The sequence below is a fragment of the Vanessa cardui genome, chromosome 27, assembly GCF_905220365.1.
Source record: "Vanessa cardui chromosome 27, ilVanCard2.1, whole genome shotgun sequence".
Lineage (NCBI taxonomy): Eukaryota > Metazoa > Arthropoda > Insecta > Lepidoptera > Nymphalidae > Vanessa > Vanessa cardui.
Genome location: NC_061149.1, coordinates 2,143,621 through 2,265,516, shown reverse-complemented (window position 1 = coordinate 2,265,516; position 121,896 = coordinate 2,143,621). Strand labels below are relative to the sequence as shown.

Sequence of the window (121,896 nt, the reverse complement as noted above, 5' to 3'; positions counted from 1 at the left end):
ACATGTAAATACTCTGATCACTTTATTTAAAAAAAAATGAATGTCAAAATAAATAACAAGTAATTTATACTAGGCGATGACATGTTATCTCATTAATAATATAAATGTGCATGGCTGTGGGTTTAAATGTTTGTTTCAATCACGCTTGAATGGTTGAATGGATTCTAAGATGGATATTGTGTCATGGGAATACAACATATTATGTAACAGGTAATATATAATATGAAAAAAATGTCACAATATTATCTAGGTACCTAGACCATCGCTAAAATGATACCTAGGTAGGTAATGATAATTAATTTCTATATATTCATAGTATACCTATTAATCAATGTTTTAATTTACATTAATATTTGTAACCTACCTACAGTTAATTTGTAATCATTAATTAATTGTCATAATACTGTTGTATTTCTAAATAACTATTAAAATCATCTTCATATTAATAATTACTTTATTTTTGAAGTCCAAAACATGAAACTTATTTTTTTTAAGGATGAATATATTAACGCCTTTGCATTTGGCAACTTTTTAAATTGATAATGACAGATTGTAATTAGCCATTGATTGAGTATCTATTAAAAGATCATACAAACGCCAATTAAGACATTTTGTATAACTTACAGATATATCATACTGTAAAATAAAATATATCTGATTATATATTGAGATTTAATGTTATGTCAGTTTTGTAATTAAAATATAAAGTTGTCTGCAAGTTACATGAATATTACTTTTAATGTTGGCCATTTTTTAAATAAACGGGCTCGATCTTTACCGTAGATAACACAGATAATATTTTTAGACAATAAATAAAAAAATAAAGTATTTTTTTAAATTTTAATTTTTAAACTCATCAAACGTACCTAATACCTATTTTTACTTATTCTATATTTTCACTATTATCAATTTAAAATAAAAATCAATGTACCTACCTATACAGTTATCTATCTAGACCAATTAAGTAGGATTAATATTACGAGATAATTACCACAGTTTAAAAAATAATACTTAATAACATACTCTCATAAATCAATTAAAATATGAAGTAAATTAAATAGTTATATATACCTAATAACATTTAACTAAATTTATATTTCAATAAGTGTATATATTACAGATTAAAAAAAATATAATAATAAAATATTCCGTCAAAATGAAGACAGACACAGACGTTGACAGTATATATCTATATAAAAATAAAAAAGTATAAAAGTCACTAAATTAAGACGGACACACATCATACAGCCCGTCAATCCACAATGACGAAACGACATTTAAAACGTACAAACAAACACACATTACAATATAATAAACGTAACCGAAAAATAAAACAGTGAATTTCTGAATATAAAATAGGCAAGGAAAAAATCGCTCCGCCTCTCAAGCGGGTCCGTGAAGCCACGCCTTTAGGTGGTGGGGGTGAAGTCTTATTCGCCAGTCTATACTGGCTTTCGCAGTTCACACAACGTTCCACAATAAAACCTCTTTTGATTGAACTGTCAAAAAATTGTCACAATAATTAAAAACTCCTTCGTTCGTATCGCGTTTGAAAAGTTGTCACCTAAGTTTTTAATCTGTGCGGTTCCCGCGCTTTTTTTTTATGACAGTTTAAAATGCGAGACTGTGCGTGTGTGAGTGGGTTTTTTACGTACTGCCTTTAAAAAAGGTTTTTTATTATGTCGTGCTAGTGATATTTGCTGGATTTTTTTGTGAGGTATGTTTATAAAATTTATTAAATAGATTTAAATGCTATATAATAATAAAAATTAAATCCAAAATGTTTATATAGAATATATTCTATGTAAATTACTAATTAGTGACCATTATATTGTTTATAATAGATAATTTTAATCTATTTTCCTAATAAAAGAATAAAACTAAATTAAAAAAATAATAATAAAAAAAGGATTAATCTCTAGAAATTCAATTTTAAAGTTTTATAGTGCCTGAAATAAATATTTATATTAAACAATGGCAATTAAAAATAAAATACAATTAATTTTACAACGATTAAGCAAACATGTAAAACATCGGCGGATTTACGCCCTTAATACGAATACACTTGCAATAAACAAATAACAGCTACATAACCTACTTAAAAAAAAAAACAATTCAGTTGAATTATATAAACACGTTAAAATTAGTGTATAAAATAAAAATAAAAAATATATTTGTTCAACAGACAAATAATGTTACACTTTTTTTTTAAATAATGAAACGCTTTCTTTTACATTATATAGCACGTTAACCTTAAAAAAAATATAAGTATTTTTATACAACGCCTAATGTAATTTATTTTTAATTTATGATTTATTTAAATAACAAAAATTCAAATATAAATTCCATTATTAAATCATGATTACAGATTATAAAAACATATTAATTAAAAATGGTTTGATGACGTATGCAAAGGAACTCTTGATCGATTCTCTGATAATAGTTCTGTTAAACTAATAGTACAGTCATAGATTCAAATACGCGTAGGTAGATCTTCAGGAAATCCGTTTTTCTTCAATCAAAAAAAAAAAAACATTAATTTGCCTACGATGATATTAATGCTCTAAAATATGGCAATATGATTTGTTACGTCAATTTAATGGCGCCAAATTAACATCAGTAGGTAGGAGAATTATTGCGTTCTTTTTTTTTTTAATATCTAAGTGAGCTTTTATTATCTATGTATATTTCGAATTGTTTTTGTCATTTGTTAGATTTCTAGTACACATCTTATACTTAACATGCGTTTGGTAGTGCTTGGCGGTTTTAAGTTAAGATATTGAAGATTATGCGTAACTTTAATTAAATAAGTTAAAAGCTCTTAAGATCAGTACAGTAAAAGTAGTCGCTTTCAGTCTGTAAGCTTAGATGTCTTAAACTACGCAACGGTTTTTAATGCGGTTCTCATCAAGAAACATATTTTTAAAGAGGTTTTTAGGTACCTGTAAGTAAAAGTAAAGTAACAGCCTGTAAATTTCCCACTGCTGGGATAACTCCTCCTCTTCTATTAAGGAGAGTGATTGGAACATATTCCACCACGCTGTTCCAATGCGGGTTGGTGGAATGCACGTGTGGCAGAATTGCGATGAAGTTAGACACATAGATATGTAGGTTTCCTCACGATGACAGCGTCTCTTCCGTGAAAGCAAGTAAAAACAATTCCTCCTGTGTATGTTTTAAGAGTGAAACCAATTGTAATGTTTCATCCGTATATTTAGGCAGAACTCTAGTGTAACGAAGCAACCTGCATTTGTCTAATTTTCAAAGAAAGTCAGTCATATACCCGCATTGGAGCACCATAGCGCCAAGCTCCAAGACTTCTCTGAAGGGCTACAGGTCAGCAATGAGACATACAGATTCTAACTTTTATTGTGTAATTAACAGTTAAACGTTTCATAGTCAAGGTTGTTAAAGGCCTAGGAGGCAGTGTACTTTACTTTAAAGCGTTCATAGTGCCTCTGTTGCCAAATTAAAAAAATATATTGAGGAACGCTTGTGTGCAAAAGGTTATTATACAATTAATGAGTTTATGATTGATAATACACCTTTCGAATGAAACGATCGAATCCTGGCTATTTAATTTCATTTAAATTGTTTATATAATATATGAGACAAAAAAAAACCGCTGAGTTTCTCTCGCCGGTTTTTCTCAGGTCAGGGTATTTTCTTTTCCGAACCGGTGGTACCGTTTCAGTTGACTATCAATAAGAAAGTGTAATACTTCTATATTGAGAAAAGCAATTTGAGTTTGAGTTTGAGTGATACCAGTACCTTGGATAGCACGTATAATCAATAGTCCTATTTATGGCATAGCTTGGCGGACGAGCATATCAGCCAACTCATGGTAAGTGGTTACCACAATAGACAATAGCGCTGTAAGAAATATTAAACATTCCTTATATCACTAATACACCAACAAATTTGAAAACTAAGATGATAAGTCCCTAATGCCTGTAGTTACACTGGCTCACTCACTCTTCAAACCGGAACACAAGACTACTGTTGTTTGTTGATTATCTGATGAGTGGGTAGTGTCTACCACGACCGGCTTCTTTCTTGGCCCATAACCAAGAAAGAACGGTGCCTCTTTCCACACTTCTGATTTACTGGACTGAAGGAATTACAGATTGCCTCTGAGTTTATCCACAAACTTGCACTAAGTATAATGTATTCTGCGTGAATGGATGGTCTACTTTGAGCCACCGTGGCCAAAATGAGGATGATCATCATTATGCTCATCCATCTTAGAAGACAAGGTCGAATCCCACAGAGATGAAAATATACATTATTTGTATACAACCAATCCTCACTCTAGCAGTGTAGAGCTCTAAGGTTCGAACGAAGGGCTCCCATAGAAACCCTAAGAATTTTTCATTGGGATTTGAATCCAGAGCGGTATCTGCGGCTTAATACCTACAACGGGACAGTTAAAAGTTCGGTATAAACCAGTTTGAACCGGATCGAATCAGTATGAACTGGAATGACTGATAATATCAATAAACGATTCTAAAATGTTTTTGATTATTTTTACCGATAACCGACGGCATTTAGTTAAAATTGTAACACTTGTGTTATTTAAATTTATTTAATCGAAATCGAACCTGTAACAAAGCCTTTGACAAATAAAATTAATCATTACGGATAATATGTGTTTGTATAAGAACGCGTGTTCTTTCCTCACGAATAATGCGCGAATCTTGTTCAAATTTGTATTTTCAATTGTTAATTGTGTTAAGTTAAATTGTGTCTCGTAAACATCCTACAGAGCATTTGGTGTTCACTATCTTTAAAACAGATTATCTTTTATTGAAAAACTGATGATTTTATTTCTGTAGTCTTCTAGGATGTGTTATCATTTACGTTATCTGAATCCTAAGTTTGATCCAAAGCGTCTAACGCTTTGGATCAAACTTAGGATACGTCCGAGATAGATTAACAGTTAGCAAAATGGACTTAGATCAATGACGTTAAAATAAACAGATATGTTATTAACGCGCAAAAAGTGAAGACTAGAAAACGTCCTAATTGTGACGTTTGCCTTTCGTTGTTTTACGCAGTAATACGTTATAATACATCATAATTACGTAGTAATACGTTTTGCATAATAAAAACATCTAGTTATCCCTTTTACTTATTGTTTTTATCAAGCTATCCTTTTTACTTTAAACGAAATGTAAAAATAAACTAAAATAAACGGTCCCCGGCGCGGCACACTTTTTTCAGTTGTTTAGTATGGATATAACATATCTGTTTATTAGAATATCATTGACTTAGATAATGATAAGAATTGTTACTGCCTTATTATTTTAATTGCTCCAATTTTCGACATTACTATTTTTATTATAATTAATAACACTTACTACTTTAATAATATAGGTATTTATTTGTCAGTACACCTTCCTTGATCATACCTAGCCAAACAAATTATTCGATTTGAATTACAAACAGTATCGAGTCAAAATAAAAACTATATTGTTCAAAGTATTTAAATCGTAACGATAAGAGTCAAACGAGACACTAAAATATTTGTAGAATGTGATTTTGTGATTTATTATAACTATTAAATATTTAAAGGTTATATTATACCAATAAGTATTTCATACTTTACTTAGTGATTGTGGTAACCCTGTGGGTACCATTCGTCAGATAATTTACCACAAAACAGTAACACATTGTATTGTTATGTAATAAGCAATACAAGCAATATTCGCGTATAAGGGGTCATCAGGTGAGGCATAAAAGCCTGTGTCCCTTGCAGTTCAAGATTATATTCTTTGATAAATTTCATCAAAATCGATTCAGTGGTCTGGCTGTTATATTGGTACAGGTGTTAAATTCAGCACATTAGAAAATTAGAATATTTGTAGTTTGTGTTTGTTAATTAAACTTATTATAAAACAAATTGTTTGCAAACGTTATGTTTAAAACTAGTGCTGTTTTCGCACTGGCAATACTGATACTAAATACTTATACTACAGAATTTATTTACGACATCACATCGGGAATTTTTAAAATTATCAGTGTTTCTTTACTATATTGTCTACGTATTATATACAAAAACCTTCCTCTAGAATCACTCTATCTATTAAAAAAAAAATACTGCATCAAAATCCGTTGCGTATTTTTTATGGTATAGGTTGGCGGACGAGCATATGGGCCACCTGATGGTAAGTGGTCACCATCAGCCATAGACAATGACGCTGTAAGAAATATTAACTATTCCTTACATCGTCAATGTACCACCAAACCTTGGGAACTATGTTTGTAACATAAAATGTCCCTTGTGCCTGTTGTTACATTGGCTCACTCACCCTTCAGACCGGAACACAACAATAGTGAGTACTGTTATTTGGCGGAAGAATAACTGATGAGTGGGTGGTACCTACCCAGACGGGCTTGCACAAAGCCCTGCCACCAAGTAATTTCAAAGATCTAAGCATACATAGAAACAGACAGCGCTAAGCGACTTTGTTTTATACTATGTTATGATGATTATATGTCATTTATTTTTCGTATTTAATAAACATTACGTTTCAGAGCAGCTTGAAGGCTAAACGCGGATAATCGAACAAAAGAAATTCGGATATTTGCTCGTTTCAAATAATGTACGGTTTTTTATCCAAAAAGTATTGTTTTAATTGATAATCAATAATAAGATTTATTACCGTAGCCTTGAATAACTACAGATATATAAATAATTGTTTAACTACCAACGTATGTCATTATAACTTATTTTTTTTTAATATTAAGTATAGCTTATAAATACTTGTAATATTTTTCAGTGTAAGTATTATAATTCTTTTTATTTGAAAATTTCAATTCGTAATGTGATATTTGTTACTATAAAACTGACATATAAGTTGTTAATAATATTAGGAATAGTTAATTTTTAATAGTAAAAAAGAGTTTACAGGCAAAGTTCTAAATTCTTTCAGCTTAGTAATCCTTCAAATAAGGTTTTAATATACATTTAAATCGTAATATTAAATGATAAATTACTTTAAAACTACTATCGGTTTGTAATGTAGATTCTTGTATTAAAGGTAAGAAGCTAAGTGGTTCTATTTCATATATTAACTCGGTGTTAATTAACTCTACGAGAATGGAAAACCAATTCTTCTAGTTAGTCTGGGCGGTGCATTCACAGGCAGGCTAGCCTACATTGCCTAAATGAGATCGTGATCGATACCGTGTATTGCTATAAAGCATTACACCTTTTCTAAAGTTATACAAACAGATAGACATATTTATATATGTATGTGTGTTTAAAGATATATCAATTGTTTTACATAATTCATTGTAAATTATATTGATTTATTAGAGTCTTTTGTTTTGTAAATAATTATAATTCGACACTTGTTCAAACACGATAATAAAAATTATTGTTTGACTAATAAATTATAATTATAAATATAAATTTACCTATAGTAAACGACGAGATTATGTCTTTGTAATGGCTAACTGAAACTACTAGAAGAATATGCGTAAAACTTAATTACTTGGTGGTAGGGCTTTGTGCAAGCCCGTCTGGGTAGGTACCACCCACTCATAAGTTATTCTACCGCCAAATAACAGTACTCAGTATTGTTGTGTTCCGGTTTGAAGGGTGAGTGAGCCAGTGTAACTACAGGCACAAGGGACATAACATCTTACTTCCCAAGGTTGGTGGCACATTGACGATGTAAGGAATAGTTAATATATCTCACAGCGTCATTTTCTATGGGTGATGGCCCATATGCTCTTCCGCCAACCTATACAATAAAAAAAATGTTACCTATATCAGAAGACGTTCACAGTTTTTCATTAATTCTCTGCTATATTGTGCATGGATTATACATATCTTAGGTGTATACAAAATCCGTCCTCTCGAATCACTCTATCTATTTAAGAAACCCGCTTCCAAATCCGTTGCCTAATTCTAAAGATCTAAGCATACATAAGTACAGACAGCGGTAAGCGACTTTGTTTTATACAGTGTAGTGATAATGAAAAAAAATCTGCCCATGCGATCTAAAATTTCATCACGATCGAACGCATTTTACAAACGTACAAACATATTTTTATATATATAGATAACGGGAAAAACCAATAATTAGCCCAGTTTTCATTCATATAACATAATAATGATAATACTTAGCTATTACGACTGAAACGTGACGTTTTAAGAAACGTTGCGTCGTCAAATACAATGTATTGAATTCAAGAAACTGTTTTCTTAATGACGCATTAAATGCCTATCTATTATAATAACAATATATATTTACATCTAAGTCATGTATATATATGATTATATTTGCATGACATTGACAGTTATGTATGTAAATTTGACACCTTGGTCCATATATAGTGTTAAATTAAAAAAAAAACTCATAGAAAGATTTTCGCGCGTATTTCTGCGTATTATTGTGTGTTTTTTTTTTAATGTCAATAATTAGGCTTATTGTTTTTATTAAAAAGTTAATTTAGTGACATATTATAAATAATAAAAATAATTCTAAGTAGGAATTACATATTAGTCGATTTTTCTACGAATTTTGTTTTACTTTATATTTGGTGGCTTTATAAAGTTGTTGATGTGTATTCAATTTGAAAAAAAAAAATCATTTGGCGGGCCTAGTGTTACAATACAATTAATATAATTTATTAACAAGCAAAAATTGGGAAACCTTTATGGAGCCGCTACCTTTATTTTTTACATCTTGCAACTATATATTCTGTAGTCTATTAAAATAAACAAAATGTACGTAAGGTAAACCTGCAATTAAAATCAGTAACAAACAGACAAACCTACTGTATTATTATAAAATGATATTACATTATGGGCGAAATTCTAAGCCACCAAATTTAATTATACATACCATATAATTAAATAAAAAAATATAATTTTAATGAAATACATACTTATAATTAGCTGAAATTACACGTTTTAGAACTACAATATAATTACGTGGAATTAACTAGGTTTTTTCATTTATTATTAATTTTTTTTTTATTTCGACGAGGCAAAGGTATTGTTTCATTTGTACGTAAAAAAAAGTTTTTATATGTTTTTTATGATGTTTCCTCCTTTCCTTTGTAAGTGATTGCTTGTAATAATAAGTACTTCTCACTCGGCCTTTGTGTTTTTCTTATTGTTTTCTTATGTTGGTTGTACGCTTGAATGATTTTAAAACGACTGGCTTTTATTATGAATGAATGCGATCGACTTTAAAACAAAAATTTAATTTTCACACAGATGACATACCTAACATTAAAAATTTACATTATATGTAAATTATTATTTTAAAACAAATTTAAAATTAAAATTAATTTGATAGCTTTATTAATTATAACAAAGCGTTTAATCATCAAATAATAATGACTATATATTTTTTTAAATAATAGTTTCATTTTATTTCACTAGATGGCGTTAGAATGTCTGGGTTCTTTATAGCGACACGTTTGACGTATCACATTTTTGTATACAGCCAACATTAAATCTTTAAAAAAAAGTATGTAAGTATTCACCTGACATTGACGAAATGTTATTCCTCGTTTGCTTTAATGGAAGCCATAAATTTAGTTAGAGTAAAAACTATGAGACTGTTTTTATTACTGATGGACGCAATGGCTGTTTTCTTTCAAATTAATGTATTTATCATCAACTGTTCGCAATAAAATATTTAATAAAAATACAAAATAGTTTTTCCAATGTTCGTCTAGGCTGTATGTTGTAATACCTTTGTACTTTCCATACGAAGATAATTGATATAAATATTCCTATATAAATGTTTTTGCATCGCATTTGAGTCATAAAGTTTTAAAGTTATAATTTTATTTAAGACTTAAATTACATATCTGTGACTAAATTTTAAATTATAACTACAAATTAATCACTGTGTTAAATTAATAAACATGAAGTTAAAATTTTGATCTGTACTGATAAAGAACTTAACGTTTAAATTACTAACGATCTGTCGATGATAAAAAAACTACTTATGTCTGAAACATTTTAAGCGGGAAAAATAAATCGTTTTAAATAAATATTAAACAAAAATAAACAAGTTAAATAAGTTTAAATCTTATTTTTATTTTAGCTTTATCATATTAACAATTATTTAAAAAAAATGTACGAAACGCGTTTTGAGTATATAATATAAACAACCTCCTTTGAGCTTTAGTAATTATCAAACAATATTGTTAAATTGAGATTCTAGTCTGTTCTTATTGGCTATATTTTAAACTTAATTAATCTTGTAAAATGACATTTCAAATTGTGTCAATTTTAATTTTGACATACGAAAATAACAATGGTTTTATTTAAGTGTGAAAGAGATAAAAAATCAGCCTATCTCATTGATAATGGTCGGGATAATAAATTGTAATTAAGTTATGTGATTGAATGCGGGTAACATTTAGAGGTTATTTGTAACAAGATCGAGGGTTTAATTCATTTATAACAATATCAGAGTAATGCAGTTTTTGTCTATTGAATTTCTTTAGTATATAAGCCAGTTCAATTATGGGTATATAATTAATTTCCTAGTTATTAGTGCTTTGTTTGAGTACGGAATTGTTTGTAATTCCCACAGAGTATGCAATGGTGACCAATGACTGTCAGGTATCCAATTTTGGTCACCGTCGATCTATGTAAAAACAAATGCAAAGCGTATCACTGCATAGTATAAAACAAAGTCGCTTTATCTGTCCCTAAATGTATGAAATCTTTAAAACTACGCAACGGATTTCGATGTCGTTTTTTTTTTAATAGATAGAGTGATTCGAGAGGAAGGTTTTTGTATATAATACGTGGACAATATAGTAAAGAAACACTGATAATTTCAGAAGTTTGTAACGTGATGTCGTAAATAAACAAATTCTGTAGTACATTAAGTGTCAGCTTTGCACCCAATTTAAAAGCGTCTTTTTTTAAATCTGAAACTTTATACTGAAATAAAAAACGGCAATTATTTTTATGTATATTCTATATTTAACCTCGATTAAATTTGATTTATTTGATAGTTTATTTTCTAGCGATTATGATTGTGTATAATTTGTACACGAGGGCTGTATATGGTGTACTTAGTATGGACAATTTTGACACATAACTGATATCATGAAATACACGTTAGCATAGAAACTGCATACAGCATCTTAAATAGTAACAGCCTGTAAATTTCCCACTGCTGGACTAAATCCTCTTTTGAGGAGACGGTTAGGAGTATATTCCAATGCAAAGGCAGAGTTTCATTGAAACTAGACACATGCAGGTTTCCTCACGATGTTTTCCTTCGCCGAGCTCGGAATGAATTTTTATTTTAAGCACGTGAAAATCTTGCTAGCTGCCTCCCAAATGTTAGTGTCTAAGGCATAAAATTATTTAGTATACCTCTCAATATATTATCAATTGATAGGCTAAGATGCTGGTAATGGTGTTTAGGGAAGAACAGTCAGTTTTCGAATTAATTCCCTTATCAAGTCTTTAACTCTTAGTACCTTTTGAATCTAATCGAATCATTGCGACGCAATATGTCACTCTCGATCGGTAAAGCAGATTATCGCTCACACTGAGCACACGAAAATAGATCTTAAGGTGACGAACCTTTTCTTACCCAAACTGTACGTAAGTTTTTCGTCCTTCATCTTGTGTTAGCACACAATTGTGCCTAATAATCTATGTTTCTATATTAATATTATAACTATGAAAGTAACTTTGTCTGTCGTTCTTTCACGACCAAACCGCCGAACTGAATTTAATGAATCTAATTTTATAGATGATAAAAAGCGTGGAGTTAACACCTGTTGACTTCCAAGCAGGATATATTCATTTAAAAAATTGTATTCAACTAATATGACTTTGTATTTTTTGAATGTTAAAAAAAGAGTAACTACTGAGTTTCTTGCCGGTTCTTCTCTGTAGAATATACTTTCCGAACCGGTGGTAGCTTCGCTTAATTGTAAAATGACGATTCAAAAGTGCTTGTAAAAGCCTACTTGAATAAAGTTTATTTTGATTTGATTTGAATGAAATTTTGTGTACAGCAAAACTGAACTTCAAGAAATGTCTTTTCTTTACTACTTTTACTACTATTTTTGCCTGACACATGACAAGCAACACCTTAAAACTCGAGCTAAGCCGCCTCCGATAACTAGTGTAAGCTAATCTTGATGTAATTGTTCACGATTATACAATACAATTTACTTGGTGGTAGGGCTCTGTGCAAGCCCGTCTGGGTAGGTACCACCCACTCATCAGTTATTCTACCGCCTAATAACAGTACTCACTATTGTTGTGTTCCGGTCTAAAGGGTGAGTGAGCCAGTGTAACTACAGGCACAAGGGACATAACATCTTAGTTCCCAAGGTTGGTGGCACATTGACGATTTAAGGAATAGTTAATATTTCTTACAGCGTCATTGTCTATGGGTAGCCCATATGCTCGTCGGCCAACCTATACCATAAAAAAAATCCGTTAAAAGATCATAACTTTTTACTGCAATATATCTCCAATAAATATGTGTAATTTGTACATATACTATAAATTAATTAGTCAGTCGAACTTTATGGTAAAAACAAAATAACAGTATCAATATATCTCTCGATAAAACTTAATAAATCTATCAATTAAGTTTACTGTGTTTATATATATAAAATAATATCGTACATTTCGTATGTGTGTACAAAGTAATAAATGTAATATAGTCTATATTTTGACTTTAAGGCTGAGTTCTTTTGAATATATCTAATTATCTGTACATATAATAAAATAAAATAGCTCTTTTTTACTCAATGCGTATGTATACGTATGTAGACGGTACAAATACAAAAATAACGTTTTTTACAATTTTTGTCTGTTTGTCTGTCTGTTTGTTTCGGCTAATCTCTGAAACGTCAGGACCGATTTTGACGGGTTTCACTGGCAGATAACTGATATAATAAAGAGTAATATTACAATCAATTTTTTGTTAAATTCAAACGGCTACTAGTCGCGGGCATAATTCTTTTTTAATTTTACATTATTTATGACATAGGACTGGATTATTTTCACATTTATTATCTGTATAAAGTTTATATATATAATATAAAATAAGCAAAATACCACTCACTAGTTATTCATGAAATCAGAGAAACTATAACACGTACAAACTTGAAATTTCTTCGAAGGTTCCTTATGGGGTGTAGACATCCCTCAAGATTTTACGAAACTTCACCCCTAAGAGGGTAAAACGGAGCTTGGATATTTGTGTTCAGCTTGTATAAGTATAGATTAGTTTATTATACAAACACACTCACAGAGACAAAACTGTTTTTTTTTTAATAGGTATTATGGTTAGAACGCGTGCATATTAACCGACGATTTCGGGTTCAAACCCAGGCAAGCACCACTATATACATATGTATATGTGCTTAATTTGTGTTTATAATTCATCTCGTGCTCGGCAGTGAAGGAAAACATCGTGAGGAAACCTGCATGTGTCTAATTTTATCGAAATTCTGCCACATGTGCATTCCACTAACCCGCATTGGAACAGCGTGGTGGAATATGTTTCAAACCCTCTCCTTAATGACAGAGGAGGCCTTAGCCCAGCAGTGGGAAATTTACAGGCTGTTACTTTACTTTTACTTTACATAGACATTTGTACTAACAGAAATTGACCATTCCTTACATCAAACTAAGGTTATATATCAAACTAGCGACCCAGCTTCCCACAGGTGCAATGCTGATACTAAATATACAACAGAATATGTTTATTAACATCACATTAGAATTTTCTAAAATTATCAGTATATTTTTACTATGCTGAACATGTATTATATACAAAAACCTTCATCGCGAAACACTCTATCTATTAAAAAAAACCGCATCAAAATCCGTTGCGTAATTTTGAAGATCTAAGCGTACATAGGGACAGTGGTAAGCGACTTTGTTTTATACTATGTAATGATAATAATGATGATGTATAAATTATTACAATTGATAAAATTATACAGATAATAAATATATAAAATAAAAATAGAGTACGTGCTCTATCACGGAACAACACTAGTTCAACAATTCTATATCGATTCAATAAATCTATATAAAACCGATTTTTCACGCGTCAAAACCGAAACTTAATTTATACTTTAATTAAACGATAACACGAAAGTATATTTTATTACCGGTTTTAAGATATATTTTTTTATCGGTTTTCGGAACACGTTTTATGTAATGGTGCTAAAACACCGGTACGTTTTGTTATTTACATTTGTTTAAGTTTTTTTATTATCTAGCTAGCGCCCCGGCTTCGCACGGGTGCAATACTGATAATAAATATACTACAGAATTTGTTTATTTACGACATCACATTAGAAACTACTAAAATTATCAGTGTTTGTTTACTATATTGGACATGTATTATACACAAAAACCTGCCTCTCGAATCACTCTATCTATTAAATAAAACTGCATCAAAATCCGTTGCGTGGTTTTAAAGATTTAAGCATACATAGAAATATAGGAACAGAAAGCGACTTTGTTTTATACTATGTAGTGTTTGAAATGGGTTTGGAAGTATTGTTCCACTGGCTCACCCGTCTAATCTGTTTGGCAATTGAATGCATGACATGACCGCTTGGATACTCAACGTATCCTAACTATATATCCTAACAAGGCCTTCTTTAAAGCCCTACCAACAAAGCCATGAGAAAAATGGGCCCTCTGATTAGATCACGCCCGCCATTGGCACCATTTACTATTTGTTATAGATAATGAAATTAGAGTGTCTGTTTGTAATATTAAAATAACAACTTTTTACGAAAAGTATATGTATACGGAATATATACAAAACTATTTTTTTTTTAATAATTTTCGTCGGTCTCTATTTGTTACGGTTAATCTCTGGAACGGCTGGATCTATTGAGACGGAACTTTTACCGATAGACAGCTGATATAATAAGAAGTAACTTAGATTTATATTTTAGAATTACACATAAAATAATAATAAAGTCACGTCGTAATGTATACTGTCCAGTACCACATACCACACCGCTGTGGCGTCAGCCTCCTACCAACTTACTATGACAAAAGCTGCCTTATACAGAATTAATAATCTAAAATAAAATCTGCTACACGAACAATAACTGTTTTGTGAAATATACACATGAAGACGCAGGCATAGTTAGCGAGAAATAAATTTCAATATAATCAATCTTGGAAATTAAGACGTTATATCAAAAAATCAAAATAAAAATAAACTTTATTCAAGTGAGCTTTTACAAGCACTTTTGAATCGTCATTTTACAATTAAGTGAAGCTACAATCGGTTCGGAAAGTAGATTCTACCGAGAAGAACCGTCAAGTAACTCAGTAGTTACTCTTTTTCAACATTTAAAAAATACAAAGTCATGTTAGTGATGTTATCCCCTGTATGTTCCACTGGCTCACCGTATTGCATCGCAATAGGATGTGTTATACGAATAGCATACATCAAATTTGATGAAACTTTTATCATTAAACACACAAATAAAACTGATTTACGGTTCACGTTTTTCTTAAAATAACTATTAAAGATTTAACAGAGTTTTAAAGTCGGTTTGTTTATATCATTGTACTTATTTATGATTTCGTTTGGTTTATTTTATAATATGTCTAAATGAATTTATTTATAAATAAAATTTTGTATAATTTATATGTAAATATATAATAAATTATAATTATTTTGAATGACTGTTTTGATACAGACTGTCAATTATAAGCTGGCGTTCCTGTGGCAGCACCCGCTACACCCTTTGTCTTTCCCCTTTTTTGTTTATTTTACCAATATCTCCCTAGAAAATAATTCTCTACGTCTCATTTTTAATAGATTTTGGGAAAGTTTTCTTAATAAGGGTAAATAAAACAAATAAGATATAAACGAACAAAAAAAATTAGTACATGTTAATGCCACACGCCAACTTACACTTGACGCGCTATATATATGAGCACTGCTTTTTTTAAATTTGGATTATCTGACACGTTACAGTGACTTCCGCATCCTCAAAGTCAAATGAGGATCTCTAATGACATCAGTATTTGACCTCCATGGTCGTATAGTGTGTACTGTACACCGGTTTTCATGTTCGATTCCCGAACGATGTAAAAAAAGTTCATTAGTTTTCTATGTTGTCTTGGGTCTGGGTGTTTGGTCGTTGTTACTTCTGATCTTCCATAACACAAGTGCTTTAGCTACTTACATTGGGATCAGAGTAGTGTATGTGATGTTGTCTCATATTTATTTGTTTATGTATACTAGCAGATATATAATATGATACTGGGTTTGTCCAACACTTGGACTTTATACTCATACGTAAAATTGAAATATTAACTATTCCTTACATCGCCAATGCGCCACCAACCTTGGTAACTAAGATGGTATGTCCCTTGTGCCTGTAGTTACACACACTCACCATTGTCAGTGGGCGGTGGTGACCCCTTACGATCAGATGGGCCATATGTCGCTAACCTATGGAATAAAAAAAGAGAATGAACTTACTGCAATAATCAAGTACTGAATATAGAATAATTACATATAATTAAAATGTTAAGAAATCAATTGTTTTCAAAATCAGTGAAGCGTTGAAAACGGACGGACAAATATGGATATATAAACATTTTTCTATGCTATAAGGGCTAGGTTTTACATGTATGTATATGTGATATTTATATGTATCACCCTTAAAGTGTTTATCGATTGATTATAATACATCATGAGCCGAGATGGCCGCGTGGTTAGAACGCGTGCAACTTAACCGATGATCGCGTGTTCAAACCCGTGCAAACACCGCTAAATATCATGTACTTAATTTGTGTTTATAATTCATCTCGTGCTCAGCGGTGAAGGGAAACATCATGAGGAGGACGTGTATAATTTCATCGAAATTCTGCCAAACGTGTACTTCACCAACACGCATTGGAACAGCGTGCTGGAATATGTTCCAAACCCTCTCCTTAATGGAAGAGGAGGCCTTAGCCCAGCAGTGAGAAAAATTATAGTCTGTTGTTGTATAATATATCTCGTAATTGTAAACCATCTAAAGATTGTTAGTTTAACTGCAATTCAATTGGATAGATTATAAACTATCGGTTACCAATGCGTCTAATTGTGAGCCTCCACAAAACCGTGATGGAATAAGCTTCTATCCTTCTTAAAGTGAGAGAAGAGCTTAGCCCAGCTGTGGTATATTTACAGGCTGTAAATATATACATAATTATAAGCAGTACGGTTCACAATCTCGCTAGATAGATTCTAATCTCACTTAGATTATAATCTACCTCAATTTTTCGATGACATATTGATATTTATAACTTTCAAACTTGCAAGACTGTATATATATGTATTATACTATGTAATTAAGTTAATTTCAACTAAAGGATTTATAGAATTTTAATATATTCCCCCCCAAGTCATAACTCAAGCTATAATATATTTTATCGCTCGCGATCAAACGTCGCCTTGTATGTAATTTTTCCACGCAACCGTATGACCACAGTGACGTTAATTAATACGGTGAAAGTTATTAAAAAACACACTCAAATACAATGGAATAGAGTCCGAAATCGTTCGCATTCGTCTATAATGAGGAATGGCGTACATTTTTAATAACGACACATAAAGTTTTTTTTTTTTCGACTTCGCGACAAAGGTGTTGAAATTGATGTTTTTCATAAACAATATTATTATGTTTTAACAATGAATTTATGTAAAGTAAATTACTTAACGTATATAACGCTATATAATTACCTATATAGTCCACTTTGAGCCTAGTTGCTTATAATCCTACTAATATTATAAATGGGAAAGTTTGTGAGGATGTATGTATGTTTGTTACTCTTTCACGGAAAAACTACTGAACGGATTTGGATGAAATTTTACACTTATGTAGGTTATATAACAGAATAACACATAGGGTACAATTTATAATGATTTTATGTAATTTGGTGATAATATAACTATACATATCTGGTCCCCGTGTGAAGCCGGGGCCGGGTGTTATATGCTAACTCCGAAACACTGTATACTGTCTGCTAAAAATTTCATGAATATTTGTGTAGTATTTTTGATTAGTAGTTTATCTAACTAATGAAACTATGCCTTATTTGTAGGCTTTTATAAGCGCTTTTAAACCGTCATTTAACATTAACAACTATATTAAGTGAAGCTACCACCGGTTTGGAAAGTAGGTTCTACTAAGAACCGGCAATAAACTCAGTAGTTACTCTTTAATCGCTTACTAGAGTTACCTTAGGAGTCCACGATGTCAGGTATCCTGTACTAGGCTCCATAAAGGTGTTACTGACATATATAATAATCAGTAATAATGATTACAAATATATAAATTAACAATATTTGAGCATAATTCAATTACAAGAAATTATTTCGTGGGAATTGAAATAATAACAAAAAAAATTAATAATAGATATCATTACATAGTATAAAACAAAGTCGCTTACCGCTATCTGTACCTATGTATGTATGTTTAAAATTACGCAACGGATTTTGATGCGGTTCTTTTTATAGATAGAGTGATTCGAGAGGAAGGGTTTATCATGAATAGTCTATAAATTTCCCACTGCTGGCCTCTCCTCCCTTTGAGATGAAGATTTGGAACATATTCCACGAGCACGAGATGAATTATAAACGCAAATTAAGCACAAAATTTTTTAGTGGTGCTTGCCATGGTTTGAAAGTGCAATCATCGGTTAAGATGCACGCGTTCTAACCACTGAGCCATCTCGGCTCATAATCTCTGTACATCAGGTAAACAGCTTGTAATACTATATATGGTATGAATAATAAAATTTTATGGTCAGTCCTATTGACACCTTCAACAACGATATAGAATAAAAAAAAACATTATCATTAAATATTGAGTGTTAGTATGTATGTCCCGTATTTATTTTTCCTAATAAACTTCATTTTGATTGATATTATTATATTATGTTTTGAGATTTATTTTATAGTTATACACTTGTCATTGTGATTTGACGACCTCTGTGGTCGAGTGGTGTGTACACCGGTTTACACCGGAACGCCAATTCGAGGGTTCGATTCCCGACCGAGTCGATGTAGATTATCATTACTTTTCTATATTGTCTTGGGTCTGGGTGTTTTGGTGTTGTCGTTACTTCTGATTTTCCATAACACAAGTGCTTTAGCTACTTACATTGGGATCAGAGTATTGTATGTGATGTCTCATATTTACAAAAGGCGAGATGGCTCAGTGAACACGTGCATCTTTATCGAAGTAAACAGGTTCAAATCATTGAATTTTCATGTATATAAATTGTGTTTACAATTAATTAAAACATGAGGAAACCTGGGTCGGTAATACAGCATTGATACAGTGTGTTGACTTCAAATCTCCTCAAAAGAAGAAGCTATGGTACATTTAGGTTTTATTTTCGTCTTCAACAAACATACAAACTTACATATATATAATATCATCAGCATCATTTTTTATAAAATATGATATGTATAGTCTATTAGTTGCCGCCGGCGGTTTCATTCGCGTTTTAGGGTACTGGTATATGTTAGGCAAAGAAGTAGCCTATGTCCTTCCTTAAAAGTGCTTTGTTTTACGTCAAATTTCATCAAATTCGGTCCATTGTTTTGATCGCGAAAGAACGTCAGACAGACGTAGTTACTTTCCCATTTATAATATTAGTATAAATCCCATTCTAAGATGACAAAAGTTATATAGATATATTTGTTTTTTTGAATGGATTTGCGAATAATATTCGTGTTGATTAACGAAACTGTTATATAAAAATTTGATAATAAAATTAAAGTATAAGTAAGTAGTTAAGTGTAATAGTGTTGAAACGAATCGTATGAAATAGGTAAATCTGTGTATTGGTTGTCATTCAGTGGTAACTTGCTCGTAACATTTTTATGGTATAAGTTGCAATTTCCCACCAGCTGAGATGTTATGTCCCTTGTGCCTGTAGTTACATCTTCGCCCTTCAAACTAGAATACAATAATACTGAATACTGTTATTTGGTGGTATATCTATATATATAAAAATAAAATTACCTCACATCTAAAAAACTTTGCATAGAATATAAATACATAGTTATGATTTTATGTTATCTGCTTTTTTCTGTGTTTGTTTTTTTTTATATCGTGAATTTTGTTAAATACTTGTTAACAATTTTTTTACACCATTACTTTGTCACTTTGATTATTCAATGGAATTCTTATATAGTTTTATTAGCTTTTTTCCTTTTTTACATTTTTATGTTTTGCATAAATTAAGAAAAATCCTGTATTTTGTAAACATGTTTTTTTTTTTATGCAATTGAATATCTATTATTTTTAGTAATGTAAGTCTGTTAGTCGATGATTACCTATAACAACTTGCATGCTGTAACTACCTGTAAGTAAAAGAACAATTCAAATGTATTACTAAAAATTACTGCTGTACACGAATTATTGTATCTTTTGTTGGTAGTTCTAAATAAATAAATAAATAAATAAATAAATATCTGATGGGTGGTACCCAAGTGGATTAGCATAAAGGCCTACCACCAAGTAATTACCATTTAGTAGTACTCGAATGAAGTATATCTTGTTTGCGAGTCTTACTGGGTTATAATGGTTCGAAAAGTGGACTTCATCTTGAGGAATCAGACTCCAAAACAGAAACGTTTCACCCAAACGTTACACGAAAACGTTGCACGAAAATTCGACTTTTAAAGACAATGATTTCAACCAAGTACCAGTTAAATAACAATCTTTAATACACACAGACAAACGTTGCATTTAATACATATATATAATAATGATTGATCATACACAATTAAAATTAATAATCTGTGTAGAGTCGATAGAAATGAGATTTATACATTTTATATAATCGTTAACATACTTGACACTTAAAGAACATAAATATGTTGTTATAAATAACATATAATATCACAATTAACACCTATAGTGCTGTTGTAACATGTGGTTTTTCAAACGGCTTCAAATCCGGAAAAGAACATTAGCTGTCATATGATCTCATACTTGTAACTTAACATGAACATACACTTAAGTGTATTAGTGTATTGCCCTGGTTACCACACACTCTTGTACTTGATGGTAGGGCTTTGTGCAAGCCCGTCTGGGTAGGTACCACCCACTCATCAGTCATTCTTCTGCCAAATAACAGTACTCAGTATTGTTGTGTTCCGGTTTGAAGGGTGAGTGATCCAGTGTAACTACAGGCACAAGGGACATAACATCTTAGTTCCCAAGGTTGGTGGCACATTGACGATGTAAGGAATAGTTAATATTTCTTACAGCGTCATTGTCTATGGGTGATGGTGACCACTTACCATCGGGTGGCCCATATGCTCGTCCGCCAACCTATACCATAAAAAAAACATAGACACGGGAGTCCGAGGTATCTATTTGATTTTACATACTGCCAAAACAGACATGATTGACAAACTTTGGTCACCTTACCTAAGTACTTGATCGGCTGGCAGGAGAAAGGATACTAATCGTTACATAATTGAATTCAACTTCGAAATTCTGGGACAGAAAAACCCCAAGGATTTTACCCTGGTCTTCGGTATCTGCACCCTTTGATCATCTAGACTTAGGGTGACAATTTTTTTTAGTTTGATATTTGAAATAATGAATCATGTAAACGGAATGCAGAACATAAAGTATTATGAAACAGGAAGGTATAACTTTTATCATTGATAGATCAATATTTAAGATATGCAGTTACGGTTTCATTGTATATACTTATAAGAAATCAACAGTGACTTCTGTTCGTACAATATTTAAGAATATATACAACTCGAGCTGATATGGCCCAGTGCTTAGAACGCGTGCATCTTAACCGATGACTGGGGGTTCAAACCCAGACTATCACCACTGAATATTCATGTGCTTAATTTGTGTCTATAATTCATCTCGTGCTCGTCGATGAAGGAAAACATCATGAGGAAACCTGCCTTTGTCTCATTTCATAGAAATTCTGCTATAGATGTATTCCACCAACACGCATTGGAACTGCGTGGTGGAATATGTCCCGAACTCTCTCCTCAAAGGTCGAGGAGGCCTTAGTTGTTGTATATACAACTCTGACGTTTAAAAGAAAAGCTTCGACCGTAATTAGTAGATAAACTAATTATAAAAAATGTTACAGTTACATAATTAATCTGTTATCATGATAGACTATGGTCAGTTTAAAATTATAGGAACCAACTGTTGGCTACTATATAATCGAGCTAGTCAATTATGACGTTCGGCGTATGTCAAGCGTAGCTGTCACGCAGATTATAAATTTGACACGCCTGTTTTAGTCCTTTTGTCAATTATTTATATCCTCTAACTAAATACGAGCATATTTAAAATAATTGAAGATGAAAATGTAATACAGATAAAATAGAATTATAATTAGCAGATGTTTGGCAAATGCACTTAAGCTGTCTGCCTAAAAAAACCGATTTATTTAATTTAATTTGAAATATAAGTAAACCCGTATTAAAACTTTAGTAATAATACACACACCTCACCTTTGTTTGAACAAAGAGAAATAAATATTGCAAATTAATATGATAACGATCATCTTTACCTATTATGAGGTAAATAAAAAAAACAACACATTGAACACTCTGTATATAAACGACATCAAACGAGGCTGTATGATTTAGAACCTTTGCCTTACTATGGATTAAATAAAAATAAATTACAACATATATACTTTTTTTTAAATTACAATTAACATACGAGGCAAATAAAAATACTTTACATGGGTCGGTCTGTTTATAAATGATATCAGATGAGGCACTATGAGTGAGAATATTAGCATTATTGTAGATTATATTAAAATAAGTTATAATATTATGATGTTGTAAAGAATTTTTTTTTTATTAAAAGTAATATAAAGAATAATAAAGATCACTATGTTTATAAATTATATCAGACGAGGCTCTATGATTAAAAACCTTTGTCTTTTAATGGAAAAACAAAAGTTTAAATTATATTTGTAAGTTATACATATATATGTGTTTCAAGCGGCTCAAATAAGCTCCTATTTTTTAAAAATTAGTCTATTATTGGCAAATATTTTCGCAAATATACAAAATACAGACGAAAAATTTAATTTAATTTCAAAACATTAAACAATTTTAGGCGGAACATTTAAATCATCGTTAAATTAATTTCGTATCAATAAAAAAGTGTAATGCCGAGGAGTGAATAAATAAATTTGAATTTGGAATCGTTTTGGAAATTGATGTAAGAATTCTACGTTTTTTTTTTATTATGATACTAATATTGACACTGACAATTACCCCTGTGCTAAAATAATTAAAGCTATGTATATTATATTATAAAGACTAACAATGGGCTATTTGACAATGCGAAAAATAAATTGTGAATTATTGTAATCAATGTATAGTATGAGTTTAAAAATGGTTATTTACTAACGAAAGTTGAAAATAATACTTAATTTGTTCAAAAATCGACCACCGACCCCATTGCAACGCCATATTGTCCAAGTAGTATTTTTGCGCGCTATTTAAATATGGACTTTTTAATATGATATTTTTCAGCAAATATGTACTAGAAATAAAAAACACAACTTTACTGGGTTATTTAACTTCTACTAAATAATATAAAATGGATTTTAAAATCCAGTCAAATAGCCTATAAATTAAATTAAGTAAAGTTAGCAATAATCCAGTCATCTACAAACCTAAATAATATAATATTATATTGTTAAGTATAAAACGTTATAACCGATTACATTAATAAAAAAAATGTTTATATGTTTTAACAGAACAGAACTATCGCGCAAATTCGTATATAAAAATAATTGTTTAACTTTTATGGTCGTATAATGTTATACGGAACGCACACTCCCTGTTTAACGTCTGTAGTCGTTAATGCGTCGTCATCTGCTCACTATAAAGAACCTAAAAAAATGTGATCTGTCATCTTGACATTTGTTCGTGCTTCTTGGCGGGAAATGTAAAATTGTAACACGATGGTTTTATGACATTTTTATTGATGATTATTTATAAAGTTATTAATGAATATTTTTGTATTTAATTCAAATATTTATTTAGATTATTTTGGTACTATCAACTACTTACATAAACACATATGAATACACGGTACTTTTTTATTTTTATTTTTGCGAATGCGCCACACATTCTGTCATTTTTTGACGTATAGCAGATTATAAAAAAACTTGTTTAAAAACAACATACACATTTTCTATATAACAATCGTAATATGTTTATAATAATAATATATAGTTGGAAATTCAGTGATAAGCAAACTTAGTCATGTCTCAATCATATAAACATTTAATTATATGGCATATGACATTTTAACATACTACAAGGAAATTATAATACACTCTTTTATTTATTTTACGTTTTTTATATAAATAAATATATTATAGTGTAAAATTATAAAAGACAATCTTGATACTTGATATAATTATATACCTAACTATTGCATATGGTGATAAGTGGTCATCATTGTCAATGCATTACCAACCACATTTTATGACCTTGAATAACTATTTATATTATATGACATATATATATGACGGCACTCGAAAAGCATTAAATGAATATGACAGTTGTCCCTTCAAACGATTCCGATCACGTGACTCTTTATGTCACGGCCTTCACACCTCACAGATACAACAAAATCATCTGAGTTAATAATTATTCCTAATCGACGACATAAAAAAAGTAAAGTAAAAGCCTGTAAATTACCCACTGTTGGGCTAAGGCCTCCTCTTCCATTAAGGAGAGGGTTTTGGAACATATTCCACCACGTTGTTCCAATGCGGGTTGGTGGAATAGACATGTGGCTGAATTTCGATGAAATTAGACACGAGCAGGTTTCCTCACGATGTTTTCCTTCACCGCCGAGCACGAGATGAATTATAAACACAAATTAAGCACATATATATGTATAGTGGTGCCTGTCTGGGTTTGAACCCGAAATCATCGATTAAGATGCACGTTTTAACCAATGGGCCATCTCAGGTCGACGACATATATATATAAATTATTTCTGTTTGGTGGTAGAATATATGGTCAGTGGGTGAATCAGGATAATCCATAGATTAAATTAAGCAATTTAATTTTTATATTAGACAGAACTGACTCACGGGTACATGTTGTTTAATGCGTGTACTATAAATGTTATAATTGCATAACAGTTAATGTCGCTTATTACTTTATGTCATATGTAGATCGGTGAGTTTCGAGTTAGTTCTTTTGTAATAGCTAGACTGATGGTCGTTAATGCCTTACATAAAGTTGGAGTAATTTGCAACGAAAAATCCGTTATTTTTAATTGCACAGATAAAAAAGCAATTCGAAAATCGTTCACCATCTAAATTTACGACTTGAGAGATCAATGATTTATAATATTAATAGCACAATTACGAATGATGCGAGAATCGAAAATCGCCATAATATTATAAATCGGTAACACCTGAAAATTGCGAGATCGTGATATTGAAATAAAACAACCAATTTTCATCGCGAAACACAACTCTATTACAAAGCGATAAAGTTCAATATAACAAACGTGAAAATTTATCGCGAGAACGGTGACGACAAAATTATATTTTCACTTTAAAAAACCTTACTGTTATATGAATAAGGTTTAAAATCGTTTGCGCTTGTGTGTTACGTACGGTTGTGTGTGTAAACGAAATGCTCGATTCGAGAGGCGCGTGCGCAACGTGTGTGGTCGACGCGTTAAGGGAAGTATGCTCCACTTGCTTAATCATTTCTTGGTATTTTGTCGCGGATTCGATACTTTTGAGATTTAAAATTTTTTTTAAATGAGTTTTAAATATTAAGGATGTGGTTGTTCGCTGGTTTTGATGGTTTTATAATGAGAGTATTTTGAATAAAATCATCGTAAATATATATACTGAACTCTTTATCATAGGACCACTTTTGGGATATTATAATAAGGCGAATTTTTAGAGATCCGCATATTGATAAATTGATGACGTTTTGTGATTAAGATTTGATAAACGTCATATGTGTGTTGTTTGTGTATGTATGTGTGTACTTTTCGAAATTAGGTAGTACTAATTGTATTGATAAATCAAGACTCATATGGTGTCATTCATATATTGTGATTATATTGATAATTGCTTGTATATATGACATGATCAGCTCATCACAATCCACTGCTAAAGGAAGACCCGCCTATTGTTCACTTAAGTTCGTGGTTATATACCTACTGTATTTAGTCGCATTTTATGTGATTTACAAACGCCTCACTAAAGGCTGTATATATGATTTTACAAAAAATGTTGACATCGATATATCTAAATGAGGCAGGGTTATATTTAAAGGCTTTACTAATTGAAAGCAATTAAGCAAGTTTAATTGCTTTATGACTTTTAGATAATTTGTTTATCTATTTAAATGTTAAGGACTCATCAATTATTATGTATTTTTGTGCTGATCTTTGTAATTTAATAGTTTTAGAATTATCGATCAATTTATAAAGGTTAACGAGTCAGATGATGGAGCAATTAGGTCTGGAACTAGTTCTAAATTTAAATTTGAAGTAGTTTAAGCGATCTTCACGAGAGCGCCATCTATATTCCAGATCAGTGGAAACTGTATGCTGAACATAATTGACGATACAAAAGAATTAGGAAGGCTGTATATATTTGTCTCGAGAAAAATGATAAAGAGCTACAAGTTAAAGGGAGTTGATATGTTAGCAGATCTGACCTGGTCTAATTAAGCAAAGCCTACTTGGTATTTGGTAGGATTAATATGTTTTCATAGACCTTAATACAATGATTACATTAATGGAAAAAAGTTAGACGGAGTAAAGTGAAACTAATAAGTAAATCCTCAGCAAGTATATTCTTGAGAAAACAAATAGGTATTGACAAAATATGGCAACATTCAAATAATTCATTTTCGTCGTAGCGAATGACAACCCTAAACAGGAATTATTTTGCTTCATTAAGAATAAAATGTCATTATATTGATGTCTGTAAAATATACCATTCAGTTTTAACATAATTTGGGTACGAATTAAAGATACAACTATTAATAAAACAATTTAAGCTTAATAATTCGACAAGTAACACATCAGCTGATTCTGACAATATTGGATCTCATAATTACGAGACTTGCCTTCAAATCGATCTTAATGTAATATATGTTATATTATATGTAGTAACTACTGACGTTCTTGCTGGTTCTTCTTGGTAGAATCAACACTACGTAGCGACGGTAACTTAAGATTTAATCTAATCTTCGTAGATTATTCTACCGCCAAATAACAGTACTCAGTATTGTTGTGTTCCGGTTTGAACGGTGAGTGAGGCAGTGTAACTACAGCCACAAGGGACATAACATCTTAGTTCTCAAGTTTGGTGGCACATTGACGATGTAAGGAATGGTTAATATTTCTTACGGCGTCATTGTCTATGGGTGATGGTGACCATCAAGTGGCTCATATGCTCGTCCGCCAACATATACCTTAAAAAAGATAATTCCAAAGTTTATTTGAAAAATATACATTTGTAATTTTAATTTTGAGGCTTCAATGTTCGAACAAAATAATCGCTTCAGTAAATTGCAAAAGCAAATAAAAAAAAACGTATAAATTTAATTAGTCATGACATGTTTCGACCACAGATAATTATAACAATGTAATCCAAGTAGAGCATGTATCATGTGTGTCCACTATAACTCGTTTTGTCTCTGGTAACCGCAATGGTGGCCACAAGCGTAGTGGTTAACTTGTTAGGATTTCATAAACAATATATCGGTAACATTTTTAAAATAATTTTACGATTTCCGATTCATCTTTTCACTTTTTTTTATTAAAAAATACTCTTGTAAATTAAAGCCTTAAAGCCATTTTGGTATGATTTTTTGTCAGATTTGCTCATCAATTTATTGTCTATTAGTAGTCGTCCGCGGTTTCGCTTGCATTTTAGGGTATTGGTAAAGAACTAGCCTATATCGACGACCTCCGTGGTCGTGTATTGTGTGCATCAGTTTTAATGGGTGCGCCACTTCGAGGTCTCGGATTCGAAGGCCGAGTCGATGTAGATTTCAGTAGTTTTCTATGTTGTCTTGAGTCTTGATTGTGGTACCGTCGTTACTTCAGATTTTTTATAACACAAGTGCTTTAGCTACTTACATTGGGATCAGAGTAATGTATGTGATATTGTCCAATATTTATTATTTATTTATATATCCAGTTCAGCGGTTTGGTCCTCAAAATGCGGCAGACAGACAGACGAAAATAATCTATATATATAAAATAACTGTCGTAACTTCACTAACTAACTGTCATCATTGCTTATAACTATTACATATTATAAACAATTTAGTTAAGACTGCGTGTAAGTGCAGTATTGTTCTTCAGAGAGTTTAATTGTTCAAATTCTTATCTCATACGACCTTATGCAATTAATTAGATGTAGTTAATCTTGTAATTCACACATTTATAATTATTTAAATCTGACTGACAATAACATAAAGAGTTAATGATCATCAATAAAAAAAACGTGTGCGTCTCCTGACTTCGGTAAGAAGTGATAACTTATACTATTCGAAATACGGCCAGAGGGTGAGAGCGAGAGAGAATATGCCTACCTAGGCATAAGAGAAAGGGAAGCCAGACAATCTGGCGCCGTAACGCGTTACGTAATGAAACGCGTTATCCTCCCATAAGAAGTTATCATTTCAAAACTTAACTTTGAAGTGTTATGTATAATAGATAAAAATAAGAAAAATGTTTACTAAGATATATTTAATACTAATTTATTATTGTCTTCCTTTAGATGGCGTAAAGAAATCAGCAAAGATGGCGGCGGTCTCTTCCGCTCATTTACAAGATCAAATCAAAATTCAAGACCACAGCGACGATGACCAGGATCCGTACTCGCCCAACACTCGAGACACGATCAGCCCCGACTACCACGACGAGGAGAAGCAAGAGGAAAGACCCATACATACATCCTCTTTCTCCATTCATAACGTCCTGAAGAAAGAAAGAGAAACCAATAGTCCCGAAAATGTATTCTCTACGGATAAATTACTTCAGAATACTCCAAATTTCGAGGATACATCGAGGAATTCGGAAAGCGTCAGTCCGAGAATTGACGATGATCACAATGACAGGGCAGATATAAGCGTGGATGATAACTCATGCTGCAGTGATGACACAGTGTTATCAGTTGGTAACGAGGCTCCTGTGTCGAGCTATCACAGCGAGAAGTCTCAAGACACACAAGGACTGACGTCGTTCAAACACATACAGACACACTTGAACGCGATATCACAGTTGAGCCAAAACCTGAACATAAATCAACCGATCCTCCTCCGACCGAACCCAATAACACCAAACCCTCTCATGTTTCTGAACCAGCCGTTATTATTCCAAAACCCGTTGATGAATCAGGTCGATCTCAAATCCGGTATACCAAGAATGGGATTGCCGCAAAACAGTCTAAACATAAACCAGCAATTCAACATGAATTTCGTGAGAAAGAGTCAGGATAACTTGAACAGAGTCGACGAGAATCGTCGTCAGAATCACAACGTGTCCCCCAAGTCGCCAGATAATGTATCCGAGAGGGACTTCATCAATCAGAACTGTTTGAAATTTAGCATAGACAATATATTGAAAGCTGATTTCGGGAGGCGGATTACTGATCCATTGACGAAGAGAAAAACTATCAAATCGAGGCAGTTTGAAGTGAAAGCTTCGCCTGTGAAGGAAGCCTCACCAGCTAAGGATGTGGAGGCGAGGGTACCAGAAGTTAAACCAGGTGATAAGGGCGCAATAGATCTGTCTAAAGGCGACGACAGTGGGAGCAACGCTTCGTCGACTCCAGGTAAATAAATGTTTATATATACAGTAACAACCAGTAAATTTCCCACTGCTGGGCTAAGGCCTCATCTCCCATTAAGCAGAGGGTTAGGAACATATTCCACCAAGCTATTCCAATTCGAGTTAGTGGAATGAGCATTCCACATTGTGGCAGAATTTCGATGAAATTATACACATGCAGGTTTCCTCACGATGTTTCCTTAACCGCCGAGCACGAGAGGAATTATAAATGCAAATTAAGCACACAAATGTTCAGTGGTGCTTGCCTGGGTTTGAACTCGCAATCATCGGTTAAGATGCACGCGTTCTAACCACTAGGTCATCTCCTCCTATTTATATATACACTAAGATATATCCGACGGCGTTATTTGCGTTTTAGGGTTATATCAGGATAGGTAATTAGTATAGATTAATTACTCGCCCTTAAATAGGGGTGTAATAAGAATTGTATTTATTTTATTTGTTAGGTTGATTTAAACCTTTAAATCATTCCTTTTTACACGCGAAAAAATGTTATCAAAATCCTTTCAGATTTTTCTGGATGATTGCTGACATAGGTTATTGTATATAATACATGGACAATATAGTAAAGATATACTGATAAATTTAGTTTGTAATTCGATGTCGTAATTAAACACATTCTGTAGTATATTTAGTACTAGCTACCCGCTCCGTGCAATGATATGACATCACAGTGGTAAACTCTAAAATTATCAGCGTTTCTTTACTAAATTGTCCATGTATTATATATTAAAACCTTCCTCTTGAAACACTCTATCTATTAAAAAAACAGCATCAAAATCCGTTGCGTATTTTTAAAAATTTAAGCATATAAGGATATAGGGACAGAGAAAGCGACTTTGTTTTAGAGGCGGGGAAAATCGCTAGTATTTAATTAATTAATTGGAAATTAATATATTTTATAATGTAATGATTGATCTCAGGTACAGCAAGCGACGGTCCGATGGTGTGGCCGGCTTGGGTCTACTGCACAAGGTACAGCGATCGGCCCAGTTCGGGTAAGTTTATGTTATTATTTACCTAATTATAAGTTCACTATGTACACCTGGATTGTGTTCAGGATAGGTAGGTAGACTTAAAAATTAACCTGATTACCACTGCCTGATGATATGTCAATAATTTTAGCGCTAATTAAACTTAGACTTTATTTTATTTTTATTTATTTATTTACGGTAAACAAACAGTACAATAGAACAGTAATATGAAAACAAGAAATTAATACATAAACCAATCAATTCAAGACTTGTCTCATGTGCCTGATATGGCTTACTTACCATTTACCAACAACAGCAGTAAATATTCCACTGCTGGGCTAAGACCTCCTCTCCTTTTGAGAAGGAGAGAAGGTACCATATTCCACCTGTTCCAATGTATTGGTGGAACACACATGTGCGAAAATTTATATGAAATTAGACACATGTAGGTTTCCTCACGATGTTTTCCTTTACCGTGGAACGCACAGACACAAATTAATCACATGAATATTGAGTGGTACTTGTCAGGATTTGAAATCGCAATCATCGGTTAAGATGCACGCGTTCTGACCACTGGGCCATCTCAGCTCTCAGCCATTTATCGCAACAATAACGTGTATTGTTGTTTGGTGGTAGAGTATAAGTGGGTGGTACTTACCGAGACGATCTTGCCCGAAACCGAAAGCAGCCTGTAATCTGCGAATTATTAAGTGTTAATCCACTTGGATTTCAGCCCCTCTTGTAACGCAAAGATCTCTTAAGATAACTCTCCACTGAACGGCTGAAGCGATACTATAAATCTTAACGCTATTTTGTACTTTTATAATTATTGACATAATACTTAAAAGTCAACTTTTAACGTTAAAGGTGAATGTGGAAAAAGGAATGTAAAACTGCTAGTAACGTGTTCGGCGATAATGGAAGACATCGTGAGGAAGCCTATATGTGTTTGGAATTATGCGACATCTCAATTTGTCGCTACAAATCATAGCTGATATTAAAAAGGCCATAATTAAATTAATAGTTTAAATAATATAATCCTTGTTAGGATGAAGAAAAGGAAAACTGACCTTACCTAACACTTACGTCCTCCTCATCCTCTTTTCTTCTCGGCAAACACTGATCAGATAGTACTTTTGGTTTACTTGGTGGTAGGGCTTTGTGCAAGCCCGTCTGGGTAGGTACCACCCACTCATCAGTTATTCTACCGCCTAATAACAGTACTCAGTATTGTTGTGTTCCGGTTTGAAGGGTGAGTGAGCCAGTGTAACTACAGGCACAAGGGACATAACATCTTAGTTCCCAAGGTTGGTGGCACATTGATGTCGTAAGGAATAGTTAATATTTCTTATAGCGTCATTGTTTATGGGTGATGGTGACCACTTACCATCAGGTGGCCTATATGCTCGTCCGCCAACCTATACCGTAAAAAAATATATTAAGAGATAATACTATAAATCAACAATTAATGTTATATTAAAAAAAGAGTTAATAACTTTAAATGCTTAATTATATACAAATATGAATTAAACTAGTTACTGCATAAATCTTGACCGCGTGCAATGGTGGCAAGAATGCTAGCAGCATTTCCCCGTTGAATCGCAATTCCGATCCTCTGGGCGAACGAACCAGCCCTCCCGTCACCAGTGGAGGCAATGAGACGAAGTGTTATACTTTTGATCAAGCTTTTTGCACCACTACTCCAAGGGTGATAGTAATAAGTAATTTGACATTAATTAATTCGCCTATAATAGCTTTATATAGCGTTATATCAAGTGAAAAGCTACCCTAGTGTTTAATGTAGTAAGAAGGATCATAATTTGATAAGTGTCGTCGAGGGATGTTTCCCGAGATACAAGGGGCGTGTCGGTATATTTAGGGGTTGTTTAGGGGCTGTGAAATTGATAAGGTTTTCATAAGCTACATGATTTTATGAAGGGATTTTTATTTGATAGATATTTATTACTGGATGTGATGACCAGGGGTTTTTTAGAACATATAAATATATGTGTAACTCATTGATGTATGAAATATTTGTTTAATTATTTTATTGAGATCTTGGTGGTAGGGTTCTGGGTAGGTACCACCAACTCATTAGGAATTCTACTTTTCATGGTTGAAATGAATTTTCATGGTTGTTTTAAGGAAAACATCGTGAGGAAACCTGCCTATTTCATCAATAGAATTTTGCCAATTGTATAAATCAGTATTAAATATAATTGACCTTTCAACGAGCTGGTCAAGACGCAGGGTATTGCTGGATGCAGGTACGCACCGGTCATGGTGGAAATCATTGGGATCATATGTTCAGCAGTGGGCGTCTTACGGCTGCCATGATGATGATAAATATTGGACAACATCACATACATTACTCTGACCCCAATGTAAGTAGCTAAAGCACTTGTGTTATGGAAAATCAGAAGTAACGACGGTATCACCCAGACCGAAGACAACATAGACAACTAATGATGATCTACATCGACTCGGTAGGAATCGAACCCGGGACCTCAGAGTGTCGTACCCATGAAAACCGGTGTACACACCACTCGACCGCAGAGGTCGTCAAAGATGATGATGATGGCCTTTAAAATATAGACGATGAAATATCAGTCCACAAATTTCCCACTGCTGGGAAAATGAGTCGTCGATATCAAAATTATTAACTCATTTTTTAATATTACATGGTAATGTGTAAAATTGTTTTTATGTTTATGAGATAGGTTAACTAAAACAAACAAAAATAGAAATTCAATCAAATTAGGGACTATTAGCCAAAAGTACTTATAAATATTAAATGTAACCGCACGGAGGGCTTCTGACTAGTGATGTGCAATACCTTATCGATGTTTTTTCATTTGATTATAAATTTCGATAAAATTAACTATTCATTTAAATACTACTAGTAGTCGTCTGCAGCTTTGCTCGCGTTTTAGATTGTTATTCGTCATGTGTCAGGCAAAAAAGTAGCCTATGTCCTGCCTTAGAGTTCAAGTTAGCTTCACACCAAATTTTCATCAAATTCGGTTCAGTGATTTGTTCGCGAAAGACCGACGGACAGACAGAGTTACTTTCTCATTTATAATATTAACATAGATTATAAAAATATGAATTTCTTATTTTCTTAGTTAGTTAGATAATAATACAGAATATATATAGCCTGTAAATTCCCACTGCTGGGCTAAAGGCCTCCTCTCCCTTTAGAGAAGGTTCGGAACATATTCCACCACGCTGTTCCAATGCGGGTTGGTGGAATACACATGTGGCCTCATTCCTCACGATGTTTTCCTTCACCGCAGAGCACGAGATGAATTATAAAGACAAATTAAGCACATGAATCAGCAGTGCTTGACTGGGTTTGAACCCGCAATCATCGGTTAAGATGCACGCGTTCTAACCACTGGGCCATCTCTGCTCTTAATAAGGTTTAAAGCTTCTTTAAGAAGAAATGTAACAAATACATATTATATGTTATTGGCTCATATCTTCCTCTGACATATATATTACTATATATTAAAGTATTTATAATTAAACTTCAGAGATTCCTTCCAGTAGATTTAACATATACTAGTGGGGGGTTACCTAGTATTCTAGATTATGTTATCAACATACGATTGTGCATCAGTTAAGCTTCTATGGAATTAGTTTAAAGTTTATTTGTATAATTTAACTCACAGCTCAGATAAACATCTGTAATATACAATAATAATCTTATTTACATAGAAATTATTTATATTATAACCATTATATGCAAATAATAAAAATTCTACAATTAATAAGCGCGAGGCATCGAGGTGAGAATGCTAGAATTCTCTAGAATAGATATAAAGTTTTCTATGTTGTCTTGGGTCTGGGTGTTTGTGGTACCGTCGTTACTTCTGATGTTCCATAACACAAGTGCTTCAGCTACTTACATTGGGATCAGAGTAATGTATGTGATGTTGTCCATTATTTATTATTTATTTATATCCTGTTTTGGAGTTCAAGTTGGCTATATACCAAATTTCATTAATATACATTAAACAAGGTTCAGCGGTCTGGTCCTCAAAAAGATAGATAGACAGACAAAGTTGCTTTTAGTTATTTATATTTAGTTATTAATTGCATCGTAATTCTGAGATTCTGGGTGAGAATCGAAATCTACTCTCACCAGTGGAGGCATGAAGCGATATACTTTTAATGAAGGTTTTAGCAAAGCTTAAATATCTAAACTGCAATAGTTTAATTTAAAGAACTATATTACTCATAAATAACCTTACCGTTCACTACACAATGATCAATACATATGACAACAGCCTGTAAATATCCCACTGCTGGGCCAAAGTCTCTCCCTTTGAGGAGAAGCTTCGGAACATATTCCACCACTCTGTTCCAATGCGGGTTTGTGGAATACACATGTGGCAGAATCTCTATGAAATTAGACACATGCATGTTTCCTAAAGATGTTTTACTTGACCATTAAGCTTGAGATGAATTATAAATTAAGCATATGAAAATTCAGCGGTGCTTGCCTGGGTTTGAACCCGCAATCATCGGTTAAGTTAAACTAACCATCCGTCTAAGTTCGATAAAAAAAATTGCATCAACATAAGTTAACTAGCCCTCGTGTGTTAGTAACTTAATAGAACATGAATGTTAAACAAGATTACCTAAAAAGGGTGGGGTTCACGTACGATAATGGCCACTTTTTCACCCTTTCCCATAGACCAGAGCAGAAATGCGTTGCGACTCGACGTTTTTCTAGAACCATTTATGGCAAAGGAGTATTCATCGTTAATTGATTGTACTGTTTGTTACAACATAGATATAAAATGTTCGTAAAGTGTATGAAAATGATTTAAGATACATATATAACTATTTAAAAAACCAAACTGAAATTTAAATTTTTACCTTCTGTTGTCTTTTTTGAGTCTATGGATATATGTAGAGTGAATATAAAAATAGATATATTTTGAAAGTGACACCGATAGCCGAGAAGTTATGTGGAAGGCGGCTATCATGGTATGGACATGTAATGAGGAGGAATGAGGGACATATTGTGAGGAAGTCCTTCAGCATGGATGTGGACGGATATAGAGGTAGAGGACGACCAAGGAAACGATGGATGGACTGTGTGAAAGACGATATGGTTAGAAAGAATGTTACTTGTGAGATGACGTCTGACAGAGAAGTGTGGAAGGAGAAGACATGCTGCGCCGACCCCGAATGAAATTGGGATAAGGGCAGGAGGATGATAAATATATGTAGCGTCACAGATTTGAGTTTGAGTTTGCAGGCACCACTAAACTTTCATGTGCTTAATTTGCGTTTATAATTCATCTCGAGCTCAGATATGAAGGAAGATATCGTGAGGATACCTGCATGTGTCTAATTTCAACGAAATGACACATTGTGAATCCACAAATTCGCATTGGAACAGCGTGGTGGAATATGCTCCTAGGTTATACTCAAAGGAAGAGGAGGCATTTCCCCTGCAGTGGGTAATTTACAGGCTGTTATTGTTATTATACTATGTATATATGTGTCCCCTGTAACATTGATCACCGTCCTTAGATATCGAAGCCCGAATATTGTAGGCCTTCACACCACACTAATGCGCACCGTCGATACACTGACTCACTTACCATTCGATGGCGGTAGGATTTATGATAACCTACCCAAACGAGCTTAAAATTTACCCCATTTTTAGGTATTTTATATATAATTAAATTGAATTCACGCAAAGCCAGAACAGATCGCTAGTATGTAATAAATTGTATATTATTAAAATATTATGTCACATAGCTCATGCATATAAAAGTAAATGGCAAGGCTATTATTAAATAATACAAACATATATATAAAAAAAAATATTAATAATGTTATATGTAAATATTGTATATAGTAAAATTTAATTTAACAGTATAGATTGTAAAAAACTATATAAACTGACAAGCCTATATACAATTAGTATATATATATATATATATCTATATTTGTATCATCATCACTATCATGCATAGATGTATCCAGACACATAACAGACTTAGTGACTCTGTGAGGAAAGCCTTGATCATGGATGTAGATGGATATGGTAGAGGACGACCGAGGAAACGATGGATGGATTGTGTGAAATAATATGGTTAGAAAGAATGTTACTTGTGCGATGACGTCTGACAGAGAAGTGTGGAAGGAGACATGCTGTGCCGACCCCAAATAAAATTAGGATGAGGGCAGGAGGGTGATGATCTTTTCCTTAAATAAATAATATAGAATACAGGAAAACTAAACGCGTCTCGGCAAACGTAGTGTAGAACGTCCTCGGGCACGGTGGAGTGACGATTTACGCAAGATGCCTGGCAGGAGCTGGATGCGAGTAGCCGGAGATCTATCACAGTTTCGACTTTTTAGTAGACTGTACACCTTGGGAATGAGATGATCGCCTCCAGGCTGTTTCAAATGACAAGAATATGTTTACTATTGTAAATTGACATTATAGAAAAAATAGATCCGCTGAGTTTCTTTCGCTAGTTCTTCTCAGGTCTGAGGTGTTATATTCCGAACCAAAATCAAAATAAACTTTATTCAAGTAGGTTTTTATAAGCACTTTTTTAAGTGAAGCTACCACCGGTTCAGAAAGTAGATTCTACCGAGATGAACCAGCAAGAAACTCAGTAGTTACTCTTTTTAACATTTAAAAAATACAACGTCTTGTTAATTAAATACAATTATTTAAATTAATGTATCCTGCTTGGAAGTCAACAGGTATTTACTCCACGCTTTTTTATCATCTATAAAATCTTGTATCGAATAATATGCTTATTCGAATAATTGCTTAACCGGTGATAGATATTCGACGATCAATAAGAAAGTGTAAACACTTCTATTTTGAATAAAGGTTTTTTACTTTTGACTTTGAGTGGCGTGCTATTGGAGAGGCCGGTGTCCAGCAACGAAAAAAGGCTGTTGATGATGATGATGGATCCAGGAAAACGTAAATATATAAACAATAACGCAATAAACACGAATTGTATTGCGTGCTCTTTTTTTAACCGACAAACGTTTATAACAATTGCGAAAATGATTTCTTTATTTCCCGTTGTCCTCGCGTGACGCTTTAAATCGTATTTAAAGAAAAAAAAGACTTAATAAATCAATTAATACCATTAATAATTCAATTAAACAAACAACAATCTCGTCCGTTTTAATTAAGACTTGAATTACAAATGCGCTTTGAATTATTTATAGATTCGTTATGCGTTATTTACTTAATACTGTTTTGAATTTATTAATAACGATTTATTATGAAGGGTGTTTGTGTGTCTGCTATGTATGTATATGTCCATACAAAAATATCTGTTGACTGATAACTGATTTAATTATATTTTTATTGGGTTTTAACTTAAATGAAAGCAAAGTGAACTATACATAAAAAAACAATCAACAACAGCCTGTAAATTTGCCCACTGCTAACACCTCATCTTCTATTGAGGAGAAGGTTTGGAACATATTTCATCACGCTGTTCCAATGCGGGGTGGTGGAATACACATGTTTCAGAATTTCCGTGAAATTGGACACATGAAATTCAATTATGCTGATTTTGAACTCTATTACAAACTAGTTAAAGAGGCTGTGAGAATCTTTTAGCACCTAGCTACGCTACTGTTCATCCCATTCGACCGCGTTTCCCTGAAGTCAGTATAAAACGTGCTACAAAAACACATCTGACATGGAATAACAAAACACAGTTACATTATGAAGATCTTAAAAAATTAAGACATTATGTGGTCTTAAATTTTCGCGATTATTACACATTCAAATAAAACTAGTTATAACGGATTTTCGGACGGTCACGGGTAGACCCGGGTTGACCACGAACGCTGTAAAGTGCTCGAAACGTCGGGATGTCTAAAATAATTAATATACGCGATTAAAATCCGTTATAACTAGTTTTATTCAAATTAAGGCATTCTGTAGTATATTTTGTATCAGCATTGCACTCGTGCGAGGTCAGGGCGGATCGCTAGTATGGTTTATGTACCAGTTGCATAATACATCCTCAAATGTATGTTAAATCGTGAACCGTAACAAAATCGATTGATTTAATTAACATGCTTTACAAATTTTAATTAAAAAGTCTTACCTCCATAAATACCAAATGTAGATAATCCACAGCTGGGCTAATTCCTCTAAGGTTTTGGAGTATTTTCCACCACGCTGTTATATTGCTGGTTGGTTGATACACAAGCAAAGTTTCGTTGAAATTAGACACATGAAGGTTTTCTCACGATGTTTTCCTTCACCGCCGAGCACGAGATGAATTATAAACACAAGTTAAGGATATGGAAATTCAATGATGCTTGCCTGCATTTCTCCATAAATGGTTTAATCGAAAAAAAATATGTCGATAAATATAACATCGATAATATCTTTCCCCTCACTACGAACATATGTTATCCCACTTCAAGCTAATGTTTAAACATTGCAGCACCCTCTTATTAAATTAAAGCGTGTTAATTATTTAAACAATGAATATACACTATTACATAGTATAAATCAAAGTCGCTTACCGCTGTCTGTCCCTATGTATGCTTAGATCTTCAAAATTACGCAACGGATTTTGATGCGGTTTTTTTTAATAGATAGAGTGATTCGAGAGGAAGGTTTTGGTATATAATACATGGAGAATTTAGTAAAGAAACACTGATAATTTTAGAAGTTTCTAATGCGATATCGTAAATAAACAAATTCTGTAGTATATTGAGTATTAGCATTGCACCCGTGCGAAACTGGGACGGATTGTTAGTATTAACAAATTATGAACACTTGGTGGTAGAGCGTTCAAGCTGGATAGGTACCACCAACTCATCAGATATTCTACCGCCAAACAACAGTACCCACTATTTTTGTGAACAAGACATAACATCTTAGTTCCCAAGATTTTGTCCATGCGTGTGATGACCACTTACCATCACTCTCCAAGAGAATATGATTCAGATGCCCAACAGTGGGATAGTAAAAGTCAAAAACACAACCGCTAATACAAAATTAGTACACACCGAAACCTGGCCTGTAATTTGTCTTAATTAACACAATAATGAAAACTCTGCGTTAATTATACGTTCGTATTGTTAAATCATAATGGTGGGCTACGATCGTTTTTATATAGGTGTGAAATCGTTACAAGTACGCGATTGTGTTGTGTTAAAGCTATGCTATAATATACTGTTGGAATAAACAAGCAACATCTGCGTCAAGTCACACAACTTTTCTTTTAAAAAAAAAAAAAGGTGGGAGATTCGTAGTTGACACATTGAGATCGCGAATATAATTATTGCGGTGTAATGTGATTGTTGATGATTATTTGTGTTGTAGACTAAATGTTTTTCTTTTGTGGTAGATTGATTGTTATTTTAAATTAAAGATAATTGTTTTAGAGGTTAACTTACTTCCTACTTCTGGTTCTAAAAGTATAGATTATAGTTAGAACCGACGATTGCGGGAGCAAACAAAAGTAAGCACCGCTGAATTTTAATTTGTGTTTATAATTCATCATGAGGTAACCTGCATATGACTTTATAGAAATTCTGTCACATGTGTATTCCACCAACCCGCACTGGAACAGCGTGGTGGAATATGTTCCAAGCCTTCTCAAACGGAGAGAAGGCCAAGTAGTGGGAAATTTAAAAAGGCTGTTGTTTTTGTTGTAATATATATGTTTTCACGATTTGTGTGGAGTAGTAGACTGTACACCGATTTTTATGGGTATGCCATTCCGAGGTCTCGTGTTCGATTCCCGAACGAGTCGATGTAGTAATTAGTTTTGTATGTTGTCTCGGGTCTGGGCGTTTGTGGTATAATTACTTCTGATTTTCCAAAACACAAGTGCTTTAGCTACTTACATTGGGATCAGAGTAATGTATGTGATTTTGTCCAATATATATATTTTTGAAATTGAATTCGGAATAACTTTGGGTCATATTAAAAAAAAAGACAATCGCTCTAGTCAAATTAAAAAGATTTTTAAATATAAAGTTAATATACATTATTTTAATCTGTGAATAGCAATTATTGTTTGCGCTTAAGTTCTTTATACGGAATTTGATGCAACTTTTGTATCGCGTACACGAAGATTCCTGATAATTCAAAAAGTACTTTTATTTTTATCAAATCCCAGTCGGTAAATAGTAGGATATATTTATATTATAGCTTATGCGCTGGTTGTACATCCCTATCTAATAACAGTTCAGGCTGTAGGAGAAAACACATATGTATATACATTTTTAATTAATAAGTATGTTTGTTGGTTTGTTTTTAATTAATACGCAATTACTTTGAATAACTTGGATTTTTTTCAAGTTTCATGTTATTAGTCATACCTACTTAGATTACTATATCTGGACACGCGGCAGCGTATGAAAGCCAAGTACTAGTAACAGTACTGGCCTGCAGCACCGTGTGTAATATTACCCGAACCATTTGGAGCCACTTTTGGCCCCCTCATAACTCAAAAACTATTTGACATAAATTATAAATATGTCAAATTCGGCCATATATTGAGACTGGCGAGATACATATGTACTGCAAATTTCATATACATATCTTAGCGATATGAGAACTAGCTGAGTCAGACCTCAGGCTACAATATATTATCCTAAGATATGGAAATAAATGATGTTTTATGTAGTTATAAATACATTCAGGACTGGCCATTGTACTTGGCACACATTATATCTCACTTCTTTTGTCGTTGGAGACAACAACCGAGGCTTATATCTTAATATTGTACTTGGCTTGCATTTTACATTTATGTTTTTGATGGGATATACTGTACAATAAGTAAAGCACGACCTGCCTATATGCTTAGATTTTTGTAGATGATAAGAAAGCGTGGAATTGAACCTGTTGACTTCCAGGCAGGATACATACAGGATTACATACATGTATAATTGTATTTAACTAATATGTTTTTTTTTAAATGTTGAAAAAGAGCAACTACTGAGTTTCTTGCCGGTTCTTCCCGGTAGCAATTATAATATTAATATAGATAAGACATATATTTCGTCACATACAAAAGGACATAGGCTACTTATCTGCCTGAAATATGACAACCAATGCCTCAATGCGAGCGAAGAATTGTCCATTATATATACAAAAACCTTCCTCTCGAATCACTCTATCTATTACAAAAAACCGCATCAAAATCCGTTATGTAATTCTAAAGATTTGAGCATACATAGGGACAGACAGCGGTAAATAAAGTAGGCCCTCCTCTCCCATTAAGGAGAGGGTTTGGAACATATTCCACCACGCTGTTCCAATGCGGATTGGTGGAATGCACATGCGGCAGAATTACAATGAAATTAGACACATGCAGGGATCCTCACGATGTTTCCGAGCACGAGATGATTTATAAACACAAATTAAGCACATATATATAGTGGTGCTTGACTGAGTATGAACCCCGAAAATATCGCTTAAGATGCACGCGTTCTAACCACTGGGCCATCTCAGCTCGACAGCGGTAAGCGACTTTGTTTTATACTATGTAATAAAAAGCATTGAAAGATAATTAAACTGTAAACGTAAACATAATATGACATATATAATCTTATCTTTATCATAAGGTGCTAATAAAAAAAATTACGAAAAAATCAAACATGAAAGTTTTAGTAAAATAAACGCGTTAACTACATAACCATAACTTCAATTCACAACAGAAATCACGTGATACAATATGTATAATCATTATTAACTATATTTTCCCATGAATTTTCCATAGAGCTATATAAAGTATATAATGGCTTACTAAGAAATAAACAGCGTGATTTGAAAACATTACACGTAAAAGCTATACGGAAGACCGCAATCGTAGTAAAACTGTTTGTATTTAACCGATTGGGTTGTACAAAGTGTATAATGTGTTCATGATGTTTTTTAAATAAGAATAATTATATAGTAGAGTCGAGATTGGCCAGTGGTTAGAACGCGTGCATCTTAACCGATGATTGCGGGTTCAAACCGCTGATTCATGTGCTTAATTTGTGTTTATAATTCATCTCGTGCTCAGCGGTGAAGGAAAACATCGTGAGGAAACCTGCATGTGACAAATTTTATAGAAATTCTGCCACATGTGTATTCCATCAACCCGCATTGGAACAGCGTGGTGGAATATGTTCCAAACCTTCTCCTCAAAGGGAGGGGAGGCCTTTAGCACAGCAGTGGGAATTTACAGGCTGTTGTTGTTGTATATAAGTATCTGCAGTTGATACCAAAAAGTTTAATTCTTTTTTTATTAGGTTGAAGAGTAAATGTTACTAATACTTGGTGGTAAGGCTTTGTGCAAGCCCTCCTGGGTAGGTACCATCCACTCATCAGATATACTACCGCTAAATAACAGTACGCAGTATTGTTGTGTTCCAGTTTGAAGGGTGAGTGAGCCAGTGTAACTACAGGCACAAGGGACATAACACCTTAGTTCCCAAGGTTGGTGGCGCATTGACGATGTAAGGTATAGTTAATATTTCTTACAGCGTCATTGTCTATGGGTGATGGTGACCACTTACTATCAGGTGGCTCATATGCTCGTCCGCCAACCTATACCATAAAAAAATCTTCTATACGTACGTCTATGATAAACTATATGTCAAGTGTACTTCTTGTATCAATAAATAAAATAAATACCAAATAACAAGTATCTTATCAATTAATTTTATCTTTCATTAAGCAATGAATAAATTGAAAGCTCATTTAAACATATAAATTAATAAATAAGATATGTTATTATATTTAAGATCTAGATAACATAGCTTGGAGTTGTTATTCGTTGATATACATTATAGATATATAAATATACAAACTGAATCTGCGGCTTTATCCCAACATATCTAAAATATTGCCAAAAAGGGTCACCCCTATTTTAGGGGTGGGTGAATTAAAAAAGTAGTCTTTATTTTCCGTGTTCCAAAAATCTTGGGTACTAAGATGTTATGTCTCTTAACTATCTCGATACTAAATTTCATCAAAATCGATTCAGCCGTGAAGGGGTAACATAGACAAAATTTCGCATTCATAATATTAGTATACATTTGTTAGAATTGTAGAAGATATGGGTTCTAATTAATTTCCTTGTTAAATACAGAAATCATAAGACTTAAAAAAATATGAAATGATACTAAGAATAAAAACAAAAATATATAAAATCGTGGTTAAAAATTTACATTGATTTCGTATAAAAATATGAGTCTATTTTAATAAAGTATATTTCTATTAAATTTTATTCTTTTACAATTCAAATAAAAATAAATCATAGGCTCAAAAACGTACGATCATTGCCATGCGATAAGAATTTAATAAAAGAAAAGAAAGTGTCAAATCCTTTTCAAAATCCGCAACGGATAGCATTTCGTTAAAGTACAAATGGCATTTCGAGTTAATAAAGCTCTTCGGTGGCCCGGTGACGTTTGAGTGACTTTTAATTGGTAAAGTTGCCACTTGCCACCAATTGAAATTTCAGAAGGGGATCCCTTAACATAATTGTACAACTAGACGAACGAATTTACCATACCTATAATATATATTGCGTTTGTTTTTGAACGGATTAATTAACTGTCAAATCGTTTTTTTTTTTTTAAATTGTGTTTTTTTTTTGAGGCAAATGTCGAAAACGTTTCGTCGCATGAAATTAAAAAAAAAATACTTTGTGTATATTTTATTGCTGGGCTGGGAATTCCTTTTTTGAGGAGTAGGTTTTGATTACTCCTCATGCTTGTGCTACATGGCTGATTGTCATTAGACACGTGTTCACCTTGCGATTACTTCACAGAGAACGATGTGTTCGACACATGAAAATATATAAATAAATATACTTTATTTAAGTATACTATATACTTAATACAGTATAGATGCTACCAACTCACTTTATCAACATTTAAAATACTAAATTATGTCAGTCAAATACAATTATCACTACATAGTATAAAACAAAGTCGCTTTCTCTGTCCCCATATATATATGTATGCATAAATCTTTAAAACTACTCAACGGATTTTGATGCGGTTTTTTAATAGAAAGAGTGATTCGAGTATAAGATTTTTGTATATGATACATGGATATCATGGTACAAAAACGTTGATAATTTTAGAAGTCTGTAATCTGATGTCGTAAATAAACAAATTCTGTAGTATATTTAGTATCAGTATTGTACCCGTGTGAAGCCGGGTCGGGTCGCTAGTATATGTATATAATATATCCTGTCTAGAAGTCAACTAGTATCGACGAATATTTCTGTTTCTGTAGTATCTCGGTAACGTTAAAATGTAACAGATTTAGATGTTAACTGTTAACGATCAATTAATGTCACAGATTATAAAAACGTATAGTACTACACAACTCATATGTAGCATCGGTATAATTCGTAAAACCGATCGCATCCGAATTGATTGCGCTATCTCAAATTATCAATATTTATTTCTCATGCGAATATGATCTTTGCACAAACGTAATAACTTGTAATATCATATGACTTATATTCGTCAATTTGACGCGTCGATTTACATGCACTTGCTGTCTCGGGTCGAACTGACGCGAGAATCTATAGCGACGAATAGCGTCGAATGGCGCGGTATGGAGCTGTTTTTATTGATTTATTGAATGCCGATGCTACATCTAAGTTGTGTCGTACCATAACTTCAAAAACAATGTAAAATCGTAATTGATTTATTAAAGAAACACGATCGACCGCAGACTTTTAATTACGGGCATTAATATTGGGAACCAATCTTGTTTTAGACAAAACCTGCCGTTGATTCGTTTCGGTAACCATTCGAGGCATAATCGAGAGAACACCTTCATTGTCTGCGCCGTAAGTGATGAGGTTTTAGCGTGTGAACACTTGGCAGAAAATTTTATAAAAGTTTTTATGTTATAGGTATTTTTTTTTGTCGTCATTTTCGGAAGTCTTATTTGCTTTGGATAATGAACTCCTTTAGATCGTTGAATTTGTATTATTGATAGTCAATGAAGAAACATAAGTTAATAAATAATCAATAATTACAAAAGTAAAAGCCTGTAAATTTCCCACTGCTAGGCTAAAATTTACCCTGTCTCTTTGATCATCATATCGAGTTTAAGTTTCTCAAACGTTACGGGGTCTAATAAGCCCAGTGTCGTTATTATATTTGTTTTCATACGAGGTCATAAACGCCCCGTACAGCAGGAATAGAAAAATAAAAAATGGTTTCGCTGCCAATGAAATAACACCTAATTTAACAAATTAAGTTTATTTCCAAGGTTTTTCAAAACATGCAAATATACATATATAAATGTACTTTAAGTATGAATGAAATGTGTATTTAAAATAGTATTTAGTAGATACCACTTGTACCACACGTGGGATTTAATAAAATTATCCGCCTATTAAGAGTTAAATAACTCCCAGCGCCTATAAAAAGGTTAAAAGTTTAATCTTAACTCATGTCAGAATTGACTGTTTGTCTATACGTCTGAAAGGATTCTTTTTTTGCAAGATAATTTTATTTTGACTTTATAATGTCGTACATAATTTAAATTCAAATTATTTATTGATTCAAACAATTTAAAGATTTAATTGATCAATAATTGTATCAGATAAGTTAATTATATAAGTTATATTTTTAAATTAATCCAATATAATAATTATTTTAACATTTATCTTGCATGAAATTAAATAAATGCGCCTTTTATAAAGATTTAAAGATTTATTTATATTGATATGGAAAAATGTAAAAAATAAATATTCGTAAATAAATAATTAGTAAAAATAATTAATAATATTTTTTGTAATCTAAATCGATTTTGATAAACCAAGAGAGTCATAGTTTTATATTCTAGAACAGTGAATTTAACAATATATATATATATATATATATATATATATATATATATATGTATACGAAATTACTTCCAATATAAAGTCCCTAAGTCGCGGGCTTTACTAGTATGTAAAAAAATACCTATTAACAACTGTATTTGCGTGAAATCGTAATTTGAAATACTCAGAGGGATACAGGTTATAAAACAATTAAAAAACTATTTTTTTCATTGCAATAAACCTCTCAAAAAACGAAAAAGCACTTCATATATTCAAACGACATACAAATATAAAAATTCACATATATTATATATTAACAATGGATTAATGATAGCAATTGATAATATCTTGAAGTTTATATATCATGAAATGTACAGTCGGGGTAAGAAAAGGTTCGTCACCGTAAGATCTATTTTCGTGTGCTCAGTGTGAGCGATAATCAGCTTTACCGATAGAGAATGACATATTGCGTCACAATGATTCGATGTTTAGATTCAAAAGGTACTAAAACAAATCAAATCAAAATAAACTTTATTCAAGTAGGCTTTTACAAGCACATTTGAATCGTCATTTTACAATTAAGTGAAGAAGCTACCACCGGTTTGAAATGTCGATTCTCCCGAGAAGAACCGGCAAGAAACTCAGTAGTTACTCTTTTTTAAACATTTAAAAAATACAAAGTAATGTTAGTTAAATACAATTATTTAAATTAATATATCCTGCTTGGAAGTCAACAGGTATTAACTCTACGCTTTTTTATCATCTATAAAATCTTGTATCGAATAATATGCTTTAACTAAGAGCTTAAGATTTGATAAAGGAATGAATTTGTAAACTGACGAAGATTTTCTTACTCTGACTGTACTTGTATTATTGACTGGAATTTACGTAAAATTGCAATATATAGTCCGTAGCTAACGCGATGCCGGTGGTCGGAGCGATTATGTTTACGTTTTAATTGACTTCAAGCGAATTCGCCATTTTGTTGTTTATTCGCCTGTATATATTATATATATATATCTTATATATGTATATGTAATGTTACTATTTTTCTACTAAAATATTGAGAGCCGAAATCGTTAAGTGCATCTTAACCGATGATTGCGGGTTCAAAACTAGACAATAATTATTTAATTTCATGCGTCTAATTTCAATGAACGACCTCCGTAGTCGAGTAGTGTGTGTGTTTTCATGAGTACGCCACTCCGAGGTCCTGGATTCGATTCCCGGCCGAGTCGATGTCGAAAGTTCATTAATTTTCTATGTTGTCTTGGGTCTGGGTGTTTGTGGAGCCCTCGTTACTTTTGATTTTCCATAACACAAGTGCTTTAGCTACATTGGGATCAGGGTAATGTATGTTATGTTGTCCAATATTTATATTTACCAAATCTGAATTGGAGCGTTGGTGGTGATTCAAACCTTCTCTTCCTGGAGGAGACCTTAGTCCAGCAGTGGGAAATGTGCATACTGTTTATGATGGGATTTGTATCTCAGTCCTGTAGGTTAATGAACACAGCACAATACCGTTGAGGCTTTATATTTATCTATCTACGTAGTAGATTATAAATATACACTGACAAACTGTCCGGTCATTTAAGCGAGAGTAATAAGTAAAATGTACTGATAATTAACAGACGCCATTACGGCTACCTTGTTCTAGCAGCAGCTGTCACACCGTTGTATATTTAACTGTGGATTTGTAATGTAAATAGTTTCATCGAGATTTGATGAGCAGTGTTATGTGATGAGGTTATTTGATGGAGCTTAAATGTCGGTTTTTTCATTTTAAAATTGGAATACAAAGATACTTTTTTTTAAATATTGGTGGATAGCCTTTTGGTACTTGGTGGATAGCCTTTGGACCCCCATCAATGCGATACCATAGTTTTGAAATTGAATCTTTGACTTGAGTGGTGGTAGAAGCTTAGATGATGAAGTACTTTATTATTATTATGCTCTGTGTTTAAAATTATAACGATGGTGTATTTCATTCGAATATAGAACTGGTTTCCGAAGGCCTTGCCCTCATGTAAAAGCATGTGTTAGGTACACTATGATATTTTCTATAAGTATATAACATATTTTTATTTATACATTAATTATATATCGATTAAAAATAAACTGGAATCGATATTACTATCGATACAGAACATAAGATGTTTGTGAACATCTGCCCAAAAAAAAAAAACAAATTGATTACAAAAAGTCATGTGTCAAAATTTGGACTTAAAAATTTGAGCCTTCGCAATAATTTCGAAATTGCCAAAAAAAACACACTGTAGTACATTTTCGTTGTACATTGGTGAAGCATTACGGTGTAAACAAACTTAAACTGAACTTGACTAATCGTTAAAGTAATTATCAAGGAGCTGTATAGAGACTACAAGATGGCGGGCTGTCAGTTTGACAGTTACGAGTTTCGCGCCCTCCGTCTTGGAACAGATCGATATTCAAATGTAATTGCTTTTGCAAATATTCCAACGTTCGAAATTCGAATGAGGATTCTTTGATTCTTAATGACATTTAATTTTTAAATTAGGCGGGTTAATTTTGGTCTATACTTTCCTTTATATTTTAATAGTACCTAATATATACACAATGTCACAATAAAAAGCCTTTTAAGGAAGAAATAAGGGTAATCTATGCAGGTTATTTGTTGGTATTCATTTATTCCGTGATGTATTATAAACACAAATAACTATTTAAAAACTTATGGCGCTTGCCTGTTATTGAACTCATAATCATCGATTCAGATTCACCTATTCTAACCACATATGTTAGTCCCTATAAAGTAAAGTAAAGTAACAGCCTGTAAATTACCCACTGCTGGGCTAAGGCCTCCTCTTCCATTAAGGAGAGGGTGTGGAACATATTCCACCACGCTGCTCCAATGCGGGTTGGTTGATAGCACATGTGGCAGAATTTCGATGAAATTAGACACATTTAGGTTTCCTTACGATGTTTTCCTTCACCGCCGAGCACGAGATGAATTATAAACACAAATTAAGCACATGTATATAGTGGTGCTTGCCTGGGTTTGAACCCGCAATCATCGATTAAAATGCACGCGTTATAACCACTGGGCCATCTCAGCTCATAGTCTCTATAAACGTATGTTTAATTAATAAAAAAAATAAGTAAATTATTTTCATAGGAAGAGTATTACATATATAGTATCCAGTACTATTCTACGTACTAGTGTTATGTACACGTAAGTGTCTGTTTGTATGTAGAAATACCTAAACAAATGAAGCAATATAAAAAAGAAACGTAAAATTAGCATAGACTAAAAAAACCACAGATATTTTTTATAACGTTACAAAAAACGTTATAAATAACGAAATGAATAACGTTAATTAATACGAAGTAAGTGTCGACAGAAACTAATTATAGAGTTTAATAAACTTTTGCGTGCCCTTACATGCAATTAATCAGACAATTACTGTAAACTCAACTAGTGTTTAACATAAAAAAACTAACCTCCATAGCTGAACGATTGGTAGCGCGTGAAAGGTAACTGGTACAATTCTGTTAACGTAACTAACTAATAAATATACTACAGAATTTGTTAATTTACGACATCACATTCAAAACTTCTAAAATTATCAGTGATTTTTTATTATATTGTCCATGTATTATATACAAAAACCTTCCTCTCGAATCACTCTATCTATTAAAAAAAACCGCATCAAAATCCGTTGCGTAATTTCAAAGATATAAGCATACATAAGGACAGACAGTAAGCGACTTTGTTTTATACTATGCAATGACTGTAATATATTACATATATATCACTATATGTTATATAGACAAAAACAGCAAATTCCCATTACATATAGATAAACCTACCCCAAAGCCAAAAGAACAAGTGTAAAAATACAAACAACACGCACCCCCTTAAAAATAGCGGGGTGACTAATGACCCGGAATAAATTTCGTTTATCTACAACCAGCACAGAGTTTAATCAATTCCGGTACAGCATTACATTGATATAGTATTTTATTGCGGACTCTTCATTGACGGCGTTTTACAAGATTAATAGACTGAGAAATGGGGGGGGCTGGCGAGGTAGATAAAGGGGAGCTTTTACTTTTTAGGGTTCCGTATTCAAATATCGAAACCCTTTGCTTTTTTTTTGTATTGTAATAGAATAACCGTGTTGTTTCAAGAACGTAATTTTTTTTAAAACTAAAATTTGATTGCAACGTTTTTGTAACATTTTTCATGCAACGTTTTTTTTAAAATACGTTATTTATAAAGGATAATGATATTTACCCTGATAGTCTTAATATACTGGGATGTGTTGCAACTTATATAATAACATTATATACAAAAACCTTCCCCGAAACGCACTCTATTTTTTCGTGCGATTCGATCTTTTAAATTACGCAACGGATTTTGATGCGATTTTTATTAGTAAATAGAGTGATTCGAGAGGAAGGTTTTTGTATATAATACATGTACAATATAGTAAAGAAACACTAATAATTTTAGAAGTTTCTAATGTGGCGAAATAAACAAATTCTGTAGTATATTTAGTATCAGCATTGCATCCGTGCGAAGCCGGGGCGGTTGCTAGTTATAAATAAACAAAGTCACTTCCCGCTGTATGTATGCTTATATCTTTAAAACTACACAACGGATTTTGATGCGGTTTTTTTCAATAGATAGAGTGATTCAAGAGGAAGGTTTTTGTATATAATACATGGGCAATATAGTAGAGAAAAGCTGGGAATTTCAATTTCTTTTATTTAGTACAAATTTCAACTAAATCGCGTTGATGTTACAAGAGGTATATAAATATAAGTAAGCGGTATTTTTTTATTAATATATATTTGTATAGTCTGTATGTTAGAGGGGAATAGCTGTGACGTCATGTTCCGTCTCGCTCTCTCATTTCTTAGTTTTGTTTTGCTGCCACGGTGTAAGATGCGCGGGCCACCCAGAGGGCAGCTAGGGTTGGCACTTGCAAATTTAAATATTAAATTTTATATGTATTTATGATACTTAGTATTACGTTGTTTAATTAAACTACTTATGAGTTAAATATTTTTTTATTACAATGTATAATTTATTACATATACGATACATAAAAATTTAAACGACCAACTTTTTAGGAGATTGTAGTCTTAGGCTAAAGAGATAAACAATATACTATCACAAACTTCATTCTATTCCTGTGGAATTCTGCTCTCAAAATCAAAAATCAAAATCAAAATATACTTTATTCAAGTGGGCTTTTACAAGCACTTTTGAATAGTCATTTAACAATTAAGTGAAGCTACCACCGGTTTGGAAAGTAGATTCTACCGAGAAGAACCGGCAAGAAAATCAGTAGTTACTCTTTTTCAACATTTAAAAAAATAAAGTCATGTTAGTTAATACAATTATTTAAATTAATATATCCTGCCTGGAAGTCAACTCAGGAACACATACCTACTAGCTGTATTAAAATTGACGTCAAACAGTAAATATATTTTTTCAGCTCAACAGTAATATAAGACGTATATTTGAAAAGTTTATAAGAAAACTATTATAAGCCGCTAGTGAGTTTAAGTCAGTTTAAGATTTTCTCATGCGTCTGGTTTTAAGATTTAAATGTTTTGTCATTTATTTGTAGGGTCATGTATAAGTACCCTAGGTATACTAGCCATAGTCTAAGTATATAGAAACCAGGTATTTCTCATTCTATATTAAACCATACTTCGTACTGTTTTGTTCTGGTTAATAAAACGAGTTAGTAAATGCAATTAACACAAACAATAATACAAACTTCACAGTAAGATTGTCAAAGTAACATAAAAATTTGGTAAATTTTTGAATAATATATTTTGGTGTTGGCAACCCTAGCTTGAAATATAATTACCAGTATGGCGGACGCAAAATGAATTTGTCAAAACATACGTATGCTAAGCGAGGCCGTTCCGACGAATCGACGGATGAGCGATTCGATCTCAGCCAGCGTCCCGCGGATGCTGATGAGAGCCGACAGCGCGGCATGGGCGCGTTAACACTGTGGTGACCAAACTCAAACTCAAACTCAAACTCAAACTCAAATATCTTTATTCAATATAGAAGCGACGACGACCTCCATGGTCGAGTGGTGTGTACACAGGTTTTCATGGGTACGCAACTCTGAGGTCCCGGGTTCGATTCCCGGCCGAGTCGATGTAGATTACCATTAGTTTTCTATGTTGTCTTGGGTCTGGGTGTTTGTGGTTACTTACCGTCGTTACTTCTGATGTTCCATAACACAAGTGCTTCAGCTACTTACATTGGGATCAGAGTAATGTATGTGATGTTGTCTCATATTTATTATTATTATTATATTAAGCATTACACTTTCTTATTGATGGTCAATTGAAACACTACCACCGGTTCGGAAAGAAAATACCCTGACCTGAGAAGAACCGGCGAAAGAAACTCAGCGGGTTTTTTTTTTTTTTTTGTTTGTCTTATGTATTACCATAGACCATAAATAAAATAGCCCTTATTTCCAAACACAATTGGCAATTTACATATTGTTTTAGATATTCGAGCTGAGATGGCCCAGTGGTCAGAACGCGTGCATCTTAACCGATGATATCGGGTTCAAACCCAGGCAAGCACCACTATATATAATATGTATGTGCTTAATTTGTGTTTATAATTCATATCGTGACGGCTGTGCATGCCAACCTGCATGTATGTAATATAGACATGTCGATATAGAAATGCTTTATGCTGCCACATGTGCATTGCACTAATCCGCATTAGAACAGCGTGGTGGAATACGTTCCAAACCTTCTCCTCAAAGGGAGAGCAGGCTTAAAACGTAGCTTATGTCCTTTCCCAGGCTCTAGACTATTTGTGTATAAAATTTCATTTAAATCGATCCAATAGTTTTGGTAAGACAGACAGACATTTATAATATTAGTATGGATTAATGGACCGCTGAATCGCTGAACGGAATTTCATAAAATTTGTTATGAAGCAAACTTAAACTTCAAGAAAGGACTACCTTTTTTCCTAATACATGACAACCTAAAACGAGAATAAAACCGCGAGCTACTAGTACATAATATAGAAGTATGGTACATATAGCATATACCAATGATATTCTAATAAACAGATATGTTATACCCATACTAAACAACAGAAAAAAGTGTGCCGCGCCGGGGACCGTTTATTTTACATTTCGTTACGAGTAAAAAGGACAGCTTGATAAAAACAATAAGTAAAAGGGATAACTAGACGTTTTAATTACGCAAAACGTATTACTACATCATTATGATGTATTATAACGTATTACTGGCATAATTATGATGAAAACGACTAAAGGCAAACGTCCCAATTAGGACGTTTTCTAGTCTTCACTTTTTGCGCGTTAATGACATATCTGTTTACTAGAACATCATTGGGTGGTACCTTACCAAATAGGTTTGCACACCACAAAGCTATGAGAACGCAGACACCAGACCTGCGAGCCTTATCACCACATAAGTCACTGGAAACAAATGATCCCACCATTGTCAGCTCGAGACAAATCATGGCGCATACATCACGCAAATACGACTTTAAGAAAGGACATTTTTATGATTATATACAGCTGTTTGAAATAAACAATCTATATTAATATTATAAATGAACAAACCGTACTATTGTGCATGAATCATACATATAAAGAGTCGAGATGGCCCAGTGGTTAGAACGCGTGCATCTTAACCGATTAGTTCGGGTTCAAACCCAGGCAAGCACCGCTAATTCATGTGTTTAATTGGTCTTTATAATTTATCTCGTGCTCAGCGGTGAAGGAAAAAATCGTGAGGAAACCTGCGTGTGTCTAATTTCATCGAAATTCTGCCACATATGTTCCAAACCCTCTCCTTAATTTAAGAGGTCTTAGCCCAGCAGTGGGAAATTTACAGGCTGTTACTTTACTTTTTTTCTGTGTGTTATATGTCACCGTTATGTTTTTTAACACACCATGTATAGTACTTTATTGACATCTTTATCTCCCGTGTGGTCCGCCCACGTGCTGTAACTTTAGTATGATTTATTATATAAGATTTTAACACTTTATTTTTATATATAAAGGTACGAATACTTTTGTTAAATTAATTTGAATGTGACTTTAACACGTTCTATGAGTCGCGAGGTCTAAAACGCCTCGTATGTGTCTCCATAAGTGCGGCTAAGAAATACATGGATTTGTCTGTCTGGAGGCCGTAACCTCTATTTTATGTAGTGTAGGACAACAACAACAGCCTGTAAATTCCCACTGCTGGGCTAAAGGCCTCCGCTCCCTTTGAGGAGAAGGTTTGGAACATATTCCACCACGCTGTTCCAATGCGGGTTGGTGGAATACACATGTGGCAGAACTTCTATGAAATTTGTCACATACGATGTTTTCCTACACCGCCGAGCACGAGATGCATTATAAAGACAAATTAAGCACATGAATCAGCGGTGCTTGCCTGGGTTTGAACCCGCAATCATCGGTTAAGATGCACGCGTTCTAACCACTGGGCCATCTCGACTCAGTGTAGGACAGTGATAAATATATTTATATGACGCCTATTGGAAACATAATGCTATGATGCTACTTTAATACGAGGTCTCTTAATTATTTAATCAATCAAAATATATTTTATCCAAGTAAGCTTTTACAAGCACTTTTGAATCGTCATTTAACAACATTATTTTGAGCTTTTGCTGTCGAAACGCTTGGCCCTTGGAGTAGTGGTGCAAAAGCTTCATCAAAAGTATAACACCTCGCCTCATTGCCTCCACTGGTGACAGGAGGGCTGGTTCGTTCGCCCAGAGGATCGGAATTGCGATTCAACGGGGAAACGCTGCTAGCATTCTTGCCACCATTGCACGCGGTCAAGATTTATGCAGTAGGTACCTAGTTTCATTTCATATTTGTATGTATTTAATTGAAACAGCGTGGTGGAATATGTTCCAAACCCTCTCCTTAATGGAAGAGGAGACTTTATCCCAGCAGTGGGAAGTTTACAGGCTGTTACTTTACAAACTTTATATATCTCTAAAAAGGTCGTATTACAATATATTCATCGCCTAACTTATGATTGCATAATTTCCACCTCATAAATATCTTTCGAGACGCCCAAAGATATATAAAAAAGTGTAACTTTATCTATTAGTTAATGTTTTATAAAATAGAAGGCAATCTTGAGTTTGCTTTTCTATGCTTTGGTTCCGTATGCCTTCCACTAATATAATAAATGTATAATGTTTGGATGGATGTTTGTGATGAAATAACGCAAGAACGGCTGAATGGATTTTAATGAAATTTCTAATCGAGATAGATTATACTCTGGATTAATACATAAAGGAATATTTATCAGTAACACTTCTACAATCTGCAATGGACGTAGTATTTTTTTTCATGGTAAAGGTTTTTATCGATTTTAATATAATATATTTATTTGATTGATTGAATTTAATTAATGTAATTGTAATTATTCGATAAGATTTAGCTCCGACTTTATTGTTCTGTCGAATTTATATTCCGAACGAGTTGTTGTTTTATATTTAAATATTAATAATAATAAAATTATAAAAACCTAGTTGAATAACAAAATCGTTGATATGTAATGCTCCATAGCGGTAAAATTTCTTGTTTCTAATATACAAACAAACAGAGAAGTTTATATCTTACTATTAATATTAGTATTTACATATAGAACACAAAGAATTGAAATTATATTAAAAAAATTAAATTTTAATTTTTATAATGACTACGGAACCCTAAAAATAAAATTTATAAGTTCCGGGAAATGAATAATTGAATGAATCAATCAAATCACAACAAATGACAAGATCATTTATAAGATAAAATATATTTTTTTTATTATTATTATTTATATTCGCGGGTGACTAAATATTCTAATCTTTTAGAAATGCGGTAGCGTTATTTTTACACTGGCTCACTCACTCTTTAAACCGGAATGCGTATTGTCGGTAGAATATCTGATGAGTAGGTGGTACCCAGAGGGGTTTGCAAAAAGCCCTAGCACCAAGTAAATGGTAAGCATGGGTTTTAAATCCAGGATCTCGTGATCTGCAGCTTAATAACTAGCACCATGACAGCAATCTTAATGATATCTGTTACTTAAATATGATTCTGTATAATCTGTGGTAACTGTGGACATAAAAAAATATATAAGCATTTAAATTAATATTGGAAACATTTTTCATTATAGAACATATGTTTATTATTATTATGTTTAAATAATTATGTTATTTTGCATTAAATTTGCACAAAAATAATCTGTCACTTTTTTTATGGAATAATATTACACACCTTTGCCACACTCGTAACGATGTATGTTTAAATATGAACACATAAATCCCATCACTAATAAAAGGCAATAAACAAATCACTAGAAATTTAGCATTTACGATCACCATAAATTTATAATAATGTTACCGGACGCTACTATAAATTAAAAAAAATAAAATGTCATTTTATAATCTGTGAAATCGCTTCGAGACGAACGATTAAGATTGATAAGACGAAATAGTCACGATAGGGAACCATTTGTCTAACGAAGTTTATATTAATGCCACCATTAAGGCTTTCAATCAAGTTTGAGTTAAACGTGTAGGATAGCCCTAAAAATATCAACGATGACAATTTGTCAGAGCACGGAAAGACCTTCGCCTATCGATTAAAAAAGTTAGAAGCAATCTCTTGTTCCTTTTTTAAACACTCGAGAAAGCGAAGCGATTAACAAACAGATTAAAAATAACAAACTCTAAACATTCTTCAGGAAGTCTAAACAATATTAACAGAAATGAAAACAATCCCGACTTCAATCCGAAAGCATCGTGATGTGTGGTCGGCCATATTAAATTTTATTAATTCACATCACTTTTTATTCGTCTCCGCTTAATGGTCGCGTATTTATTTTATCCCTCGCCTCTGGCGCGTAAATCATACGGGACTGTCAAAGTGACAGCGAATTTGGCGCCAACTGCAGCTGTCAATTCAGCAGTTCCATTTCACGGAGACGAGTTTAGTTAATTTCGTATGAATTTTAATACGTGATTAGTCGAACTAATGCCGTCGCGAACGTATTTATGCGACAGTTATTTATGTAAAAGTATTCGGTTATTTTTGTCTTAATATCTTTGAAATAGGGGCCATTATGGTTCGTTACCGAGACGAGTGTCGTTTTATTCCCCATTAAAGTGTAGACAAATTTGTTCTTGCTGTGTTCTTATAACATTTATTTACCGTTAATTGATAGGCCGTTGGTTTTGTCAACAAATTAAAAGTTGGCGCGAAGCGTGAAGCGTATTCGATTTTTAAATTGTCCGTGGGCGGATTATAGCTAGTTAAATATAATTGTCTATGATTACCGCCAGTATCAACTACTGTGGGCTAAAAGTGGTGTTTAGATGCCGGTATTTTTGCCTCAGACCCGCGTAGTAATAGTCAATTATATTAAATTATAAGCTACGTACTTCGTGATAGCTGCTTTGTATAAAATCATTAGTCATCGTTTTGGATTGAATGATTATAAAAATTAGTCAAAAGTTAAAATTGATATTCAATCTTTAGATTAAGTTATCTTTGTTTTTAAATGTTTTATAATTTGTGAATAATAAAGGCATAATGAGAGAGATGGCCCAGTGGTTAGAACGCGTGCATCTTAACCGATGATTACGTTTATAATTCATCTCATGCTCAGCGGTGAAGGAAAACATTGCAACAGCGTGGTGGAATATGTTCCAAACCCTCTCCTTAATGGACGAGGCGGCCTTATCCCTGCATTGGGGAATTTACTGGCTGTTACTTTACTTTACTTTTAAAGGCATAATATTTCATTTCTCAATTTTAAAAAAATATTGCGAATTTCGATGCTTGCTTAGATTTAGTAATTATAAAATAATCACTCTCTATTGCACTTGACATCAAATCAAATCAAAATAACATTATTCAAGTGGGCTTTTACAAGCACTTTTGAATCGTCATTTAACAATTAAGTTAAGCTACCGCCGGTTCAGAAAGTAGATTCTACCGAGAAGAACCGACAAGAAACTCAGTAGTTACCCTTGAAATGTCAAATCTCACGCATTATTAAATTCAATTATCAAATTGTTATAAATATTTAGTACAATTAACTAAGGACTAAAGATAAATAAAAAGTTTGTATTTAAATATTATATGACGTCATTGATCAAGATTTTATTTAATCTGTGGTATTAATTGGTAAAGTTAGTACCGAATCTATAGTAATATTATAAATGTTAATGTAATCTGTTTGTCTTTCGCTCTTTCACGGACAAACCGCTGAACCGAATTTGATGAAATTTGGTATGAAGCAAACTTGAACTCCAAAAAGGACATAGGTTACTTTTTGCCTGACACGTGACAAGCAGCACCCTAAAACACGAGCGCAGCCGTGCTCGACTACTAGTATACTATAAAAGATAAATATAGATATATGGTGATAATCAAAATCAAAGTCAAAAACCTTTATTCAAAATAGAAGTGTTTACACTTTCTTATTGATTGTCGTAAATCTCACCGGTTCGGAATATAACACCTCAGAACTGAGAAGGACTTTTTTTTATTTTTTTTTTTTATAATGTCAATTTACAATTTACAGTAATAAACATATTCTTGTTATTTGAAACATTTTGATATGTTTATAGTGCATAATATCATATGTATTAGAGAAATCAATTTTGGTTTGTTGTATATTAACGAATATATCTTTTAAAGGTAAAGGTATTAAAAAGGTTCCATTTTTATAAACGAAGTGACAACTACCCATCAATCATGGCGGGTAAATAGCTATTTGACAGCTGTCAAATTAGAGTACAAAAAAAATGGCGGCGTCCATTTGTGTATGAACGAGATTGTCGTTTTTATTGATATTTAATGATTCGCTCGGAATTTTTAGTGTTGGTTATAAATGGTCTAACTAGAGCTTTGTGAGAGAAAAATGATTTAAAAACTACTTTGAGTATCTATAATGTATACAAAATATGGATATATTTACAAACTAGCTGAGCCCGCAACCTTGTACGCGTTTGAATTAAACAATAAAAAAAAATGTTGTTGCCTAAGTTACTCCTTATTATATCAGTTATCTGCCTGTGAAAGTCCCGTCAAAATCGGTCCAGCCGCTCCACAGATTAACCGGAACAGACAGACAGACGGACGAATATTGTAAAATATGTTATTTTGGTATATGTACCGTGTATACACACATATGCATTGAGTATAAAAGGGCTAATTTAATATTACAAACAGACACTCCAAATTTATTATATGTACAGATTAACCTAAATTATTACATTGATGTAAGACCTCTTTGTTTAAAACACGTTTTTCTTTATCAAAAGTAGCCTATGTCCTTTCTCAGACTCTATACTATTTGTTTACCAAATTTCATTTAAATCGATCCAGTGGTTTTGGCGAGATAGACAGACATACAGAGTTACTTTCGCATTTATAATATTGATATATAGATAACTAGTTTCAACCCGCGGTTTCACGTGACTTTGATATACATACATTGAAATAATATGTTTACTTACTTTCTGAGGCACCTTGTAAGCGTTGTAAAGGATTATGATATTTCGCTTGGTAGGAGGGATTTGTCCACACCGTTATGTACCACCCACTCGTTAGGTATTCTGTCGCTCTGGCTCTGTGAAATTTAGTATGAAGAGTCGAGATGGCCCAGTGGTTAGAACGCGTGCATCTTAACCGATGATTGCGGGTTCAAACCCAGGGAAGCACCGCTGATTCATGTGCTTAATTTGTCTTTATAATTCATCTCGTGCTCAGCGGTGAAGGAAAACATCGTGAGGAAACCTGCATGTGACATATTTCATAGAAATTCTGCCACATGTGTATTCCAACAACCCGCATTGGAACAGCGTTGTGGAATATGTTCCAAAACCTTCTCCTCAAAAGGAGGCGTATAGCCCAGCAGTGGGAATTTACAGGCTGTTGTTGTTGTTGTTGTTGTATGAAGCAAACTTGAACTCCAAGGCAGGACATAGGCTACTTTTTATGCTTAACACATGACATACATATATATAAAACGCGAGTAAGATATATATAGTTCCCCTTCGCGCAATTAATATTGAAAACAAACTATAATAACAGTATGAGATGTCGTCTGTCTTGATAACATATATCACTTGTATGTTTTTTGTAAGTACAGGCGCTGGCGCGTCCAAATTTGAGTATAGTGATATATTTTTTCATTTCTATATATTGGGCTAAGAAATGTATTTAATAATATAATTAAACATATTTTGAATAAAAACATAACAAATTAAAATATACTTTATTCAAGTAGGCTTTTGAATCGTCATATTAAGTGAAGCTACCGGTTCGGAATGTAGATTCTATCGTGATACTCCATTAAAATTAATAAAAGTTAGGTTAGGTTTACTTACATATATTTACTTTAAATGGTTCCTGTGCGTTATACGTTTGATTGGTAAAAAAAAAGTAAAACGTTACATTTGAATCGAGAACAAAACAATTTGAATTTGGAACACTGATTTGTAGTAGATTCTTCCAAACTGGTGAGAAACTTAGTATAGTACGACATAACTTACATGTAGCATCGGCGAATTCAATAAAACCGATTACTGCCGATTTACAACCAATAGAAACAGCTCCCTATCGCGCCATTCGACGCTATTCGTCGCTATAGATTCTCGGGTCAGTGACGTGTCAAATTGACGGATATATATCATATGATATTACAAGTTATTACGTTTGTGCAAAGATCATATTCGCATGAGAAATAAAAATTGATAATTTGGGATAGCGTCAATTCGGATGCGATCGGTTTTACGAACTTTGCCGATGCTACTAATGTCGTAGTATACTAATTTCGGGTGTAGTTTACCCATCGGTACCACAATCGTTTGCGCCTGTGCGGCTCCGGTTACAGTACACTGCGGTGGTTCGAAATATTAAGTCATCACTCACAGCGATCTTTATGTTTCTTTTTTCTAAATACCATCTTGAACAGCATCATGCAATAGAGAGATGAAATACTTATTAAACGTATAATGGTTGAGCCGAGATGGCCCAGTGGTTAGAAAGCGTGCATCTTAACCGATGATTGCGGGTTCAAACCCAGCCAAGCACCGCTGTTTCATGTGCTTAATTTGTCTTTATAATTCATCTCGTGCTCAGCGGTGAAGGAAAACATCGTGAGGAAACCTGCATGTGACAAATTTCATAGAATTTCTGCCACATGTGTATTCCACCAACCCGCATTGGAACAGCGTGGTGGAATATGTTCCAAACCTTCTCCTCAAAGGGAGAGGACGCCTTTAGCCCAGCAGTGGGAATTTACAGGCAGTTGTTGTTGTTGTTGTTATAATGGTTGGCCATGTAGAGCGGAGGTGGAGGAAGGGCGTCCTGTGATGTGGAGGGGGAGAAATGTAGGGGAAGAGCGCCGTCCCAGTATTAGGTTTAAAGAATTTATTATCAACGAAAAGAGGTAAAAAGACATACATTGTCACTTATGTGATAACAATAAATGACGACCTCCATGGTCGAGTGGTGTGTACACCGGTTTAATGGGTACGCCACTCCGAGGTCCTGGGTTCGATTCCCGGCTGAGTCGATGTAGATTATTAATAATTTTCTATGTTGTCTCGGGTCTGGGTGTTTGTCGTACCGTCGTTTTCTGATCTTCCATAACACAAGTGCTTTAGCAACTTGCATTGGGATCAGTGTAATGTATGTGATGTTGTCCAGTATTTATTTATGATCAGAATTTAAAAAAAAATAATCAATTACTAAAAGAAAAAAAATTACAAATATAGATGAAAAACATCAATCATTACAATATTCCTCATAAAACTAATTATATAAAAAATCAAGATTATCTATTTCCTCACAAATCATGTTAATTTCGCATGAAACCGTTCAAATGCTTTTATAATCCTTATTTTGACAGCAAACTCTTCAATGGAGGTAAAAAAAAAAACGTGCGACCGAGACGCCGCTATACGAGAGAGCGAGACGGCAGATGCTCAACTCTTTGGGTGGTATTATGAATCATGGTAGCAGGGATTATATGACAGATTAAAGGGTTTTTTTTTAAGCTTCAAAGTCAAAATGTCGATTAGTAGTCCAAACATAGATTATAATGACATTTTCAATATGTTTAAATAGTTCTTAATATAAATAGGTATAGTACGACACAACTTAGATGTAGCATCGGCAAATTCAATAAAACCAACAATAATAACAACAATAATAACAACAACAGCCTGTAAATTTATCACTGCTGGCCTATAGACATCTCCTTATGAGAAGCTTCGGACTCATTCCACGCTGTTCCAATGAGGGTTGTTGGAATACACATGTGGCAGAATTTCTATGAAATTTGACACGTGCAGGTTTCCTCACACGATATAAATTATAAACAAAAATTAAGCATATATACATATATAGTGGTGCTTTCCTGGGTTTGAACCCGCAATCATCGGCTAAGATGCACGCGTTCTAACCTCTGGGCCATCTCGTTTTTATCGTTGGCTATTGATACTTGAAAGTCACAGCATCCGATCACAGCACCGTTAGACATTCTCATCTCGGCAATGTTTACAGTGCACACTTCAAAAGGAATACAATAACACTTTTGACAGTTTAATATTATCAGTATTTTTTAAGTGACACTTTAGTCGCTTCTTGTAATTATAGTACGACACAACTCAGATGTAGCGTAAGCAAATTCAATAAAACCGATCCTGCCGATTTACACAACCAATAGAAATAGCTCCATATCGCGCCATTCGATGCTACTCGTCGCTGTAGATTCTCGCGTCAGTTCGACCCGAGAAAGCAACTGCATATAAATCAAATCAAATCAAAATAAATTTTATTCAAGTAGGCTTTTGAATCGTCATTTTACAACTAGCTACAAGCTATCACCGGTTATGAAAATAGATTCTACCGAGAAGTACCGGCAAGAAACTCACTAGTTACTCTTTTTCAACATTTAAAAAATACAGTCAAGTTAGTTAAATACCATTATTTAAATTAATATATCCTGCTTGTAAGTCAAGAGGTATTAACTCCACGCCTTATTATCATCTATAAAACCTTGTATCGAATAATATGCCTTTTTTACCAATGTATATTTTGTAAACGATTTGAATTTACGAAACGGCAAAGTTAAAAATGTCTGCGGAATTTTCGAATCGACGCGTCAAATTGACGAACATATTAGGTCATATGATATTAGGAGTTATTACGTTTGTGTAAAGATCAGCGGACTTAATTCGGGTGTGATCGGTTTTTACGAATTTTACCGATGCTACATCTGAGTTTTGTGACGGTATATTTGGGTAGTTAGTGTCATAATAGAGATTAAAATAACATATCGAATACATAAGAGGAAGTTTGAAAGTGACACCGGTAGCTATATGGATACTGTCATGGTATGGGCATGTTATGAGGATTCAAAACCATGGCGTGAGGAAGACCTTGAGCATGGACATGGATGGATACAGAGGTGTGATGGATTGTGTGAAAGACGATATGGATGGAAAGGTTACTTGGCATATGACGTCAGACGTATGGAAGAAAACATGCTGCGCCGACCCCAAGTAAAATTATGATGGAAAATATAAACATATTTATGGTATTTGTGTTAGTGAATCATTCTGTATATGTCCCACTGTTGGGCTAAGATCTCCCTTTGATGAGTAGATTTGAAGACCATTCCACCTCACTGTACCAATGCTGGTCAATTTGTGACAGAATTTCGTGCAGGTTACCTTACGGTGTCCTTTAACCAACGAGCCAACCCTCAAGGCATCAACTACCTCAGGGTAGCTTGCAAAAGCGATCATGACGTCCACCGCAGAATCAGATGGTATCACTGGTTTTTCAGTGAGCATTATTAAGCTTCCAAGGGCTTAATTCGTGTTAATGATTCGTCTAATCGGTGAAGGAATACCTAATGAGAAACCCCCCATTGGGGTATAGTGGTTACTTAAATACTTGGCTAAGCCCAGCAGTGGCTGGAGCTAGTAAATCTTAACCGATGATTTCCGGTTCAAATCTGATTCATATAAAGAAAGATATGGTGAGGAAACCAGCATGAGTAACTGCATTGGAACAGCTAGGTGTTAAGCGAAACTTCTCGCCTTAAAAGTTAGGTAGGAACAGTTCAACAGTGGAATATTACCTGGCAGATAAGACATTAATGCAACACTAAAATGTTTATGGATGACATTTCACACAGTAAACATTGATGGCATATTATTGCATTATTTGTTTTCCTTAAAAATAACCTGATTTTGAACCGTTAAACTTTTAAGGATTTAATTTTATTTGGGTAATAAAATATCGGAGACGAGGCTGAATGTTGTATTACCTTTGACTTATTCGAGAAAAGAAATATATATGTCATTCTTGACAGATTAATATGACGTATTATAAATACGTCAAATTTGTTTGTTTGTATGTAGAAGGAACTAAAGTTCCAAATTTAAAAATATTTTACTCGCAGTATTCTTGAGCGCTATATGGATTATATTTATATCATTTTACTTTCTTTATAAATAAATGATACCCATACGAAACCAGGGCAGGTCACTAGTGTAACTAAATTTGATACACGTGTAAGCATTCATAAAACCTCTTTCGAGCCATAACAGTGTGCAATTAAATTTATAACCTTAGATATACCAAAAAAGGATTTATCAAAACTCGTAAAGATCTAAAAAATCATTAATACTAAACACAAGATCACCAGTCAGACAGACGGACAAAAAAAAACACAAGCGGAAGACAACTCAATTACTCCACAAACACGACCCGCAAATAGAATAATTATCGCCAAACGAAACACGCCCTTATTACCTAACTACTAAGGCATAAAATACAACAATGTGCAACCCGAACAAATTCCTTAAAACATTAACAAATTTATCGAATCTATCAATTATTTATTGAACCTTATATAATTGTAATAGAGCTTAATTTATAATTGCCGCTCAAAACATTGTTATGCAAATTTGATTCTTATTACAATGAAATTAAAGTACAAATGTTTCCTATTAACACTTGTCAAAAGCGAGTTCCTTTTTTCGAAATGTTCGTTCGAAAATTGATACAATTAAAAATGAACATTAATATTATTAAAATAAAGTTCATTTTCAATTGTATCAATTTAGATTCGATTGTGCTTGAGCGATGGTTTGATATGCAAATTTGAGCTGTAATTACTAAGTATAAGGTGCTTATTTGAATGTTTAACATCAGCCTGAGTTGTAGCTCTAACTTGGAAATGTTTTGGTGACAGCGTACGACGCGTGGCTCGGAATACTTGGAGTCGAATTACGCAAATAAATATTTTCTAATTGATTAAAATAGTTTATATATAATAATATATTTTATTATCTGTACTTACAAGTATGTTTAAAAAAAATACAATGTTAGTAACCTTTTTAAATAGTTTAATATTTTGTTGTGTAATTGAGTCTGTTTCAGCTTGTATTTGGTGGTAAAGCTTTGTGCTGTTATTATATATTGTTGTGTTCCAATCAGAAGGGTGAGTGAGCCAGTGTAACAGGCACATCATATGCTCAATTCCTTTTAAAATTTAAACTAAAAAGTCGCTAGAAAGAATATATTTGTTTGTTCGTCTGTTGATAGTAATCTCGGGATCTTACCATCCAGATGTATTTTTTTAAGGTTACATTATTCCTGAATGCTGAGATAGGGTATAAATTATATTGTTATCGTTAATTAATTATATATTATCAAAGATTGATGGTTAGAAAACATATTAGGGAGAAAAAAAAATTGTGCAATTTTTTTTTTTAATTTTTCACACAACAATCATAACGCGCAAAAAAAGGTTTTGCACAACAACACTTTGCTCAAATACATAGCAATAAGTAAAGCGCCAAAAACGCCTCGTTTATTTAAGCTGGATCCATGTTGTATTTATTTTCTCTGTTCGATATATATTCTATATTATTAATTAATATTATAAATGTGAAAGTAGCTCTGTCTGTCTGCCGCTATTTCACGACGAAACAGCTGAATCGAATTTGATCAAATGCTTCATAAGCAAACTTAAACTCCGAGGAAGGACATAGGCTACCATTTTTGCCTGACACTTTACAAACAACACCAACAAACGCGAGAGAAGCCGCGGCGTCTAGTAAATTATTAAGCAAGTATATACCACGTGATCTAAGTATGTTATCTATACATATAATAAAATTGGATCTGTTTGTAATATTAAAATAGCCCTTTTTTACTCAATGCATATGTATGTACACACGTTACATATACCAAAAAAACATTTTTTACAATTTCTGACTGTCTGTTTGTTTGTTCCGGGTAATCTCTGGAACGGCTGGATCGATTTTGACGTGACTTTCACTGGCAGATAAATGATATAATAAGGAAGTAACTTAGGCTACAATATTTTTTTTTGTTAAATTTAAACGCGTACAATATCGCGGGTACAGCTAGTGAGTTAATAAAATCGTGTTAAATAATATATCTTTAGAGGATTCGACTCCATGACTTCAACTTCTTGGGTGGTCGGCCACCCAGGCCAGCGTTTGTAAGAGAATTAGGCGCCAGTACACACTGTTGGTACTTCTCTCCGAGGTATTTTCAGACTTTCAGATGTATTTCGAACTAGGTACAGTGTATGATACTTTTTATCGTACTTTTGTTACAAGGATGAAAACTTATTTTTTTATACGTATATTTGTTCTTTACAAAGGATAAGTTACTAATATGCCCCTTAATGGAGTGAAATGGGAAATTAAGGTTTTTGTGATATAAGTCTCATATATTTCTCTAAGAAGATTTTTGTATGCTTATTACATATAAATAAGCTAATTAAATATAAAATATACGTTAAACTTATACGAGAAGTATATGTATATTTCGGAGAAAGTTTAATTAATAATAAAACTGCGAACTGAACAATATTTTTTTGTTAAATATTAACTGAGAGTAACTCAATAGTTACTCTTTTTCAACATTTAAAAAATACAATAATATTAGTTAAATACAATTATATGAATGTAATGTATCCTGCCTGGAAGTCAACAGGTATTAAAACCACGCTTTTTTATCATCTGTATATTTTGTATTAAATAATATTCTTTCTTTACCAATGTATAGTACGACACAACTAGCATCGGCAAAGTTCGTAAAACCGATCGCATCCGAATTGACGCTATCCCAAATTATCAATATTTATTTCTTATGTGAATATGATCTTTACACAAACGTAATAACTTGTGATATCATATGATATATATTCGTAAATTTGACACGTCGATTTACATGCACTCGCTTTCTCGGGTTGAACTGACGACAATCTATAGCGAGGAATAGCGTCGAAAGGCGCGATAGGGAGCTGTTTCTATTGGTTGTGTGAATCGGCTGTAATCGGTTTTATTGTATTCGCCGATGCTACATCTAAGTTGTGTCGTACTATAATTACAAGTAGCTTAAATGTTACTTAAAAAATACTGTCAATATTAAACTGTCAAAAGTGTTATTGTATTCCTTTTGAAGTGTGCACTGTAAACATTGCCGAGATGAGAATGTCTAACGGTGCTGTGATCGGATGCTGTAACTTTCAAGTATCAATAACTAACAATAAAAACGAGATGGCCCAGTGGTTAGAACGCGTGCATCTTAGCCGATGATTGCGTTCAAACCCAGGCAAACACCAAACTCGGTGGTAGGACTTTGTGCAAGCCCGTCTGGGTAGGTACCACCCACTCATCAGTTATTCTACCACCAAACAGTACCTACTCAGTATTGCTGTGTTCCGGTTTGAAGGGTGAGTGAGTCAATAATTACAGGCACAAGCGACATAACATCTTAGTTCCCAAGGTTGGTTACATTGACGATATAAGGAATAGTTAATATTTCTTACAGCGTCATTGTCTATGGGTGATGGTGACTTACCATCAGGTGGCCCATATGCTCGTCCGCCAACCTGTACCATAAAAAACAGCAATTCTGACAGAAAACATTACCACACAACCTTGGTCAAGAGTTTGCCAATGTATTAAACATAATATATAGTAACAGCCTGTAAATATCCCACGGCTGGGCTCAGGGCCGTATTTAGGGGAGGGCAACCGGGGCAACTGCCCTGGGGCCTCTACATGAGAGGGGGCCACAGTTTTCAGATATAGAGAGATATAGTCAAATTATAATAATGTTACTATTTAATATTTTAAAAATTACCGATACAAATACGAAACAAATCATAGCTTACTGATTGAAACAAAAAAATACTAATTAATTCATAATAATATAATTATTAGAGTGTTCACGCTTCTGTTTGTCTAGGGCCCTCACTTCTTTGTGGCCCCGGGGCCTCCAGACCTTAAAATCCGACTCTGGCTGGGCACAGGCCTCTTACTTATATTCCTCATCTTCCTAGTCGTTTCCTCATTACTGAGGGTCGTAACCATGCGTCTGGATCTCCTGAACACTTCGCACCAACTTCCTCCAGCCACTCCTATTCTGTGCCATTCGTAGGCAAGCCTAGGCACTGGATCCTGTGGCTGTCTTTACCGCATCTATCCACCGGGACGGCGATCTTCCTCATATACTTATATTATACATACATTTCGCCGTCCCCGGGGAATAAAAAGATAACTAACAAAACGTAAATTTTCAGGAGAATTAAAAAACATGTTTTCGTCAATAACTTTTTAAATACTGGACATAGAAGAGTGATTTAAAGTTTTTAGAAAATTAGATTTTTTAAAGGTTTAAGTTAATAACGAGAAGAACCTGTAACCTATGTTGAAACGGAGATATTTAAAAAATAAGAAGTTAGCCAAAATCAATTATCACCTGTGTTGCCTAACGCCCTTTATCATTTTATTCACAGTATTTCCTATCCAAAGTCAAATATTGTACAACAGCTATATCATTTTATTCTTAGGGTTTCAAGAGTCCAAATGCAAATGATAATACAATAATATCATTTTGTTCTCGTAAATATTAATTTACCATTTTATGTTTAATGACTGTAATCGATTTTTCTTGTAAAATTTTGATATGGTTATCACCTCTAGTTTTGCTTTTCTAATGATACCTATTTATTAAAACGAAATTAAACCAAGGAAATATAACAAAACGTCTAATATTTTTCATCTGTTCATCTGTTTTATTTGAATCCTTCTTTAAATCGAGTAAATAAGTAATCCATAGTTCCATATTATTAATTAAAAACTTAATACTCAACTGCAATACTCAACTACCTTATCAAATAAATCAACAACTTAAATATTAAGCATAATCTTCTTCCTCGTCATCAGCATTGCTTTCAGAGTTACCCTGATGAGTTAGAAACTTGTTAAGAGCGTGATAATGCTTGAGATATGTCCTGACTTGGAAACGCACATAAAACCATCATATGTACATAGCCTTGCTTACTGGAAAAAGTTCAGTATACATATGTATAGCACTGGCAACTCCGCCACATCGCCGAGGTTTGGACTCACTATCTGTCGGGTATCTCGTATCATACTGATTCTTCACAGGTTCTATGTTTAAATCATATCTGTATTTTAATACTGATTGCTGTGAATGAGTAACACTCTCTTCCATAATTTGAGTCCATAACTTTCTCTTACCATCTTACCAGTTTTTTAGGCTGCCCTTAGGTTGTAAAACTCTGATTTCACCATTTCCTTGACGTTATATCTGTCGCCATTAACACATGTGTTCCTAACAATTGATGTGTTCTTAACAGTTGACCCTCAATATTGAAATGCATCGAATCTCCCACACTTTGGTCTTGGCCGATCTCAAAACATCTGTCCGTTGTATAAAATCCAAGCTTTTGTGAGGTAAATATATATCAAACTAAAATAAATCTGTTTTTATTTTGACCGTAACATACATCGGAGTAAAATAACATGCTATAGACGCCTCTTTTCTTCTCATGGAGTAGCAATTGCCTCAAGCAAGTACCTATTTTATTAGCACCTCTTTTCGCAATCTGAGCATGCCAAACATAGCAATACCTAACAAGCCTTTACAATTAATATCATCATATGCAGTGAAGTTGTAACTAGGATACTTTCTTTAATAGTAAAAGGTACCAACTCCAGACTATGAGATACTCAAAACCGTTTCGAAAATTGAAGACATTTATGATCTCTGGTGTCAAACTTCGTCGATCGAAGTCTCGACGAATTCCAACCCCCTGGGCAGGCTGGGTTTCGGACTGGTTTGGTAGAACAACCTTGAGTACGAGGTGAATAGAAGAATTCAGCTAGGTTTGGCAGCGTTTCGGAAGTTACGTCGGATCTTTACATCGTCGATCCTTCAGTGCCTTAAGACGAAAGTCTTCAACCAGTGCCTCCTACCCGTCATGACATAGGGAGCCAAAACGTAGTCACTCACGTCACGACAAAGCTGGTCCACCAGTTTAAGACTTTAAACCAGCTTAGCGTTTATTTCCGTAATCACATCAGAACAAACATCATCACAGAACCGATAACCGTTGGGAAAAAAGTGTTCTAGAGTAGAGACCGCGTTTCGGCAATCGTAGTGTAGGACGTTCTCGGGCGCGGTGGAGTGACGATTTACGCAAGACGGCTGGCAGGAGCTGGATGCGAGTAGACGAAGAACGATCACAATGCGTGCAATTGGCCTATGTCCGGCGGTGGACGAACATGAGCTGTTGATGATGAATACGTTCAAAATCTCGTTGCTCTCGTATGCCATGTTCATTAATTCCAATCTTTCCTTTCGAATGTTCATTTTGATTTTGAAACCATTCATTGGCACATCCTTGATAATTTTTTTTAAATTCCTTGATAATATTTTTTATATTATAAATCTTAGTTGGAGTCAAGTCAAGAACACATTCTGTCTTTGTTTTAGGATTATCTGAAATTTCATGAGCTTCGTATATAACTCATAGCGATGCTATGATATTTCTTGTGTTAAAAAAAATAAATTTTAGATATTGTTTACAATTTTTTAGTTGCATTTTCTATGTAATTACCTCCAGTACTTGACAGATAATTGAGTTGCAATATTTTTGATGTTCTATGTAGACTCGACTAATACTCTGATTCGTCCGCCGAGAAATCTTCAGCTATATCATTTTCCTTGTAATAAATTCCTTCTTTTGGGCTCTTTTAACATATAACATGGTATGAGTTATAATTACTTCATCAAAAGTATTATTACAAACACACCTTATACGAAACGCGTAGATAGTTTTGCACAAGAATAAAATGATAACTGCTTTTATTACAAGCTAGTCGAGAAGTTTTTACGAGAAAATAATTGTTAGGCTATTTGTTCTACAGTAAGATATAAAGACATTTAGATAATAGTACAATATATTTTTGTTCTTGAAATATCAGGCATGGGTATAATCGTAGAACAGTAGTGTAATATTTTGTAACTTCGTAAGTATCACTACAATATTTATGAAAAAAATTGAGCAGGTGTATTAGCATTCAAAGATCTCAAAAATGACAAAACACTAAAACGATGATAATGGAAGTTATCATTTTGTTCCCCGGGGACGGCGATTTATTTTTAATAAGTTTTTTTAATTAAACAAAAATCATTAAGATATTTCAGTTAAATTCTCTCATTAACAGTAAACTATTTTAAATATAAACGCAATCAAAACAGTAATAATTGATACAATAATTATTTAACGTAACGACCGGTGGGCATCAAAGCCTGCGGTCGCGCATACCGCGCGCGATTCGAATGATTATTTACGAAGAATTCCATCGGTATCGGCTAAGCATTTGGATTGATTAATTAAGACTCATTTAGTATACTGATGCGAATTTTTAACCGACTCCGAGTAATGGGTGTGCTGTTATAAACATACTAATTGTATTAGATCAGGGTAATTCTACTAATTTATAACTGTTAAGATATGTTCCTGATTATGTTTGGACAAAGATATAATGATAAATTGTAAGCAGAATTAGTCCATCACTACATAGTATAAAACAGTCTCTTTCTCTGTCCCTATATCTCTATGTATGCTTAAATCTTTAAAACTACGCAACAGACTTGATGAAATTTCATGAAATTCGCTTCAGCGGTTTGGTCGTGATAAACGGACAGAGTTACTTTCACATTTATAATATTATTATCAATGATGTTCTAGTAAACAAATATGTCATTAACGCGCAAAAAGTAAAGACTAGAAAAGGTCCTAATTGGGACGTTTGCCTTTAGTCTTTTTAATCATAATTATGCCAGTAATACGTTATAATACATAATAATTATATAATAATACGTTTTGCGAAATTAAAACATCTAGTTATCTTTTTTACTTATTGTTTTTATCAAACTATCCTTTTTACTTGTAACGAAATTTAAAATAAACGGTCCCCGGCGCGGCACACTGTTTTCTGTTGCTTAGTATGGGTATAACATATCTGTTTTTTAGAATATCATTGATTATTATTATATTTTTACGCTTCAAATATTTTTATAAGAAAATAAAAACGTTAGAATTAGCATAAATATTTACGCGCTAACCGAATTGACAAACCAATATGGCCGCTCATTAACCGGCACAGGTAATGAAATAATAAACGTCGCTGTGGCGTAATTTATTATGCCTAGCTGTCAATTTATTTGCATAATATCTTGATTCTAGTATTGATACGTTAAATAATGAATTATAATCTGGAATGATGTATCGTTTTTGATAATGTTTAAACGGTTTCGTATTTTAAGTAGTTTTTTTGACTTAAAAAATAATAATCGGATTACAGTAGTTTACAGCTTATATACAAATATGTACTATATAATATAAATAATTGAATTATGTAATTAAAAAAAAAACAACTGTTTTATTTTTAATCTATTTGCTGTTCCTGACTAAAACTGTTATGAAAAAAAAAGATATTTATAATTGGATTATTATAGGAAATATCTAAGGAACCTTTTTATCTAAACTTCATCAAAATCGTTTTAGTCTTTCAAAATTAATATATCTAGTAACTTAGCTACATATCCCGGCTTCACACGTGGGCAGTTAGAATATATAATTATACTTTGGTATATTTAAGAACAAACTTAAAAACAAAGATTCTGGGTTTTCTTATAGTTGGTAAAGAACGTTGAAATTACACGCTTTTCTCTACTATAACATGCATGTATTATACATGTAAACTTGCCTCTTAAATCGCTCTATCAGTTGACGAAAACCGTATCAAAATCCTTTGCATAGTTTAAAAGATCTAAGCCTATTTATACCATGTTAAGATAATTAAGCTAGCCCGTTCATTAACTTAGAAATACCTGATAATTTTAAAATGTATTCAGTTGTAATGATTATATTATATTATGCACTGGCTCACTCAAAATATAATGATTATATTTTGAGTGAGCCAGTGTAACTACAGGCACAAGGGACATAACATCGTAGTTCCCAAGGTTGATGGCGCATTGACGATGTAAGGAATAGTTAATATTTCTTAGAGCGTCATTGTCTATGACCTGTGACCACTTACCATCAAGTGGCCCATTTGCCCGTCCGCCAAACTATATCATAAAAAAAAGAAAAAACATAAGAAATTGGTACAGTGTACCTGATGAGAGTCGAGATGGCCCAGTGGTTAGAACGCGTGCATCTTAACCGATGATTGCGGGTTCAAACCCAGGCAAGCACCGCTGATTCATGTGCTTAATTTATCTTTATAATTCATCTCGTGCTCAGCGGTGAAGGAAAACATCGTGAGGAAACCTGCATGTGACAAATTTCATAGAAATTCAGTCACATGTGTATTCCACCAACCCGCATTGGAACAGCGTGGTGGAATATGTTCCAAACCTTCTCCTCAAAGGGAGAGGAGGCCTTTAGCCCAGCAGTGGGAATTTACAGGCTGTTGTTGTTGTTGTTGTTGTTTGTAGCTGATGATGATGATGATGAGAGTTACGACTCTTCAGCTATTACTGGTAAACCTTCAAGTTTTGGCCCTATCTGTTTTTGCCTAGATAATAGCTGTGTTCTATATTCTATTTAATAATTTGGGAAATAGCCTGCCTATCCTAAACAACAGATCAAATCCTCAACCTCTCGTCAAGTCTTATCATAATTTTTTTTTTTGTTTTTCAACATCACTTACATTACTCTGATCCCAATGTAAGTAGCTAAAGCACTTGTGTTATGGAAATCAGAAGTAACGAATTACAAACACACAGACCCAAGACAATATAGAAAACTAATGATAATCTACATCGAGTCGGCCGGGAATCGAACCCGGGACCTCAGAGTGTACCCATGAAAATCGCTGTACACACATAACCATGGAGGTCGTCAATTATTATTTTATATAGATTTAGAAAAGTGTACTGTGGTCAATTATTGCAAATATTTTAAATGTTTTTTTTTTTTTAAATGTGCACCGGAAATACGTCACCCGAACATCGGCTTCCGTAGCCGCCTTTGAAGCTTAATAGACTCTAAACACATCTACATAAATACCCCTTAATTGCTGATTTTATTAATAATTTTTAATTAATAAAACCTGAAACAAACGAAAATCAACTTTAATCCCAAGCACTTAAAGTCATTTTTGGCATGTCGCTAATTCACAGAAAACCTTATAATCCTTTTAAGTGAAAAATATTATTTTGCATCTTAATACTATCGAAATAAAGTTTAAATTTATCTGTAATAACGAATTAATTTTTAATATAATAGAAAATCAATCTTATTAAAAGCAAATACAGATAGAATTCGATTGTAGATAAGAATAAGAATCGAATAAGACATTTAAAATTAAATATTGATTCGAAATTATCAACACAGCAAATGCAACCTTAGTGTTTAGTTAATAGAGTTTATATTCAATTGTGTTAATAATTAGGTTCTTTATCATCCAAACAGTTATTAGTTGTATCGGAACAAAATGTCTTCATTAAACAACTTCGCTGGTGGCATTTACTTGTAAAAAGACCCAGCTGTCTGTGTACCGTAAAAGTATTTGAAAAATTGTCGATATATTTTTTTTCTGTTTATTGTTTCGAAATTTATTGTTCGAAATTCAAATTTGAATTCTAAAGGAAAGTTTTCTTGCATGAGGCATTAGAAATTGTGAGTGTTGAGGGATACGGGTTCGAATCCAGGCAAGGATTATTTGTTAACATATCAACTAGTTTGTGCACACGGCTTCGCTTGTGTTTTAGGGGGTTAAAAGACATAGAAAGATTTTGGCCTATTGTGAAGTAAAGAATTTCATCAAATTCGGTTCAGATAGAAGGCAAATATCAGACAGATGGACAGTCAGAGTTATTTTCGCATTTATAATTTTAATATAGATGCTGTACAGTGCAACAGCAGATTAAATAACTTTTTGTTATTTAAAGTAATAATAGAATCGAGTAAATTATTTCATTATTTCACGATAAAATATCTTTATTATTTTTTTAATCCTTCTCAATAAACATAATTATGTTTTATATTATATAAAAGAAAATGTAATTTGCAGTGAAAAAATATAACACAATCGATTATCAGACAAAAAAATATAGATTTTTTTTTAACGTAAAAAACATAATGCAAAATATTTTGACTGGCAGTTATCTCCATAATCTTGACAATTTATCAATTATAATAATTAATTGGTAGGTGCTTTGTGCCCAGAAGGTACTTGTATCAAACAATAGTTATTATTTAATTTCAACTTTAAACAAATATGTTGACACGATACACTGTGAATGTTATGTACACTTGTAATCGATGTACATATCAGAAGTTGTTTTTCTTTTTTTGGATGTTGTGTAAGCCATCGATTAATATGTATATTGTTAGTGTACTTATTAAATAAATAAATAAATTATTGTGTTCCGGTTTGAAGGGTGAGTGAGCCAGTGTAACTATACACAAGGGACATAACATCTTAGTTCCCAAGGTTGGTGGTATGGTGAAGTACGTAAGTAAGGCTATATCTATGGGATGATCCGTCACCATTATGAGACCATATTTAAATAATAAATGTTTGAAAACATAATCACAGACGCTCTGATTCCCTTAATCGTTCCGTGGTCAATTAAAAGTAAATAAGTACTACTAATAATAATTTATTTATTCCATACAAAAATAATCTTTATAAACAGTTAAATGGTTGAATTACGACAAAAATTTTAATGTATTATAACATAGTAATCAAAGGAAACACAGATCATGTAATGGCTATCCTAGCTAGCCTAATAAACCTATGTTAAGGATAAACAGTCTCCCCGAAAGTTGAGATATTATAATACATTAGAAATATCACCTAGGTACAAGATAAATCTTATATAAAGTGTTTGTAGGTAAATAGTCTAATGATAGCTGAGAATAGAACCAGGCTACTTTGGTTTTAAAGTATGGATTTAACTTCGCAAGGCAACACTGATACTAAATGTACTACAGAATTTGTTTATTTACGACATCACATTACAAACTTCTGAAATTATCAGCGTTTCTTTATTATATTGTTCATGTATTAAATACAAAAACCCTTCAAAATCAAAAATCAAAATCAAAATAAACTTTATTCAAGTAGGCTTTTACAAGCACTTTTTAATCGTCATTTTACAATTAAGTGAAGCTAACACCGGTTCGGAAAGTAGATTCTACCGAGAAGAACCGGCATGAAACTCAGTAGTTACTCTTTTTCAACATATACAATACAATTATTTAAATTGTCTTCGTCTAACCATCACTCTATCTATTAAAAAAACCGCATCAAAATCCGTTGCGTTATTTGAAAGATCTAAGCATACATGGGGACTTTGTTTCATACTATGTTATGATGATATTTAAATCATTTCGACATTCCAATGATATCATGACTTTATTGTATGTATGTTATCGTAACCGGATCGGTGACGTCACAGACCACCCACGTATACACTAATTAAGACATTATATTACGTGATACGGCGCGTCTCGAACGAGTTATTTTAAGCCCACAGTGGTCAGAACATAGCTGAGGGATCAAAGGGTTAAATATTCATATATTTATTTACTGTTCATAAAAAACATTGTTTGTTTATTTAACTGAAAAATGTACCAATTTAGATAAAACTTATAGCAGATGATCAAGCATTTTTTCGGAGGTCTTAGTCTTCTCTGATCAGTACATAGTATAGAACAAAGTCGCTTTCTCTGTCCTTATATCTCTATGAATGCTTAAATTTTAAAACGAATCAACGGATTTTGATGCGGTTTTTTTAATAGATAGAGTGATTCGAGAGGAAGTTTTTTGTATATAATACATGGACAATATAGTAAGGAAACACAAACACAGTTTTAAATGTACAAACGTCAATATAAAAAGTAATTCTTAAATTATCAGTAATTCTTGTATTACATTCAAAAACCTTCCTCTCGAATCAATCTATGAATTAAAAGAAACTGCATCAAAATCAGTTGTGTAATTTCACTATGTAATGATGACGTAGGTACACTTTTCAATAAGATCTTATTAGTTATAAGTTTTAATTAGTCGAGAGGTGTTTCAATGGGGTGCCCACATTAGGGGCAGTTACGCACCCCGACGTAACCCCCTCGGCCACCCTAGATGAAAGCTACGCCCCATGCAATACATAGTATTAAACAAAGTGTCTGTTTGCATTTGTGAACCAATCTCTAAAAGCATTGAATTAAATTTTATCTTGTTTGCACTTTAGTATAGTATTTTTTTTATTTTGTGATGGTAAGTGGTGACTGTTCTTGTCTCATATTGTAGTTCTGACTTACCATTCACATCGGAACAGATTTTAACTGCTATTTGGTGGTAAACATTTGATATGTGGGTGGTACCTCAGACGGGTTTGCACAAAGCCCTACCATTAAATTTATAATAAGTCTATCGACGTGTTAAGTGTTTTTGCCTTTATGACGTAATAACTTCTGTCAATATGTTACGATTTTATTTCACTTTTGTCTTTGAGCCGAGATGGCCCAGTGGTTAGAACGTGTGCATCTTAACCGATGATTGCAGGTTCAAAACCAGATAAACATGTGTCTAATTTCATAGAAATTCTGACACATATGTATTTCACCAACCTATTGGAACAGCGTCGTAGAATATGTTCCGAACTTTCTCCTCAAAGAGAGAGCCTTAACCCAGCAATGGGAAATTTACAGGCTGTTGTTGTTGTTGTTTTTTTGTGTGTATGTGATTTTAATTGTGTTTTTTCTTTTGTTACAGGACGAAGTAAGTACGGGGCGCGGTCAGGGGCGCAACGTGAGACACAATGAATTAATTAATTAAAAATCAAATCAAATTATATTTTGGATTTAAACCATAATTTAAATGAACAACTACTAATTTAATGTTAATTATACATAAGTATATTGATGTCTGGATGTATGTTTTTATTTTTTGTTTTGTTTTATGGTATAGGTTGGCGGACGAGCATATGGGCCACCTGATGGTAAGTGGTCACCATCACCCATAGACAATGACGCTGTAAGAAAAATTAACCATTCCTTACATCGTCAATGCACCACCAACCTTGGGAACTAAGATGTTATGTCCCTTGTGCCTGTAACACTGGCTCACTCACCCTTCAAACCGGAACACAACATTACTGAGTACTGTTATTTGGCGGTAGAATAACTGATGAGTGGGTGGTACCTACCCAGACGGGCTTGCACAAAGCCCTACCACCAAGTAAATACATAAAATAAAATATCATTAATTCATAAATAATAATTCATTATAAAATTTTGACATATTTCGAAGATCATCGTAAATTTTAAAGTTGAAAATTTTAACCGCGAAAGTCAGTGTTTTTTTTAAACGATCGTACCGTGAAGCGTGACTCGAAAAAAAACCGTCAAATTAACCACCTATAATGGGCTGAGGTAAAAACTGTCTCCGTTAAAAAAAAGGGCCATTGACCTTAGATCATCAATCATTGTATACTTACGTTAAATGTTGAGTCATTTCAATCATTTATAGTTGTGAATAGTGGAAATGTTTGTGAGTTAATAAAACTCTTGATTTCATTAAATTTAATGCTCTACTTGGTGGTAGGGCTTTGTGCAAGCCCGTTTGGGTAGTTACCACTCACTCATCAGTTATTCTACCGCCAAACAACAGTACTCAGTATTGTTGTGTTCCGGTTTGAAGGCTGAGTGGCTGGCTGTGTTACAGGCACAAGGGACATAACATCTTAGTTCCCAAGGTTGGTGGCGCATTTACGATTTGAGGAATAGTTAATATTTCTTACAGCGTCATTGTCTATGGGTAATGGTGACGACTTACCATCAGGTGGCCTATATGCTCGTCCGCCAACCTATACCATAAAATTTTTACATAAATTATAATAAAATATGTAACAATTTTTCAACGGTTTTTCGGATTCAAATTAGTATCCATTTTAAAATACGATCATTAAATACCATGGTGTTTTGCAAATTAATGACTGTATTATAGAAATATTATAGATTAATGATAAAAATAATGAATAAAGAATGATGGAGGAAAATTAGAATTGGACACATTTTTTACTAATGAGTTAGATTAGATGTGATCATGGTTTTATTACCTTTTTATTCAATCAATCTTTTTTCGACTTAGATTAAGAAAAAAACGTCACTCAAAATTACTGTTTGTGTGATTTGTTAAATTCTCTTACAAAAAATCACGATTTTGTTATAACAGTTTATTTGATAAGTTTGTCAAAAAATTCACGATTATAATATAAACAAGATTTGCAGATAAATAACATTTTAGTAATTTATTTATTTATTTGAAACACCATCACATTCACAAAAACAATGGAATCAAAAGTATATAGGTATTTACAGCAGTGTTGAATTAAATAAATAATAATACTTTCTTCAAATTAATAATAAAAACTTAAGCTAGAACAAACACAGAGAAATGACGTATTTGCGTATGTTGTATGCTGTAAGGCTTAATACAAACAAAATAAATAATTACAAAACCTCTAAATAAACAATGGTAAAATTAGGATATATCATTTGACATGTACACAGATTACCTTTTGGTGTTTTACGCCATTGCATTGGTGTTCATAATGAAATTGATTTTAAGAATCTACTTACTCTCATGGAAATTACCAACTGGTCTGGAAACGTTTAACTTCCACCTGTCCAAGCTTTTTTATGAGTTTTTAATATGATTTTTAATCTATGAGATAAAATGTAAAACGTTTTTATTGCATACTAGCTGTGTCCCCTTGTACGCGTTAGAATATAACAAAAAAAAATAAGCCTAATTTACTCCCTATTATATTAGTTATCTGCCAGTGAAAGTCCTGTCAAAATCGATCCAGCTGTTCCAGATATTAGCCGGAACAAACAGACGGACAGACACACAAAAATTGTAAAACATAATATTTTGGTATATGTACCGTGTATATATACATATGCATTAAGTCAAAAAGGTCTATTCTAATATTACAAACAGACACTTCAATTTTATTATATATATTGATAAAACCTTGATGAGTAAAAACAGGCTTATTGCTTTAAGTATCTCTTGCAGGCAGACCAGAATTGTGCAATATATTGTAATGACAAGAATAGCGTATAATTATTAGATCAAAATCAAAATAAACTTTATTCAAGTAGGCTTTTACAAGCACTTTTGAATCGTCATTTAACAAATAAGTGAAGCTACCACCGGTTTGGTAAGTAGATTCTACCGAGAAGAACCGGCAAGAAACTCACTAGTTACTCTTTTTCAACATTTAAAAAATACAAAGTCATGTTAGTTAATACAATTATTTAAATTAATATATCCTGCTTGTAAACAAATTTGATTTACGAAACGGCAAAGTTAAAAATGTCTGCGGAATTTTATTATAGAAACGGATACCTAGCCCTAAGAAGGATTTATTGACTTTGCGGAGTCGGAAACTTGGCGTTATAAGCTTATCCATACTTCTAGTGCACATACAATGATTATCACTAATTTTATCAAAGTGTGTGAAGTGTTACTAATATCTCTTAGAAAAAAATTTCGATGCATGCAATGACGTTCTAGTAAACAGTTATGTCATTAACGCGCAAAAAGTGAAGACTAGAAAACGTCCTAATTGGGACGTTTGCCTTAGTCGTTTTCATCATAATTATGCCAGTAATACGTTATAATACATCACAATTACGTAGTAATACGTTTTGCGTAATTAAGACATCTAGTTATCCCTTTTACTTATTGTTTTTATCAAAATATCCCTTTTTCTTGTAACGAAATTTAAAATAAACGGTCCCCGGCGCGGCACACTTTTTTCTGTTGTTTAGTATGGGTATAACATATCTGTTTATTAGAATATCATTGGATGCATGTAATTGTTTTTTCCACAGGAGCCGATGGAGTACCCGTGAGGCGATCGGTGCAATATTTTGACCAATTTTAAAATAAAATGGTTCTGTATGAATTGGTTAAGATATTGCATCGTCCGCTTTACGGGAATGCCTGCGAGGATGTGTTTTTATTTGTGCTTTTTGTGTCCTGTGTACGCTGCTTATGTGCCTGTTTTTTGTGTTTGTGTTTTTTTTTTTAACATTTGGTGTTGAATTTTTTGTTGTATGTTCTGTGTTTCAATTGATTTAAGTTGCTTTGTAACAAACGTTTTAAATAACTATAGTTTATATAATTGTATTAGTTATTAATAATGATCAATAATTATTAATTAATACACAATTAATACAAGACTCCAATAAAGATAGACCAATGAAACGTCAATACATTTCAAAAATGGAATCATTATTTGTTTTGTCAATTAATGATTTTCATTTGCAAATTAATGAATCGTTCAAATATAATAAAATATATCGGCAATTATACAATTAATAAAATACGTCCAGACATCAAATATTTCATTAAGTAATTAAATACAAATTATTTTTATATGTAATAAAACACTTAACTATATGTCATTAATACTTGTATATATATAATTATATATTTAAAAACTTGTCTACGGGAAGCACAGTAAAATCTACATAGTCAATTCAATGACTTAATATACTTGGTAGCTTTGAAAATAAATAAATTAATTAAATATTCCTTATTACACAAATTTTGGAATTTTGGAAAAACAATTTCGGCTTCCCTTGTACAGCTTATAAATCATTTTTTCGTGATTCAGGTCCTCGCACCAGAAGACCTAAGAAGCCACCCGGAGATGGGACTCCAACTGATGAAAAGAGGCCTAGGACTGCATTTTCGGGACCACAGCTTGCTAGACTAAAGGTAATTTGGACTTCAAATATAAATAGCATTCCTTATTCAGAGTATAGTCAGAGTAAGAAATCCTTCGTCACTTTTCAAATTCATCCCTTTAACAACTTAAACTCTTAGGACTTATAGAAACTAAAGCACTAATTTGACAACTGTATATAAAATTAAACTTACATAGAATGATAACTTGGTTCAAAATTGTGTAACATCTTTGGACTACGTCTAGTTTTACATCAACGTGAAATCTTTTTACTGGCGTAATTAGTCATTCCATATTTAAATTAGATATGATATCTTCTACTGAATTGTCAAAATATGTCTGTAAGTGTCATATATTCTCAATCACACTGAGCTCACGAAAATAGATCTTAAGGTGACGAACCCTTTCTTACCCCGACTGTACATATTTGAGATTTTTAAAATGTCTTACCTCTTACAAACATCGTATATATATAAGATTCTATTCTTACAGAGAAACTCAATTTTGTTTCATAGACCGTGTCATCCTAATAAAAAGAATATAATCTTATAAAACGACATTTAATGATACTATTAACAATGTCCTCTCCTAAATTACCCAATTCTTTACTTTTCAAAGATTTCTTCTATATTAATATTTTTCATAGCTAACAAAATTTAGTTGTCATGCTGCGTTCGATGACAGTTTATATTGGGAATTCAAATTAAAGAAAATACTTTTCCTTAATATATTATTTTATATTTGTAATTATAATAAAACAATCCACCTCTGACCATTTCTGATCATATTTAAGATTATATAGTTACAAGCTATTTAACGGTTTCATAGAAGTAACACAATTTAAATATCATAATTTCCACACAGCACGAGTTCGCAGAAAACCGGTATCTCACAGAACGTCGGAGGCAGAGCCTCGCTGCAGAACTTGGCCTAGCGGAGGCTCAAATCAAAATATGGTTTCAAAACAAACGAGCCAAGATCAAGAAGGCATCCGGACAGAGGAATCCATTAGCCTTACAATTGATGGCACAAGGGTTGTACAACCACAGCACGATACCGCTGACGAAAGAAGAAGAGGAGTTAGAGATGAAGGCGAGAGAAAGAGAACAGAGTAATAGACAGTGAAGTGTAGTGATCTCTATTGTGAAGTATGTTAAGAGTAGAAGTGGGTTTTCTTATCAGGAGGTTTTTTAGCTTCATGTTCATCTAATCAGGTTGGTGAATACACGTTGGCAGATTTTAGATGACGTCAGGTTGTCTCACGATGATTCTTGGAAAATTAAAGCACGAGATGAAAATGTAGCTGACCGGGTTTCAGATATCAGATAAAACATCAAAAATGTATACAAATATGAATTAGATTATTGAACGCATTTGAGAATTACAACAACAACAACAGCCTGTCATTTCCCACTGCTAGGCCTTCTCTCCCATTGAGGAGAAGGTTTGGAACATATTTCACCACGCTGTTCCAATGCGGGTTGGTGGAATACACATGTGACAGAATTTATATGAAATTATACACATGCAGGTTTCCTCACGATGTTTTCCTTCACCGAGATGAATCATAAACACAAATTAAGCACATGAATATTCAGTGCTTGGTTAGGTTTGAACCCGCAATCATCGGTTAAGATGCACGCGTTCTAACCACTGGGCCATCACAGCTCTGAGAATCTAAAATGACAAGTCAATATTGTAACGCTTAATATGCGTTTATTTATACGAGCATTTCGGGCCACCATAGAAAAATCTTGAAGTATTACTATACAATCCTAGAAATGCGAAGTGTTAGTCCTAAATACCCTAAATTCGAGAAATTTATTGCCACAAATAGCACACATTATAGTCTGGTTACGTTCAAAGATTTATTTAGGTGGGCAACACACATTGGGCAATATTAACACAGTATCATAAGTTATAGTCATAAAATCCTTGATAGATATCACGTAAAGTAACAGCCTGTAAATTACCCACTGCTGGGCTAAGGCCTCCTCTCTCATTAAGGAGAGGGTTTTGGAATATATTCCACCACGCTGTTCCAATGCGGGTTGGTGGAATGCACATGTGCCTGAAATTCGATGAAAATAGACACATTTAGGTTTCTTCACGATGTTTCACGTCGTCACGGTGTTTTCACCGCCCAGCATGAGATTAATTATAAAAACAAATTAAGCACATATACATATATAGTGGTACTTGCCTGGGTTGTACCCGCAATCATCGGTTAAGATGCACGCGTTCTAACCACTGGGCCATCTCAGCTTTTTATCTCAGATAGATACTAGTTTATTCATCCATTGAATATACCAGAGATTAAGTAATAAACACAATACAAGTAACGCCTAAATCATAATAACACAGCCATATCAACAAAAAGATATGAACTCCATTTGGCAATAAGAGATTGCAAATAAATTGCCATTTAATGATGTATCATTTGGCACGATTTGGCGCGAAAATTATTTCAAGTTGTCATGTACTTTTTATTGCATTTAAATAAATCGAAATCATTGAACGAAACCGTCGGTCGTTAAAATATAATGCCCATATATTAAAAAGTCAAAATTGAATACGAAACAGGCGTGAAAAATTACTTTTTCATATGTATACATTTTTGGGTTGTATTTAAATAATTACTGTTATATGAAATAAATGCAATTTGCTTTGATTTAAAAAACACATTTGTAGATAATATTTGAGTGAATTTGTACACCAAATGTAATCTGATCTGTCTGGATAGCCAACGCATTATTCACCGTGATTTAGGAATGTATAGTACGACACAAGTTAGACGTCGCATCGGCAAAAATCGTAATAACCGATCACATCCGAATTGAGTACGCTATCCCAAATTATCGATATTTATTTCTTATGTGAATATGATCTTTACACAAACGTTATAACTTGTAATATCATATGATATATATTTGTCAATTTGACGCGTCGATTTACATGCACTTGCTTTCTCGGGTCGAACTGACGCGAGAATCTATAGCGACGAATAGCGTCGAATGGCGCGATAGGGAGCTATTTCTATTGGTTGTAAATCGGCAGTTATCGGTTTTATTGAATTCACCGATGCTACATCTAAGTTGTGTATTACTATACTAAGAATTTATAGACAGACTTAAGATATGTACATTATGTATATCTAAAGAGGATTATTTGTAAACTGTGGTCAGAATAGGCGGTTTTGAACAATAAATTAATAAATAATTAATGACAACTTTTTGTAGGCAATGAAATCGTTAATTAAAGCTTATATTATCTACATAATATGTGTAATGAATCATCATTAAAATACATTTTTTTTATATTATTTTAAAATACAACAGGTACTCTCAAGCCTGAGAATATATACAAATATATAGAAGACTCCAGATTTAATAAAAATATATCTATGTATATATAGTTGTTACTGACTGTCATTAATTAATGATCGCCTATTCCGATCACTGATTACGTCATCAATTCTTTTCTGTCTAACAAAAAGGACTTACGAGTATGTTACTATTAAACTACTTAAAAAATACAGCTAACATACAGACAATGTTATTGTATAATACTTTGTTTTAATACACGAGGCTATTAAATTATAAATAATGATAATGAAAAAAACAATACTAATCATAATAACAATGGGACGAAGTGATTCATTAAAAAACATTATAATGACAATTTCAATTCAAATATCAAGAAAATACAACTTACTCAAATGACTAATAAAATCCGAAAATTTTATAATGTAATTAATTACAAAATAATGATCATTATGTCTCAATGTCATTAAAATAAATCATTATATGACATAAACGTATCATTAAATAGCATTTCGTTACAAATTATTGTACCATATTTATTTTAATTATATTAACGTGTATTTATTGTAATTAACACTTATTATGCATGTCATTTATTTGCAATTAAAAACTTGCCATCAATAAAAATTAAATCGTTAATAATGAAAGCGTAGTTCTTTGTACTTATTTGTTAAATTCGCATTTGAATTGTAAAAATAAATAATTAATTAAATGTAAATATTAATTAGAAATGGTTTTTAACAAAATAATTAAGTTATTTATTGTGCAATGTAGCAGTATTAGTTAGTTGAAAGAAATTTGTGGGCAATATTTTTGGGTACGAAAAAAAACATAAATAAAATGTTTTTTTTTTCTTTATTATAAAAAATATATAAAATGATTTCTCAAAAATATTGCCGATAAACGAAGTAGCGATTTATAAAAAAAGTATTAAAAAGGAAATTACAAAATTAATTTAACGCATTTTCATTTCGTCGTATTACCTTACTCTTCTACTTAGCAGTATAATACATAAATATTTACATAAGATCATGCAATTCACCCTTTTTAACACGCAGTTACTTATATAATCATAATACTATCTTATAGTATTTACTGCGTTACTACTCTGTGGAACTACTTTTTCTATTCTGTGGCCTTTGGCGTTTTTCCAAAACAATTCAACTTGGAAACTTTAAGAAAAAACAACATATTTCTCAAAGGCAACGCATATGCAAGTCTCCAGTACGCAGGCGCAGATGACCATGAGTCGTTGTGACATTCCATCAGGTGAGAATGCTGGTAACTGTGCCATAAAATTGAAACTTGAATCTTTTAGCATGACTTTTTACAAATACGCGTTATACAAAATATTGGTAAGTATAGGTTACTAAGACTCTCCGTACATATACATAACATATTATTTTATTAATAATCCTTTAAACATTGTATAAGATGGATAGCTGTTTTTGTTTTTCTGACTGCATCTGCTGCTGACGCTACTAGCTCGTACAGCTTATAGAAGGGTGAGTACTGAATTTGTTAACTATTGAGTCACGCTGACGTTCTGAATTATATCTTGAGGGTATCTTTCATGATATCACTTTGGCTCAGGGAGTTGATTTAAGAGGGCAGAGGACATATGTTGACAGGACCAGCTAACTTCCTATTTTAAAAATAATTTGTAAATTGTCTTTGCAGGATGTTAGATCGTCTGATGAAGCCTTATTCTACTTGGAACTGTTTTAGTAATGAGCCTTTTGCATATTTTATATCTGAATTACAACAAAGATGAAAACACGTCGCAATAAACAGTGTCCAATAGTTCGCCAATAATTATAGGCACACGGGTGAAGTATGACGTTCGGCGCGTGTCAACCGTAGCTGTCACACCAAGATATAGCGCGTCAAGTGTAAGTTGGCGTGTGGCAAAAACATGTACTAATTTTTTTTGTTCATTCATATCTTATTTGTTTTATTTACCCTTATTAAGAAAACTTACCCAAAATCTATTAAAAATGAGACAGACAGAGGTAAAATAAACAAAAAAGTGGCAAGACAAAGGGTGTAGCAGGTGCTGCCAAAGGAACGCCAACTTATATTTGACAGTCTATAATAAAGATGACAAAGTCATAATCAAAAATCTTTATCCAATATAAAAGTTATTATTTGCTTATTGATGGTCAAAAATCAATCACCGGTTCGGAATTTAATACCTCAGACCTGAGAAGAACCGACGAAAGAAACTCAGAGGGATATATTTTTTTTAATGTTATATCTGACTCGTTTGTTTCAGTTCCTTTGTATGCTATCTAGATATATAACTATGTTTTTTATGGTATAGTTAGGTGGTTGTTTCCAACGCTCATAGACACAATCTACCGGAATAAATATAAACCATTCCTTACATCACCAATCCGCACCCAGCGTTGGGTGCTAAGATGTTATATCCCTTCTAGCTCACTCGTTCAAACCGGAACACAACAATAGGTAATGTCTGGGTAACATATTTGATGAGGGTAATGCCTACCCAAACGGGTATACACGAAATCCTACCACCAAGTAAGTAATCAAAGATAAACTCCCTTACCAAGCAATGATGCCATGCATTTCAATTGTATAGTGCTTAGCGGAAAGTAACTGAAACTGCGAAAAACAACAACAATATTTCTATAAATATAGATAGACTAGCATCCCGGCCCGGCTTCGCACGAGTACTTTATATATATCGTTATATTATGACCAAATCAGCCTGTCATTTCCCACTGCTGGGCTAAGGCCTCCTCTCCCATTTAGGAGAAGATTTGGAACATATTCCACCACGATGTTATGGAATGGACATGTGGCAGAAGTTCTATGAAATTAGACACATGCAGGTTTCACCGCGATGTTTTCCTTCGCCGCCGAGCGCGAGATGAATTATAAACATAAATTAAGCACATGAATCAGCGGTGCTTGCCTGGTTTTGAACCCGCAATCATCGGTTAAAATGCACGCGTTCTAACCACTGGAACATCTCGACTCTCCAATTATATAAAATAAATATAAACTGTAGACTATGCGTTAATAATTAATATCCTATAAAACTGTAAAATTTCATCCAAATCCGTTCAGGAGTTTTTTCGTGAAAGTAACAAACATACATCATAACATTAGTAGGATTATGTACAGTTATTACAGTAAAATACAATTTATTTAATCTGTAATATCATAACGGATAAATAGATAGATTACTCTACAAAGATAGATTTGAAATTGAGTTGATGATGATGACAGTGTAATGAGGCGGTCAAGCGTGAGTCGCCACGTGGATACTTCTCGTGTCATTATGTAGACAATAAGAATAAACTTATATACATATATACCAATTCTCTTCAATATTTTTTATTGGATTAATTTTGTTATATGTTAATAACGGATTACTGAAGTTTTTAATTGTAATACATATTGATTTATTCTTAAAATTAAATGTAGTTAGTCTGTAGTATTTTAGTAGTATAAAATAATAAATAAATATGAGACAACATGACATACATTACTCTGATCCCAATGTAAGTAGCTAAAGCACTTGTCTTATGGAAAATCAGAAGTAATGAATCACAAACACCCAGACCCGAGACGACGTAGACAACTAATGATAATCTACATCGACTCGGCTGGATCGAATCCGGGACTTCGGAGTGGCGTACCCATGAAAACCGGTGTACACACCATTGGATCACGGATGTCGTCACTTACCTGTATATTGTACCATGCATGTTATGGCCATCTTAAAGAGTCGCCCACTTTGTATTATCATTATCATTACACAGTATAAAACAAAGTCGCTTACCGCTGTCCCTATGTATGCTTAGATCTTTAACTACGCAACGGATTTTGATGCGATTTTTTTTATTAGACAGAGTCATTCGAGAGGAAGGTTTATTTAATACATGCACAATATAGTATAGAATGAATGAAAAACTGTGAACATTGTAGTATATTTAGTATCAGTATTGCTAGCGTGCGAAGTAAAGGCAGGTCGTCAGTTTAGGATAAATATGATCTTATTTATATGTCTTAGTGTAGTGACTGCTGATAGTCATCACCACATAGTATAAAATAAAGTCTTTCGCTCTTTCACGACCAAACCGCTGAACCGAATTTGATGTAATTTGGTATGAAGCAAACTAGAACTCCAAAAAAGGACATAGCCTACTTTTCTGCCTGACACGTGACAACCGACACCATTAAAAAAAAATTTGAATCTGACGAATGAGTTCTAAAATTAAATTTTCAAGTAAGCCGTTCTTTTAGTTTTTTTTTTATAATAGTGTGTTCAAGGTATTATACTATACGTACAATTTCAACCCCTTGGCACGTTTTCAACGAGGGTGTAGGGCGTATTTTATTGGAATTTTCGGAATTTTTTATTGAAATACTTGCGGCGGCATTACGAATCAGGAATTCGATTCGATAAGTTGTTTTTTTAAGGGTGAGAGGGTAAGTTTAGAGGGGTCGTTTTTTAATACAGTTAGATGTAATTAAAGATGTTGACATTGTTCTATAGATGTTTTTTCTTTTTAATTTTAAGATGCAAAGAAAACTGCCGTGTCAATTTTCACCCTTTTTCTGTAATTAATTAGAATCTCTGTGTGTATGCATCTATTACACAGAGTATAAAATGATTAGAAATGGCAAAGGATTAATTATAAAAAAAATAAGTACAATATAGTAGTAATAATGGATGTACCCATGGCTTGGCTTGCTCACCTTCTAAGGTAGATTTAAAAGTAATTCCACTACCCCTACGTGGTTTGGTGAAATAGAAACACTTGGAAGAATTTCAAAGAGATTAAACGCATCATGTATTCCTTTACCAATCAAAACAGAAATTAAGTTCATGAAAAAATGTGTTTGCCTGGATTTGAATCTGCAACCATCAAGACGCATGTACTAACTACTAGGCAATCTAATAATAATGATATGAAATAAAGATTAATTAATAATTAATTACTTCAATATTGTAATCCTTAATTTTAAAAAATCTGACTTTCAATGTTTCATAGACATGATTATTTAAAAATCACTAAAACATATATATGATATGGTAGTATGCAGGTTTCCTCTCAAAGTTCACCCTCATAACGTGAGATGAATCTTAAAGACGAATTAGCTTCATAAAAATACAACAGCATCCACAAGGCCAGTAACTTGACTAATTATTTTTTTATAATGCTTATTTTTTTTATTTCTGAGATATGACACTTTACTTTCGTCCGGTACAAAACAAACATAATTATTTGAAAAAAGAACAACTTCACATCATCGAATATTGTGCCATCACGAATCCATCCTAAATGAAATTGCCAGTGTTAAAAAAAGCAGTTAATTTAAGCTCGAGGGCATTTGAAATGCCTTTAATAAGGGCGGGCTTACATGGTGACGATCTGATCTTATTCGAATTATAATAATAACTTCATTAAATATACAATTAAAGTTGCAATGGATAAACTTATGAGACATATACTATAATTTTAGTGACTGATAAAAAAAAAAGTTTGTCTGTCTGTCTGGAAAGGCTAGACCAATTTTGATGAGACTTTCACTGGCAGACAGCTGATGTAATAAGGAGTGACTTACGCTACAATAATATTCGTTTTTGTTAAATTCAAACTCGCTCGAAGTCACAGCATAGCTAGTGTATAACATCAGTTTGTAGTTAGTTAATAATATAAATAAATATGAGACAATATCACATACATTACTCTGATACCAATGTAAGTAGCTAAAGCACTTGCGCCACGGAAAATCAGAAGTAACGAACCACAAACACCCAGACCCAAGACAACATAGAAAACTAATGATAATATACATCGACTCGGCCGGCAATCGAATCTAGGACTCCGGAGTGGTGGACCCATGAAAACCGATGTACACACCACTCAACCACGAAAGTCGTCAGTTAAATAAACAGACCACCAATCACAAGGCAGTGATTTAACCCCTCCCAAAAGACCGTGTACCACCTTAATGTCCGAACATCCACAACAGCGCGATTTCTTAGGCATTTTCTGCCTCGCACAAACACTTTGTGGAACCAGCTTTCGCCGGCGGTTTTTCCGAACCGATACGACATGGGAACCTTCAAGAAAAGAGCCTACTCCTTTCTTAAAGGCCGGCAACGCACCTGCAAGCCCCCTGGTGTTGCAGATGCCCATGGGCGGTGGTAGTCACTTTCCATCAGGTGAGGAGCCTCTTGCTCGTTTGCCACTTATATCATAAAAAAGACGTTAATACTTTAAAATAGAACTGCTAGTAAGTTACACTAGGTATATATATTACCTGTTTGTCTGTTAGTTTTATTTATTTCGTTGCTTATAAATGCTCGACTTTGCACGTGAAAAGCACAATAAAACTTTTACCTCTACAAATATATGCTTTGCTTTAAATGTTTTAAATTTGCTCTACAATTATAAGGCTCATTTGGATGAATTAATACACTGATGACTCTAGATGTTGCCTGTAACACATTATAAAAGTAAAGTAAAAGCCTGTTAATTTCCCACTGCTGGGCTAAGGCCTCCTCTTCCATTAAAGAGAGGGTTTGGAACATATTCCACCACGCTGTTCCAATTCGGGTTGGTGGAAAGCACATTTGGCAGAATTTCGATGGTGACACGTGCTTGTTTTATTACGATGTTTTCTTTCACCGCCGAGCACGAGATGAATTATAAACACAAATTAAGCACATATATAGTGGTGTTTCCCTGGGTTTGAACCCTCAATCATTGGTTTAGATTCACGCGTTCTAACTACTGGGCCATCTCAGCTTTATAGATTATAAAAATGTTTACATTATTTATTGTATGATTTAATAAAATTTGTAATAGTATTAAATTGGATTTTAATTATTTTTGAATTTTATTATTCTAACGTATGACATTAGAAAACAAACCTCCATTTTTAGGGGTTTAAGCTGCTGAAAATATTTTCTATTGTTTAACATCAAACAAATACATGCAGCCATGTAAACCGCCCCCTAAAGGTCTTCCGACATTCCACGGAGAGTGGCCCTGTCTGTTATTTCTGCAGTCTACCCCCTCGGTGACGCTTGCCGTGCGCTAAGTGAGAATTACTTTTAAAAGAAAGTAATTATTATTACTTAAACGCACTTAATGTACTTAGATCAAAGATGAAATGTAATTCATTTATTCAACAACAACAACAACAGCCTGTAAATTCCCACTGCTGGGCTAAAGGCAGAATTTCTATGAAATTTGTCACATGCAGGTGTCCTCACGATGTTTTCCTTCACCGCTGAGCATGAGATGAATTATAAAGACAAATTAAGCACATGAATCAGCGGTGCTTGCCTGGGTTTGAACCCGCAGTCATCGGTTAAGATGCACGCGTTCTAACCACTGGGCCATCTCGACTCAGGTAAGGTAAATAAATAAATATTGGACATTATCACAAACATTACTATTCCAATGAGCTGGGCCATCTCGGTTCAGAGAAAAGAAACTCAATTTATATGAAATCAAACACACAGTATTATGTCATATGTCATATTACTTTGGGGTAACGCTGCAGATATTGAATCTGTCTTTATATTACAAAAGAGAGCAAAGCGGTCTATTTATAATCTTGGAGCTAGAGACTCTCTTCGGGATGTTTTTAACAAAGTAGGAATACTTACTATTGCGTCACAGTACATTTACAACAATATTATGTATATTCACAGTAACATTGATCACTTTGATAAAATCAGTGATAACCATTGTATGATATGTATGTACTAGGAGTAAGGATAAGCTTATAACGCCAAGTTTCCGACTACGCAAAGTCAGTAATTCTTGTCGGTTCTTCTCGGTAGAATCTACTTTCCGAATCGGTGGTAGCTTCACTTAATTGTAAAATGATGATCAAAAGTGCTTGTAAAAGCCTACATGAATAAAGTTTATTTTGATTTTTTTTGAAAGATAGTGTATGTAATATTAATTCTGTATAATATAATCCAAATAAAACTTAGTTAATATAACGTGACGACCTCCGTGGTCGCGTGGTGTGTACATCGGTTTTCATGGGTACGCCATTCCGAGGTTCCGGGTTCGATTCCCGGTCGAGTCGGTGTAGATTACCGTTAGTTTTCTACGTCGTCTTGGGTCTGGGTGTTTGTGGTACCGTCGTTACATCTGATCTTCCATAACACAAGTGCTTAGCTACTTACATTGGGATCAGAGTAATGTATGTGATGTTGTCTCATATTTAAATTCTACGTCGAATTATCATTAATATAAAATTAAATTTAAAATTAAAAAAAAAAGAAACTTTAAAGTACAATAACATATAATTATATCGACCTGACCGATATCGGTCTCGACAAAACTCAAGATAGACCAGACAAATGAATAATAATAAAGACGATTTATTGCCAACAATCTTAAATAATTTTTTCTCTTAGTATTACTCTATTATTGGAACTCCTCTATCTCACTCCAAAATTTTCTATTTTTTGCCTTTCCAAAGTTTTCCTGCCACTAGAATTGTGTCCCGTTCGATCTGATCCTTGGATGACCTATTTTTCTTTTTCCCGCAGCTAATTTCCATGTCGTATTGTCCGTCTATTGTCTGTTTATCTCGCTATATCCCCAGCTCACCACTTTGATAAAGCATGATAAAGTATGTCTATTAAGTGGTTCTTCTCTTATATCATTGTTTCTTATTTTTTTTAAATATAATTCTTTCCATATATAATGAAATACCAAGGACACATTAAAGTGCACAAATGTCTGTGCAAGTATATGTTCAGTCTCAAATCCCTCCATGGGATGGCAATCCGATCGGAAGACTGTATATCTAAACTATTCTTAGACGAATAAAAATATACAGACACAAACACGAATTTATCACAAATAATAATTTGATTTCAAAATAAAAACACAAATGGACAAACATCAAAATCAATTTATACGCACGTGATAATTTCGAATTTTGACTTTTATCCAGCTTTGCCATCATACCCGTGAGACCTGGACTCAGGCCAAGTATCACCAATAATCGTGCGATGTATTCAATCTTGCGTGATTCGTGGATATGCAGGGTTATTGGTAATTCGACGTACATCCGCTAGGAGGTGGTAGGGGTGACTATTTGCAATAATTTTAACCCCCATATGCATGATCCAAAAGTGAACCATTTTTGAGACATTTGAGAGCTTTTTTCAAAATTTGCCATAAATTTATTTAAAAAAAAAAATCTATAAAAATCAATACATATATATGTTTTTTCTTTATAAAAACGAATAAACACTGGATATTTGTCAATTATTAAAAAAACATTATAAGCACAAATTGATGAACCCTGTATATAGTCTAATCCAGTATAGTAAGGATGAACAGAGCTTTGGTTCACATATTCAATGGGATTTGCTAAGAGCTATGCACTACAGTTCTTGATTTAAATATATTTATAACTAACGACCCGCCCCGGCTTCGCACGGGTGCAATACTGATGCTAAATATACTACAGAACTTGTTTATTTACGACATCACATTACAAACTTTTAAAAATATCAGTGTTTCTTTACTATATTGTCCATGTATTATATACAAAAACCTTCCTCTCGAATCACTCTATCTATAACAAAAAACCGCATCAAAATCCTTTGCGTAGTTCTAAAGATTTAAGCATACGTCCCTATATACCTATATCCCTATATAGGGACAGAGAAAGCGACTTTGTTTTATACTATGTAGTGATTTTTAGCAAGCGATCCGCCCGGCTTCGCACGGTTGCAATTCTGATCCTAAATTGACTGATAAGAAACTGTGAACTTGTTATCACTAAGATATAGACATATACAATTGCTGACTTTTTTAAAAACTTTTTTAAGGTATACTGTGGTACATTATTATATATTTCGTAGGGTTCAGCCAGCGTTTACAATGTAAGCGCAAAATATACTACGACGTTACATTAGAGACTTTTAAAATTATCAGTGTTTACTATATTGTGCATTTATCATATACAGAAACCTCCCTCTCGAATCACTTTATCCATTAAAAAACCGCATCAAAATCCGTTGTTAAATGTTAAAGAATCTAAGCAGACATAGGGACTGATAGTGGTTAGCGACTTCGTTTTATATAATATAAAATTTTTCCACCTAATAATTTATATGCAATTTAATTTTACTGTCAAAGTTTTATTGACTCGCTAAAACTGGAAAGCCGCCATTTTTGAAAATCCATGGAAGAGGAGGCCTTATCCCAGCAGTGGGACATGTACAGATTGTTGCTTTCCTTTTTTTTGTTGATGACATATGTTACCGCGGTATATCTATAATACCGTCAATAATATATAATATAATACAATTTACAAGCACTTTTGAATCGTCATTTATCAACTATATTAAGTGGAGCTACCACCGGTTCGGAAAGTAGTCTACCTAGAAGAACCGGCAAGGAACTCAGTAGTTACTCTTTTTCAACGTTTAAAAATAGTGTACAACATTACATAATACATATATGTACCTATAGATACATGCATATGTATTTAATAAAAATCGGTAATTTTAATATTACAAACAGACATTCCAATTTTAATATATGTATAGATTTATTTCGAATTTTGTGATAGCTTTTTGTTTTTTTTATGTAATTGCCAAAAGATGGAATGCGTTCGCCGCCATCTTGAAAAATTGGGAAAAGGGTTGATAGATATAAAATGTTTTTGCGATAACTCACTTTCTTGTTGATTAATTTATGTTCTATTTAGGTTCTATATACTTTTTACATAAAATTATTGGTTATGATGATATTGAGCGCGAAATTAAATTCTAATTTTTAATACTTTTACCGTTTTCGAATTTTCGATATAGTTGTGAGGATCATATTAAAAATTTGCTCGTATATGATACTGATATATCTATACTAATATTAGAAATGTGTAAGCTTTGTCTGTCTGTCGTTTCACGACCAAACCGCTGAACCGAATTTGATGAAATTTGTCATTAAGCAAACTTGAAATCCGAGAATATAGGCTACTTTTTTATATATATATATATCCTGCGTGTAATTACACTGGCTCACTCGCCAAAATACATATCATAATATAAGAAACGCAGTCATTTTAAGTCTTGCGGTTTAGACTTTTTTAGTAGTTATTTCATAAACCTGGGTGGCCAAGCAATTTCTATTACATATAAACGTCCAACCTAAAACTAACCCCACTTTCTCATAAAATATTAACAATAACAGATCAACTTATTGTGGTCCTTGTAAAACCAATATATAAAGATCGTTTTTACTAAGAAACTATATTTTAAAGCGAGTTTAAGTTTAATTGGTCGATGCATCCAATAGCGAAAGATCTCGTAACTAAAAGAAATTGTTTGTAAAAAGAGGTCTATTAAAATCGGTCGTATTACCATTTTACGTTAGTCTCTGGAAGCATGTAAATAGTTCGTGTTGTGAGATCAACTTATATCGGTATTATATGTGAACCAGCGACGTGGGTGGTCAGCCATTTTTATTTCGCCGTCAAAAGGTCCTTCACCCCGTCGATTACTTTCAACGTCACACCTGTAATGCTTAGTTTTTTAGTATTTTTACAGACCATTTTATTATAAAAGAAACATCCTGTTAAATATTAATAAATATATTTACTAGTAAATTATTTTGTTTAATTAATGTAACGAAATTTAATATATTTTATTTTATTTCTAAAATTAAAACTGTCAAGTAATTTCCTTGCCTATAAAAATGGCGTCAAAAAAAATAGGCGCCAAGTCATATCGTATCAATAAACAAAATAAACATAGAAAGCAATTAAATAAAAAATCAATTATTTAAATATGATCTTTATTTGTATTTATATAAAAATTATATTAGAATGAATAATGTTTTACGAAATACAAAAATAATCTTGTAATTAGTTCAAAGCAATCGAACGCGATCAATACAATGAGGAATTTTGAAAATAGAATGCGTAAGGCGCCGTTTTCAGGGTTACCACAGCAGAAAAAAAATCTACTAGTAATAAAAAATATATTATTAGAAATTCTATTTATAATATAAATTTTATTTATAATATTAAGGATTAATAAATGTATAATTTAATTGATAATACAAATAAGCGCTATAGCAGTTTATTAAAAATAAAATAACAAAACTAAAATATAAATGTGTTTTAAATTAATTAATTTTATTTGTTGAATTACTTTAATTTATAACTTAAATATAATATTGCGCTAAATAATGTGTAAGAATGACGTTTAATTTGCACATGTATTTGTACTATATTTTTTCTGTATAAGATTAATTTAGGTGTATACGCATAGACTGTTTCCTTTAGCTAAATAAATTACATTTTTTTTTTCGAATGGAGAGTAGCTGTTGGCCAGAGTGGCCTCTGCAGCGTCACCGGGCGTGTGACGTCACAGAAGACTGTCGGATAAAATATAAAAAATAAGAAGCAATTCAACAATTATTATTTGCTGAATGATCTTGACATTGCTTGTCATATTTTTAACGATAAAATCAAATTGAAGGATTAATTAATCAAGATAAGCATGTATTAATTACCAGCACAATAATATACAGTACAAGCGACCTGAAACGAATTTGCACGTGTGCAAAGCTGTCTAAATTATCAGTGTTTCATTATTATATTGCTCATGTATTATATACAAAATTCTTCATCTGAAATCACTCTATCTATTAAAAAAAGTCGCATCAAAATCCTTTGCGTAATTTCAAAGATCTAAACATACATAGGGACAGCGGTAAGCGACTTTGTTTTATACTATGTTTGTGTTTTTTTATTTAAATCTCAATTTTTAAACATACTATGCAACTATAATCTAGTAATAAATTTAACCTAGATCCTAGATAAAACGCACCGTCTAGAGTCTAGGCCATTAAGTAAGTTGTTAATTAAAAGGAAACATTAAATTGAAATATTATTAACATATATTAAATATATTATGACTGGTTTTACTCGAGACTCATTATGCTGTCTTATTTAATTACTGCCGATTCTGCACGCTTGTAAAGTAAACCAATAAAATCATATAGCTGTCCCTTTCTCACGTACCAAGTTAGAAACGTATAGCAATATACATCGATATGTCAAATAAGAACGATTTTTAATACCGTGTAATCTAACTGTGCCGGTGACTAATTAATGTACAAAAAGTCGTAAGTGAGTCTGTGTGTGTATAAGGGATATACGTTATAGTTCTAAGTAAGTGTAAAGATGGTGACGCGTGCATTTTATCTAATTATTGCGGGTTCAATTCCAGCTAACCACCGCTGAATATTCATGTGCTAATTTGTGTTTATAATTTATCTCGTAGTCAGCGGTGAAGGAAACACCGTGAGGAAACCTGCATGTATCTAATTTCATAGAGACCACATGTGTATTCCACTAACCCGCTTTGGAAAAGCGTGGTGGAATATGTTCCAAATCTCCTCTAAGGGAGAGTAGACTAAGCCCAGCTGTGGGAAATTTACAGGCTGTTGTTGTTATTATTGTTATAGTTCTCAAGATTAATGAGATTGATTTTACAAGTTATGGTAATATCTTACAGTGAAAGTGTCTGTGGGTGGTAAAGAACACCATCAGATGGCTTTTCTTTGGTGAGCTACATAATTGTATTCAACCAATATTATTGTATTTTTAAATGTTGAAAAAGATTAACTACTGAGTTTCTTGCCGGTTCCTCTCGGTAGAATATATTTTCCGAACCGGTGGTAGCTTCACTTAATTGTTAAATGTCGATTTTTTTTATGGAATAGCATATGGGCCACCTTATGGTAAGTGGTCACCATCACCCACAGACGATGACGCTGTAAGAAATATCAACTGTTCCTTACATCGTCAATGCGCCACCAACCTTGGGAACTAGGACGCTATGTCTCTTGTGCCTGTAGTTACACTGGCTCACTCACCCTTCAAACTACAACACAACAATACTGCGTACTGTTGTTTAGCGGTAGAATATCTGATGAGTGGGTGGTACAAAGGCGGGCTTGCACAAAGCCCTAACACCAAGTAAAGATTCAAAAGTGCTTGTAAAAGCCTATTTGAATAAAGTTTATTTTGATTTTGGCATTTAAGGCTTTATGTCTTAGTGTAATGTAAGGCTTCTATATATCAAGTTGGCTAACTATAAAATTAGCAGTTAAATCGATATGACATATTAAATCTATTCAAGAAAGCAAGTAATGTTTCTATTTTAAATATATATTTTGAATTCGATATCTATATCTATATTAATATTATAAATGTGAAAGTAACTCTATATGTATGTCTGTCGCTATTTCACGATCAAACCGTTGAACCGAATTCGATAAAATTTTGAGTAAAGTAAATTTGAACTTTAAGGATATAGGCTACTTTTTTGCCGCGGGCGCCATCTAGTTGCTTATAAACATATAATATCTTTGAAAATCAAAATATTCTCTATTTAAGTAAATTCATAAAAGCACATTCGAATCATCGTGTTACTGTTGAATTAAGTATAAAGATACCACCGATTCGGAAAGTAGATTCTTGAACTAGATTCAGCAAGAAACTTAGTAGTTACTTCCATTTCTTAATTCAATTATGTCTAAATTGGCTATTAATTAAATATTTTAATATATATAAAAAAAAAAATTAAAAGAATATGTTTTGCTAACGGTATTAATAACAATGAAAATAATACCGAGGCAACCCTACCCGCGGACCAATCGTTGAGCTGCGCGAGCGCAATCTATCACGCGCAAATAAAAACAAACATCGCAATATGGGTGGTCGCGGGTTAATATATCAATTTACGATTTAGATTTTTATCGAATTATGTGTAAATACAGCGCTCTCATGCTAATTATTTCTGCTAATTGGATCAATTATATTTTTGATAAACAGACAGACTAAATATACAACAATAAACAACAACTACAGCCTGTAAATTCCCACTGCTGGGCCAACGGCCTCCTCTCTCTTTGAGGAGAAGGTTTGGAACATATTCCACAACGTTGTTCCAATGCGGGTTGATGGAATGCACATGTGGCAGAATTTCAATGAAATTTTTCACATGCAGGTTTCCTCACGACGTTTTCATTCACCGCTGAGCACGAGATGAATTATAAAGACTAAATATATATATCACATTATTATTATTATAGTCGCTGATTGTATAAGCGTTACTAGAAGGTACTTTAAAAATTCATTTGCAATTTTCCTCTTTATAAACTACATCAAAATCGATCCATCCCTCTATGGATGTACGATATTACACACGCATTCTTACTTTTGGTATTGTGTGTTAAAAATATAAATAAACTAACAAACTCAATAGTTTTTGTGTAACGCTAGTATCCAAGGTTTTTGTCTAGGGCTGGATTTAAGGGAGGGCATCAGTGGTACCCTGGGGCCTCCACAAGAGACGAGCTTAATAAATAAATTAGGGACAAATATTCTAGATAGAATTGAAATTGTCCAAATTAATATGTAAAATAATAATCAGAAACCTCTACTCCTTTGTGTCTCTAGGTCATCCAGACCTCTAAATCATGTTGGTATCTAGATGCTGTAAGGGATGGTTAATATTTCTTATAGTGCTTATGGATGGTAATGACAACTTACCATAAAATAACAACAACAACAACAACAACAGCCTGTAAACTGCTGCTGAAATTACCCACTGCTGGGATAAGGCCTCTGCTCCCATTAAGGAGAGGGTTTGGAACATATTCAACCACACTGTTCCAATACGGCAGTTTTGTTTTTTATTTATTTTTTTAGTGGAATGCACATGTAACAGAATTTAGATGAAATTAGACACATGCAGGTTTCCTCACGATGTTTTCCTTCACCGAGCACGTGATGAATTATAAACACTAATTAAGCACATATATATATATATTGGTGCTTGGGTTTGAACCCGAAATCATCGCTTAAGATGCACGCGTTCTAACCACTGGGCCATCTCAGCTCAACCCATTAACAGTGTACCAACCTATGTAAAATATAATCAAGATTATAGATATGATAAATATCGCAGTTCTTATTCACTGATTTCCATGAAATATGTATAAATTGAATTGTTTATACTCAGATGATTCTCGAATCTGATCTAGGTTGAATCTGCATTCAACATAGTATATCTATGTTTAATTTAATCGAAATTATATGCAATTTTAATGAAGTTATATGTGATACATAAAATATCAATGGCATTGCTGTTTATAAATAACTTAATGTCTAAATCTTTTCCTAGCATTCCTTGAATGTTTTGGTGCAACAGGCTATTATACTATTTGTATTATTTTGTTATTTTTTTTTAAATTAACGTTTGATACTTTATCAAGGCATACACGACACAAGCTCGTGTAGTGTGGACGCCCCTGGAAATCGCGCCATGATATCACTTCAGTAAATGTGCTCCCTGTTAACATTAAGTTATTGCTGGTAATAAAGTATTTTTCATTTATTTTTTTTGCATTATTCAAGAATAAATTGTTATTTCGTAGATTAATAATAATTGGGCCAGAGACTACCTCTATTGACCTTTAATTTAATTTAAATTATTTGGTACACATTCCAATCTATTACTTGTTAATGTGCTCAGTAGAAGCAGTGGTCTGGTCAACCAAACAATTGGTTGATCTAGTAAAAATATAATAATATAACAGATTCACTATTTGTCTTTTATGAAAAATTGATAGGTTACCTATCATTGGTCAGAATACATGATTTGAAGTTTGTTAAATTATTTATGTCAATTAATATAATCAATTGATGTAATTTTGATGTAGTTCATTATCCAAAGATACTTCGAATAGCTATCAATAATAATATATGACATGTATGCAAGTCTATATAATAATAACAGCCTGTAAGTTTCCCACTACTGGGCTAAGATATTTTTGATGAGTTTTGGAACCCTTTATAGTTCTGACGCACTTAATCAGATAAGCTTTAATGCTGTATTGCTTAATTATGCTTCGGAAATAAGCCATTATTTCTCGTAAAACGTAAAGACTAAAAGTTTGTTATTGTGGGTTAAATATATATAAAATGTTCGATAATACTGTAGTGCATTATGTTTACAACGGTTTTCATGGGTACGCCACTTCGAAGTCCTGGGTTCGATTCCCGGCTGATTCGATGTAGATTATCATTAGTTGTCTATGTTGTCTTGGGTCTGGGACTCTGGGTGTTTGTGGTACCGTCGTTACTTCTGATTTTCCATAACACAAGTGCTTTAGCTACTTACATTGGGATCAGAGTAATGTATGTGATGTTGTCTCATATTTGTTTATTTATACATTGTGTATATTATTATTAGATATATATCTCGTGGGTTCAGCCAGCTTTTACAACTGAATTTACGACTACCACTGACTTTTCATGTGTTTAATTTGTATTTATAATTCATCTCGTACTCGGATATGAAGGAAAACATCGTGAGGAAACCTGCATGTGACTAGTTACAATGAAATTCTGTCACATGTATCCAACACACATTGGAGTAGCGTAGTGGAATATGCTAACTTCTCCTCAAAGGGAGAAGAGGCGTTAGCCCATCAATGAGATATTTACAGGCTGTTGTGATGATGATGACAAAAGACAGTTAAAATTCCTAAATTATAATTATTATCTCCCTTTTGTTCTAAGCTTCTATCTCCAAAGATTGTCTGAGAGAGATCTCTGTAACCTATACGATCTCCTTTGCGCACCATTTGTCATATATTTCTGGTTGCTCTTATGAACTCATGTTTTGTGCAATCAATCAATCAACAGCCTATTTTCGTCCACTGCTGGACATAGGCCTCTCCAAGTGCACGCCACTGTGGTCTTTCTCCGGCTACTCGCATCCAGCTCCTGCCAGCCGTCTTGCGTATGTCGTCACTCCACCGTGCCTGAGGACGTCCTACATTACGTTTGCCGAGACAGACACATATAAATAAAGAGTCTGCATATATAAAATATAACGATTCTCTCTGCAGTAACTTATGATGTATAACATATAACATAATCTTTATCCTCTCGGGAAATTGGTTGCTATATCATTGGACAAATACAAGCTCCCGTTTCCGGGACTTCCTTGCCTTTGAAAAATAATAGATTTATCTGTGGGAAGGCCATCTGAGCTCAGATGGCCCAGTGGTAAGAACGAGTGCATCTTAACCGATGACTTCGGGTTCAAACCCAGGTTACCACTACATATATGTGCTTAATTGTGTTATTTATATAATTCATCTCGTGCTCGGCGGTGAAGGAAAACATCGTGAGAAAACCTGCATGTGTCTAATTTCATCGAAATTATGCAACATGTGCATTTCACCAACCCGCATTGGAACAGCGTGGTGGAATATGTTCCACACCCACTCCTTAATGGAAGAGGCAACCTTAGCCCAGCAGTGGGAAATTTACAGGCTGTTACTTTTCTTACTTAACTGTGGGAAGGCCGTGACGTGTAATTGATATATTGTAGGAGAGTTATAAATATATTCATATGAGGATTGAAAACAGCTATATCGTATACTTTAATACGGGGCCCTTAGACCACGTACCGCACTGAAGAAATAAAATTCTTTCACATCACATCGAGTAGTTTTGAGAAAAAGTTTCTTAAGTTTTACGGGGTCTAATGAGCCCCGTACGTATTATAATAGTTATGGAAACCACAGATCACAGAATCTGTCTGATAACCTAGCGTCTAATCGAAATTACACACGATCGATATAAATGACGATGAATCGATATCGATATCGATAACGTTCCGATTAATTATTCGGATAGCGTGACAGGTCTGACGGCTAACAGGTCTCGTGACGGGCCGTGTCACGCTCACACGCTTATGACGTGTTTTGATGTGTACTATAAGTCTTATTCATATATTGGTGGTAGGGCTTTGTGCAAGCCCGTCTGGGTAGGTACCACCCACTCATCAGTTATTCTACCGCCAAATAACAGTACTCAGTATTGTTGTGTTCCGGTTTGAAGGGTGAGTGAGCCAGTGTAACTACAGGCACAAGGGACATACCATCGTAGTTCCCAGGGTTGATGGCACATTGACGATGTAAGGAATAGTTAATATTTAATACAGCGTCATTGTCTATGGGTGATGGTGATCACTTACCATCAGGTGGCCCATACGCTCGCCCGCCAACCTGTAACATAAAAAAGAAATTTTTTTTTTGCTTTTTCCGACATGTTTAACAATTGTCGTTCTATTTCAACTAATTTACACAAAAACCTTAAAAAATTATATACCTAAATCTTCCTCAGGAATAATCCTGTCTCTTAGAGAGAACCGCATCAAAATCTGCTCAGTAGTTTTGGAGTTTGTAGCTGCCTTAAAGACAGACGCGCCCGGGTGTTTTATAATATGTAGTGATAAAGATTGTTAAATGTGTATTTACATATTTCGGATATATGAACAATATTTCATTGGTTTCATAAATGGTTACGGATAAATTACTTTCTTTTATCCGATTGTTTCGGATAGTTTCATTTAAGATTGTAAAAGCGAAAAATACATAAGAACAATATTGTTTTATTTATATTTTTTATGGTTTATATTGGCGGACGAGTATATGGGTACCAGATGGTAAGTGGTCACCATCACCCATAGACAATGACGCTGTAAGGAAAATTAACTATTTACTAAGGTCTAACTATTTTGAAAAAAGGATTTAGGGCAATTTTTTACACCTTGGGTTTGACTTAAGTTTTAGTAAGGAACCATAATATGTTCTAGCAATAAATATAACCTATGTTGCTCACAGTAAATAGCTTTCGAAGGGTGAAAGAATTTTTGAAATCGTGAGTAGTTTTCGAGTTTATTCATTACAAACACACACACAAAAATACAAAATTTTCCTCTATAATTACACTAACGCCCCGGCTTCACATGTACTTTATATGAATCGTTATATTATGACCAAATAACATAAAACCATTATAAATTGTATTCTATGTGTTATTCCGATAAATAACCTATATTACTGTAAAATTTCATCGAAATCCGTTCAGCCGTTTTTTCGTGAAAGAATAACAAACATACATACATCCTCACAAACTTTTCCATTTATAACATCAGTATGCTTTTACATTCTTTACATATTACATATAAATATATGACATGTTCATTTGAGTTTATCTTAACTGAGTAAGTGAGTCAGTTTCGTCAAACTAATCACGATCATATTATGATAAAACTTTTAAGGTTTCACGAAAATACAGATGAAAAAGTTACAAAAGGTTTTAAAAAAAAAATCAATCGCATTTTATCAGTACGTAATGAGCTTAAATTAAGAAATAAAAAATTACATTCCATATGATACGAAGAGCGAGACAGACGACTTCCATCATACGTGTGAGAGAGATGCCAGATCACTCTGAGAGGTCACAAGTGCAAGTGTGCGAACGAAACGGGATATATAGTATTCCTGTGTGCGAAAAGGATAGCGATAACGAAAAAGGCTAACGATATAAGGTGAAATTCAAAGACTAATAATATAGATGCGACACATTCTTAAATTAATTATTATTTTATGTTTATTCACAGACAGACAGAGTTAATAACACATTTATATTATTAGTATAGATTGATCAGTTATATTTAACTAAAAATTAATCAGAACTACATGAGATAAGGATAACTATAGTTTTAATATAAATTGAAGTAATTCGTATACAAAATTAAAACAGTTTTATATTATTATATTATGTTATAGTTATAGAAAGTGCGTTGCGCGCGCATGACGTGAAAACTACAAGATGAAGTTGCCCGCTAAACAAGCTTGTCAAATGGCTCGAAATATACAACTTCACACCTTATTTTACATATTTTATGTGTATGTTTGTGAGTGTTATAGTAGCGGTCACAATAAATGTATACATTATTTATCATAATAATATTTATGTCATTTATTCGCATGCAATTAAAAACTATTTCAAATAACGGCGGATAATTCAGGTACGTATAAAAATACTTGCTTTTTTATATAGGTAAGCAAAACACAATATGTTTTTATTAATCAGAGCTACCTACGTCATCAACCATTATAAACACTAAAGTAAATCGGTCTGTTTGTCTGTCCTTTGAACTTTCACCGGCAAAACTAATAAACCAAATTTGATGATATGAATCAAACATGAATCTCAAGGAAGGATTTAGGTTACTTTTTTCTACCTAAAACTGATCATACTGTTATGTAAGCAAAGCAGCGAACTACAGCTAGTATAATAATAAATTACATAATATATATTACGATACTATCACTTCCCACACGTTAAACTCACCGTATCCTAACGCAAAATAACTTTCATATATATTTTTTATCTATAAAACTTTAATATATATTTACTATAATATACTGTATATTACAAAAGATTGAATAAATTTACTTATATTAAACTAAAGTACATTTGAAATTTATTATAAACAATTTACTTTTGAAATATCTAAATTAGCTATATCAGAGATTGTCTAAAATTAATGTACTCTTTGACGAGCGAACAGCGCGTGTGAAAGAGACGGGCTGTTATGATATCAATGGGTGGGAGAGAGACAGCGATATCCGATACTGTTGGACCACCCAAGTCGACGCGGTATTCGTGTTCTTTGATAGAGCTTAGTTAGTCTTGATAGTTAGTTTTTTTTCGCGGTTTTTTTTTGCGTTTTGAATTTAGAACGCTGGTCTAGGTCTTCGATATTTAAATTTTTTGATTCGAGTTGATTGTTTGATGATTTCGTTTGTTTAATTATGTTTGATGTTTCTTTATAAATATTGTTATACTTTTTTTTTTAATTTCATTTTGACTGAGGAACACTTTAGATATATTATAAATTATCATAAATTTAAAAATCGAATTTTAATTTTAAGCAAATAATTAATAAAACCACAATATTTTAAATTTATTATTTATTATTGATAGTCGTGAAAACTAAATATAAATTGATTTATTTTAAGTTAAAATTATCATTATTAAATTAAAAAAATGGATAGTGAATATCTAAATAATTAAAGTATCAAAACCGTTCAACGTTCAAGTATGAAAGCGGCGCGTCGCGCTACACAGCCGGTAATAGTGGAGCAATACATTTTTTGATTCGATTGTACTTGCCTTACTAGGGATTTGGAAACATACGGGACGGAAATGTGATTACAAACAACAAAAACAGCCTGTAAATTTCCCACTGTTGGGCTCTTTCTTTGAGGAGGTTTGGAACATATTCCTCCACGCTGTTACAATGCTGGTTGGTGTAATACATATGTGGCAGAATTTTTATGAAATTAGACACATGCAGGTTTCCTCACGATGTTAAAATGCACGCATTCTAACCACTGGGCCATCTCAGCTCTAAATCTCAGGACTAAAAGCTTTAAGTTATATATATCCTTGTTATATTGAATTACATTATTATCATTGATAATCAGAATTAATAGTAATTTTGTTATGAATTTGCGAGTTGTATGTGTGTCCCACAAGTGGGCCTATATCGCCTTAAGAAGATGTAATTGTTGATATTAATATGTTCTTTTGAGCTGTTAGTCTGATTGTATATCAAAAATATTTTTTATTTAAATATTTTAAGTAATTTAATTAAAAAAGAAATTATAATTCAACGCTAATAGTAGTAGCTTTATATAAATACACATGTTTTATTCTTCACTAGTATCAGCCCGATGTTTCACTCGCGTTTTCAAAATCAAAATCAAAATAAACTTTATTCAAAGTAGGCTTTTACAAGCACTTTTGAATCGTCAATTAACAATTAAGTGAAGCTACCACCGGTTCGAAAAGTAGATTCTACCGAGAACCGGCAAGAAACTCAGTAGTTACTCTAGTTAATTTTGAGGTGTTCTTTGCCATGTGTAAGACAAAAAAAGTAGCCAATGTCCTTACTTGGAGCTCAAGTTTGCTTCGTACCAAAATTTAGTGAAATAGACAGACAGAGTTACTTATAATATTAATATATACAAAAAAACGCAGCAGTAACGTCCGTGTTAGTCGCCCGTGTGTTTCCACTGTTAGTTTAACGCCTCACTGTGGATAATCATCGTATGTCTGATCAAGTATTGCTTTGATTACCGAAATAAAACGGACAGACGGACGGACATTATTTATATATATACAATGAAACATGTTAATAATGTTTGTTGTTAATATAGCGAATGTATTTTGTGTTACGTTTGAAATAGATTTGTTTGGTGGTAGGTATGCCTGCCTTTACATATACCATTTGACCATGTATGTTAAATAGCTATACTTACATTAACAGCTTGTATATTTCCCACTGCTGGGCTAAGGCATTATCTCCTTTTGAGAAGGTTTGAGCATATTCCACGCTGTTCCAATACACATGAATTATAAGCACAAATTAAGCACATATATATAGTGGTGCTTGCCTGGGTTTGAACCCGCTATCATCGGTTAAGATGTTCGTTCTAACCACTGGGCCATCTCAGCTTTATGCTATAATATATGTCTGTGTTATTGAAATCGAATTTGGAACAACTTAATTTGTGTCATATTAAAAATAAAAGAAATTATCTCTGGTAAAATTAAATATATTTTATTACATAGAGTAATATATATTTTTTTAAATTGAATTTCAATTCCCATTAATCATCCTCCTAACACTCTAAGATGCACGCGTTCTAACCACTGGGCCATCTCAGCTCATGGTGACCAGTGATAAATGACAGACATGCTGGTATGAGTAATCCCACTGGCTCACTCATCTGAGTTACTTATTGTTACCTTCTCAAAGGGAGATCTTATCCCAGCTGTGGGAAATTTACGAACTGTTGTTGTTGTTGTAAAAATAACATAAATGACGTCATATTTGCAAATTAAATAGTAAAACAATGGGTTTCATGTTTTGTTTATTCGACCAATTTATAAAAATTTCGAAACCATAGACAGTTTTTTTTTTTTATTTAAATTGACATCTCATAGCGCCGCTGTCAATGTGTTTTTCTTTATTCCGATCTCTAGAATTAATTATTTGTCACTACTGTGATTTCAGTAATTCGTGATGTAGTAATCCGTTTTACAATGATGCAAATCAAATCAAATTAAATCAATTTTATTCAAGTAAACTTCACAATGAAGCGTTTTTGAATCGTCAACAATTAAATACTACCACCGTTTCGGAAAGCAGCTTCTAGCGAGAAGAAACGGCAAGAAACTCGCATAGTTACTTTTTTCAAATAAACAAATTTACAATGTCATTTACAGTAATTAGTGACCTATGATGGAACCTGAGCCTAACTCCAGGCGTTTCTTTCTAAAAAGTACTCTTTTAATGAATAATATCCTATTTTATATATTTTTTTACAATGCTTGACAATCATCCAATTGTTTTTCTCATGACAGCTAAATAATTTTCAAAGTAAGAATCAGTGCTATATGCCAGTATGAAATGTCATTCCATATAAAATAATATTCATTAATGTTGTACAAGTTATTCATCAATTAATTACAATAATAATTGTATATAATAAAGTAAATGTAATAGTGTCTGTTGTATTTTTAATATGTAATAATAATGTGATATAATGCAATGAGATACTAGCCATTTGAATATTTTTTTTTTATTTGGATTTTGATTTTCTTCTGTAATGTGGGCAAGACAGGAAGCTACAAAATGACTCAACTTACAACTCAGCTTTAGCCAAGCGTGATCTGCTCTGTAAACTCAAATTACAACAACAACAACAACAGCCTGTAAATTCCCACAGCTGGAATAGAGATAGGAGAAGGTTTGGAACATATTCCACCACGCTGTTCCAATGCGGGTTGGTGGAATACACATGTGGCAGAATTTCTATGAAATTTGTCAGATGCAGATTTCCTCACGATGTTTTCCTTCACCGCCGAGTACGAGATGGATTATAAAGACAAATTAAGCACATGAATCAGCGGTGCTTGCCTGGGTTTGAACCCGCAATCATCGGTTAAGATGCACGCGTTCTAACCACTGGGCCAAACTCAAACTCAAATTAAGCACATATGAAATTTAATTGTGCTAAATTCGAACCTGCAATCGTCGGTAATCATTCAATAACTTCTAACCACTGGGCCATCAAATCTATATATATAATTAAGAAATTAAACTTTAATATATATACTTAAAAAATGTTTTTAAACAAACAGATAATATGTTAAATTAATATTAAGTATACGCTATCGGTCAGGTCATTAGCATATATTTATAACTATCGACCAGCCCGGCTTCGCACGGGTGCAATGCTGATACTAAATATACTACAGAATTTGTTTATTTACGACATCACATTACAAACTTCTAAAATTATCAGTGTTTCTTCACTATATTGTTCATGTATTATATACAAAAACCTTCCTCTCGAATCACTCTATCTATTAAAAAAAACCGCATCAAAATCCGTTGCGTAGTTTTAAAGATCTAAGCATATATAGACAGCGGTAAGCGACTTTGTTTTATACTATGTAATGATATGACTCCCGATTTTCAACGGTCATGTTTAATTATAAAACATAAATAAATCGCAAAAGCTTCATCATCATAAACAGTATCAGCCCACAGCTGGTCATAGGCCCAAAGCACCACCGACCCGGATCTTCAGGTCTTCTCCCTTCCGTAAACCATCACTCCACTCCATTGTACACTACGCTTGGCGATTCGTGGTCTTCATTCTAGAACCTTTTTACCCCGATGGATCAGCTCTATCCAGGAATACTTACTGTTTTTGGAACACAATAACTGTTTGGCGGTAGAATATCTGATGAGTTTACCAACCCAGATGGATTTGTACAAAGGTTGGTACCAAGGTTGGTACAAAGGTTGGACGCATTGGCGATATGATGCTGTTATTAATAATGTCTTAATAAACCAAAGAAGACTTCAGGAACAGATCCAACACTATTTTGCATAACGGAATCGTAAAAATTTGAGTTAAAATACTAAAAATTTCCAATTTCGAATATTTATTTATATAATGTTATTTTAATTTTTTTCTGGCAACACTAAATCCCGTTGAAGAAGAGAATAAAATTACTACTTAATATACTTGACACGCGGGAAACTGTGTTGTATATATGCCCTTTTAAATTAAGATATGTATAATATGCCTCGTTGGTCGAATCAAAATCAAAATCAAAATAAACTTTATTCAAGTGGGCTTTTACTATCACTTCTGAATCGTCATTTTACAATTAAATGAAGCTACCACCGGTTCGGAAAGTAGACTCTACCGGAAAGAACCGGCAAGAAACAGTAGTTACTCTTTTCCAATAGATATTACGTCACAGATTATATATATATAATATAAATAATGATTTTAGCAAACCAAATATATAAATTAAAAAGTCTAAAAGTACATATTCTCCCTTGCCTCAGAGAACACGTAAAACCATGAAACTTATAACTTATAACTCTGCCCAGTTTAGTTAAAATCATAATTGTGACGTAATCATAGTTATAAATATATATTTATCAAAATATAATCAAAGTATTATTTAAAAATAACATGCATTTTAATCAATATTTCTTTGCATTAAAAAAGAAACTAAGTTTCTTGACGGTTCTTCGTAGAATCTACATTCCGAACCGGTGGTAGCTTCTGAATTGTTAAACGACGATTCAAAAGTGCTTGTTAAAGCATACTTGAATAAAGTAGTTTTGATTTTGAACGAAAGCTAAGCTGTTTTGGATAGATTATAATTTGGTTGTTTTAAGAAGAACGCGAGTTTCTAGCTGATCCTTCTAGTTGGAGGTCTTTTTTTGATGGTAAGTGGTCACCATCACCCATAGACAATGACGCTGTGAGAAATATTAAGTATTCCTTACATCGCCAATGCGCCACCAACCTTGGGAACTATGATGTTATGTCCCTTGTCAGGCACACTGGCTCACTCACCCTTCAGACCGGAACACAACAATACTGAGTACTTACTGTTGTTTGGCGGTAGAATAACTGATGAGTGGGTGGTACCTACCCAGACGGGCTTGCACAAAGCCCTACCACCAAGTTTGCTTTCCAGAAAGGTGGTCAGGTCGAAATATTGACGACTAGTAATCCCTCACGGCTTCGCTCGTTTTGGGGTATTGGTTGTCATCTGTCAGGCAAAAAAGTAGCCTATGTCCTTTCTCGGAGATCAAGTTTGCTTCATACCAAATTTCATCAAATTCGGTTCAGCGGTTTGGTCGTGATAGAGCGATAAACAGACAGAGTTACTTTCGCATCTATGTAATAAAATTGGTGTGTCTATTTGTAACATTAAAATAGCCCTTGTTTTACTCAATGCACATACAACAAAATAACATTTTTTACAATTTTTATCTGTCTGTCTGTTTGTTCCGACTAATCTCTGAAACCTGGACCGATTTTGACGGAACTTTCACTGGCAGATAACTCATATAATAGGAAGTAACTTAGACTCCAATATTTTCTTTTTTGTTATATTCAAAAGCGTACAAGCTCACGGGTACAATTTTATAATATAACATATACCAAGTATGGAAAAATGTTTTTGCTTTTTTTTAATTAGTCTATGTTTTTATTTTAAAAAGAAATCTTCCTTAAGAGAGTAATTTTAACTCGTCATATAAAAATATTCTCAGTGTAATGTCCACGCAATTCGATCGTCGTCTTCGTGTGTGGTCTTGAGCAGCGCGCGCAAGTATTATGTTTTCGTTATTTCGAACCATTATATTGTAAAGTTATATGTGTGTATAAATTATAATGCTTGTCCGATAATTAATTGTTTTATAACTTTAATAATATAACTTAATTTTAATATTTGATGTATTTATTTATATATTTATTATTTTAAATTGGAATACGGATTAAAGTTCAAGAAGCGTTAAAGAAAAAGTTTTTATCTATACATATAATAAAATTGGAGTGTCTGTTTGTAATATTAGATATATTTTTACTTAATGCATATGTATGTACACGGTACATATACCAAAAAAACATTTTTTTACAACAAATTTATTCCGGCTAATCTCAGGAACACTACCGATATTGATTGGACTTTCACTGGCAAATAACTGGTATAATGGGGAGTAACTTAAGCAATAATATTTTGTTTTGTTAAATTCAAACGCGTACCAAGTCGCGGGTACAGCTAGTTATACATATATATTAAGGAAATGCCCTTCAAAGAACATCATAACATACCTACTCTTGTTACACATTAAGTAGATTGAGATTTTATTCCCGATCCTGTGCTCCATATAACATAAAAAGATTTATATGTGATGCATTGCAATACAAAAAAGCATGAAGGCATGATGTTAGAACGCGTGCATCTTAATCGATGAGAGCACCACTATATATATGTGCTTAATTAGTGTTTATAATTCATCGCGAGGAAACCTGCATGTGTCTAATTTCATAGAAATTCTGCCACATGTGCATTCCACCAACCCGCGTTGGAACAGCGTTTTGGAATATGTTCCAAACCCTCTCCTTAATAGAAGTGGGGGCCTTATCCCAGCAGTGGAAAATTTATATGCTGTTACTTTTATGCGGGCACACTAAAATATCACAAACAATTGCTATATTAGCATTCCATTATAATTTTTAACGTTTCCCATTCAAAATTCAAAGATCATGTCAAAATACCCTCTGAGTTTATTTCGCCGGTCTTCTCAGGTCAGGGTATTTTCTTTTCTCAACGGTAGTGTTTCAATTGACCATCAATAAGAATGTGTAATGCTTCTATATTGAATAAATTTATTTGAGTTTGAGTTTTGAGTTTGAGTTTGAAAAAAAATTATTATCAAATTTGCGTGAACCAATGATCCCGTTAGGAAGAAGCTGTATCCTCCCTCTTTAATAGAATTTAGCTTCTCGAAAAAAATTCAAAGATTATGACAGTTGTAACCTCAAACGATTCTGATCACGTGACTCTTCATGTCACGGCGTTCACACCTCACAGATACAACAAAATCATCTGAGTTAATTAAGACATACATACATATATATATATTTAAAACCAGAAGTAGGAAGTAGGTACTTGGTGGTAGGGCTTTGTGCAAGCCCGTCTGGGTAGGTACCACCCACTCATCAGTTATTCTGCCGCCAAATAACAGTACTCAGTATTGTTGTGTTCCGGTTTGAAGGGTGAGTGAGCCAGTGTAACTACAGGCACAAGGGATAGCATCTTAGTTCCCAATGTTGGTGGTACATTGACGGTGTAAGGAATAGTTAATATTTCTTACAGCGTCATTGTCTATGGGTAAAGGTGACCACTTACCATCAGGTCCACTTGCTCGTTCGCTTGTTGATAAGTGGGTGGTACCTACCCAGGCGGGCTTGCACTAAGCCCGACCACCAAGAAAATAAAATATTATGTTATGTACGGTTTGTGTGGAGATACAATGATATGTTAGTTTTGTTCAGTAATCAAAGTTAGAATCGTCATTCAATATAGAAAGGTGACGCGAGTGACTCAAAAGAACAGATGTATGAAATGAGTGATTATTTAGTACCTAATAGTTTTTTATTTAGTTATTAATAATTTATATAAACATAACGATGTATATAATCTTTAAAATGCCTTGATACGATATACGTAGAAATTCAGACATATAATAAAATTGGAATGTATCTTTGTGATATTAAAGTAACCGCTAAAAGCTTATATTTCAAATATTCGTCTGTTCGTTCCTTTCCGGCTAATATCTGAAACGGCTGGATCGATTTTGATGAGACTTTTTGAGGCAGACAGCATGCAATACGAATACGAAACAATAGTAACTTAGTCTATAGCAATAACTCATCACCCATCATCGCGAGCGCAGTTAGTTAATACTTAACTCGTTACTTAAAATGTTAACTCGTAGCGACTAGAAGAAGCCTTAAAGAAAGGCTAATGTAGCTTGCTATATCAGGTTGCTCCAGAATCCTGACATATGACCTGTTCTCCCTGACCGATCACGAGGTTAATTACAAATTTTAGAAAGCATTATAATAACTGGATCACACTGCTATAGTTAATAATACTGCTTCTTTACTAATATTATAAATATGCAAGTAACTCTGTCTGTCTATAGTTCTTTTAAGGCTAAACCACTGAACCGATTTTGATGAAATTTGGTGTGAAGCAAACTTGACTGTCAAGAAAGTGCGATCTATTTATATCTAACACCTAAGGAACATATCTAAAACGCGAGTGAATCTGCGTTTAATTATTAGTTAGAAATATATTCAAAATAATGTATATGTACATACTGTTACTAAAATAGTTATAATAACATTAACAGTCTGTCAATTTCCCACTGCTGGGCTAAGGTCTACTTTCGAGGCGAATTTTCAGAGCATATTCCACCACACTGCTCCAATTCGAGTATCTACCGACTCAAATCCCTAATACCCATAGATAATGGTCTTTTAGAAATATTAATCCACATATCACCAAAGAATCATTTATTAAAAAGTAGTAAGTAAAGTAACAGCCAGTAAATTTCCCACAGCTGGGATAAGGCCTCCCCTTCCATTAAGGAGAGGGTTTGGAACATATTCCACCACGCAGTTCTAATGCGGGTTGATAGAAACACATGTGGCAGAATTTCGTTGAAATTTAACACAGACAAGTTTTCTCACGATGTTTTCCATCACCCAGCACGAGAAGAATTGTAAACACATATTCAACACATGAAAATTCAGTGATTGCAAGCACCTGTAATCATCTACCACTATGCCAACTCGGCGGTATAAATTACTACACTGAGATAAATCGTATCAAAATCAGTTCAGCGGTTTCGTGAGCATAGAAAAACTTACATTACATTAGTAAACACCCTGTGTTTGACCTAATTGTTCTAATAACACAGTACCACATTTGCCCGCTCATGTACATTAGTACGCTATAATTGCTAAACCAAATGTGATACAGTTTGTACATTAGCAACAATTTCGTTTCTCCTGATGTTTGGTTAACGTTTCCGATCATCGGCGATGAATGCTGAATCAATATTGATGTGTTCATAACGTTTTAACGTTTACTGTTTGGAGGAACAGTGTTTTTTTGTGTTGTATAATATTTACTAAGTACTGTTTGGTTGGTCGCTGAGAGCTGGGATGGTCCAGTGGTTAGAACGCGTGCATCTTAACCGATGATTCCGATTTGAACCCAGACAAGCACCACTGAATATTCATGTGTTTAAAATGTGAAAAAAACATCGTGAGGAAACCTGCATGAGTGAAGTTTCGTAGAAATTCTGCCACATGTGCATTCCATCAACCTGCATTGGAACAGCGTGGTGGAATATGTTCCAAACCTCCTAAAAGGAAGAGGAGGCCTTTAGTCCAGCAGTCGGAAATTTGCAGGCTGTTACTATTACTGTGTTTTACTGTACTGTTATTGGTTGGGCTAGAGGATTGATATAAGGCTTCGGATCTTGAGGTTCTGGGTTCAAACTTGAGGAAACAAATTATTGGGAGACACATGAATGTACAGTGGCGCTTGCCTGGGTTTGAACTCGGAAACATCGGTTACGACGAACGCGTTCTAACCACTGGGCCATCTCAGCTCTTATCTCATTAATTAAGTAATGTCTAATGTCAATTATTTAGTAATTATCGTGTCCCTTATGCCTGTAATCACCCTACTAATCTAACGCATATTCAAAACACATAACTCTCATTCACGCGTCGTCGGTAGAAATTGAAAGGAGGTTATTATTAGCATCCGAACTCTTTGCACCCTCAACGACAGAATGTGTCAAACCGTTATTAATAATATTTATAAACAAACAACGTACTACAATATTTCAACACGATTCATTAGCTGAAAGGATTTTTAATTGGTTTTGGAATGTTTTGGATTCGATTATTTTTAAACTTTTATTTTTTGTTTACATTTTTAATTGTTTTGAATTTGTTGAATTTGTAAAACGTTGCCTATGGAATTATTTTTTTGTGTTTTCCATACTTATAGTACGGGGCTTATTAGACCCCGTAACGTTTGAGAAACTAAAACTGGATGAAATATAATGCTGTGAATGTGATCGAATTTTATTTCTTCAGTGCGGTGTGTGGTCAAAGAGCTTCACAAAAATATATTTATCACTTTCCAACAACCCCCTCCCTCTTATGCACGATAAAGATGTCTATGTCTTTCTCAGCCGCACCGCAAGGGCACATACGAGGTGTGTTAGACCTCGCTCCATAATGAGCGCGTCAAAAGCTAGTTTATGAAGAAACATAGCCGAAATCGAAATCTACCATTTGATTGAAGTACTCAAAAGCCCATTAAAAAAAAACATTAACTATATTCTTATCAACTCTGTGCAGGGTACATAATCTGTGCATCTTACAGTGCACACGTCTGTGCTCGAACTCAGACACACTCTCTATTCTCTTGATGTAAATCAATTTTAGCCTTGGACCTTGGGTCTTGACTATCCCTTCCACTAGATCACTAAGACACCTAAGAAAGACTACTAGACCACCAAATCCATTTCACCACTAAGGCAACTAGACCACCAAGCTCAATAGACCGCTAAGACCACTACGCGACCAAGGCCACTAAACCACCAAGACAGCTCAGGCCACTAGACCACATAAACCAATAAGCCAAGTCCACTAGACCACCAAGACAACTCACGCCACTAGACCACCAAGCCACACTATACCACCAAGCCCAAAAGACTACCTAAGCCACCGGACCACCGAAGCAGCTCCATTCAGCACATCTACTAACAAATCGTAACAAGAGTTAAATAGATTCGATACAGTACATTATTGGCGGGTATGTCTGTCGCGAAACTAAAACATGCCCCCGTCACACGATTCACTTGCCTTGATTTATACAGCATGATGCTTATACAGGGTGCTCGTAATAGACTAGTCCAGTCACTTGGTTTCACTCGGATAGAAATATATTTCATAGTAGTGCTTCGATAATATTGGACAACATTGCATACATTGCTCTGATCCCAATAATAATAATAATAATAATATATATTCTTGATCACCGCCTCTCACATACATCACCATGCAAAAAGCTGCTATTTTAAATACTTGTCGAATAGTACGTAAGTTTTTAGAATCTGATAATGAGCTGACTGACTGTACTGACTGACTTTTTCACTCCCCAGATACACTTGGTCATTGACCCGTGTGACTGGAATATTTGCCCCATTATTTGGGAGATAAATAGTCCAAAATAATAATATATTCTTATTGTACACCAAGATAAGTATAACACACAGGAAATAAATATAACAAAATTAAGCATGGCACAAAAGGCGGCCTTATATAGCGATCTCTTCCAGGCAACCTTGGGGCAGGGTATGGTCTATTAACGGCATAGGTGGCAATTTTTTTAAATGGAATATTCAATATACATACATACGAGTATATTTGTGCGTACAATGTAAGTAGCTAAAGCACTTGTGTTATGGAAAATCAGAAGTAACGATACCACAAACACCCAAACCCAAGACGACAAAGAAACCTAATGATGATCTACATCGAGTCGGCCGGATCGAACCCGGGACCTCAGAGTAGCGTTCCCATGAAAACCGGCGTCCACACCACTCGATCGTGGAGGTGACGTTTACGTTTGTAACGATTGAATCTGCTATCTAAACTTGATAGAATAAAATAAATTAATATTATAGCATTAATTATTTACTTATTATGAAATACGAGCTGTGCACGTGACCTTTAATTAAATATATATATATATATATATTGTAGCCTTAGTTACTCCTTATTACATCAGTTATCTGCCAGTGAAAGTTCCGTCAAAATCGGTCTAACCGTTCCAGAGATTAGCCGGAACAAACAAACAGCCGGACAAACATTTTAAAAAATGTTATTTTGGTATATGTACCGTGTATACATACATATGCATTGAGTAAAAGGCCATTTTAATATTACAAAAATTGATACAATAATAGTGCTATAATCAATTGAATTATATTATATTGTTAAATGAAATGTATTATTAACTAAGGGAATGAAATAAAAGGCTTATTATTATTATTATTATTATTAATATTACAAACAGACACTCCAATTTTATTATATGTATAGATTACATACTTAGTTTAAGTTCCTTAAAAACGAGATTAAATACAGCCAATCGTAGTCTGTACATAGATCTCTCCCAAGATCCTAGCTGAATGAAAATGAGCATCATCTTCCAAAATCAAAAAATCAAAATCAAAATAAACTTTATTCAAGCAAGCTTTTACAAGCACTTTTGAATCGTCTTTAAGTGAAGCTACGACCGGTCCGGAAAGTAGATTCTACCGAAAACAACCGTCAAGAAAATCAGTAGTTACTCTTTTTCAACATTTAAAAAATACAAAGTCTATCTTACAAACCTACGAGTATTCCGGTAATCTATCTCCTGGGAATCCTCAAAACATTCTACAGAACATTTTGAAAACACGAAGTTACATAACAATCGGTCCATTTTTTTGTGTTGTAAAAGCCTACTTAAATAAAGTATATATAGGGACATAGCATCTTAGTTCCCAAGGTTGGTGGCGCATTGACCAATTGTGGAATGGCGCAATGGTGACCACTTAACTATGCTCGTCCGCCAACCTATACCATTAAAAAAAATACCAATCTTGGCGACAACTTCAAAATAAACAACAAAGCCTTATCTATATTAATATTATAAATTTGAAAGTAACTCTGTCTGTCTGTCTCTTTCACGACCAAACCGCTGAACCGAATTCGATGAAATTTGTTATGAAGCAAACTCGAACTCCGAGAAAGGACAACCAACACCCTAAAACGTTCTCAAAGTGTGGCCTTAGCCCAGCAGTGGGAAAATTACAGGCTGTTGTTAGTGTTGAAAATACAGCAAAACCAATTGAAAATGTCCTTTTACGAACAGCCTGTATAAGCTCATATCTCAAAACTGCGACACATATAATTGGGCCCTATTAGCATGCGTCAGACGATATATCACCGTTTCGCTCCTAAACTGACTGCGACAAACTTCAAATGACTTCAAATGGACAGTATGTTGTCTTACGCTAATTAGAATTGTTACTTTTATTACATTTACTAATATATATTTCAAATCAAACGGGATTCAAAGAGATCGTCTTGGAAACGTTGTGTTTTCGAAGGTTGCGGGTTCAAATCTAGGTAAGCAATGAACTGGACAAGTCTATGTGTTTCATTTTTATGTATAACTAGCTGTGCGCGCGACTCTGTGCGCGGTTGATTGTTGATTAAACTGAAATATACAAGTATTTCTAAAATAAAAGTAGCATAAGTTACTCTTCATTACATTAGCCATCTGCTAGTAAAAGTCCCGTCAAAATCGGTCCAGCCAGAGATTAGCCGGAACAAAAAGACACGTAAAAATTAAAAAAAAAAACACTTTTGTCAATGTTATATACATTTAATTAAAATCAGTAATTGTAATATTACAACAGACACTCTTATTATATTATATGTATAGATGAAAATAATAATTCACCCTTGTCACGTCAATGGTCTAAATTTAAAGTAAAGTTGCGAAGCGTAGCTACTTAGTTATATTATATTTATATAAATTAAAACCTTCTCAGAAACGCGCTGCAACGCATATACGCAATATAGTTTTATCTATATTGGTTTAAAAGTTATTTAAATTAGAGGTTGTAAAATATATTTGTTTAATAATAAACAATGATGGTATAGATTTCATTGTGGTTTCGTCTCCCAAATCTGTCCCATCCATGAATTCT

At 33.3% G+C, this 121,896-nt stretch overlaps 1 protein-coding gene across 2 annotated transcripts; it reads left to right on the top strand.

Moving 5' to 3' along the window:
• The first annotated feature begins 1,448 nt into the window (after nt 1–1,448).
• LOC124541197 (homeobox protein invected-like) lies at nt 1,449–84,310 on the top strand. Of its 2 annotated transcripts, none has more exons than XM_047119066.1 (6): nt 1,449–1,717; nt 28,811–29,866; nt 30,807–30,881; nt 78,909–78,914; nt 82,828–82,931; nt 83,764–84,310. In XM_047119066.1, exons 2-6 carry the CDS (start codon nt 28,834–28,836, stop codon nt 84,022–84,024), a joined length of 1,479 nt encoding a protein of 492 aa, XP_046975022.1. In that variant the 5' UTR covers nt 1,449–1,717; nt 28,811–28,833; the 3' UTR covers nt 84,025–84,310. The 2 variants fall into 2 exon arrangements, with proteins under 2 accessions (XP_046975022.1, XP_046975021.1); XM_047119065.1 differs by having other exon boundaries at nt 78,909–78,944.
• The last annotated feature ends 37,586 nt before the right edge of the window (nt 84,311–121,896 follow it).

Coding starts and splice junctions, on each gene's coding strand:
- LOC124541197 (XM_047119065.1), top strand. CDS start 28,834: ATGGCGGCGGTCTCTTCCGCTCATTTACAAGATCAAATCAAAATTCAA. Junction 29,867..30,806: donor CAACGCTTCGTCGACTCCAG/GTAAATAAATGT, acceptor GATTGATCTCAG/GTACAGCAAGCGACGGTCCG. Junction 82,932..83,763: donor CACAGCTTGCTAGACTAAAG/GTAATTTGGACT, acceptor ATTTCCACACAG/CACGAGTTCGCAGAAAACCG.